The sequence below is a fragment of the Aphis gossypii genome, chromosome 1 (assembly GCF_020184175.1).
Source record: "Aphis gossypii isolate Hap1 chromosome 1, ASM2018417v2, whole genome shotgun sequence".
Taxonomy (NCBI): Eukaryota; Metazoa; Arthropoda; class Insecta; order Hemiptera; family Aphididae; genus Aphis; species Aphis gossypii.
In genome coordinates, this window is record NC_065530.1 from 40,603,015 (window position 1) to 40,741,196 (window position 138,182).

Genomic DNA, 138,182 nt, shown 5'->3' on the forward strand with positions numbered 1-138,182 from the left:
TATAGTTAATGTAATATACTATTATAAATAACATTAATTTTAATATTAACACATTATAATACTGTTTAAATTCCGATGCCAGAAAAATATTCTAAAAATTAGTATACCTAATATTTTAATATAAACTTATTTTTGAATTTTCTGGGTTATTTTACAAAATAATAATAACTTACTAATATAAGAAAAATGTTTATATTTTTTTTTTGAATGTTAATTTACAATTACCTACCTATTTATCCGGTTATCTCAGATCTTCATTATTTCTTTATACTTAAACATAACCAACACTTTTAAATTTATAACAACACCGTGACAGCTAAATTTATAAAGTCCAATGAAGTAGAACAGACTCTAAGTAATAAATCTTTCAGGTGTAAAATAGTTTTGACTTTAATTGTTCAAAATTAATTAATCAACTAAATTAACGACTAATTAATTCTGAAGACATATTAATTAACGTTTAAATTGACGTTTTTAATGAAATTTGTTAAATTCTAGAGTATAATACTATAATATAATATTTGAAATTTGAACTATTATACGTAATGAATAACATGCTCTCAATCGGCTCAATATTCTGTGTTTACAAAATCGTATTAAGGTGATTTGTGTTGTATAAAAAAACAAACTGTTACAATTTTTTCATAATCAAATAATTTCTATAAATACATAAATATATAAGTAAAATCTAATAATAACCTGTTTTAGTAATTTTGTCAATATTGTTATGCCTGCCGTCTATTATACGTATAAATACTATATCATATTATGATATACATGTATAATACTATATTCCTATTTGAAAAGTAGGACGATTTTAAAGTGAAATACCTATATTATTTTAAAAATTAATGTACAAACGAATGGGCTACCTATGTTTTACTTTATTTTATTTGTATAACATACAGAGGAGTGTAGATCAGAAGGGTTATTTTAATGGTTTGTACCATAAAATGTCTCCTATTAATTATACAAATGATATGTTAGTTTTTGGATAGGTCGGATTTTTGAGTTGTCTGGTTTTTTGGCAGAGCGCCAAATTTGAAAGCAATTTTCTTCATAGGACTCATTAGATGGAAAACGGCCATGGTGAACAGAAATAGCCACTGCAATAGTTTTCATTTTCATTATTTTTGTTCTTCATATCGGTTTAAAAGTTTTCGGAATTAACTTAGCAGAAGTTACTGTTGGAATTTGGTTAGAGTTAGGGATGAAGATTTCAGTGAGCTTTAATTTAAAACACAATATTTTTTATCATTTGCTTGTTTTAACTTATTAGGAAAAATTATAGGTTGTATCTTTATTTTAGTACTATTTTAATTTGTATATGCCAGAATGAGATATAAATTATAGTTTATTATATGTGCAACATGTTATTAGAAAGTGATTAAGATAAATATATAACGACCGTTGATATAGCTCTGCCTCTGCGACCTTGTCGATAAGCTTAATTAGATTCTTTAGCCGTTGCTTAGATTTATATAAATTAAACATATACGGACGGATTGATGTTTTGTTCCCAGAGGACCAAAAAGGTCAATGGGTATTATATTTCCTTTATATACATTTTGTTTAACGATTTTGATGCTGTAAAATAAGAAGAGATATATGTCACTTTATAGAAAATAATATCATAGACATAATTTTGTGAGTTATCCTTGAACCTGTAATAGTATGATAACATTTATACTTAAAAATTAATAACAATTTTAATTCGTACAATATAAAAAAATGTACAAGACTACAATAAATTAAATTAAATTATTATGTTATTGTAATTTGGTATTTAAAATATAGACATAATAATATAAAAATAATGTTTGTTAATTATTGATGGTATATATTTTTATTGTATACAATTTACTGCAGTAAAATAAATCACTAGCTAAATTGAACGCAAATAATGAAATAAACAATAATTATAATTAGTCACACACATTTCCCATTATAGTAAGTTAATATAATAACAATAACAATAATATACATGGTTAATTGTTCAACTATTTGGAAAATGGCTGGAAACTTTTTATTACACTAAATAGTGTAGGTACTTTGAGATCAGATCTTTAAGATGATACCCATAAAATTAAATTAAATTTTTAAAAGATCACTATTTTCAAAAACATCACTTTATTAATTTGTACTCGCAAATAGGATACCTAGTGTTAATTGTATTGACCATTAAAAGCTACAGGTGAAGCAGGCAAGAATGACAATATAATAAATAATAATACAGTATGTAGAGCGTGAATTATTTAAATTCTATAATTTAATTAAATACAATATTTAGTGAAGCACCATACAATATTTAAGTGGTTTATTTTTACACTTGAAGCATCTCCTTCTCCATAATTGAATTAATAATAATAAAATAATATTATGTGTATTGACATTCAGCACTAGGTTTGATTGGTGTTCAGCACAGAAATACGACTGGGTCCTAATATATTGTTCTATTCTGTGTAAATATCTCGTATTTGTATAATATTATGCGTGTTCGCAGTTTTGCCTATCTAAGTAAGGCGCGTTTTGTTGATTTAAACGTAAAATAATAGAAATGGTTAACAATTTTAAAACACCGCAATGTAATTGAATTCACGTAACTAGTATAATTAACTTAATACTTTATTTAAGTGATTCAATGCCGTTAATTTGATTTTTTAAGTTAGGTTAAGTATGGCCGTAATCAAGTTTTTTAGGAAGTAGGTACATTATCGAAATACTTAAAAAAGTTGTACCAGAAGATATTTCAAAGCTGAAAAATGTATAACCAAGTCTTTTACTCTAATATAATATTAAATTAGGAATAATTCCAATAATATGTAAAATTTAATTATTTCGCTGGCTATTAATTATTAATTTTTTTGTATTATTTGTGTATAAATAATACGACAAAATATATCCACATGAAAATAAATTTAAATAAACATGAATTGAAAAATAAACTTTTAAAAATTAAGATTTACGTTATAGTCATTATAACCTAATATCAGTAATATTCTATGCATATATAATTTATGGTAGGTATTGGTCCTAATTATATACAACAACAATATAATAAATTTATTAAATTTGGGATAAAAAATGATCACCTACCAAAAAGGTTTTTAAATATTATAGTTTATATTTCCCCTTTTCAGCTTTTTGAATATATATCAGGGACTGGAACCTTAATGGTTTTATCGGTTTCGGTTTAGGTTTCGGTTCTCAAAATTTCAAAATTTCGGTTTCGGTTCCGGTTCCGGTTTTAAAAAATATCAAATTAAGGTTTTGGTTCCGATTTCGGTTAATACCGGTTTTAACCCTTATCCTTTGATTTTAATTTTTATCAATTATTTATTGAATAAAAAATTAACATATTAAGAATTTCTATTTAATTACAGATATTTATAATTAAGAGTACCCATATAAGAATTTAAGTAATATAACATCATAACGATGCAATATTAACATTAAAACATTTAAACTTTAAAGTTATAAAAAATATACTATTATATTCAATAATTTACCGACTGTTTATGGAAATTTACTATACCATTAAGTTCTAAACATTATAAAAATTTAAAAAAGATTAATAATGTACAATATGTATTACATATATTGTACATGACTAGCAAATCTTAAATAACAATATATTTAAAACATAACTAGATATCCACTAGGTAAGTAACTATTTTGTTAATTAATAATTAATAGTTAATAACATTTAAATTTTAAATTAATAGACAAAACAAAAATATTATAATTACAGTATACTGGTAGAATAATCAACTTTATTAAATTAAATTATTTTATTATAGTATATTATAATTTATAATTAAGGAGATAGATAGGTACAAAATGCATGAATAATAATATATTTTCAGCTTAAAATAATTATTACATATTTACATTATAATATCAATATAATATTCAAATTCAAAATATATTAGGTTATTAAATTAATAATTTACTCTTGAGAATTTTTTTTTTTATAATTTTTTTCAAATAATCGATTTGTTCTGACTAATAATTGGTCTTCCAGGTGTATAGGTGTTATATTGCACCTATAAGGCGATAGTATAAATTTTAAACCTGAAAAAAGGCGCTCGACGCTAACTTGAGTTGCCGGAACAGAAAACACAATTTTTGATAGCTGATAAATTTCCGGGTATTTTGTTTTCATTGTTTTCCAGTACTCTAGTATATTTGTTTTGTGGTTTAATCTCTTTTCATCTAATTGGAACGTTTTTAATAAAGTTTCCATTTTTGTTGAAATTGTATTTTGAGAATTTTGTTGGCTTGGAGTTGAACTTGAAATTGAACTGCACTGATTATCACTTTCCTTCTGTTTCAGAAAATCTTCAAGTCTATCTGTATCAACATAATTACTATTCAAACTTTCATCAATACTATTTTCAGTTTCTATATTTGCACTGTTAGAAACAACTTGACTCATTTCCAATTCTTTTAAATGAAACCAAATATTTATTAAATGTGTAATAGCAATATTACATTGATATTCTGTCAATGTTATATTAAATCGAGGATCTAAGAAAATTGCTGCTAGAAGAACTTGGTTGTTCATAATATTTTGTTCCCTAGATCTCAAACACTGTACTAATTTATTAGAAAACACATTGTTCAAGGATTCCGTTTCGATTCTGCAAGCAATCCAAGCCCCATAAAAATCAGTAAGTGTCAATTGCTCATATTGCAATTTTTTAGTACAAATTTTTGAGGGTAGAAGAGTTGTAAATAATATGTCTACTTGTTGCCATTCCAAATGACTCAACTCAACTTTTCTCAGTTTAGAGTCATTTGCTGCCATATTTTGGATAAATGCTTTTAGATGTTGTAATCTCTCTAGCATGTCAAATGTAGAGTGCCAACGTGTTAAGCAATCTAAAATTGGCAGTTTTAATTTCTCCTTTTTGATTAAATAAATATAAGTTTGGTTGCGCAGCTTTCTAACTAATGAGCGAACTTTGTTTAATAATTTATCTATACTGTTGTGCTTCAATGTATCAAGAACAGCTAATTGTAAAGTGTGAGCAACACAGCGAATACCTATGGTAAAAATAAACAAAGTTTTGGTTTCAACACTTGAATTGTTCATATTATGTTAAGTAGGCAAGTAACAATTAAATTTTATTTATATCAGTTTCTTATAGTCTAAATTTGTAATTAATAAAAATATAATTCAGTAAACTTACCATTAAAAATAGAACTATCACCAAGGTTTGCTAACTCAATTCTATTTAATACATATTCTGTTTCTTCATACTCTTTATCAATGCATTCAATATCTTCATTAAGCAACACAGCTATTTGTTCATCATCCAATATTGTTACTGGAACAGCTTCAGTACTAAATGATATAAACAGGAGTTTTAATAACTTAGTAGTTTCTAAAAATATAATTTATTTTATGTTCATTACAAATGGTAGGTTGTATGTACCTATATGAATTTGACATATTCAATCAGGTAATAAGGTCTTATTAAAAATATTTATAAGGTTATGATTGTTTTAAAGTTAAAAATAACCTAACATTTTCAGAAACAATAAAAAGAAAATACAATTTTCTCATTTAGGTAGTATAGTCAAAAATTCCCTGTATTACATATTTATATAAACTACAAATTTTCCTATAATTTTACTATACATATATTATGTATAATATATAATATTTAGTTAATTTTACTGTGATGGAAAAATACCATGATAGATAGGTAATTCAATCCAAATCCAAATTAGCAAGAACTTATAGAGATAACTAATAACAAGTGGTGTACCTATTGAAATTACCTTTAACCTAACGTATTATTATAAACTGAAAAAAATGTCTTACCTGTCACTACTGTCATAAGATGAAGAATCTGAAAATTCTGAACTGACATCAACTGTTTCTTCAGTACTATCATTGTTTAACTCATTATTAAATTCTGTTGTAGCTGCAACTGTTGTTGAAATTTCTTCTTCGACCAAGTTTATTGCTTTTAACATGTTTGCACCATTGTCCGAAGTGATAGTGTACAATTGTTTTTGTTCAATTTTAAATTTTTTGAGAACATTAAGAATTGTTTCTTTTAAATATATTCCTGCAATGAGTTTAACAATAATTTTATTTTAACTGTAAAGTACCTACTGACTACTATACAAACTAAAATAAATTTGGTAAAAGACTTAAGCAAATCAAACAACTCATATTATTGTATTATTGTTGTATATTATTATTGTACTAAAGTCTAAATATTTCAAATATTTACCTGTATGTGATTCTGTCAGTTCTACTAATCCCAAAGTCCTGAGTTTAATACAATCATCAACGATATATTGCATATTTATACCTAAAAAGGCTCTATTTAGTCTAGTAACACCATCGAGTTTGAGTGAAATGAGTTTAGATTGAACTTCATTAGTTATTTCATCTTGTATAAGAAGTGACTCTGTATGTACATGTTTCCTAAGAGGTAAAAATTTAAAATACATAAATTATTATTGATTACCTGTATATTTATATAATATTGTGCCAACATAATTAAAACAATATCAATATTCATACTTAATCGAGTAAGAATTGATGGTAAATTTTTTCTCCTGAAATCCATTTAAAACAGGATCCAGTATTTTCCGAAAGCCTGTATCATTTAACATGCTGAATGGACGTCCGTTGACTGTCACAAGATCAACACACGCATCTATTATCATTTTTTTATTGAGTTGTACCTTAACTTTAGGTATTAAAAAGTTGAATAGTTTAAGTTGTGATTCTTTTTTTGTAATTTTGTTTGAACTATTATTTTTTTCTAATTCTTTTGACATATATTCTTCATACAATTGATCATGGTGGGAAGCTAGATGACGTTTTAGATTTGTGCCATGTTTTCCCTATTATAATATTAAAAAAATTGTTTGTATCAGTTGTAAAAAAAAATTTATACATTATAGTATTATACTATATAGCTACTAAGATACCTAGCCACTTAGTACCTACGACAATTTATAATAACATTTATAATAATTTAGTATTAAATAATAATTCTGTAGGTACTTACTTTTATTTTACATTCACAATTTTTACTTGCCGATTCATTTAGATTCTTATTAAAAATAAAATAAGAATGAATTTTTGACACACTTGGGCGACCCATGTTTCAATTGAATATTATTAAAATTTATAGTTTATAGTTTAATACCTTATAATAATATAAATTTTAATTTTTAACAATAAACTTTTAAGCGGTCACGGAGACGGGAGAACCGTTCACAGCAGTATACAGCAGTAGACAGCAGTGTCGTACAGAGCATAGAGTAAAGAGTAAACATGCGTAGCTATTTTTAGCTGTAATAATATTTAATTGTTATAAAATTATTATATTTATTATTATTTTATGAATATTCTGTGTTATTATTAACGACGACGACGACGATGTCGATAACGTGGCTGTGCTATTTTCGATAATATTATATTATTTTCATTGTTACTGTAATAATTGTCTGATAAAATACTATTAGTTTATTTTAATAATGTATAGAGGGTGTATCTTGCTTGGATGTATACTAACGATAAGTGTATTATGTATATTTATGTTCGCAGACTATGGTACACTCTATTTTGATGTTTTTACATGGGTACTGCTTATTACATATTTATTTTAATACCCATTTGTCAAACACTCTACAAAAAAATTGTTATTACTTAGTATTTATAATCAATGGTAATACCGATTATTAGTAAAACACATCAATATTCCAAGAACGTAAAATGTAAATAACAATTTTACGAAGCATTGCGCGCGGAACCGATACCGACACGTCGTATTTGACCGTCGCGGCTCAATTTTAGCGTGGAAACGTACTATATACATAATACATTATATAGGAATTATAGGTCTACGATTTTATGATAGTTATCTGTTGTTACTAATAACTAACTTATTACTTATTAGTTATTAGTATTATTATGTAATATATATTATACATTTATACATAAAATATCTATTGGATTTTTTAACCGCAAAAAAACCGTAAAAACCTCTACATCAAAATATAGGTTTCGGTTTCGGTTTCGGTTCCTAAAAAAATGTATTTAAGGGTTCCGGTCCAGTTTCGGTCCCAAAATTTTTAAAAGGTTTCGGTCCAAAACCGGTCTATTTCGGTACGGTTCCAGTCCCTGATATATATATATATATATTATTAATATGGGTCTACATTTTATTATATCATACTAGAGACGGTATATTATAGTATCATTCACCTAAAGTTTTTAACAAAATTATTAAACAACATATATGAATTGACTGCGGCAACTGCAATGACAAAGACTATAATATTATTATGTTTAAACTGCTAACATATTCTACATTTTAGGTTAATGAAAATGCTTCTACTTCGATAAAACTAAATAAAACTATTGAATATGATAAATTATTTCTCAGAATTATTTCTAAAATATAAATATACAGTTTAAAACTTATTAAAACTTATCAAAACTTAAAAGTTAAAAATACTTGTAAAATTAAAAATTCCTCATATACTTGCATTAAAGTGGAATATTCAAACTATAAGTTCAACTTGACTTAATCTGCGACGTAGAAATTCTGTGTATACATAACATTAAAATCCAAGTACCAAAGTTTCTTTATTGTATGATGCCGATTATTTATAAATTATAAAAATACTTGATTGAAATCTAGATACACGACATTTCAGTTACTTAAAAGATTGCTCATTTTGATTCATAAGTTTGTGTAATCATATAATTACATAAATTTATTACCTAACTATTGTACTTTTATAAAAAGCTATTTATATGTATAAGGTTTGTTAATTAATTAACTATGGATAATTATCAATATTATCACTCACATATACATATGTATCATATAATGTGTATTGTATATTTAAGTACCTATTTGAATATATCTATAACATATAATTAGATACAAGAAATACAAATCAAAAAAATTTTTAATAAATTATCAAATATGAAGTGTCATATAAATATTATTTTAAAAAAATTTACAAAAATGTCGTTGGTAAATGGTAACTATTCTAGTGTACAATAGGTGTTGAGTGTATCACATTATTATTATTGAGAAAGTCACTGCAATAATGGATGTTTGAAATTTGAATACGCAATTATAAATCATTATAGCACACGATGGAAACAATTTTGACCAGATAACTAAAGGTAATAAAACAGTTATTCAGTTATTTTAATATACAAATGATAACAAATAATAATATAATATTCTTGTAATATTTAACTGTTGAGATAGTATAATATAGTTTATAGTTTTATACTTATATTAATACAGTAGCTAATAAAAAAATATATCGTATACTTATACATAATATGAATATTCAAAGATTGAAAAATGTTTATAGTTTTTCCTTCTCCAATTATTTAAATTATAATTATTATAATCATTTAAGTACTAAGACATTTTTTTTTTTTTTTTTTGGCCCGCCGAAGTAAAAACTAAATTATTCATAAACTACAAATAAATTAAGTATAAATTAAAAACCTCTATCAGGTAAAAAGAACTGTACCTATCTACATCGAACTGCACTCGTTCAAAAAAGAAGTTACAATTTAAGGCAGGTTCCGACTATGAGCGTTCTCGTGTACACACAAACTTTTCACGAGTCAAACATGAATAGTGAAAACCCGCCTTTAAAAACATTGAAAATATTACGAATCTTATGTCTAACACTCTAACCACTCTACCCATCAAATGTATGAAATTTTTGTTAAAATACTTTTTTTTGAGCCTAAGTGCAGTTCGGCCACTATACGTGTTTTTACCAAGTGCCATTACCTTTTTTTAAATTCAAGTACCATCAATTCGACCATATTCCACAAAACTATACCTACTTATTAGTGATGAATCATATCACAGTTTTTCTTTTTTTTTTTACTTACAAAATTGATTTATATAGTTTATATTTAATTTAATACGAAATTTGTACAATTAAATTTACATATTATTATATAAAGCATATTGTATTTTAAAATGTTTACATAAACCTACGTCTATAATCCATTTCAATTTTATTGTATATTTTGTAATATTTATTGAATAAAATAAATAAAAACAGTTCAAAATTAAATGAAATATTATTTATGCTCGGTTGAATGAAACCCAATAAAGTAACTGAAGTGAATTTTGTCAATATTAATAAAAACCAGCACTTTTCACTTCGGCAACATCACCCTACCGTCTTTCACCTTGTTTGAAAAAGAGTTCCCTTTGGACTATGGCACTATACAAATGTCATCCCATACGACGCATGGCACCGTGGTGATCTCACCCTAAAGTATAATAAATATTGAAAATAAAACTAAAAAAAAACCATATTACAAATTGCCGGCAAGACTCAAATTGGAAATGATAACCTTTTAGAATAGCAAAAAGCAGTCAGAACAATTTGAAAACATTTTAAAAGATCTGTGGAAAAGTCACCAATTGCTGGTATGTGCAAAACCTTAATAAATGCGTAAAATGAAATATAATAAAATGTATAGGTGAACGTCATTTTCCATCTCTGAATATTACAGACAAGAAATTACAATAATAATAATAATAATGAAAAAAAGTGAGCAAGGAACTACCACTGTGCTGTAAATAATACGATGATTGAGAAACTATTATGGGTATGTTAAATTTGAATTCTGTTATCTATACCATTCTTTATAAATCCTATTCTAAACTGAGACAGTTTGACTGCCTATATCGATATATATATATTATGATTTGTGTTTTTGATATAGCTATTAAAACCATTTATTTTACTTTTAACAATAAGGTAAATTGATATAATTTTTTTCAGAAATATTACATTTATTATAATATATTATTAGGTATATTATATTAGTATTATTATGATTAATATATATTTTTATTGTGTTATATCAACTAATAAAACTCAAAATTTAATAACATCTTTAAGTAAATTCCTTAAAATAGTAAGACTAGATTCATGTTTATTAATAATAATAATATCTTAAAATAAATGAAAGATGTAATTTAGTAAAATTCATAATAATAAAAGTTCTAAATTCCAACAAATATTTTTAATATAAAAGAAAATAATTATCATCGTTCTTTGTTGCTATAATAATTAATAACTAATAAGTAATTTATAGTAAATCAAATAATTATCTAATTAATTACTCAAAACATTAACTGTGGTAATATCACAATTAAAAAATATCTGTAAATATCATATAATAGTTATATAATAATAGCTATCTATGTCAACTCGTCTTTCTAGTGTCTATTCACCAAAATATAAATAATTTATTGTAATTTTATTTTTTATGACCTAATTTTATTTTTTTAACCACTGTCTATAACAACACTGACACTATCAGAAAGGTTTATACGAATTGTCTCAATAAAGATGACTACGGATTACGTTTAATCATAACGATAAATGTAACACTTATAGTGATGGGTGAGAGCGTAAGGAATATTAATACACGTTATAAACGCTGTAGTGGCGCCATTATTGGATACCTATCCAATGTGCCCCAATCCTCAGCCTTTTATTTGTGGTTATGATCTTATTTCTCAACATGCCACTATTGGCACTTTACTTAAGTGCGAGTCGTGACTTAAGACGTTTTACTAATTATATATATTATATATATATATTATATATATATATAAATATATATGTGTATTATAGAATAAATAATAATAAATAAATTGCAGGTTATAGGTTAAATTCTGTGTTGTAGATTTTTTTTTTTTTTTTATTATTATTGCACCGATAAAATTGATGGTGAAAAATAAAATCTGAATATATATTTGAATTCTTATCGTCATTTTAAATTTGATTTTAAAATGTAAGAATTGAAAAGTTTTTAAATATAAATTAAACAGAACTAAAAAGAGTATAAAAAAAGTGGTACTATTGATTTCAAGTGAACTTCATTACGAAGTTTGGTGACATCTCTTTAAAACTGCAGTCACATACTCTACAATAATGGTCACTTACTATTCGCCCAGCGTCATATGATACTTAGAAAAGCGTATATATTAAACTCCTTAAAAACGGTTAATATAAAATTCTCTCGAAAAATTTATTTTTTTAATTTAAATTTCATTAAAAACAGATTATTTGAAAGTTCAAATTTCTACTTTTCATATAACTATTTGTAAATTGTGTAGTATTAAAAAAATCTTTTTATATTAATGTTATTTTTTTTTTAAATACAACCAGCAATTTTTTTCTACAAACTCATATAGACAATTTAAAAAATAATGGTTTGTGTATGGTGTAAGAGCATTACAAAAGCGTTATAAATATGAAGTTTTCTCAAAATAAGTATTACGGTAGTATTTACCTCCAAAAATCCAATTTCAATCGAAGATCATCCGGCTGAAACATTTAGTGGTACCTCATCTTAGCTTGAACACACTGTACACACCACAAATAACACGCGGCATATAATACACTAACCTGTGGTGTAGTGTGTACATAATAATAATATTTACCATCGTGACCGTCGTGTTTATTATGTGGGTGTGCATGTGTTGTGTGATTTTGAGAACGAGAAAACTGAAAAGTTTTGTCGATCATATCTGGTGGTGCGTATACACCGCGCCGTACATCTTATAACAGCCATGGTACAAAAGTCAACATGCGGTATGCAAATGCGTACAAACTTCCTGCGTGACACGCTTAATCCAGCGTTGAAGTAATGCCGAAAATAGAAGTCGATAACCGACCGGAAAGATTAAAACCTTGCATTTAATTAGAAAACACTTTAAGCCGTGTCGAGTCCTTTGGCTAGCGTTTTCGCCGCCGCGACGTATAATCTTATGTCGACGCGCCGCGCGCTAAAAGATTATGTAAAAAAATTCGAACCGTGTAGTACCTATAACGGTGTATACTTAAACATAATATTATGACTTGTAGCTAACTCGAGCGACGGAGCGGAGTTTGTTTCGATATTACAATAATGTTATTTCTGAAAATATCTTTTAGCGCAGACGTGGGAGAGAAATGAAAAAATCTTCATTTTCATTTCTAAGAGCTCATCAAGGTTTTATCGTCATAATTAAATGTTGTGTTTTTTTAACGTTTCGTCTATCTTATATTATTATTATAGTGCACTATAATACAGCAACGATAATATTCCAAAAAGCCAGCGGACATATTCAAAAGTATAACCGCATGTATTATATTATGCAAATAATGATGATTCTTTTGTCACGAACAAGACGAACAATTTCATAGAAAATACAAGCAATTTTTAAAAAGTAATAAACTATAATATAAAAGCTAATATAATCCATTATTATAAGTACAACATAGATCACGGTTAAAAAGCATATACCTAGGTGCCTTAAACACCAAACAGCCTAATTAGAATTAATCAAGTTTATTTATTGTAAAATCGACAACTATTACAAAAATATTTTAAAATTTTGTTATTTTATTGATTTTTTGACTATGTGTCTGTATTCCTATTTATATTTATTTATAAACGAATTTTATAAATACATTTTTTGAGGTAATACTCAGACACATGTCGTTTTAAATTTATTATATTATTATCTATAATTTTTGTAATTTTTGATTTTTTTTTTTTAAATTTCTCAAAAACCACATTAGAAACGACTGCGTAAATCTATTTTATCCATATTGAAAAGACATCACAATATCATCACATGATGCGCTGATACATCCTCTGATACGTTTTAAGAAAAATCCTTTAATGATTTCTTAATTTCTAACAAATTATTACTCGATTCACGATAAATGAATTCTAAATGTCTATGTAATGACATAGATTATTACTTTATTTTAAAATTCGTTTAAACGGCATGCGGCGGGTTCAATGTTTATTAGCGTATAAAACGTCATGTATAAAATTATATCATAAATGTATATTATATGTATAATGTGTATATGATATGGAAACCAGAAAAATAATATTTTTATAAGACGTAAAATTTGGAACGTTATACGTATTTTTTTCTTGTGTTTATCCCTACGTACCATACAACCGTGTTTAAAAATCGACGAACATAAATATTATGGCAGTCGGTAGTATAAAGTATATAATATAATATTGTTGTATTATTTGAACATGCTCACTATTTTATAGTTTGACTTTATTTACACTATGTTTATTTATAAAAATATAAATGACGATATGATCAAAATTAGTTTTAGATAGGTCACATACCGCAACAATGTCGAATAAAGAATCGAAAAATTACCGATTTTATTAATTAGAACGTTAATAGTATTATCGTGATGGTTTTAAAGACCTTATATAGATCAATAAAGACATTCATTCAAGGCCTTCTTTCATAAATATAAATTACAATCGAAGTAATTATACATAATATTTTCAATATAAAAATGAAAAGCGTATAGTCAAAGTTCCCCATAATATATCCTTTTTTATGTAAAGTACAACTGAATTATAAGTTGTAGTCATTTTTCTCCAAAAATAAGATATAGGTCTCTTTCACTATTTTTACAAATACTTTGATATCGGGTAGTTATAAACAACTCAATATTTTAACGTGCACAAAAGAGTCATCACTCATCATATAGTTAATGTAAAAAAAATGTCTGAAAATGAGTTTCATCTAACCTTACGTGTATAATTTTGTTTTTACCAGTATTAGGCTAGTTTACAAATTTCCGATATAAAAGATAGATATTATACGTAATTTTAAATCAATTGGTTCGTACCTACCTCAAAACACCTCTCTTCAGTATAAACATTCATTAGTCACTATATAAACACTATGAAAATACTCTTACCTCTTCTAGAAAATGTCAAGTCTACATTAATTAATTAAATATTTTTTTATACATAATATAATAATATTGGTTTATAACGTATACACACACTTCATATTATAATAATGTGTATTACGCGATTAGTGCGATACAATCAATACATAATATAATTCATGTTTAATAGTACCGTTGTAATATTTAATAAATGTTTTATACACGAAGCACCTCTTTAAGTTTTAAATAAAATTTAAAATGATACTATTAATATACACATAGTATTCATGTGATCAAAGAGCATATTTTGTTTTACTCGCGGAATTTATCTTTTGAATATTTCGTTTTATTTAAATTTACTCAAAATGAATGCTGGGTGGGTACTGGGTATACTGTATACAGTTTACAGTATACAATCATTACATCGTTTAGAACACAAAAAAGTCTTTAATTTGTTTTATAAGTCGTCGCACGGCGTTGTTTCATTATTCATTTACATAATATATTTTATTTATTTATTTTTTTTTATAGTGTCAAATTCAAACTTCTCTGACGTTTTTATTCGGAACACGTTTTGCCGGCGTCGAGAGCAAAAGTACCTACGTGGATATGCGGTTTCATGCCCACCAAAAATATCAAATGTGTTTTACGGGTATATCCACAGCGTTTTATTGTTCCAACAATAATTGTTGAGAGTAGACATCTGGAAAGGCTATAAAAAATAAACCGCACAAGGTACAATAACAAAACGAGAAAAAATAGGGCAACAAAATGATTTTCATATCAAAAAACTTGCAATGTCTACAACAACTGTAGTGTGCATAGTTAAAATATTTATTTTACTACTTTTATATTTTGTTTATGTATTTACCTGTTCTCTATTATACCGAAATGCAAATAATAATTAATAAATAATAATAATTACTAATTAGGACATGTCATCAATATCGAATTAAACGATTTCGTATAATAAAAATTCATGATCGTGATGATCATAGACAAGTCAGTCTGTGTGAAAATCATTTGAAAATTCGTTAGTCAACCTTCTATAATTACTCACATAAAATATATAAAGTTTTACATTTTATGAATAGTCCAGGGATTGAAATATCTATTTCTCTCTTAAATTCTAACTGACGATTTCATAGTTCCCTGTAGGGTCTACAGTGTAGACTCTACACGATCACTACTGTCAGCTTTATATTTATTAATATTATAAATCGGTGCATGGGTAAACTGTATTTTGTGTAAAACATTTTTTATTATGTTCATTTTTACTACAAACCATTTTATTTTGGACTCATTGATATTCAATACCATTTTTTTGCGTACAAATTATCACTCACTTTTAATAACGTGTTTATATTTTAAATTATTTATTTATTATATTTTTAATTAATTTAATTGCATATATTTTAATATGGTGTTCATTTTAAAAGGAAATATTGAGTAATTAATAAATCAGTTAGAATCATCATTTATAATATAAAAGTATCCATGTATACTTACTCTAAAATTACATACAGAAAAATTGCTTTTTATCTATTGGGCTAGAAGAACCATAGATGGTTGTTTATACTTAGCACTTACATTTTTTTTAAGAGAGTTGTGCAACGTCCATTTACCCAACAAAATTCATTTTTAGTTAGGTAGTTTTATAGATGGGTACATATTTATATAGGTATATTAGATGCAAATTTTGAAAATTATTGAATTTTTAACCACCATCTGGTGTTAAAAATTATTTTAATTATTTTTATACCTTTTTATTGTATTTTTATACTTAAATAGGATGTACGAAATTTGGCATAGGCAAAAAGACGATGCGCAAACGATAAACGTCGCCGCAGGTGTATCATTTTTGAACGTATAATTATATTCGTTGAGTGAGAAGGGCCATGTTGTATATTGTATTATGTTAATTACCAGAAACATTGTACCTATTACCATATTTTATTTTAGTTACCTTTTTGTTCAAAGCTATATAAATATGCAGACAAGTACACAACACACAAATTTCCTATCGCATAACTTGTCAGTTTTACCCGGCGATCCCTACAAATTCTGATCCAGTATTACACTTCACTACGCGAACGTTGATCAGTTGGTAGATAAGCCTGAATTTTGGTGGCCGAGCGCATGTTCCCGACTCGTTAGAACTTACACAATATTTAAATAGAAGAATTTGTAGAAAAGTGATAATTTTGAAAATATATTTTATAAAATATTTACATCATACAAACAAAATCGTAAATTTGTTTGGTGTTTGTTGATTTTTATAGGTTATACTTAAGGAGAGTTATGACTTAAACTATTACGAAGTCAATAATAGGGCAACTTTTATTAATTAATAGCCTCACTAAACAAACCAGATTTACTCGGTGTCTCGGTTTGATATTTACCATGTAGGTATCTAAAAGAAAGATTGATCACATTAACAATGCTGTAATAATCTCAAATATGTATTTTATTTATTTAAATTATTATTTTACCATGTACATATTTATATAACAAATATATCCTATCTGTTGTATAAACATTTGCTGTACTTATGCTGTTTTACCTTTATACAATAATAATTGTTTAATTTATTTTCATAAATCGATTTATAAAAAATATTATTATCGTCTCATATGCTACACTAGGATCATAACATTATGTTTTAAAATTATAAAATATAAATTTTAACAATAATTTTTATTAAAATAAACAGAAAAGAAAGAATTTACTATAAATAAATTATAATATAATACAGATTTTATCGTTAAATATTTTAAATTCTTTAAATAATTATTCTGATGAATAGGTTTTTGGTTTTATAATATTTTTATTTACTATGGATTATTTATTATTTAAAGACATATTATATATTATAACCTAATTCATGCTGTGATACCATAATGTATTATCGATTGTATTAGTGCGAAATAGGTTTTTTTAAGAACGTCTATATGTTCAAAAATGTTTGTAAAAAGAGGATTAGTTTTCGAATAATCTAATAATAATGTTATTAACTTTTTTTAAATTGAAGATTCCATTTCAGGTATTGGTCATAAAACATAATCTTTGAAAAATCACTAAGAGTTAACAGTACAAGTATTGAAATTATTAAATTACTAGTTTCAATAATTATTGTTGATTAACACAATTTTATAACTCTTATATTATGTTCTGTTACTAAAAAAATATACGATGTATGACATCAGTTAAGAACAATTTCTTAAAATTCGAACGAAATTACTTTTTGGTGACTTTTGAACTATAACATAATATTACTTATACGTTTTTAACACACAGTTATAAATTATAATACTATAACTGTGGATTTCTAAAAAAACAAAAAATAGCAGATTAATATAGGTAACGACTCAACTAAATAGTAGATGTAAAGTGTACCTCGTCATTGATTAAGTTATAAAATGTCAATAATATTTGATTCAGAAAGTTAATTTAGAAATGTAAAAATTTATGCATTTTTTCACTGTTATCAGTTTTACCTTTTTGAATGACATTTTTTTCATGCTCCAAAACACATTACGGCGAATTTTGATGAAAAAATTAATTAATCAATGAATCAAATTTTGAACGACTATCATTAATTATTTAAATATCTAAATTAATTAAGTAGGAGACCGACTACTCAAACGTTTAAAATAAGAATTACTATTCAGTATTCACTTTCTATAAATTAAAACATTAATCAAGCATTTCATAGAAATGTCCTTATTTTTATCAAGTTAATACATTTATAAGGTTTTGATCATTTAACTATAGGTACTGTTAAAGACTGAAGTTGTGTACTTGAAACTATTAAGATTATAATTTATCTTTGCATTTGCCACCTATCTGCAACTGCGATCACTGCAGTGAATACGCTTCTTTTCAATATGTTCCATAAGTGATAATTAAAATAATAATAGTACCTCATAACAAAATAAAACAAAGATTTATACATGTGTAAATTGAAACATTAGTGTGATTAAATCATTTATCGGAAGCCTGAAGACTGAAGTACTTTAAATTACTTCGCGCATGTGCCAACTGCTACTGAAACTGAATTGAGACGGGCACTCCGGACATTCACAAAACACTTATTACTAAAAGTTAAGTACAATTTAAAAAAAAAAACTACAAAATTTAACTTTAAAGTGCAACATATTGCCGTTCATAAATTGTATATACCGGAAATAATTCAGGCTTCCGTTGTCTAAGTATCGAAGTACTGCCTATTGAAAAAAATGCTACTCTAGTTTCTATGACCAAGTTCATAATTAGTTCGATGATAAATAGAACTACATACTCCACAATGGGACCTATAAAAAACATGTATAAGGCAACCAGTAAAGAGCAAACATTAGTCAAATATTTGAAATTAAAAACTTAATTAGTTATTAGTTATTTATTTACTTAGTTATTGTTCTTAAATGTTATTGTTTCTTAACCTATCTAAATTACATTCGTATAACGTGGTCATTTCTTTCGTGGTCCTGTACATAAATACGTAGGTATATACATATAAGCGAGAGTTCTAGCAAAACTTCGCACAGGTACTAAATAAACTAAACTACCTGAAAAATAATGCATAAGAATGGTACGTTGACTTGATGAACCACGTACACGATACTTGAATCTATAAAAAATTTTCTCAGGGCATCCAAACATTAACCAAATATTTGAAATTGAAAACTTCAAGTCGTTATTATTAAATAATAGTATATACATATGTTAAAGTTGTTTTCGTCTCTTTATTGGATGTCCTATACATGTTATGTAAAAAAGTTGAAATCCCGACAAAATTTCGACCAGACACAATAACTGGACACAAGTGTTTTATGAAAATCCTAGATCATCTTTATACATTTTTTCTCGCCGAAGTTGTCATCGCCCTCTAACAATTTTCAAAATTTCCATTTAACCATCTGTGAAATACCTATTGAATGAAATTAAATTAATTAAATTACAATTTTCTATTGTTTTTAATTATATATATATATATATATTGTGTAATATTACACTGTTATTGTTTCAATGCTACGTGATATGCTTGATTTTGTGGCCAGAATTAAAAACTATATAGCAGAATATCTAAATGAAAGACAGTCCATCATGAACAATATCATTGATTATATATATTTAATCATCCAACACCTCAAAGTTGTACCTAGTTGGAGATCAAAATATTTTTTCTACTATAAAACGTATAAACGGACAAATAAGCATTTAGTATTGTAAAATCTTAACTTTAACTTTCGTGGATTCATTAAGAATCTAAAAAATGACTTTGGCTTACTACCTACTTGAAATAATACGCAGATTGTTATGATTAGTTATAGTTCTTTTATAATCATTATTTAGTTCTAATGTAGAAACGTTTTCAATCTGCCAGAGTTTTGTATTTACATTTACGGTCCGTTTGTATTGCAAGGACAAAGTAGTCAAATATTTATTCAGCGTATACTTATCTATGGGTTTGGGCATTTCTATGGTTAAATATTGAACAATTTTAAACATTCGTGGAAATGGGTCAAAGCTCAAAATTTCTTGAATCCATACGAATCATCCGCTAATATATTTTATGTTTAAGTTCTATGCTCTTTTTTATTTACCCAACTTGAATGTTACACTTTAATTAATTTGTATAGCGTGTTCGGTTCTTATTTTTTTTTTTGTCTATAGGTATTTATAGTAGTTATTATCATTGCCATATGATACAGACGTTTTAGCATAGGATTATAAATATAAGCACATTTCTTACAGTGGCACAAAATAAAAAAAACACAGAATCGGTATAATTAAAAGGTTGTACGATTTATTTCATTTTTGTAGTGTTTCAGATATTTACGGATATTGAAGGTCATTCTTATCGATCACACCAATCATATCTCGCATCTGGTTATTATTATATACACTATAAATTAAAATAAAATTATTAGTAAGTAGTTTTATTTTTTAGTTTGCATTTGTCGCTTATCAAATAGGATCATAGTTGTAATGTATAAAAAATAAAAACCTATAATATTTTTTGAATGCTGTAGTGTAATACTCGTAAATACACTATATATTCCCTTTTTCTTGAATAATTATTAAGCTAGCTATGCCATAGTCGTCTATAAGATAAAATATTTTTAATCGGTAATAAAAGTATTATACTTACAAAATAATTGATTTTGAATAATTTTTGAAACTTGGAGTTACTTTTTAGTTTTTACTGGGAACATATTCCTTTATGTATACATTATAATATTATACTCTTTTAAAGTTTTTTTTTATTAATTAGGTATTATAGAAAGGATAATTTTCTATAACAAGTAATAAAAAACTTGAATTTAAATCCACTAGATTATAATTAATAATTTATTTAAAATATCATTAACTGAAAAAACTGTATTTTACTTATTTTATTATACATCAATACACATTGAAGATTTTCTCGGTTATGAATACTTATCGTTGATTAAATTAAATTACAAACGAATGGTTGTATTGAATTTTATTCGATTGATTTTATTATTAATGTATAAAATATTAACTTAAGGTTAAAGTGTTATAAATGTTACATACGTAACTTCTTAACTTAGATTTGTTATATATAACAAAAAAAAATAACGATAACTTAATTAAACGTTTAATTTAGTTTTGATTTTTAATTCATGCCTTATTTTATCTAATAATCCTACAGCTTTGCATAGAAAACTATCGTATTTGACATAGCGTAGGTACAATTCTTACAAGTGCACATAATATAATGCTTCGAGAAATAATAAAATCTAAAATAATGTATTCATAAGTTACCTGATATAATCCCCCTTACAATAATCATGTTTTAAACGCTAATTGAGGTTAATTTATTATTTTTATGTATGTAACAATACTTTGTGTCTTTGTCAAGAAAATACAATGTTTTTCTACGTTTAAATGAAATTTGTTTGGCAAGCTTAATTAATTTATAACTTATTAATTTTAGGTAGCAATTTTTTACAGTACCTTTTGTACAAATCGGTTAACACAAACGACCCTGATTATTATGTCTCCACACCATCGTTCATCATGAAGTCATGTTGAAGTTTGGTTTCCGTACAAATATATTTCATAATGTTGAGATTATATTTTAAAAGATACCTTTTTATGTCGACTGATTCAACCGTCATCATCGATACATCTATCATGTTGATTACAATTATTATAACAACAATCATAATGATAACTGGTAAGTAAATTATGTGTTGTAGTTTTGTGCGAAATACATATAATAATTATTCCATTTCTAGTATTACCCTTTTAGACGGTGCGTTATAATATTCTTACACTTGTCGAGTATACTCTCATACATTATATATATATATATATATATATGTATATATAATTTTGTTTGTATATAATAATATTATTTATACTTTATATGCACGGTTTGCGCCTTGCACGTGACCTAGCCAAATACACATCCGGTCGACTTCATCTCAACCCTGCTATTAACATACATGTTTATACCTGTTTATCTTGTGTTATCATCGTGTGGTAATGTAAAATATTATAATATAATAATGCGTTTCATTTTTGAAATATAATACATAATTAATATATAACAATATTTATACCAATAAAAAATACATAGACACGCAGCTTAAACAATATTTATGACGACTAAACAATAATATAAAGATATTTACACCCTAGGCGGCCTATAGCCCTAACTATAGTGACTTAAATACATTCATATGGGCAGCTCTCAGAAACCAGAAATAATAATACATAACACCATACGTTAAAACAAAATCATTAAAGTGTAATATCGATGCAGTTAGAAAAATACACAATATTTAACAACAACACGGACAAAATATAAATTCGTGTACAACCTTTTTGGTGTCAAGGGCCAAAACATAAAAACAAAATTCACAGGCCATACACTTTATTTTATTTACAGTTTAATTTTTTTTTATTAACAAATATAATTTGATATTCTATATTTTTATACTAATAATTTTAACTTGTATTCGCGAACCTTATAAAATCGTTACACAGGCCGCAGGTTGCCGACTTCTGATGTACATCTACAAACGACTCAATTCTATAAGATTAATAACAACTTCTCAGCATCAATATGCATGGCACAGACAATCTACAAAACAGAGAGATACTCTTGACATCTTCAATTCTTATGAAGTTAGAAAATTCACTAAATGTACACTGCTAGTTTATTTTCTCATTTGCACAGTATTGTAGTGATTCGATCAAATGTCCCAAGGTACGAGTTTCAAAACTATAAAGCACTAACAAAAATGTCTGTTCCGATTATTGAATTACTAAAATATACTCAATACTTACAAAATATATTAAGATAATCGATACAATAATTTATGTAATCCGGATAATTTATGGTTTATCTGAATCATTCGATTTATCCGAATATTTTTCATATATCAAATCACCTAATCGAATATTTATACTTAAATTGTTCATATTTTTATGTAAAACTCTGCATATTATATTATATAGCCATATAGATAATATATTAATATATAATACGGGTATTTTCGTTTTTCTTAGAAATGAAGATACCAACTCGTACCTAACATGACCTATATCAAAGATGACACTAAGCAGAGAACTCCATTCTTTTGTTATCCATTGAAACACGATTTTCAAAAATATGTTTATCTTAATTTATGTTTCCTGCCCATAAATGTATAGTTGTCAAATGTTTTGTATAGATCAGTAAATCACATATATAATCGAAAATGTGCCTATATGCGGGTTTTATTATGCTAGGTACCTATTATATATATGAGCAGGAAGTAGGTATATGTGATGTGTCTTGGGATTTTAGTGTACCCACCTATACCGTAAATAATTGATGAATATAGTTAAATAAAAAAATAGGTATATATGTTATTGAAATTTCAGACGACAAAACACGTTTGTTCAATAAGTCGAATTAAAAATCATTGAATTGAAACGTTGAACAAATGTATTACAGACCAAGAGACTATACACAAGGAAAAAATATTCAGATGGGCTCTAGTATACGTAGTAAAAATAAATAAATAGGTATACCATTTATAAGAATTAAAAACAACTTAAACATTTTATATTTACTGATTTAAAATGTACTTACTTATATTAAATATTAATAACTATTCGTCTATTCCGAGAAATATCGAGACCGTTCGTTAGCCTAAATACGAGATATTATGATATAAATCACAGGTAGTTCTACTCAACATGGCAATACACGAAAATGTACGGGGTCTCTAGACTTGAAAGGGCCCTAGACCTTCGTAATTACAATTTGTAGTTACAACAGTTGTAATAAGGTTTAAAATGCAAGTCATGCAGAACTAAAAAAAATTCAAAAATATCGTATTTCATACAGGAGTATACGGGCTGGTTTGAATTTTTATATTATTAACTGAAAAAAATGTGTAAAACGTAAAATGAATTAAAGAGTTCCATTAAACTTTATTTTATCAGTACGAGTGTACCTACTGTAAGACATATAGTACGTATAACGGAAAAATTGAATAAATTAAATAGACTACATTTTTTTTTTTTTTTTTTTTTTTGTAACAAATAGGGAAGCTATATGGACAATACTTATATCACGATACTATCCCAAATACTCAAAATTTATAATAACACCTGTGATACAAATATAAATAATGATGTTTTTATAATCTCTATGTAAGTTTGTATGCACAGCAACGGCCTTCGACGGCGGCAATTAGTGACGGCAGCGGTTGACAACTGGCGACCAATCACAGCGTACCTACCTAATTTCACCAATGGTATTAGCGCAGTGCGAGCACGAAGATTGGTTTTCTAAAATAACTGAAAGGAGTATGGCTAATATTTACAATCGACAAATTTAAATATATACAATAATAAAGATGTACCAATAAAATTATAACTATATTATTTTAATATTTAAAACTGGGTTCCTAAAAGACACGCATTACAGTTCACAATAGGAACAATAAATATGTACCTGTCATTAACCGTCTATATTGAAATGATTATATATTCTTTTTAGAAACCTGTTTAAAATGAAAAAGAAATATCCGATCCCAGCTATATCCATATTATCATATTAGTTGTGTACCGTATATTATAATATTATATTATCTCAGCTCATTCACCCTATATAACTCAATACCCGATAATCAGCATTAATATTTTACGGAATATTATAGTATTTGTGTACTGCGTGTGATACATAATAAATGTACAAAATCCAGAAAAAATAATGAAATAACAAATAAGGTAACTACGTGTAGGAATAAGAAATGTACAATTTTAGAGAGGTTATTTTCAAAATTAGATATAACGACGATTTACACGACAATAAGCAGGAAATGGTATAATAACGATGGTATTAGAATATCAATGTGAAATATCAATGTTCCCTTGCACAGTTTGACGTCTCGAGTGGGATTACAATAATATGGACGTGTCAACGGCATTAATATGTATACCTATGAAAAAAATGACAATAAATAAACTAGGGTAAAGTGTCTGCAACCGGTTTGGACCGATTTTATCGTATTATGGAATTGTGTGGCACGTGTGATCTGGCGATGAATAGGGCGGCTTTAGGGTCGACTACCTACCACTATGCACTGGCGTCGGTCTGGTCACCAGTTTTATTTTGTTCATTTACATTGTGCCTATTGAAGAAATCAAACAATCTTGGCGCCGATCGTAGAAAGAAGCCAAAGTTTTTGTTAAACAAAAATAAATAAATAATGCAACTACGAACCCGTGTTTATAGGGTACCTGCGACAAATCGCCACGTGTTAAGCATAATATTCAATATCAGAATTGAATAAATCGCTTGAACACATATGCAGCAGAAAGGCCAAAGGTTATCTGCACCATGAATAAAAAGCACAGCAGTGGGACTACGGATTGTATTATTTCAGGGATCTACACCCAAATAAAAAATGCGATTAAATCACATTAATACAATCCAAGTGGTGGTATTATCTATAATATTTTTTGGTGGGGCAGGAGGCATTTTGACGAGTTTTTAATGTTTTAAATGTTATTATACCTAGGTACCTGTCTACATTGTCACGGGATCCAGACTGTATTTGTCATTTGTCCGTCTACCGACAACAGTTGTAGATCACTTCCGTCTCACCCGGCAACTAATTATATTCACGATCTATTTGTAAAATTTATACATCCGTGAAGTATACTGCAGTATACGATAAAATATTATAATATTACGCAGTGTAATATTAAGCCTGTTACGTTTTTACGGGTTGTTATTAATATTTTCTTTGAGTACATTGTTTAAATTTTTTTGCGATGGGTACGTTCGAGTGTACGCTATGTGCACGCAACTATAATTTAAGGTCCGGATTGGAAGGCCATATACTGAATTACCATACACGTCGTGAGAAAAAAATCCGTCGAAAGTCAGCTGAAAAGAAAACTACCGTCGATCTTGGTAAGTTTACTCTATAGTATAATATTTACTGCTAAATAAATAATAAAAAGGCTATCTCGTTTGATGTATATACTATCTACATTTTTCGATTTAGTATATATTTTAATACTCTATACCTATACCAGTAAATATTGTATTTTTATTGATGAAAAATAATATTTTTGAAATAATTTACATAATCTATTTTCATATAACATTATTTAATACTAATACGACTAATTGTATGATGTAGAAAACGGGTCCGTGTAAGTAGTTTCCCGTTTTTAATTTATAGTGTTAATTGCGGAACAGGTACATAGTTTATTCATATAAGCAAAATTGTGGCCTAAATATATTTTATGCGTATGTAAATTACATCTAGGGATATTTTTGGAATATCAATTATTTTCTTTTTTTAGGCTTAGTACTGATAGAATATGATGAGAAAATATTGTTTATACTATTTATCTTATTAATGATTTAAAAATGCAGTATTCAAATATAATAATTATGAAACTGGTAACAATTTGAATGAATGTATGGTATTTACCGTATAAAGATGAAACGAATAATCTCTATTGTAATCTACATAATTTTTTCATTTTATACTCGAATATAATTTATAGGTATTTTTAAATTAATTTTCTACTTTTTGTTCCCTGCTTTTTCGAACTTTTGAAATATTATGATATATCACTGCAAATTATTTTTTAAGTTAACGACTCAAACTGAGGCCTATTTTTAATTAATTAATTTTTATATAAGACGCTTTTTACTTATTTTGTAAAAAACTATGCAAATAAAAAATAGGTATATTTTGGCAATATTGCACATTAATTCAAAGCATATTTCTGCTAACTCATACTCAAATTAACGATCGACAGGCACTAATATTAGGCGTTTGTAAATTCCACCGATTTTTAGGTGTACCTATAAATCATATATAGCAATAACTAGTCAATTTTATACTTAGTTTCATAAATAATATTCCGATACTCGTATTTTAATATATATCTTCGCCTTATTGTGATGCAATATTTTTAATTAATCTAATCCTAACCTTTAAAAAAAAAAAATCATTTAACTAGATGATTTGCTGTTATGTATTTTAAAAAGTCTGATAAATGTACGTACAAAATGGAGGGTTGGCGTTTAGGCAATATTAATTTTTATAATAAAATAATATTTTACGTGTGTAATACTGATACAATACCGATGGATGTGATATTTTTTTAATAGTTTTAGGTAAGTGGTTAAAATTTATTTTTATAATTGTTGAACTCAATCTGCTATATAAATTATTCAATTTTTACAACCATATAAAAAAAAAACCATTGTTATAATTGGTCATAAGCATTTTAAACGAGTTGAAATTTGTACATAATGTAATATAATTAAAACAACACCTGTTTGGAATTCGGCGTTATATGGTCGATGGGTGGTACGTATAGTGTTATTCGACAAGGCGATACGTAGCGTGCTAACAATGTAGTGTACGGTGGCGGCCATGTCATAGCTCAACTCGAATCTGAACAAATTGAACACGTATAACAATGCCGTGTTTTTTTATTCGTATCCATAGGGGCTCACAATATATTTGATTGAATAATATAAGTGAGGTCAGTAATATTCGAAACAAAACACAAAAATGTGACTATAAAATATTATATTTTTTTAAATCTTGAACACTAAATGTCTTTAAATGTATTTTTCATAAAATTTGTAGCATAAGGATTACGTCAATTGTAAAATTCAAAAATCAACCTGAAAAAGTCTATAGATAATTGACGTCTGGCGACTACGCTAATATAAAATTTAAATATAATAATCGTAACTAAAATATAAATTCTTAGAAATAAAATCTTTAAAATGTTGAAATAATTGTTGGCAATCTGATCAATATTTAATAAATGCGTTTTTAAGCGATAATATTTTTGTTCAATTAAATATATAGTAACACGAATAAAAGGCCAGTTAATTAAATTTGGAAAAATGCGGACATCTATATTTTGTTAATTTATTCATACTTTTCAAAGGGAAATATTGAAAAATATAAAATGTATAAAAATTAAAAGACGTACAAAACTGCCACCAAAGCCCGTTCCAACATATAGGTAATAATGATTTTATTTTAAAACCCATGTACCTATATTTCGATCGAATAAGCATTAACCAAAATGATATACATCAAGAGGATATTAAATATTTAAATGTATCATAGCACCATAATTAAAAATCTCAATATTTTTCCTTTGATGTACTATTATGAAATTACGCTTATACGATATTGAATTTACTGTCTATATAGAATTTATGAGAACTCCCGAGCGCGTCTTATATAATGACTCACGAATATGATTTAAAATTATGAATACAGTCAGTCGAACTGATGTATTTGGGCGTTAGCCATAAAAATATTTTGTGATTAAATTGTAATTTGTGATGTATAAATGTATAAGCTACGATTAAACTCAGTAATCGCATTGAAATTTAATATTCATTTAATGGCTGGATAGTTTAACCAGGTGAACATTAAAAAAATGTCAACGCAATTACTGTTGAATTGTTAATAATTAATAAACAATAATTTGACTACGAACTATTTCTAACAATATAAACTTCTGAAACACAAAATTATGTACCGTGATAATTTAATTAGGTAGGTATACCTAAACATTCATCGAATTCTTTTAATATGCGTCACGTCACAAACACGACATACATGTATAGGCATTTCATTATAGTGCTACATCGTAAATTCGATATAACTATACGATAATAAATGATAATGATTCGGTATTGGAAAAGCATTGCATAAAAAAATAATAATTTAAAGAAATATCAATGTTCGCCGTTAAATAATTTACGCATGAACTATATTATGTTATGTGTTTTATATGCGGTCAATCTGCAAGTCGATTTCTCTACCTGAACACTAATATCTAAACTAGTAAGGTTACAAACTGTTTGCATTATTCTCACTACATGTCCACTGTAAACTACGTACTATGACTACCTCAAAAAATGTCAGCCACAAACCGACTTAAAATAAAATTTACGTATGGCAGAAAAAAGCATTATGCATACCAAAATTAAGTTTAAACCTAAAATTGTATTTATTGTTATCAGGATGTACTTTATCGAATCGTAATCGAAACCAAATAAAAATTAGTATCTTAGTTAAATTATAACCAATCAGGCCCATATGCATGAGGAGAGGGCCTCAACTTCTCCCCAACAATTGTATTTTTTGCATCTATATAAGCTATTGATTTCATCGATTTAAGAGAAAGTCTACCTCTGCAAGTTTCCCGAAATATGATGTAGGATCAAAAAATTACGATTAATTATCACTAACACGTACTATATCTAAAAATTTATTTATTTATTATACTTTTTTTCATAACAATCTCTATATAGAAATCCTACGTCAGGCTTGCACCCAATTACACACAGATTGTATACTTATAAATTATATAATCCTTATGATTAACTGTTCATTATATTCCTTAGTCCGTGTCTCCAAAATTGACTTATGTAATTAGGCAACGAAATAATTGAAAACTACAAGAAGGCAATTATGTAGCTTTTTAATTATTACATTTTTTGCTCTTAAGAATTTTTCAATTGAAAAATAAGTAATAAACAACTTAAAACTGAATCCATAGCTATAAAACACTAAAAAAAAAAGAAACTCAAGAAGCGTTTTAAATGGTTTGGATTTATCAGTAGTCAATATACAATTTTTTTTTTTATAATCTAATATTGTTAGATACATAGAAAGCATATTTATTGAATTATAAAATAACATCTGCAGCAATAATATATTATATTGTGTTGGCGTAAGTATTATATATTAAATTAAAATACGTTAAATTGAATACATATATAATCATATATAATTAAATAATATGTTACAGGAAAAGTTCATACTAAATCGAGCTGTCTTGCATTAAGTAAACCAAAAAATGTTCCACCAACAGATCAGTCGAAAACTTTATCATCAACGAACACAAACCATTTGGAAACTCCTGGTAATTCTAATTATTTGTGATTTTGGATTTAAATATTACTTTAAGTAACAAGTTTAATGAGATAAAACGTTATTAAAATTAACAGAGGCCACGTACATATTTTTATAAGTTGTTTAAATTAAAAAAAAATATATATATATATATTTACTTGTTGAATTTAAAAAAAAAACTAGATGCTAGTTCATTATGACTTGTCTGGGAGTGTACCCTAGGGGGGTATTTTGTGTATTAAAATATCTTGCCTTGGCAATATATAAATTTATAATCTTAAAATATATTTTATGATCATTTGGGTTATTACAAAATGTGTTACAGCTGCTATTAGTGGCGTACGCGGGAGGGGGGTGTCAGGGAGATATGACACCCCCTTAAAAAGCTTAAAGCATGATTTTAGAGAATATCTTCTAAGACTGTGGCTTAAAGTATCTTTTCAAATATACACTAATAGTACCTATTAACATCACATATTGTCTATTGGTAAAATTAACGGTTAAAAACGAACTGTTATTGCGGTTCGTTCCAAAAATATACCTACACAAGTATAAATAACCATGTTTGAAGAAAAAAATTATTACTTTGGTGTTTGTATTTTTTTTCTTAAGTGCTAAAAGGTCATCTTTTCATGTATATTATGACACCCTCCTTGAAAAAATCAGGCGTACGCCACTGGCTGCTATTAAAAATGTTTATCAATAAACGACATTGTGAACCGTATACATGTGTACATACTACATAATCGCATATAAGATAAGATTATTTATTTTTTTATTTATTGATACTAATTACAATTTTTGTGAGATTTACATTATGTTACATTATCTTTACAATCACAATCATATTTTATCTATAAGATTGATTAGTTTTAAGAAAGTTATGATTTTTGTGTTTTTATTGAGGTTTAGTCCAAAAATTAAGATAAGATTAGTCTCTAAAAATTAGGCAAAAAAATGTTGCCACATTAGATGTATATAAATATTATAATTTTGTATTTTTCTTAATATTTAATATTAAATAAAAATATGTATACATATTTTTTAAGAAATATTCAAATGTTGAAAACTAAACATATACATTTATACTTTCTAGCGGAATTACTTTTGGATATGTCGGAAGTTTTGGCAAACAACACCATGTATACGTTTGAAGCATGGGTAAGACAAGTTGAAGAGGAAAATAATACAATAATGTCTACAGAGCAGAATGGTCAGCGTAAGTTTATAAAATACGTAATAATATATTTAAACAGCAGGTAATAAAAATAAAATCGGGACCAAATATGAAAATATATTTAATGTCATAGTTCACTTAAGAATAGCACTCATAGGTTAACATGTTTTCAAAAATTGAAAGTGGCATCGAACTAGAATTAAAATTAAGGGGGGAGGGACAACAATTATCTTCCGTTTCGCACCACTTTTTTGCATTATACATATAATATACCAACATAATATACACATAATTTACCAAAACAAATAGTACGCTGAGTATGTTATTTGTCAGCCAGCTGTTTTTCCCTATTTCTTACAGCGTGGTAAACATAATTATACATTTATTATAATTTACATAAATAGATTTAAGCTTACACACGGACTCTTAACCGAAAAATGGTAGCCTCTCTTGGGTTATAGGTTCTGAGACAATGAGGATAGACAAATTTAAAATCTAAAATTAAGTATATGGTTAAATAAAACTTTAAGTTTGCTATAAACGTCCACCTATTTGTAACGATACTTAACGGTGATGCACTCAATAGGCTAATTGATAAATATTAAATACTACTAGCTTATGGTAGAATATCTGAATATTTTTTACTTCACATTTTTTTATCATATTAATATAACTTGTTGTCGTTGTTCAACAAAAATCTGTACATATTGCTTTTAATATTTCAAACTCGTGCTCAATAGAAATAAAATCTTTGCATTCAAAACTACTTTTGGAAGTAAATATTAACAAAACGTTTTATACCTATATTCTAAATGGTAATATTTTTTTTCTTGAATGGAAATGAAACAATTTTGTACGGAACATTATTGTAACAATAAATATTTTTAAATCATCCTTTGATGAATGCAGAAGTATAGAAAGTATACGTTTAAATTATTTTTTGTAATATGCATGAAAGGATATATCATCATAGGTAGTAATTTTATATTATTGTATTTACTTTGGACGCTACTGAACGCTCTGTGATCGAAATTGCGGACGACTTATGCGGCGAATTCTAACCACTATATGAGGTATTTATTATGTAGATAAATCACACAAGCTTTTTATTACAATTCAATCGCAAAAAACTAGCTGATTTCTTAACCATTCATTTATTATCATGTAATCGACCAGTCATGAGAGGAATTATTTGAATCGTGATTAAAATTGGTTATAAAATCAACATTATTATTGCCAAGTACCTGTTTAATAAACAGATGTAAATAGATGGGTATCTTAATCAATTATTCTAATGCGTATGGTCATTGTTCTAGTTTAGGGCCTCAAGATGTAGCTAAATATATCATTATCATTTGTTAAAATAGACATGTCATCAGTGAAGTACCTACAAACTTCTTACCTAAAATAGGTACTGTAATACAAAACTTTCAAACTACTACTACCTACTATACTGTTTGACATCATCGGTTACACCACGACTGGTATACCTTAAATACAATAGATAGTTTTTTTTTATCGTAAATATGTAATACATTGTGTCAATAATAATTATGATTAAGGTTAGGATTTTAATGATTTAAACACCCTAAAATTTCTAAATTCTAAATTAATATTCAGTAATGAAGGTATTGTGAAGAGTAACCGTGTCTCTTTAATATTTCGAATATTTTCAATATTTTATTTAATTTTGCTAATCCAGTATTTTTATACAATATCGTTATTTAAATATTTTATTTAAATTCAAAACGCAAAATACCTCTCGTGAGTGACAGTGGAATAGGTTTTTACCTAGTACCTAAAAGTCGACCATTTTAAGAGTTCATAATATACGCAATATGTTTAGAAAAGATAAGTATTTTCGCTGCTAACGCTCAGCCTACAGCTATAATTTCTAAAATGCGTCCGAATTCATTTGTTGGATTTCAAGTAGATAGTACTGAGTACTATGATTCACAGTGTTCGTTGTCATATCTATTAAGAATTAATTACTACACTAATACCCAGTTTGTGAACAATCACACGTTCGTCATTGCATTCCACAGTATTTCGGGCAAATGTGCTGTATAGGAAGTTGTATTTCATTATGTATTTTGTATTTATGTATATACAGTTAAGTTTTGTTGTACAATGCGCCTTTTGTCAACGAATTTCTCGAGTTTAATAGCTCACAAACAGAAAATACGTCCCAATCATTTTATCATAAAAATACATAATCTAATACCAACTACTACGCTATTATAGTAGATAGTTTGTTATGTTTACCAAATGTTATTAAGTCGCACGTTTTCCCCTAAAAACTAAAGGAACTATATTTTCATCGAAAAATTTTCAAAACTGGAATATTTGTTTAGATTATTTTTTCTGGTATCAATGTTGAAAATAGTATACTTTTAGCACCAAATAAGAGTGTTACGAATACAGAAAAATATTTTTAATATTAAAAAATATTAAATAATACCTACGTCCTACACTCCTGTCTCCTACATATATATAAACAATATTGCATTTTTGATATCTATCTGGTTCGTTGACAAAAAGAAATTTATTTTTATAAAAAGAAAAAGGAAAAGAAAATATATGAACAAAATTGTATAAGTACAGCACTCAATTGGCTTTTACTAAAAGTAATATAATTTAAATAGGTCGATCAAGAAAAAAAAATCTGATTATTAAAAATATATTTTACTTAATATGCAACCTAAACTCCATTTATATACAATATTTTTAGTTCACTAACCTACCGATAATATTGCTTAATGTTTTATGTTTTTATTAGATTTCTTCACTCCAATTTTTAATAACTTTTTTTTAACCTCTATACTGTATTCTTTATATATATAATTTGCATATTATATTTCTTCAGATTGTCCATATAGGTATAATATACTATTTTAAGCTTGAGTTTACACAACATTTTGATATCACTTACAACTCGCATAATGTCCGAGTCTGACGCAGTGGGATTGCCTACCTGATGAGTTTAATTTACGTTTAAGTCAATTTTCCCCAATGATGACTGATAACTTAACTTGAATATTTACATGTTAATCAACTTTGACTTATCCTGTAATACAACATTAGACTATCGACGAAAGGAGGTACGACAATCCGCCGCAGGCGGATAGCACTGTCGGATATCGATTTACATATAATGTGATAACTGATAGCAAGACACTAAACTACCATTTTCGCTAAATACATTTTTTATATACAAAAAACGGGACACGGTATTACACCGGTTTAGGACTGATATCTAGACACTCAATTACCATTTTTCGTATTTATTTATTTGTTATATTTAATTAAAATTAAAAAAGTTTAAAAAGAACCGGTAAAGTGTAGAGACATACTTACATTGCTTTACATTTACACCAAATGATAATATGTTTTATAGAATAGAATAAAATAAAAAAAATAATAATTGAATGTACACATTACACGGCAATCGACATAAATACTTTTTCCACTTTTTAGTGAATGATTTCTTTTCTAGATACCTGATTACCATTTCCGACCTAATATCCAGTGAAACGATTTTCACTCGACCACCTCGAAGGCGCCGAAGGAAGGCAGCTTCCACACACTCGAAATCGAGTTACACCGGCCCCTATCTTATATTAGAAAATATTATGTACAGATAACTAGGTACTGTTAAGTGTTAATAATTTGGCCGTACAAGGTTAAACATCAGATTTGAAACCGGTATAGCAACATGTGAAAGCAGTTGCTAACACTGAACACCTGCAAGACGTTGCTTTGAATAGAGACAGTCCTTTTATTTGATATACATATATGTACAGCATTAACCTGTGTATAGGTCTATATTATTGTCAGAGTTGATTGTGAAATGAACAAAAAAAAAATAGCAACCCCTAAAATTATTGTACGAACGTTTTTACAAAGAGCGGGTTTAGTTTCTCTCTCTATATACATATATATATATATATATATAGCTATGCCGTATAGAGTAGGTGTTGCTTAACACTTTTTGGTCACGATCTTCACCTTTGAAGATTGACTTCCACTGAAATTTTTTTTTGTTTTGAATAAGTATAATTATTAAGAAACATAAAGAGTACGTGGCCCTCAAATCAAATTCTAACATGAACGACTTTGAAATCCTAAAATAAAATATTTAATTTTTAACGGTGGATAAGGTTCGCGGGTGACGCGCGGTGGCTAAACGTGGCCGCCCAAATTTCCCCCTCCCATGTCGCCACCACCACCACCGCCTAAACCGCGCCAGCGACCTGTTAACACCGAACCAATCACGGAACCCCCCAACCGGCCATACACCTGCGCCACCTAATTCACACTATGCCCGAGCCGTGAAAATTTGTATATTTTAACCGGGAAACGGAGGGTAATTCAGCTATAGTTATCTTTTTAATAATCAAATAATATAATAGTATTTTAATAATGATTTTGGAGCATTACGCATGATCAAATACGGAACACACAGTATTAAATTTGTTTTCGTGTTATTCCTACAGTTGATTCGACTATATCTACGACCCCATCTCCAGAATTATCGGACCAGCATCAAAATACTAGCCCGTCTGATAATCAATTCAAACTTCCAGAAGTGCCTCCCTTGCGCCGTTATCGCCATCCGACCTTTGGATTGAATAGCAACGACAACTACAACTTCATAGATCTCAGAGGTGATTACGTTTGGGCGGATGAAGCCATTTGGGAAACCAATGACAACGGATGCTGATTTTGTAGTATTAATTATCATATGATTTAGTATCGTTAAGTTTATTATCCTCATTTTAATGATTATATTTTATAGTTTACTCAATTCGTAATTATATTTTTTAATAACTCTGTCTATTTATAGACTTTCAAATATAATAAATAATATACAAATTTTAACTTATAGTACTTATTTTTTTATTGAAAGTTATGATCTATGCTTTTTTTTAAATAAGTTTATAATTATGTATTACATTTTAAATAGCTCAACAACAATATATTTTTATTTTATCACAAATTGACCAGGTTCTTCTAGTTATAATATTAATATTGTTTAAAAGATTTAGTAAGAGTAAAGATGCTCTTTTATCTAAAAATATCATTTTTGATGTGCGACAACACAATAACTCCAGTCCATTACACTCTAATAAAGGGTAATAATTGAAAAATAGTACATTTGTTACACGTTGGCTTTTCAGAAAATTTTTGCTCTGACATACCGGTACGAGTTACGTTTTTTTTACAACATATTATAATATTTTATTTAATATAAAAACAGGATAGGTAAATGTAGGTACTTTTGGGTACATTAATAATGTAGAAACGCGAAACACCTTTCATGTTATAGTAGTTATAATTTATATAGATGACGGCGCAAATATAAACAACCTTAAACAATAATTTCGGCGTTAAAAGTTTTCTTTGCCGCATCAATGTCAGTTGAAGAATTTTTTTTTTTTTTGGAATTTTGTATATTTAGGCGAACTAGGTTTAATATTATGTATTAACAGTCTACTCTTCTTATACTCTAAGTTATATCACTAGAATATGGTGATGAGATCTTTCATAACTATTACCTGTTTTTAAAACCAATTATGCGACTGATCATTGTCTACCACAATAACTAACTATGATTAGAAGTGATTTCGTTTGGAGATTAACAACAGGTTAATTCAAATAGTTTACATAATATGAATTTATATTATACATATAGGCACCGTCGTTATTGATTGTATTATCAATTTTTATTTTCTAATAAAATATAATAATAGTAAAAACTAACTGCGATCAGTGAAACATTTTAACACTGATATCGTTAATAAAATAAAACATTGTATTTAACAGATGTCACGATTATTAATACAATATTAAATTATTAACTAAAACAAATCATCTTTATTTGTTTCAATATATATATATTTATAGATATTATGCAAAAACACATAAATGATAATATTTATAATAAACATAAAAAAATATAAAATAAAAAATAAAAATTATCGGTCGTAACGCCAACAAACGTACAAAAAATCTTTAACAAAAATCAACTCTATTCGAAGCGTCGATTACAAAAAAATATACCATCAAGATGGCCGTTACAATGAACCGAAAATCTGACAAAAAACTTAATTCGCTATGTAAAAAAATAAGTTTGAACTCGTAAAAAAATCACAATATATATTTTAATATCATAAATAAAGGCATAATCAGACGTTCTTACCAATTATATAATAACGGGAAACACGTTGTCGATGATATAATATATAATATAAGTGTTATAAAGATTAAAATGTCCGGTAGTCGATATGAACTCGTCGTACGAAAACTTAATAATAATGAATAAAACAAAATATATAATCTTATACTTTATATGAAATGAAAGAAATAATAATAAATTTAAAAAAGTATATAAATGTAGATACGTATAAAAAAAAGAAAAAAACGTTTACGTGAGAGTGGATAAAATACTGCAGCCGACACGATAAATAAAAACAGTTATTTTTAACGTAAAAATCGTTATAAGGTTAGAGTAGGTACGGTTATGACTGTTATTGTTTCTGTTACGGTCACGCTATAAACTCCGAAACCGAGGACGATCGTCTGGAATTGGGAGCCGACGACGACGATGACGACGTGGACGCGGCTGCCTGCAGGGGAACCGTCGAATCCTGATGTTGACCGTGAGTGGGCAGATCGAGTAAAGTGACGGGCGAAAACCGAACTCGAGCCGTAGACATGGACGTTGCCGAGCTGTCCCTGGCCGACATGTAACTGCTATCGTCGCTGGTCAGGCTGTCCGGTGGCGTTGGATTGGTCGGCGACACTACGAAAACACAAGGGCAAACCGTTATTTCGCGTAAAATTTTATCACCCTAGTCGGTGAACGCATACACTGGTAAGGAGAGGGTCGAGGTTCAAACCACCCACCCTACCGTACCTAACAAAATTGTTATATCAATCGGAGGTTTTATTGCCTTTATGCAGAACGATTACACGCGTCTTATACGCGGAGCTGGTATAAGTTCCCATACGAAACACAGTATAGGTAAGTATAGGTAGTTACATACTATTTAAGTTCCTACACCAGTGGTTCTGAACCGGTGTTTCGTGAACTTAGTATTAGTGTTCTGACAAAATTTTAAAATCATTAAAAAAATATTTTATTTAATATTTCTAGTTTTATTCTCTAAACATTTTGACTTTTAAAACAAAACACAAGGTTATAAGACATGTATAGTGTATAGAACAATAACAATAACCAGTGTATACTGTATAGAATCATTATATAGGTTTTGTTGTTTTATTTTACTAATACTGTTTTCTGCTATACATTTATTGTTTAATAATAAATTAAAAATTAGTATAATTACTGTTTTATTTTACGGCTGTGTTCTACGAAAACCTTATACAATTTCAAGTGTTCCGTCATTCGAAAAAAGTTAAGAACCATTGTCCTACACGAATAAAATTACAACGTGTATAATTTCCTCTCTACATGGCGATACAACGCGATTACTATTTAGTATTTACTTGTCTCTATTACCTATAGCTATGATTAGATAAATGGTAATCCACTGGTTAAATTCAATACTCGTTAGTTATTAACAGACGTAACACTACAGTCTATAAGTTATCAAAATGAACGTAATGTCCTATATTATGTACAATGAAAACGGAAAAACAATTTTAGTTCATAATAATTATGAATTTTATAAAAAAAAACACGCCGCTAAATCAAATATAATAATATGTACTTGGATGTACCTATTATTTATTATAGATGCATTTTTATCGCGTTGGGACTTACGTACTAGTATATTTTTTTCTTGTAGGAACTTAGGTATACACACCTATGGGTAATTTTTACCTGCTATATTTAGTGTAAGAACTTATATTCGCCCTTATAATACGCAATATTGTACGTTTACCTTTTACTGCTAAATGAATATGTTTCTTATGTATACGTCTCACCGAATCAATAATAAAATATCATATAAAATATATAAAGTATCAATAATACAATATATATTAAATATTATAAATTGTAGAAAACAGTTTCAAAAAAAAAAAGTTCACGACGACCGCGACAGTAAGTTATAAAAGAACTATGCGTCGTCACTCGTCAATTTGTATTTCGACTTCAGACCGACACATATAGGGTGGAGAAACCGTACCGGAAAAATATGACGGTGAAAAAACAAGACACCTAACCACCCCAATAATATAGGTATAATTATCGTGGTTTTAGTATTTGCGTGTTGTCGTGAAATTCCGAAAAAAAAACAACAGAGCTAGCATGGTCGGTAATTAAGTTTATTTTCCATGTGCATATGAGTAAAATTTTAAATTTATTGTTAAAATACACTTACCTCCAGGACTAGACGAACCAACAGCCGTTTGCCGACTGCTATACACAGTTTTTTTCAGACTAGACCGCAGTCTCGACGGCGTGCCGGGCTGTAAAAAAAAAAGCATTCCATCTGGTTAAGCACGGACAACACTATATTTTGTGTACCTACATATTATAATACTCTGCACACAAAAGAGTAACCTCAGATAGCGGGGAAATGTGTGTGGTTAACGAGTACCAAATACCTACTGAAATATCTGAAGCGTCATTATATTATTTATTATTTCAACAAACGCTTAGGTTGTATTTTGTTTGAACACAGTAAAGCAATTTCATGGATACAGTCGACCGTCAAAAATGAGTGCAGTCAGATGTTCTAAATCGAACTAGAATCGGAAGCCGACTGAGGTTACTTTTATAAGAGGCAGTGTTCACTTAATCAAAGTATGTTTTTTTATGCAGAAAATGCGCAATGCTGAATTTTATACTATAGTTAATGTAATTTTTTAACTAGTATTTAATCGTATTGTGTATGAGTTACTAATACAAACTTGATGGTTACAAATCATAACAAATAAAAAAAAAACACCATCAGAATCAAAAGGGATAAATGAACTATGAAGTGGGGAACGACAATCGCATCGGCGACAGCGATCGGATGTCAGGCCTTTCCACGTAACACCGATACTCGCAACACAGCGATCACCAAGGAGGACAACAACCACCGTCGGCGTCGACGGTCAATGCCGTGGTCATCCCGTATGGTTACGTATGACGTCTCGCGGCTATTCTTCAACTATCATACCTCGTTGAATAATCATTTTTTTAACTTTGGATTTTTACCCAAACATTTTTAACTGTATTGGCTAAAACAATACACCAATAAACTTAAAATTGTAAAAAACAATTTTGTGTTTTGATCTCCTTTAATATCATACAATAGTAAAATTATGACCGGTATTGATTCATAAGTTTATTAGTGTTTGCCGATCGGAATAAAATTAATGAAATAAAATAAATTCAATTTTTATTTTTTTTATTAATTAACACAATTTTATATTAAAGACTAATAATAATGGGTATCTTATCATATACTATAGATTCACGAATAGACAAAATATAAAACATAATTCGTGTGGTAAACCTTATACCTTTTGATATTAAATAATATAATACTAAAATATTACGTAGGTACCCATTTAAATATTAAATACATTGCCATTGTATCAACACAAATATGTATTTATGGGAATTTTCCATTTTCAAATACACCTAAGGAAATGTACGTAACCACAATCTTCCCTTACTTTTCACCCCCTTCCAACCTGCCCATCTTAAAAAAATAGTTCTATTACCACTGCCACACTTAATTAATATAATATATTATATGGTCATTACTCATTACGAAGGTATAAATTATAAAATTAAAAATACTGGTATTTAGGTATACGCACTTCTAACGTGGTAGGTCGGTTTGGGGCTTCGGCTGAGTGCGGTTGTGGTAGACGGTCGTCCCTTGAAAAATAGTTTGAATAGTCGCCAGCCCGCCTCTGGTGTAGGTATGGAAGTGAAGGCGAAGTCGACGGCGCCCGCTGCGGATGATGCGAAACCGCCGACGGAGTTTCGGCGGGCTCCATTGTGAACGTCGGATTTCCACCCCCGCACTGGTATCGACTTCGGCTGAACGACGGCGGATCGTCGACACCGCCAATCGCGTCATTGTGGTTAGCAGTTGGATTGTCGTACGCGTACAAACCACCGTTTTCATACTCGTATCCCGCACTGGTAACTCCACACCGGTCGTTAGACAGCTGGCGGTACCCACTCCGGTCGCTGGACCACTGACGGTATCCTGTGCAGTATACATTATAACATTATAATAATAATATCGTATGCGTAACACTCCGTAGTTGAGCACATTCTATTTACTGGACTTTCGACGCTTACATAACGTGTAACAAAACAGATGATAAACATAGGTAATCTCTTAGAAATCTAATTTTTAGATTTTTAAACAAATCCAATAATCTATATTATGTTATTGTAAACACATAAGTATTGATCGATTATTTTATATTCATTTAAAAATATTTTTTAATATTAATATAGACGAACATTTTTTTTTTTTAATTATTATATCATATTATATATATTATGATCACGGTGATTATACAAATATAATGTATACTCGTTTATTATTGTACAATAACTGGATGATCGGCGATTAAAAAAAAAAATTTTCTAGAAGAATTAATCATTTTTGCACTAATTATAAAATGTAAACTATTATGATAGGTACTCACCAATATGAGACAATTCCGTTTGTTGGTAGTAGTCGCTTGACGTGGTACCGTAAAAAGAATGCTAAGGAAAACATAGAAATCAAATTAAATACAGTTATAATCACAAATTAACGGTATATTGATTTATTGAAATAATGGATATATTGTATAAACACCTCTAAACATGAAATTATTGACATTCGATTGTATCGACATCAATAATATAAATTATTTAATAATATTTCAATAAAACATTTCGAATTATTATAAGTCTTAAATTTTTAAGAATCGAGCATGTTAGAATTTAATTAGGCACAAAAATTAATCTCAGTGATAGTAAACAACATATTTTTATAAAAAAAATGTATAGTTGTCAATCCTCAAAGGAGTATATTTCTAGTAGATTGCGCCCAAAAACAATTTGACCGCTCCTGACCTACTTGAAGCTGCAACGGTAATTATATCAGCTGATAAACACTTAAATATATACGATAATTTACAGGTTTTAACAAAGTAACTATTATTCGCCTAGTACCATAATTAATATTTATAAAGAAGATATTCTTTTTTAAATGGTTGTGATACATATAATATTGTTTTCGTGAAGTATCGTTAATAACCAATATGGTTGTTAATAAATTAATATTGCATTCATAATAGTATTTTTCATTTGTAAAAAAAGAATAAACTATAGAAAAATAAAACGTAGCACTGCTATTATATAAGAATTTTCTAAGTATTATTAACATGTTTTTTTTTTATTTGGGGTGGTAGGCCTTATTCGAGAACCTAAGTTGCACATGATATTGCCTACCCTCTTACCGCATCTCCTTAAATTAAAAAAAGTCGGCAAGTGGGTACCGCTCTGCTGTACATTAGGGGGTGGGGTAGACCTCGGACTAGGGTAGATTAAATTTGAATGCAATGATAAGTATCATTGTATACGAAAAACGATTCTGAACGGAGATGATTTGTCAGTCTATAATATATTATAATTAAATATTGTCATATATTCTATTTTGAAACAAATATTCCGATTTCATAAAAATTTAAAACTCAAACGCTCAAAACATTTTTCCTATAATGACTCTTAAAATTTTCTCTATAGCTTTTTGAAGCAAAACTTATGGAAAATCTTGTATTAAATTTTCTACTCTTAGCTACCTATACAAACAATTTTATGAATTTTGAACTACAAAATAATTTGCAAATATTCATGATTTTGACGAATTTTCGTCAAAATTTGAACTTCAAATGCTAATAAAAAAAAATTGTGCCTATGTATTCTTATAATTTTTTAATCACTATAATAATAACTTATGAGGATTTTTGTATTAAATTTTCAAGTATTTTGATAGGGCCAAAAAGATTTTATCGACACATAAAAAAACAATTTTCAGAAAAATTGAAAATTTCAGTTGTCTATAAGTAGCTCAAAAAAAGTCAAAATATTTTGAAAATTAAATCACGTAAAGAAAACGCGAATCTTAATAACTGGTAAAATTTTCAAGTATCTACGACTTATACTTTTTGAATAATAACAAATATTTAAAATCGTTTGAGGATAAATCGTTATCGTTACGCTATTTCGTTAAAATTTAAAATTCAAACGCACTTAAAATTTTTCCTATAATGATGCTTCGAGTTTTCTCTATAGATACTTGAAGGTAAACTTATGGAAAACTTAGTGTTGTATTTTTAATCCTTAGTTATAAACACAAAAAATTTTATGATTTTTCAACTTCAAATAATTTGCAAATATTCATAATTTTGACGAATTTTCGTCAAAATTTGAACTTCAAATGCTAATAAAAAAAAATTGTGCCTATGTATTCTTATAATTTTTTAATCACTATAAGAATAATATATGAGGAACTTTGTATAAAATTTTCAAGTATTTTGATAGGGCCAAAAAAATTTTATCGACCCTTCAAAAAAAATTTTTCAGAAAAATTGAAAATTTCAGTTGTCTATAAATAGCTCAAAAAAACTCAAAATATTTTGAAAATTAAATCAAGTAAATAAAATGCCAATCTAAATAACTGGTAAAATTTTCAAGTATCTACGACTTATACTTTTTGAATTATAACAAATATCAAAAATCGTTTGAGGCTAAACCGTTATTTAACGCGGTTTTGTAAAAATTTAAATTTCAAACACTCATAAAAATTTTTTGTCTGAATCCGGTAGAGTTTTTTTTACAGATATTTGAAGAAAAATGTATGGAGAACCTTGTACCAAATTTTCAAAACTTAGTTATAAAAGAAAAAAATTTTATGATTTTTCAACTTCAAAATTACTTGCAAATTTTCGCGTTTTCGACAGATTTCGTAAAAATTTGAACTATAAACTCTTATAAAAAAAAATTGTGACTAACGATTTTTAATTTTTTTTAGCTACAATAAAAACAACTCATAAGGAACCTTGTATTAAATTTTCAAAACTTTTTGGTCATCCAAAAATTTTTTATCGACACTTTAAAAAAAATTTCTCAAAAAAATCGAAAATTTCAGTGGTCTATAAATAACTCAAAAAAAGTCAAAATTTTTTGAAAATTTAACTATATACAGATACCACTGACATTAACATTTGGTGAAAATTTCAAGTATTTTCAGTGATTAGTTTTTGAATTACAACCATAAAAAAAAATCGATTTGGTCGAAAACTGGTTTTGCGTAAAAATTGCCGTTTTTCCGTCATTTTTTTTTTGTTTTTCTCGATTTTTTTGAAAACTGTTGGAAAATGTTAACTTTTTACCTCTATAATGCACCAAGGATATTCACTTTTACATCGGAAACCACCCCCATTGTTTGAAATTGGAGCATTATTTCGACTAGTTATGCTGTACACAGACACAAAAAAAAAAAAAAAAAACAAAAAAAAAAAAAAAAAAACAAAAAAAAAAACATACATCATTGTAAAATCAATACATTCTTCACTCCGTTCAGAATCTAAAATTTTAAAATTGATAAAAATTAAAACGCCTAAGTAACTTGAGTTATCTGCGGATTGAAAATCATCAACAATATACACTTACATGGCTCTTATCATCTGTGCAGCGGGTCACGCTGCTCGACTTCCTACGGGGCGGCGGTCTAGATTTCCGCCGTGAACGGCTCAACCGGTGTTGCGGACTATCGGTGAAACGCAAAGGCTTAGCGTCTGAACTTTGCGGCAACGGCGCCCGAAAATGCTTCGATGACGGGCCATGGTACGTATTGTGTTTATGCTCTAGAACAGGAACAGAAAAATCAACGCTGAAAATTTATATCTATGATGAACAGCGCGGCGATCAAAAATCTCTGTGATAAACGTGCATGATCCATATTACAGTAGCGTAAATGACATAAAATTATACTCAAGGAATTGCATTCCGCGAAGTACTTACTATACCCACAACTTCTGTAGACGCATAAAAAACAAATTATATATTATTTATTATGAATAAGTAAATTCAAATCGTCTCGTTTTATTATGTAAAACAAAACATAACGAAAATAGAAGATGTACAGCATTGACTAATACTATTATTACTGGACTGTTAAAGACTTATATTAAATATATAATTAGTATGACCGGTCCAGTTCATCTAGACGTTTGGAAATCATAACGGTTTTCTAGAAAACAGGCGTTTAAAAACTATATTTCATTGAAACATTTTTAATTCGTGATATAATACCAACTTGAATGATAAAATGACGAAATAAATAAAAAAAACTTTTGTATAGTTTTTAAACAATAACTGCTGCACTAGTTTTTAAACTAATTTTGTGATCCATGATGGTGTTACTCAAATGCCAAGAAGAACTGGGACAGGTTATAATCGAACAATATCATATAAAAACACAGTTTAAATATTCAAGAAATCAAACACTTTTCTTAGGTTTAAAAACTTTTTACCAGATTGGCATACAGGCTAGATATAAATTTACATATTTGTAAAAAAATTGTATAAATTATATTAATTAGGTATCTGACAATTGGAAACATGCACTACTTAACACATCAACAACAATGTTGATTATACTCACGGCGGGCGGAAGAATTGTTTAGGCAGAAATTTAAGTCCGATGTAGAGGTTGTGGTATTGGAAGTGTCGGTAGAAATGTGCTGTAAACCGGCTGTCGATACTGCATTACGACTGAAAAGCAAAAATTCATGATTCAACAACCAATCGTTATTTTGTTTAATTCTCTTAAATCCATCAATGTCACTCTCAATTTTTTCTCCATCGGCAACTCCAATTCGGAAAAAGTTGTAAATTTTATTATTAATATTATTTTGGAGGCTGGTTTTATCATATAATTACTACTCTTAAGATATTTGCTGTTTTTAACTCTTTGCATGTTTTTTAATATTTTATTGCTATCTAGATATGTTGTTTTTTATAATTGTTGAGCTATTATAGTATAACTAAAATCTAATAATAATAATAAAATAAAACAACCAATCAATCATAACACCTCTTTCATAAATCCATAAGCAATTTATGAGGGAGTCACGATATCAAGTGACTAAATAATAATATAGTGTACATTTTTGCGGTCCCCTCCTCCCAACCAGGATATGATCATTATCACATAAGTATAATAATGAATGGACTGAGCTTAGAGAGAAAAAAAATAAATCCAAGTTAAGAGAGAAGATAATACTATAGAAAATAATTGTAGTTTTTATCCTTGATATTATGTATTTATCATATTTCCACAGATTAAATAAACTTGTATTTATTTTATTTAAATTACAGAAATTTATTTAAAACATATTCTGTGAAATTTATACATATAATATAAGATAATAAAAGTCTACACCAGCGATTGCAAAACTTTTTTAGTTTTGGTGTCACTATCATGTGCAATCATACAGAGTTCATTTTTTTAATTTTAACTATACCATTTATAGCAAAAAAAAATGCAGTTTCTTCTATTTTCAAAATGAGCAAATATTTTATTATATTATAAAATAATACTATTATAGTAAAAGCCCGTCTAAAAGTATAGAGTGAGAATTATTTATGTACATTTTTAGTAACTGTTGAATGTATTTCTAGATGGATTATTCAATAACTAATTCTATTTTATTGCCAAAATAAATGTAGAGAACGTTTTTTATAAAACTATATTTGTAAATTAAAATATTTTAAAATTAAGCAAGTCTTTAGAAAATAAAAATAAATTTTTCAGTGAGATTTTACCCACTAGATGACATAATGGCTAGAAAATATTATGAACAATGGGGGTGGAATGCGTAATCCGTTTATTTACAGCAGAGATTCCTGTGAACTTAAATTTAGGACCCCGCAAAATTATTTAAAATATATTTTTTAAGAAAAAATTATATCAACTAATTAATCAAGAAAAAAAAATTTGTGTAAGAAAATAAACAAACACAAGTGTCACATTAGTTCTATAAGTTACCTAATTTTTAATTAATTTTGATATTAAATCAAATACTATTATATAATAATAATTAAATATAAAAATATATAGTTAATTTTCAATTTAATAATTTGTTTTATAAAATATCTTATGTGTATAAGATGGGAGTACATCAATTACTTTTGTTTATACTTAAATAAAACCTAAGTTATAATATATAAATACACGATAAATTACTATTGCATATTCAGTATAGAGTAAGGGTGGCCAAACTTTTTTTAGTCATGATCTACTTAAGTCTAAAAATATACTCAACCTTTGGGGATCGACTTCCATAGAAATTTTTTTTTTTATTGAATAACTATAATTATTAAGAAACATATAGGGCGCGTAGCCCTAAAAATAAATTCTAATACATTAAGTGACTTTGAAATTGTGCGCGATCGACTGTTTGGCCGCCCCTAGTATACGGTATAGGCCATAGGGATCCTTTAGATGTTTAGTAAATATCAAACAGCGCAGTGAGTTAATAAAGGTTGGCCAACCTAAATTTACTGACAAGGTCACACGTTACAGCGATTGCATTCCAATTTTCTGTTAATACCACTGCCCGCTTACCATTGTGATTTACAACCCGTGTCCTGCACCCGAAGGAGCGAACGCTGCAACAATTATATCAGTCATTCATTCGTTGTCACGGAAGACGGTCGCCGAACAGTGCAGAGTACACTGACACTCCGAAATCAAAAACTCAACACGTCGACAAAAGTAGAAGTTAACCAACGAGTAAGTAACTCAACATTTTAATAATTTGTATTAATTGGTTAAGAATTCATTCAATAGATAAATATCACAGGTAGGATTTTTTCATAAATGGAACGTTAATGATTTTACTACCATACACGTCACCGTCCACCACCGCCTCGAGCGTGGTATCTGTTGTAATAGGGTTTTGGCGAACATGGTTAAATTTTTATAAATTATCACAGATTGCAAAACAATACAATTAAGGAATATTATGTTTAAGAGCATTAATAATTTAGTGGTTAAATATAAACTAATTATTAGATCGTTGTATTCATTCAAAAAACAAAAAAATTATATGAAATTTGGTGCTCAACTAACAATTAATAGTTCTTTCAAAATATATTTCTAGTCTGGAGGCGACAAAGGGGGACTATTGCCTTCCTACTTAATTTGGCATTGGATATCGCAATCTTAAACAACACGATTACAAAGACCCGCGACCAAGATAATAGGTCTGTTTAAGCCTAGTACTACATAATTAAATTTTTAATATTTTTATATGTCACGAATTTAAATCGTATTCAATTTCATCGGTATTTTTATATTTTATTTGTTTATTTATTTAACATAATATTATACCTAGTTTAATATTATCTATAATGATTATCAAACACGTTACATTCGGCTGAAAATATGAATCTTCGTTGATTAAAAAACCAATAATTAATTCGAGTAAATTTATTTATTTTTATTACCACAATAACTCATAATACTTCAAAATACATACATTTATGGCCCATGGGGTGGCCATTTATTTATTTACTTAATTTTAGGCTTTTTTATGAATATTTACGACTATCGCGAATCTTTCTATACCTGGTAACAGTTGTCGTATTTAAGTAAATTAAGTAAATTAAGTACCTAGGTAATATACAATATTAATTTACAATGTAATAGGTAGGTAGATAGTAATAAATAATTACAATATACATAAACATGCGCATGGACGACGAAAACTTATCAAATCAATACCTGCGCAATATAGAGAAATGAAAAAGTATTATTTAAATATTTAAATACATTTTGTATGAGCTAAATATTCTATAAATTCAAAGGTTCTACGTATTTAAATTTTTGTACTGCGCACTAAAATAATAATGAATGGAACCCACGACAGTTTTATTTTCACGCGCGATTAAGATTCACCTGTATTCATCTACTCGGTAATTGTAACATCCGGAAATAATATTATTGTTTATTAAAAAAAAAATACCAGTCTGATATCTTACCCGGAAGAAGTACACGTCCTAATGTCCGCGCCGCCCAACGCAAAACCTGCCAACATGGACGCGGCCGCGCGCAGGACGCTCTCTAACAACGGTGCGGTCTTATGATTGGTAGCCGTCGTCGTCGCAGCAGCTGCAGCCGACGACGACGGTTTCGACGATACGGGCACCGGCATTCCGTCGCCCGGGGTGTTCGTCCGGTGACGATCGGATGATCGCGATCGTTGAATTCGGAGTAGATTGTCGTCATCTTCATAGTCGTCCGGCCAGCAGTAAGCCGCAGACATTGGTGGGCCACTGTAGTCTATGAGGGAAAAACGACAAAAAAAATCATTTTTATAACTCGACGATACGCATAATTAATTAGTAATAACAATAATATCGTTATGACTTTAGGTTATGGTGATAAAGTAGGTGTCGTACAACAATGTGACTATACTGTCAACCGAAGGTTAAACAGTATTTTTCGTTAATAATATTGTTCGTTGTGTTTTTATTGTTATAATTGTTGTATTAATGATATTATAGAAATTAGTACACAAAGCCGTTAGTCGAGATCGCCGTATGCAAGGAAAGAATATATTTTTTATTTTATTTTTTAACAATTTTCTTTTGTTTATAAATTTACAAAAATGACATTACGTCAAATAATATTGTCTTGGTCACCGATGATTTTTTTAAGATTAGAATCGCGACAAATCGAATCTAGATTAATGTATATTGTAAAATATCGTGGTTAATGATTATGGATGGGTAGTGGATATGAAAAACTTTAAATCAAAAGTAAATTTCTCTAGTGTTTTCAACTAAACGATACATTGGTATTTAATTTCCAGCTCGTTCGGGGAGAAACAATCGTATTAATACTTATATTTTGTTAAATATTATTTGTTAAGAGAAATTAAGATTATTGATTATAAAGTATAGATACTCTGTTCACACATGCTTACCAAATAAACTGTAGCATCTACTTATCAACGAAATGAAACATGCACGATCTACAAACAATGCTCTAAACTATTGCGCGTATCAATCTAATTATGATACATTATAATTTATAATATATTATAATATTATATTGATCCGTACGAAAGAACAAGGCTACGCAATTGAAGTCTATAACAATAACAGTGTTGTTTTACTTACTCCGTTTAATAATTTAATTAATACATAAATATAACAATATTATCATAATAACCTAATTCGTTTTGACGAAAGTTTGAAATAATTACTTGCTAAGACTTGTTTCACTGAACATTTTTTTATTAATTCATTTTGCATATTCCCAGTATAAATATTATACACAAATAGTAATCTAAATAATTATTTATAAAAATATTAATGATAAATTTTGAAAATTTGTCAAAAAATAAATTCCTTAAAACTAATTAAAAAAAAAAAAAATCACTACGATAAAGGTTAAAAATAAACAACTCTAATTAAATGGGAGGAGCAAAATGTGTTTTTTAGTGATGGAGGTGTGTGTGTATGTGCCTAATATCTTGGGCAATAGGTACAAATTAAAATAATAATAATAATAAAAATAATTATAATAATAAATAATAATAATAACAGCCATTGGCTTAAGTCTAAAGATATACAGAATACATTTTTGTGATGTGCAAACTGGAATGTGTGCTCTTTATATCTTCAAAAGATATGAAGTTAAAATAATAAAAATAAACAAATCAACAGTCAAGCAGTGCTTAAAGCACACAAATATTATAAGCTTCATTTTTAAATAAAATTAATAATAATAATAAATTTGTAACAAATTAATAACAATTTTTATATAAAAAAAAGACCTTAGAACCAGAACCATTGAGTTTTTAATCATTTATAAATAAATATTTAATATATATTATATAATATATATCATATTATTCTGTTTTTACTATATTCCACCACCAAGAAATGATTTGTGTAAAGGGGTTAAAGGGTTATTATAGTATGTAGGGGATGCAAAAATGAATATTATAGACTTATGGTCTCAGCATCATCATCATCATCCTTGTCACGGGTACCTATTTCTTGTAAAGCCGCAAAGTTTGAGCGAACTGACAATTGATGTTTTTCCAAATTAGGAGCTGATCGAGACCATCCTTTAAAAGAAGTTGTGGCTGGTGATGATGGATATGATGGACTCCCACAGATAATCTGTACCCGCTCACGTTGATGAAATGTACTAGGGCCCCATGTTTTGCCCTTGACTCCATCTGCTGGCACTGAAATCATTGATATAGAGGAATACGAGCATAGTGGGCCGATCATATATATTCTATCATATTAGATAAATTAAACTATTTTTATTTTTAAATTTTACTAAAACATCACAAAATAACTCAACATATAACATTTTTCACCATACATACAAATATTTTCTTAGAACATAGAAAAATATATAGGTAGTTTCATTACCGTTTTATGAAACTAGCATGTATAACTTAGTTATTTTTTTTCTAGAATATATATCTAATGTCTAACAACATTTCTTAACACTATAAAATGTTTTCAAGAAAACACAGACATAAAAAGCAAATCCTTTAATACATTCAAACAATTAGAACAAAATAGCAAACAAAAATCTGTATGCAAAACATAACAAATTTGCGAAGTTTTCAATAATTGAATTAAAAATAAATTATATTACCATTCAAAACTTTTAATTCCAATTCAATAATTATTCTACTTTAGTTTCTAGAAAATTGTAAATGAAAAAAATTATAAAACAAAACTAAAAGTAAATTTTTCCTAATACTACAGATAAAAACCAATTATATTATAATTCAATTTCACCAAATAAAATCAATTCAAATTTATTGACCAACATTGGGTACTCACAAAACAACCAAAAACATTGATGAACATTCATAAGTATTCGTGAACATACCTCGCTATAGAATTGAGAAAAATTTCTTATTGGTCATTTACTACATGTATATTTGTCTTCAAAATCAAAGAATTCATTCAGAGTAATCATCAGTTGTTAGACATGCGTAAATTGATCTCATAATATATGTGTTAAAACCAAGTTTTGAACACTTTATAATAAATGCAAATAAACGCATGACACCTTCATTTGCACAATTTCAGCTTCCCTGCAATAGCGTAATATTTTAACACAAGTAATCTGATACAACATAACATTTTTACTTTAAACACATCTAATGCATCAGTTATTACATTTTATTACAAAATATATATTTTAAATTAAACTTCAATATTTCATTAAACCTTTTAATTTCCTTTGATACTTAAACACAACAAATACCTTTCAATTTTCTCTCAAAAGATCAAAATCAACCAACATGTTTACTGTTAAGTCATTACTGGTAAGAACAGTAATATAGTATATGCCAACATTTTAAAAAACATCAATTCTTATAAGTAAACTATGTTTAATATAGTTTAGGTTTAATAATATTTTAAATTTTAATTGGTTTTTGTTCTTTTACACTTAATACAAAATTAGTCCATTTGTGGCTATAAAAAGAAATGTATCATAAAAATTACAAAAGTTATTAATTATTTTTAAATTATCAGTAGATAAATATTTTATTGATACATCTAATAACACATCTAAGAACTAAAAATGATAAAGAATATGCATTTAAAAATATTTTATATTGACTTGTTTTTAGACAAAATCTATAAAAACTTTAAAAAGATCAACAATAGATTGACACAATTGAAGAAAATATTTTGCTACATCTAATTTAGGCAATTGTAAATACATCGTCAAGATTTTTTGTAAAACCTATAGAATTAAATTGTGAAATCTAACAGGTACTTAAAAAAAAAATTACTAGAATAAACATCTAAACAAACTTTAAATATAGCCATGTAGTCTAACATTTTTAAATACAAGCAATACTTCAACTACTATCTAATTATAAAAACATAGACTATTTTATACTTACGTGCAATAGCTCTCAGTCTAGGAATATTTGGGGAACCGGGTGGGCTGTTTGGACCAGATGCATCGCGATTTTTCCTGTCGCTGGTGTGTTGTACAGTTATTGTATGACGAAAATCTGTAGGAAGCAAATAAATTAGAATAAACATATTAAACATCCACATTTTTAATATCTAATGGAATACAATATATTACCAGATGGAGAACTAATAGGCAACTGGTTTGGTTCTTTTTTTAACATTTTCAAAATATTGGACTTTTTGAAATGTCCTCGACGTTTGTTGGGAGTTGGTATTGCTGGCGATGCTTGTTGCTGTTGCATTATGATATTTAGTTCCCATTTGAGCAATTCCATTTCACGTGCTTCTAAATCACGTTCTCTCTGTTTTAAGTGTTTTTCAGCAATCTGTTGTTGTACCTGAGCTCGACTTAATTCTTCTTCACGACATCTTAATTCCTAAGCACAAAATATTATGATGTTAAATAATTACTTTAAAAATACAGCCATACATTAACTTACTTCTTCTTTAGATTTAAAAGCCTTAAGTAAGCATTAAAAAGAAAATTGTATAATATATAATAATTTATAAGAAAACAATTTTAAGTTTAATTATAATCTTACTTTTTCTTTCATTCGTAATCCATCAAGTACTTGTTCAATTTCTACTTTCCAAACGTCTTGCAAAGTATGAAAAGATTCGTGAGGTGTTTGAGTAAAAGCAGAGTGCACAATATCATCCAATGATGCTAATATGTCTTCGAAACTAGGCCTCATGTGGGAGTCAGAATGCCAACAAGCTAGTAATAAATTAATTAAAATCACAGTATAATAAGTTGATAGTCAATTATAATAAATCTTCATGAATACCTTCCATAAGTTCTCTGAATGGTTGAGGACAAGTTGAAGGTATTGGTAAAGTAAGCTTGTTTACTGCCACTCCATAAGCAACAGCCAGCACATCAATTCCTTTGTACGGCATTTCTCCAGTAAGTAATTCCCAAAGTAAAACACCGTAACTATAATTAAAATAAATCATAAGTTAATTTTAAAAATTTTATAACACATAAAATTGATTCTAAAACATAGTATGACAAAATATTTTAGTTATTAATTTTGTAAAAACCCGGTTATTACATCAATTTTTGGTATACTGAACTAAAGCAAAGGTTCCCAAACCGCGAGTCACAATTATATTTTTAAATAATATATTTTTTTAAATGTGTTTCTATAATTACTTGTCATTGATATTATTGTGGGTCGTCAAAATTTAAAAATTTCGAAAATAAGTTATATTATAAAAAGTTTGGAAAACATTACACTAAAGATAATACACTTAATTAACTGGGGTTAAATAATTTTTTAATAATTATTTAAGAAATTGTATATTTATAAATAAACTAAAAAAGAAATGCAAAAAAATACAAAAAAAACATTAAATTCATTTTTTTTATATATTCCAATAAAATGGTTAATAAATATAGTTAATTATTTTTAAATTTAACATAAAAAAACAAAATTGATAATTTTACCATCAAAGCGCTCAGAAATCAAACACTACCAGAGTCTATTTTAATTATAATTGTTATTATTTAAAAAGCTAAATTGATTTTTATATTGATACAACTGTGCGCTTAACATTTTTAAAATTGAAATAAAATATTGCCTATAAAAATAAAGAATAATATATTTTTTTAAATTCCATACTATCGATTTATAACCAATAAAAATATAATGTGTACAATGACTTAAAATAACCCGATATATAAATATTCAATACTATTAGTACTTTATTAAAATATGTTTTATTATTAATTTCTACAAACCTCCAAACGTCGCTAGCTTTTGAAAATATTGATTTTTTTATAACCTCTGGAGCCATCCAAGCATAGGTTCCAGCAGCAGACATTCTGGTTGTCTTGTAAACTTCTCTGGCAAGACCAAAGTCTGTTATTTTTAATGTCTTGAATTGTAAATCATTGTTTTCAATTGTTTCACTCAAAAGCACTGAAAATGTAAATTGAAGTAAAATTATTTTAAAATAAACAGTGAAAACATTTCACTCAATATTAGGTAGAATGATTTTAAAAGATAATAAATCAAATACAACCATTACTATATATTCTTATTTTACAGTAAACATAGGGACTTTTAAGAAAATCTAATTTAATACCTATTAAAACTCATTCTCTTTTTATAATAGATTAAACGCCCTACTTAGATCTTAAAACAAATATATTTTATTATTTGAATATGAAATCAATCGAATGAAGATATTTGATACCTATTGATATTGTAAAATAATTAAAAAAATTGATAAAATACAAAAATATTATTTACAATGTTAAAAATAACCGTTTTGTTAATTCTATTGAAGAATTAACTATTTTGAATATCATGAGAGGTTTCGATAACCAGGACTTAATACTACATTCATTAATTGAACTGTTCTTGGGAAGCTACATATAAAAAACTAACTTAACACAAATTTATTTCATATTACCTAAATAGTATTTAGTATTTTTTAAATATAAATGTAGAAATTTGGGTTATAATAAAAATAATAGAAATATAGTGAACTATTTCTTTGAAATTTATCATAGTATGCTATAATTTATTATCTAGTAGATAAAAGTAATAAAAGTGTATAATATATAAATCCACCAACTTTATTTTGCCGAGCCCCGATTAACCACCTCGATATCGCGATATTTTCAATATTAATTTTTAAACATCGATAACGAAATTATAAAGAAAATACCCACGACATCAATATCGTATCGAACTATCAATATCGTTGACCAGCACTATACTAAATACAACTAAAATCTAAAAATTTAGATTGTATATTTTTAAATATTTTATTAACAAATCAACAAAAAATAAAATTTCAATAAATTGTAAAATAAATCTTATTTAAAAATAAAAATTCTTTAACTAGGTACTTCTGCTTAATGAACAATATGTATATATTTAAATCATACCATCGATTTAATAAATATTTTTTGTATTAAACCGTGTTTACCTTCATTTAAAGCTAAATTAAAAATAAAATTTTTAGACTAACATAATATTATACAGAATATTATTTCTACTAAATTTTCTATTCAAACGAGTTATTACAATCATTAAATGATGACAATAAATGGATCATGATTATGGTTAAATAGTAAATATTCAAAATCGACAGGTATAATCCCAACCCGAGGTGCTTTTTTAACTGGGTGTACTAGATGTTTTCAATAATATGTAATAATATAATATACAATTTACTTAAAATATCAAATAAAAAGTTACTCAGCTATATATATAGGTTTCGAGTTACCACTAATGAGTAATTTACTATAATAGTGTTAAATTTATAGATAACCGCACTCGCGCTGATTTACGACTAACACAAAGCCTAAAGGTGGCGATGGTTAAATTGTATTCCAATTTTCATTTTTAATAAATTTTCAAAACTTGAAAAATCTGAAAATGTTAACTATAAAATATTTTTAAATTGCTATAAAAACATTTTCAAGATTTTTGACACAGCATAAACTTTATCAAGACTAAAAAGAAAAATAATGACAAGCAATTATTTTTATTTTCGTAAGAACCGCTGTATTGACATAACGATTTAAGCAATACAGAGACATATTATTGGACATAACTATTATGAACCACCTAAATTATTATCCCGGAAATACTGAGGCTATAGACCTATAGTAATCAGTACATTAACTTGTATGTATAACAAATTTTGTATTTTGGTAGATAAAATGTGTGTCAAAATATTAGTATACATTTTTATTTAAACGTATCCATGAGGTCATAGCGATGTAAGCATGCAACAAAGTAGTGTTTGAACTTTTTTTTATCAATAAGCTTCAGTTACTGTTTATAAGAGAACAGGAAAAATATTAACCTAGGTCATTATCACTTCGTCATAATCATGCACACAAACCGGCGGGCGGTGGCCACTAGAATAACAGGTGTGTGTGATTTAAAAAACAGTTTTGATTCGTCAATCATACTTTTAAAGTTTTAAGATTAAAATAGGTATTTGCATGTCTATATTTATGATGTGCTGACTACTGAATTAATGTTCGATTAGGTAATTTTGTAATTAAAAGAAGGCCTACGAGCCAAGACATTCAGTTTTGACCCAATCAGGCGATTGTGGTTTTGAACACCGCTGCAAAAAAAATTTTTATAATTCTCGGAGACATGGGTTAAATTAAATAAAAACAAAATCTGTTGATCGAGTAACAATGTAATTTCTGTACTTTTTTTAGGTGAAACAATAAACTGTGATCGGACGAAAATCTGGTATACTGCCTTAGAAGTTAGAAGTTTGTTCAGCGCGTCTACTGCAATACGCATTTCCGTGTACGACGAACGTCGCCCAAGCATAGCGTTCGTCGTTCCCACCTAGGACCAAGACCTCCCACCGATAACTGACGATAGTCGTTAACAAGGTGCTCTCTCTATCGGTCAGTAACACAAATTAAAATATTATTATTATTATATTTTAGACGGCACTAAAAAAAAAAGGTTACGTTAGGTTAGGTCTTTCGTGAAGCTACCTGTTGAAACTGAAATGAAACTAAATTCCTCCATACTATCGAATTTGCCCGCTTTTATGTAAAACGTATATACGTTTATGTAATAATATAATTAATTTAATCTATCAGTGGTTGATCCATATAGATATTATGACTTATTTCTGAGCTCGTGATAAGGAACTCGATTTATTTGACAACGACCAAGATATTAAAGATATATCAATAGTCAATGACCGTATTCTTATGAATTATGATAATATTTTAAAAATGTCTTATTGATAAATAATAAACATCGTCGAACGTTATTGTTATTTGTTAATATAAATGGACAAAAATAATCCAAAATGTCATTTATCTCCGATAAATACATTCGGAACTCGGCAGACGTTCGTTATTTTTTAAATCACGAACAAACAACTAATATTTCAAACAGTTTTCGGCTATTTGTTAAGTTTTTTTATATTAGACAAAGGTAACTACTACATAATATATTTATCTTCAAATGGAACAAATATCAATATTATTATGTTATAGTTATTATTGATATTATTGTTGTTACAGCATGTCCAAGCAGTGCATTAATTATTATTGCAAATCAAAACGTAATGAAGAGCTCTACGCTGCCCAACAATCAGTATGCAATTATTATAATGTTCGGTATAAGCCATATCGTCGAGTTTGTAGGGTCTGTATGAAGAAGAGCACACTGTTTTTAAATAAAATTAGTACACTCTTGAAAAACCAAAAATTCATATTTGATGACGATAGCTATTCAAGAAAAAATATTAATATTATTGAGTTATCTGACTCTGATGACTCTATTACCGACAACAATGATGGACCATCAACATCATACCTAAATCCCCAAACAACAAAATTGCCTGAAACTATTCACGCAGTGTGGAACAAAACTGTTAAACCGTTAGTCACTGTACAAAAAGAAAAAATCACAAACTATTTAATTTCTGAAAGATCTCAACTGATTGCTGGCATAGAACAAATAAAAGATACAGTGACTGAATTAGACAACAAACTGAAAAATATGTACGATAAAATATATAAGTTTGATAAGCAGCAAGAATTTGAATTCGATAAAGAAATCAATATTGTTGATACTAATGATGTTTGCATAGTATCATCGAAAATGTTACCTGGGCTGCCAAAAGACTTGCCAAAAGGAGGCAGAGTAATAAGGCCCTTACTAAAAATGGGTGACCAAGTCTATGGCATGAAAGATTCACAGTTACAGCCGTGGGTTAAGGCAACTATTAAATCTGCAGTTAGTGATACATATTTCAATATTATATTTGATGACGGAAAAGAAATAATTTTAAATAATAAAAACTTAGCATACATAAATACTTTAAACGAAGCGCAGTATCCAGTAGGTAGTAGAGTCATCGCCAAATTCCAAGATATGAACATTCAATTGACAGATAAATTCTACGTGGGAGTAGTAGCAGAACCACCAAAATATCTCAATAAATTCAGGTTTGTAATAAAATACATTTTAATAAATAATTTAGGTAATTTATAGGTAGGTAAAATACAAAATATTTTATTTAAAAAATCATTTTATTTTCTCATTTAATTTTTGTTATTGGATATTGTTTACTTATAAAACTAAAACTTCTTTTATCGCAATCTTAAAATTTTAAATGCATTACAATTTGTAAGTTTATAGCTCTTGATATATATTTGTTTGAACATACAATGAACATTTTTAAAAAACCACAGTTGTTATGGCCGTATTGTCTATTGATCTAAATGACAACAAACTTTATTTTTTGCATAATTGAAGGACAAACTAACACACATTAAAATTACTGACCAATAATATCTTGATTAATTATTACCTAATTATATATTTAATTATTATTTATTATAATTTATTATATCTTAATTTATCTTTATTAAGCAAGATTGCTAGAACCCTAAAAAATGTATACTTAGATTAAAGTATCTCATACCAAAAATGTTATAATAACTAAGTTAATTTATTCATCTGTTATCCAGTTTACTATTATATAATTTGCATATATCAAATGATGTACATATTTTATCATCAAAGTATTCTTCCATGGGTACACATATAAAATCATAAAATATAGTCGGTTGTTACTTTTTAATTATCATTGTTCAATATAAATACTTATTTTATTATAAATCAATGTCTTGCGTATAAATAATAGGTACAATTGGCTAAATATTGAACATGTATTCATAAAATGTCTATCATGTAATTTTAAAAAAATTACTTAGGTAATAAACTTACATTGAATTAAGTATCGTTACAAAACATACATCCATTATAATGAAAAACTCGACAATTTACTGTGAAAATGTTAAAAATGTTAACCAACTTATCAATAGTTTTAAAATTAATTTTTATTTTTTTTTATTTAAGAAAATAATATTTCCAATCTAATAAGGAAAATAAGAATCTATACAAGGAATAATAAGCAAATTTGAACATAAAATACAATAAAAAATAAAAAATACAACTTGATCACATAAGAAGGGAGGCCATCCAATGATAGAACCTAACATTAAATTTTTATTAAACATTTAATTTATCGTGATTAGGGCTCGGAAGTTGGTGACCTTAAAAACAATAAAAAAAAATTACCTAAAAAAAATGCAAATATGACATAAAAATGGAAAAAGATGTCCTTAAAAATGACCTTAAAAAATTACAAATATAAATATAAAATTAATAAAAATACATTTTTTTTTAATATTTTACTATAAAATTCTATATAAATTTATCAAAGCTTCAAATTACTTAAAATATGACATAAAAATGATAAAAATGTCCTTAAAATAGGGAAATAAAAAAATTACAAATATTTGTTTGTGGTAATTTCCAAGTTTGAAGTTATCGGCATAATGGTCGAAAAGAAACGATAAGAAGTGAACTAGTGTAAAATCAGTAAAAATGACTAAAAATGTGGGAAAATGACTTAAAAAGTAATAAACACCAAAAAATGCAAAATAAAAATTAGTTATTCAAATTCACATGCTAATGAAACAGATTTGTGGCCAGGAGAGCATCATCTAAAAATCTGCAAAAAAAAAAATGCAAAATGCATCAACTTCCAAACCTTAATCATAATATACAAATTGTATTTATAACAAGGAGATAATACTATTATTTAAATAAAATATTATAGCAATAACAATCTTATTAAATATTAAATAAGAATAAAGTATTCAACCTATAATACAATGAAAAATTTTTCAGAAAATATCAGTCAATTTAAAAAAACTGATTGTTGGACAGGGTAGAGCTCTTCATTATGTTCTTATGTTTATATAATATATTTAACACTTGTTTGATCTGTTTCAGATACATGGTATTCTTTGATGATGGATATACACAATATGTAAATCATAAAGATATTCGCCTGGTATGTGGTGAACCAACAAATATAAGTGATGATGTACATGAAAATATTAGAGAATTTGTCAAGATTTATTTACAAAAGTATCCAGAACGTCTTATGGTAAAGTTTAATAAAAAACAAGTAGTGCGCGCAGAACTAGACAATAGATGGGTGTTAGCCAAGGTAACAAACTTAGATGCTTCGTTAGTTCAGTTAAAATTCCTATATGTCACGAATGAGCGCACAGAGTGGATGTATCGAGGTTCAAATAGATTAAGCCCAATATACAATCGAATAAATAGTAATAACCAAGATAAGCATATACGTAGTACAATGGGTGATGTTATAAAATTTATAAATCAACCTTATATTGAACTAGAAAATCTGACAGAAAATGAAGAAAGCATTAGTAATGTTGATAGTGATATCCAGAAAGATAATGATTTAGCCTTTCCGTTTTATTCAACTCGGAAAAAACATAAACCTCAAGAAAATAATGGTATTATTAAAATTATTAAAATACCATCAAACTGTCCAAAACCATTATCATATAAGCACCACCAGTGTTCTTTATCATGTATGTTAAGGGTCCGCTATGACTATTCTAAAACACGAGATATAAATGTTTTAAGCATTCCATTACATTTTGGTTTCACAAGGTTGATAAAAACAGATAAAGACTCAAAATTAAAAAAAGTTATCTATACCACTCCTTGCGGACGTGAAATAAACGATAAACAAACAATGTACAAATATTTGAAAGAGACAGGATATGGTAATAACACAATGACTATTGATTTATTTGATTTTGATTATATGATAAATCCGTTGTCTTCATTTAGTGTACCCGAAAAGTATATTCGCGTACACGACATATCTTATGAAATGGAATTCAAAACAATAAGTGTTGCCAACAGTTTGAATGATTTGGTACCAAAACATATTACGTATATAACAAAACGCAAACCAACCCCCGGTGTTAATTTAAATTTAGACCCAAAATTTTTATGTGGTTGTGATTGTACTGATAATTGCCAAGACAAAACAAAATGTTCCTGTTGGCAACTTACTTATGAGAGTAAAAAAAATTATCCAAATATAATTAAAGGTACTAACATTGGCTACAATTACAAAAGATTAGAAAGTCCACTGTACACAGGTATTTTTGAATGCAATATCAATTGTAAATGTACAAAAACTTGTTTGAATCGTGTTGTTCAGGAACCACTGAAGACTTCACTGCAATTGTTTTTAACTGAAAATAAAGGCTGGGGAGTAAGAACACTTACTGATATTCCTAAAGGCACATTTGTTTGTACGTTTGTTGGAGAGGTTCGCACAGAAAATGATGAAGCAATAAACGGTGATGAATACTCGGCAGATTTAGATTTTCTCAAGACAGTTGAAGAGTTCAAAGAAGGATATGAGAGTTATGTGGCTGAAGAAGAAAGTGAAAATTGTACTAGTACATCTGATGAAGAGTTTAATCCTTCAAGTGAGATCAAGAGTAAGATGAATGTGAATAAATCTAAAATGTCATTAAGGACAAATTTACAAAACACAAACACAAAAATTGATGGCAAACACCAATTATCCAAGCTCAATACCCAAAAAAAAGTTGAAAGTAAGCACAAATCCATAATAGAACTCTTAGATAAAGACTGTGGCGTTCACATATTGGATTCTAAGGTCAGTGGAAACATCGGTCGTTATTTCAATCATTCCTGCGATCCAAACATTTTTATTCAGAATGTTTTTGTTGACACCCATGATCTTAGATTTCCATGGATAGCATACTTTGCATTAAAAAATATTTCAGCTGGAACTGAACTAGCATGGAATTATAATTATATTATAGGGAGCGTGCCAGACAAAAAAATGAAGTGCTACTGTAAAACAAAAAAATGCAAAATCAGATTATTATAATTTTTATTTATGACAAATATCTTTTTAATTATTAAATGTTTTTTTATTCATAAGTAAACAAAATATATTATTTTTAAATGATTTATATGAAAACTATTACATTAAAATGTTGATAAAATTTCATTTGGTATTTTCTTGAACATTATTCTGTCTTTTAAAAACTGTAACAGATTACTATAGTTCAGCGGTTCCCAATCTTTTTAGTTGAGCGGACCACCAAATGTGTAAAAAAATCTTTGAGGCCCACTAATAGTACACCTTTATATAAGTGGGCCAAGTCCCATGGGTTGAAAATCGCTGCTATAGTTGTTTACTATATTTTCATACATTATTGCAAGACTTATACAAATGTTTTTAAATAAGTGTGCTGTATGTCTTGTATTTTAAGGAAATGTTCCATTTTCAACTAATCGCCCAATTGCCCCAGTACAACAATCTTAGGAGCATAAAATTGTCCTTTTATTCAAAAAATAATACATTTATATCCTGTTTAAGTTTTCTGATAATAACATTTGATATCATTTATATTATCATTTAATATTAATATTTAAACAATTAATTTAAAATATCCTCAAAAGTTAGTAATGGAGGTTAAAAAAATATATTTCAGACAGAGTTTGAAACCATAATAAAAGAAATGCATTTTTCAAAGCTACTATTCTACAGTATGATAAAAGAGGTGCCTAAGTTAATATATTTTTTTTATAATCTGGTATTAGCGTTTTAGAAAATGTTTTAATAAAATTATTGAGAATAACGTTATTTTTATGTTATCATAACTGAACATGAATGATAAAATAACTATATATATATATATATATATATTATAGAGAGAGCGTGGATTTCTATGCAATTGCATATATTTTTCCTTTTCGCAGTTTTGGATTTTTGTTAGTAATCTTTACAATTTATAATAACTTAAAGACACTGGCAAAAAATTTTTTTGCATATTTTTACAAAATTTGAAATGTATTGCACACTAAATTTTTAAAAAGAAATGTGTAAAATAATATTTTGTTGAGTAAAAATATTAAGTATATTTTAGCTGGCATTAAATAATAACTAAAATAAAGATAAGATGAATAATCAATGATGATAATCGTTTATGTCTAACTATAATCTTAATTTATCTTGCTGGTTAGTTTCCAACATACCACTCAGTTATGTCGTTTGTCATTTAGCCCATAAATTGTTAATAGGTCGAAAATAAGTAATTCAATTTGCAATAAAATTTGAAAATGGATTTCTTCAACAAACAAAGACACTGAGGTTTTCACTACTGACGGAAAAGTAGTATTTTGCAATCCTAGTGGAAAATGTATTGTTTGTGATTTTAAAAAATCATTTAAAAAATACATAAAATTGTTCAGAAAATTCCCTATTTGTTTTTTTCAATAAGTATTTAAGTAATTAATTATAGTCAATAAATAATTTATTTTTTATTATAAGTTAATTTGTAAACTTTAAATAAATAAAAAAAAATGCTTGCATATTTGTTGTATATTTAGTGCATACAAATCTAAGCTCTATATTATATATATATAAGCTATATATTAGCTCGAAGTATCTGTCTATTTTTGCTTGAAAATGTATAATATATGATAACTTTTAAAAATATAAATAAATAACATAATATTATATTTTAGTCTCAATTTTTTAAGAATTAAATATAATGAATTTTCTTTTAACTTGATAAGTCAGTCTCCAATAATAACAACTAACAAATTAACAATAGGTACCTACATTTTTTTAAAAAACTAAAATTACTATGTCAAATTAATTAAAATATGTTACACTAAGTTACTTTAGTACTTCTATTAATAATAGACTATTGGGAGTTATGAAATAAAATGTTATCAAGACATTAAAAAAAAAAAAAAAAAAAATTAGTTCCAAAATGGTTTATAATAACAAATTATTAAGTTTTATCATACTGGTTAAGTAAATATAGAAATATAAGTTAATGATGATAATTTTACTATAAAACCACTACTCTAAAATAGTCAATAGAATTTATTTGTATTAAAATTAATTAGTTTTAAAAGAATTCCTTTTCAGGCTTTTTCAAACAAACAGTAATACCTACAGCATAAAGATTCAATATATATAAATAGTAGAATAATTAAAATTTATAAAATAGTTAGCCGATTTAGGTAAGCAACAATATTATGAAAAATATCTTTATATTATGATTTATCATAAAATTAGAATACATTGGAATTGTGTTACAATGCATACATAATATTGCACTAATAAATACAAATAATGATAAAGTTTTCCCAAAAATATACATTTGAAGCTTTTGAAGAAATAAATGATTATCGCATTTTAAATAATATATACAATGGAATTGTGTCTCGATTATTAGTGTTTGTGATCGACTGTGCTCCCTCTTTCAAAAATTTGTATGCATCAAAAGTAAAGAAATAGGAGTGTAAACAGTACATAATATTATATTGAGGTATCTAGTATATAGATTAAAATCAATAAAAATAATAATTTATAATACCATGTGTAGTTTGTTATATAAATAGGATTAAAAATTATTTCATATTTTATTCCTGATATACCTACCTATTAAGTACCTATAATCATACTACTTATAGAATTGGCGTTTTAAATGGGCAATGAAATGCACGGGTTCGGCTAGTATATATATATTATATATAAATAAGTGATAAAAAATAATATATTTTAACTATACTTGCCCATAATTAGAGACTCGAAGCCCATGTACAATGCTCACTAAGTTTTTACGGCACTATGTACTTCATAAAAATTTGACACACTTAGGTTAGTAGGTAATAGGAACACTTTAAAATAATTAATTTAGGTCTACAATGAAATATTTTATAAGTAAATATTGAATTTAGAAGCATAAAAGGTTACAAATGTTCAATATCTTGTAATTTTTTCATAAAATTTTCAAGGTTAAAGTTTAAAAAAATAATGTAAAAAATTATAATTTAATGAATTGTTCAAATATTGGATATTATTTTTGAACTACTTCAAAAAACATATTTATTCTATAAAACTTTAAATCATTTTTAGGATTATATGTTAGGTTAGGTTACCTACTTATTAATGTTTAAAACAACAAATTATTTGTTAAATATCCAACTTAAATATTAAATAATATTATGAAAAAATGATTTAAATTACAAAGTTTTAGAGACCTTATCAAACCAATTCTGTTATGGTAAATGCATTGAGTATATACTTGACAGATGACAAATATGAGTGAAATGCCTTTTTAACTCAATAATAGATAATATTGCTAACTCACCATTTGATGATTTTAAGTCTCTGTGGATCAATGATATTGGTGCACCGTTATGCAGATAGTTCATGCCTCTGGCAATTTGAATGGCCCAATCAACAAGTACGTCTGGTCGTATTTTCCTTCCCATCAGAACACGATTAAGCGAACCCCCCCGGGCGTACTCCATAATGAGGCACAGATTTGGAATTTGTAAACAGACGCCCAACATGGACACAATGTTCTCGTTGTCCAGTAACCAAAAGAGGTTGGCCTCCTGTTTGACATTCTTCACTGTCTCACTAATGTCTTCGTCTGGGTCCTGGCGCGCAGCCTTGACAGCCACTTCTTTGTTGTTCCAATAGCCGCGGTAAACCTTGCCAAAACCGCCGACGCCAATGACCTCTTCAAGTTCGAGCTCGCCAAAATCGATTTCGGTGATATGAGCATTGCCCACCACCGTAGTCACATTCTCCAAGATATTGTTCTCAGTGACAAAATTGGCCGGAAATATGCCCACTTTGTCGCCGAGCTTTCCCGTCCACCAGCCCTCGTCGCCGGATATCTTGGCGTCCGTGGACAGCACCTCGACGATGTCGCCTCGCTTGAGGCTAAGCTCGTCCTCGCCCTGTGCCTCATAGTTGTAGATGGCCGTCCACAGTGGCAGGTTGGCGGCGGCCGTCTGGTGCTGGTGATTGGTGGCGTACTTGTTCGTGTAGTACGCCGACGAGGTAGTGGTGTTCGCGTACGCGGCGTTCGAGCCGTGGAACTTTGTGGTCCGAGACGGAGAGTAAGGATTGCGCAAGTTGGGACTTCCGAAACCAGGGCCTAGGTGTTCCATGGACGTCGACGCCGGAGGCATTCGTTACTGCTGCTACCTGATTTCTACAGCGTCACTGCGATGGTCCCGTCCGACGGACACTGACATCATTCTCAGATGCCACCGATCGCGCGATTCGTCATTCGTGTCGTCGTCGCACAGGTACGATATTTTTATTGTTATTATTATTATTGTTGTTAAACGTTAAATTATTATTATTCCGGCTGCAACACATATATTATAATATTTGGTGGTTCACGGTGTTATTATTATTATTATTATTATTATTATTATTATGATCGGCTTATCAATGTTGTTGTAGTCGTACAATCTTGCGTGTGCGCCTTGTCACGTCTCGTCAGTGAAGTCACTACTCACTATTATAAATTTGCCAAGAGCTATTGCCTATTTCCAATGTAATAATAATATGATATTGTTTAATTGTTATAACGTTGGATGTCCGGCGGCTGCAAAACGTTTCGTGGCGGAATTATACTATCCAGTATCCGCTAACGTCACCAATACTCAATTACTCAATGCTCACCACCACTAGAATCATAGATAATAAAATAAAAAATAAGTATCTTCATTATCTACCATGAAAACGCGTCGAATTATAATTTAACGAAAAAATAAACCAAAATAAACATAAAAAACCCGTAAGTACATTAAATGAATATGAAAAATATCAATAATGAGGTGAAAATAATGAAAATACTATAATACCTGTACTTAAGTATTTAATTTTAACGTGAATGTTCGATCGCCATTTTGAATTTTTAAATGCTGTAATCTCTGTTATCTTTTGTTTGATACGAAAATATATAATCAAAAAATAATATAATAATATGTTTATTATTATTTATTAATTATCTAAAAATATCTATTACACTATGATATAATTCAAGGTAAATCCACCTACTATTTTTATTATTTTTTATCGTCGTCGTCATCTTTATTAAAAGTTTTCATTTTCATTTTGTGAAACAATTCCAATTATCAAAATTATTTATAAATATGTAATAAAAGTTAGTTAGATATTTTAATAGTTAAGTATATAAATCTTAAATTACCGAATGTTATGGAAATTACAGAAACACTTTACACTAGTGAAGACACAATTTTATCTCATTATAGACTATAGTACTTACTACTTCATTATATTTTATGCTTTAATCTAAAATCAATAAATCAACCAAAACTGTCATCATTTGTAAATATAAAATAATTATAAAATTATAACATTATAACTTACTATTACTCTCGTTGACGATAGTATAATATCGATAAAATCTATATTTTATCTACATTGTGATTTCGTTTTTAAGTTATATATTATTGTTTTGTAGGACGTATATTATAAGTAGGTACTTACTACTTTATATTATAGTACTTTAGCCTTTAAACATCTTTTCACTATTGCAGTATAATTTATTGTAAGTGTTGCTACATTTAATTATAAATGTGAAGTTGTCTATTTTCATTATTGTAATCATTTAAAACTCGGAAAAAATATTGAAATATCGAACTATGAATGCTGGTGGACTGTGGACAGCAAACTTAGTTTACAAAATGTGGGCAAACTCCCAAGTTCTGACTTCAACTGATTTAGTTATAGTATTAGTGTGAAGTGTCTTCTAAATTAATTATTAATTTATAAATAGGTTATTTTAAAATGTAGGTGTATAATTTATCGAATAAATTTATTAGTAGAATCTTAAAAGAGTCTTAATAATCTTTATTTTTTTTTAATTTTTCTGATTTATTCTTATTTCATTTTTACAGTACTTTTTAAATAATGTTTTTATACCTAACGAGGGTTATAATTTATTTAAAAATATTTTTAAAGCAAATCATGAGAAAAATAAGTTATTTTTATACTGATGTCTTTTAAGAGAAATTATAAATTAAAATCTTATTTACTACTATTGCTTACCTAAAGATTTAATTTCAGTATCAATATTGTGCTTACTACTTTTGTTCTCTGTATTGTATAGCACTTTTTCAATAAAACGGATTAAAAATTAAAATATTTTAAAAGACTATAAGACTTGGTGCTCAAAGCTAGTGATACGTATTTCCTGACAATGGACGATACCAAAGTGATTGCTTCACTCGATACTTTCTACTCTGCGTGCATGGATTTACGGAAACACAACTATGACAGATGCATTGAAAGCTGTACAATAATTTTATCAAAAAACCCTTATGATCAAGTAAGTTATAATTACTTTAATCACCATATAATTGCTATTTTTAATTATTATAATATAAGTTCTGCTTAATGTGAAAGGAACATCAGTACACCAGATATTTATTTTGGTTATATCAACCAATTTATTCTATTAAATAATATTATAATTAAGTAGATGTTCTTACATAAATGTCATAAAATACACCTATAAAGTTTAGATTGACTCCAGTTCTTCTTTTGGGAAGAATGACCATACATATTTTATCATATAAGATGAAAAAATAATCAAAGTAACCATGCAAATACTATATACAACTACTTTATTACTAGTAATATACAAACATCTATAGTAAAATATTATACTATTCATAGTCATCAAACGATTCAACAAGAAAGAAATAGTTAACAGTTATTCCCTTAAGACAGACTAATCAAATATAGACTACACAGAAAACACTGCAAGACTAAGAATAAATGAGAAAATCATAAAAATAATTACTTTAAATAGATGATACCATAAACCATTTATCTCATTTAACTAGGAGTCGAGTCTAGGAATATAAAATTTTATATTTTATGGTATATTTTTAAGATTTTACTTAGTAAACTTCCTAGTAGTTATTGTAATTATAATTTACTTTAGTTTTTCTTGAGTAATTTTTATGTTTTTAACAATGATTCATATAGTTACTATCAAAATTTTAAATGTAAACTTTTTTCTTGTATGATTCCACTCATTTAAATACATTCAATGAAATAGTATAATCTGTTAGAACATTGAACTCTTCCTATATGTATTTGTGCCCATTTTATACTTAATACCTAGGTTTGACTAAGGTTATAGTTCTTAATAATTTTCCAAGTACATTTGGATGTATTTTAATTGTAAGCAAACTTACATAAATTTTATTTCTCAACTTGTATCTAATTCATAAATTATTTTTGTGTGTTTTAACTGTTTTAAGGCAGCGTGGGCTTTAAAAATGCGTGCATTAACTGAGCAACTGTCCATTGATGATATTGAAGCAGAAGAAGAAGGCATTGCTGATTCTTACTTTAACTCAGATGCAATAGCTGAAAATGCTAGAGTAGGTACATCTTTAAGAACAGCACAAGACACTAGTAACCAAAGGTAAGAGTGTATCAGTTTCATTTTCTAATGTTTAGTTAATTCATAAAGTTAACTTAAAATTAAAATTAAAACTGAATAATTTTCTATTGTTTATTTGTAGGCCTCGGACAGTTGGTGGAAGACCCTTAAGTGGTATAGTTCGTCCATCAACTTCATCTGCTGGTGGCAATAATTTACAATTGGCTTTGAAGACACCACGCACTGTTGGTTCCTCAAGACCATTGACTTCTCAAACAGCTAGAAACATACGCCTTGGTACTGCGTCAATGGTCTCTCAAATTGATGGTCCTTTTATTAATATATCTCGTTTAAATTTTCCTAAATATGCATCTGATAAACAACTTTCAAAATTGTTATTCAACTATATCTACTATCAACAGAATGATATTAGAAATGTAAGGGTATATGAATGGCTGTTTAATGTTTTAGTTATTAATGTTAAAATGTATTTGTATGTATTTTGAATACTTAATTTAGGCATTAGACTTTGCTGTGGAAGCAACTAAATTTTGCAACTTTAAGGACCCTTGGTGGAAAGTGCAGTTGGGCAAATGTTACGTAATGTTAGGATTACTACGAGATGGGGAGGCACAGTTTAGATCTGCTTTACAACATGGGCCTAATATTGAAGTATTCTTACGTCTTTCTCGATTATTTATTCGCCTTGACCAGCCTTTAAGTTCGTTAGACATTTGTCAGAAAGCCATGTCTTGGTTTCCGCATGAAGTTACATTACTTATAGAGATTGCTAGGTATAACGAAAAATAATTGTAATTTTATTTTTTTTTTATTATATTTCTGGCACATGTGATTTCATCAACGTCCACGGAAGTAGTATCAGCACTTTATTTTTATAATGTATTATAGATGATATTTTTTTTCACATTGCTATTACACAGCCAAACACATTCAATTCTGCTGACTAAATATAAAGCAAATTTGTATAAAATTGCACAAGGGAGGCCCCTATCATTGTAGAAATTAAATTAGTATACTTTTTAATTTTAATTTATATTTAATTCAGCTTTATAATTAATGTGCAATAGTTATATTGCCTTATACACATACCACTAATATTATAGTTAACAATTTGTTAAGTAATTATTACTTATTTAAAAAAATTATATTTAGGTTTGTATTTTGTTTCAGAATATTTGAAGGTCTAAATAATATACCAATGTCAGTTAAATACTACAGAGATATACTTGAATTAGATGCTACAGATATGGAATCTATTGCATGTATTGGATTACATCATTTTTATTCTGATCAGCCTGAGGTAGCCCTAAGATATTATAGGTAGGATAACTAGGTGTTAAATAAAATTTTTTTTTTTTTGATATTTTCTTTTGTGTTTAAGTTAAAATTTAAAACCTTAATAATATTGTTGTTTCATACAGGAGACTGCTACAAATGGGTTTATACAATGCTGAGCTCTTTAATAACCTAGGACTGTGCTCATTCTATGCCCAACAATTTGATGTGGTTACTGCCTGTTTTGAAAATGCATTAAGATTAGCGTTGGATGATAATGCAGCTGACGTCTGGTACAATATCAGTCATGTGGCAATTGTATGCATCTATATGAAATGTCTATTAATAAGAATAGTTTTTAATATTATGCATTTTTCAGGGTTTTGGAGATTTAGATATAGCTGAGCACAGTTTGCATTTAACATTATCTTTAAATAGTTCCCATGGTGCAGCTCTAAATAACTTAGCTGTATTACAGTGGCGTAAAAACAATGTGTCTCAGGCTGAATCCTTGTTAAACTCTGCAATAGCAGCTGAAGATCATCTTTATGAACCACATTATAACAGAGCTTTACTAGCTCAAGAGGTAATGACTCAGTGCTTAAGCTACATAAATAAACTGTGTTAAGTTAAACTTAAAAATCTCAAATAAGGGTTTTGAATAAAAATTTAAACCATTTACATTTTTTTAGATTAAATTTTAGTAGAACAATAATAAGAAACAACATTTTTGAATTTTATATTACATTACTCAAACTTATATTTTGTATACTATTACTTTAACTTAATTATGTTTTAACTGATATTTAAAAATATTGATTAATCTTAAAACATAAATGAAATATATCTATGATAGATTGGATTGTTGAACTTTTCTTGGATAAAAGCTCTTTTACACAAAAGAAAACATCAAATAATATGAATGTAATATATCTTTTGTAGTATATTAAAGAAATATTTAAATTAAATAAGATATTATGTAAATATTAAATAATTTATAACAATACATTATATTACTAAATAGTAAATTAATAATATTTTCTTTTTCCAGGAAGGTGATCACCAAACAAGTTATGCTATGGTAAAGAAGTCGCTTTCAATATATCCTAATCATTACAATTCTAGAGATATTTTAAACGAATTAAAAAAATATTTTTCTAGTCTTTAAAAATGAATAGTTTAGTCTATAATTTATTAATTAATTGTATAGTTGTATCTCTTTGGTCAAATCTTTAACATGTAATTAAGGATGACATTATAATTAAATATTATCTATCAGGTAACATTTTTTTTTTTACTTATAAACAAACTGGTTGAAATAAATATATATGTTTTTTTTTTTTTTTGCTTTGTAACATTTTTGTTGAAATCGTCTAATATAGAGTGAATTAATAATTGGTCGTTTTGGATTAAGATATGTTACAATCCGATATTAATTCCCTTTTTTGCTGCTATGGGCAAAAATTCTCCTTGTAAGTATGGATTAAAAGCCTGTAAAAACAAAAGTTCTATTATATTATGTTAACTATTAAATAATATTTCTGTAGTGTCTATGAATAATTAGCATTATTAGTGGAACTAGAAAACCAGAAGGGATAAACTAACCTTTTTAACATGGAATTTTTTTGCAACCGAACTTTTATGTTCATCATCTACCTGTAAGGATTAAATGCAATGTTGTAACATCTTAAATACAATATATTATTGAATAAATATTCAAAATACCTGAAATGTTCTTACAAGTTCATCCACGTCAACATTGTGTTTGTTGCCAGTATTTGATCTTGCACAGTCAAACATGTGTTCAGAATCACACATACATTCTTGAGATTCCTGATAGTCTCGACTGAACGCTGCCGTATTTTCAAAATCCGTTATACAACCGTCCTCATCTAAAAGCATAAAATTACTGGTTCTTTGAGACAATGTTTAATAACTAATTATTTGTTGATATTTTATCATTTTTTATTAATGTGAAGATTAATTTAAGTGTTTACTGATACATTAACTTTTGTGTTAAGATCCTTTTGACAGATTCCCTTACATAACATCCTACCAAAGAGGGTGGTGGACTTTCTAAGGTATTGTATTGATTTTTGGATAATGTAGTACTTATTATATTTAGAGTAATAGAGCATTATTTTGCTGTAATAATTCTGTATTGTGCTGCTATAGGCTATAACCATACAACATAGCAAATTTGTGTTCAAGGGACCAATTGTATGCTGTTACTGCTGTTAGTTTTAATATCAGAGTGAATAAAATAAAAGTTAAAGATAAGTATATTTTCTCTACTTGAACCTTGGATTTATTTTTCAATATTTCAATTTTACGAGATAATATGAGCATACTAAATATTACAAGTTAAAAATGCTCATACCTAGTTTAAAAATTTAAATATTGAAAATAATCAAGGCTTAAACACAAATAATATTTTTACCTTTAACTTTTATTATGGATCAATTCACTCTTATATTAAAGTTAACAACATAAAATCCAACATTGGTTCTACTGAGCTGAAAGCAAATTTTCTATAATGTACATTTGTTAGACACGCTTTTTGAAATTGTTTCGTTTGATAACTATTTTCTTATTCTTAACTATATAATTTAATAGAAAATACCTGAATTTTTTGTAACTTAAATTATTTATTTGTATTCAAAGACTAAGCCCATTTAATTTTTAATAAATAAATAAGTTAGTACTATTAATACTCTAAAATCAACATAAGATCTTCAAGCCTCTCTTGACATTACATACAACTATACAAGTCAATACAACATACACATCATCAAACTTACTCTATTCATTTTAAAAGTGCAGTATTATTACTTTGGTTCAAAAATTGTTTCTAAAAACATTTTCTTGAAATTTCTATAAAAAATTGTATAAAATATATTTATAAAACTAATTTAGATATAAATACTAACTACTATAATATTTCAATTAAAAGTTTAAACTTCGTTATTTATTATTGAAATTAAAGTTTTTATTGTTACCTACTGGCTACTAATCTTAAACTGAGTTTAATACTTTAGTAAAATACATTATGAATAGATACACTTACCAGTGTATCCCACCGGACACGGGTTGGGCGGATTGCAGTAGGCCGGCAGCGCTGCGTCGGTTTTCACTTCATTTTTGTTTCTTGTCGGACTATCTGGGTTCAGAGTCTGCACCCCCTCGCCAGCACCGCCTGCAGCATGTATACGGGAAAAACAAAGGTAATTATACGATATTGTTACAGACAAAGGTGGGTATTGTTATTAACTAAAGTTAAAAAGTTATAAATTATTAGTTTATAATTGATTTATTACCTACCTACCAAAACCAAATATAAAATATATTGAACTACAAAACTGCGTAGGTAACTATTTCGGTAAGGGAATTTTAAAATTTATTTATATTACTACAATAGTAATTTATTTTTCTATTATTCGTAAAGTACCTATGTTGAACTTATGTTTGACAACAACGCTGTACCGTTGTACCTATACATACATTACATATTGTTAACTATTATTATATCATATCTGATATATAAGCCTATGTTGTAACGGTGTGAATAGATATTCATGGTATAAATAACTTGAAATGTATTTAATTATTAAAAATATGTCTATGTATAAAACATAGTTTGAACATTGAAGTAACCGTGGAATGTTTCGAGTTATATAATTAATATTCGAATGAAAATAATAAAAAACGATCAAGAAAAAATATTTATTAATTATTGTTTACTGAACAATGTTCAGGTAAGTTTAATTATCAATTGTCAAAATTTGAATTTCAATCGCTCATCAAAAATAGATTATCTTTACGATAATTTTTTTTTTTTTAATCTCAAAACTTAAGAAGAATCTTGTATTCATTTTTTAAGTTTAAAATTTTAAAAACTAAAACAAAACATTTTATGAGTTTTTAATTATTATACAATTTTTATATTCTTAACGATTTTCGTTAATATTCAAACTTTATCTAAACGTTTCTAAAAATAATGAAAATTGTAGGTAACTTTATGTAGTTTTAATACTTTTTAATTTTTGTAAAAATAACTTATAAGTTATTTATAACATAATAAACTTTGGATTTAAATATCAAGTTTCTTACTGTTAAATTAAAACTTTTATAAATTTAAAAAAACTAAAAAAAGTCGAAAGTTTCAAATATCTATAAGTAACAACAAAGAGCAAAAATAATTGTCTAGAAAATGGTTATGTACATTTTTGATGAAAATTTATATTAGTTTGTAAGTTTATGTCAAGTCATATATTTTATAAATAATATTAATTTCACTACAATAAAAACAAAATCGATTTTTTCAAGAACTCACGTCTTATACGTAAATATCTATTCTCATTTTCTCCAATTTTATATCTATTAAATTTTAATAATCATGTGTATCAATTAAGTCTTTAGTAAGTTTTGTTTTCAATTAGAAACCACCTCAAAATTGAAGGTTATACAAAAATATACACACAACGAAAAACACTTAAACCGATACATAATATATTAATCGCTTCTCTTGGAATCAAAAAACACAAATTTTAATGTTCAGGTTTTTATGCCTATAGTACCTACCTATAGTTACCACAAATTGTACATAGCATAATAAAATACTACCAAAATCAAGATACTATAATTAATATAACAAATGATAATGGAATGACGTTTTACGAGGTTTATTTTCAATTTTTTTACACGTTTAACCGTGTAAGCTTTATTATTTACTTATAAGTTATAAAGCCATATAGGTAGTAGTAGTGTTTATTCATTCTAAGAGTCTGTACTACCGGCTTTAGTCATCCAGTCGTATAGCACTCGTAACACAAGTAGAAAGAAAACGAACATTGCACATACCGCTCACGTATTTCGCTCCCCACAGCGTGCCGTGCTGCACGTACTCGTTGTCCCGGATCGACGGCACCGCGTTCCGGCCGTCCGCGCCCGCGTCGTCGTAGTCGGCCCCGATAGGTTCGCGTTCGGTGGTCTTCATCCGCGGCCCGTACCTGGCCGCCGCGTCGTACTTGCCACCGTCCATCTCCGACTTGACGATGTCCTTTTCCAGTTGGTTGATGACGTTCTCCAACAGTTTACTCCTGACGTACTCAGAGTCCTGCGGAATTATCACTCGTCACGTTACGTGTTTATAAGGAGGAAATGAAAACGTCATAGCGGACGCACGAAAAAAATGTATTACAATAATAAAATTATAACGATAAAATAATTGTCGATAATATTGATCAGTTTACGACTACTCGTCGTGTGTTTAAAAATTGTATTATATTTAAAATTTACTCAAACTTCTCCTATAGGATTGAGTATCCATAAGAGTGCAATGGGACGTATATACTTCAATACAGTATATAATATTATTAAGTAGGTATAATAAAACGTATGTAATCTGTCATGTGAAAAAATGTACGAAAGTACACGAGAAACGGTTACCAATGAATATATTACTTTTTATTATGTATTTATCATTTTTATCTAATTCACTTCCTATGTGTTTAATACATTTGATAAATATATTTATAGCATTATTTATCTATTACTAAAAACAATAACAATATTTAGGTGTATATTTTATAATAATTATTGCAACCAGCGATTCGAAATTGTAAATTTATCCAAACCTATAAGATTTGTTTGTTGCTTTGTTAGACAATTATTTAGATGAATCCCGTTTAATATATAAATTATTGATAAATTTATGAATCTAACCTAATTTTAAGTTTGATTTAATTCAATATTCTTGACTTTTCTTATTGCTGAGAATAACCTTTATTCATACATCGCAGAGTCGATCGAAATTATTTATGATAATGAAAACAATTTCTGTTGTATCTACTCAAAAAATATTTTTTTGAAAATACATCATGCATTATTATTTTAATTTTATAAAATAATTTCTACAAACCACGTTTATTAAATATTAGGTAATTAATGAAAGTTTTAATACATCAAGTATAATACACAATATGTTTGAAGGGCTAATCCTTTCCAAGCCCTCTTCCTCGAATTGCTCAAATGAATTTATTTTTTGGTAGACCATAAGCTCTACCGTCATTTCAACAAAAGCTATTTGAATCTAGCATTAATTTTGAATGAAATATTCATTAAATTCAATTTAAAATAGGTAAATTATATTTCATTACTATATATAGGTACTTGTATCTATTTGAAATTTTTGATGGATTTTGAAGGTGTATCACACAATTCACAAGACACACATATAGTCATTGATCGGAATTACTGTTTTGTTCTTTATCAATATTTTGTAGTTTTATACTTTCATATAGAGGTAAAACACTTAACACGTTTTAATATTGAATAATTAAAACGAAAATTTATAACTATATAGGTTCCTCCGCCGTTTATATCGATCATTACTGACTAGAGGTGTAAATATTAAATGGCTATCACATTACAAATGACGAATTTAGAAACCAATTTTAGAATTTTTTATTTTTAATACAATTATCTACTAGCAATCTAGCTCCAGCTGGGCTAAACAAGAAGCTTAATGCGGATAAAAGACAAAAGTAATAATTAATATTCATGAATATAACAAAATTAAGAAGTTCCCAACTGAAATAGTTTGTTGTGAGATATTTTCAGAAATGGAAAAAAATTCATATTAATAACTTATAATAACTTGTAGGTAAATTCGAATTATAATTATGATAACCATCTTAAAATCGTATAATATGAATAATGTGACATTCGTGTATCGTTATTATACGATTAAACTACTATTTTTCAGTTTGATTGATTATGAATTATGCAATGTAAATTGTATTGTATTTATTGGCACAATGGTTCCTGCATGTTTATTTAAATATACTTTCCTCTATAGATATGTACCAGTGCTAGGCACCAGCAATCAAACTGTTTTCTAGTGTTTCAGTCCAAAATACACAATGTGAATGGATCAATCTGTTAAAATTATTATCGCATAATAAAAAAAAATATATACTTATAAAATAATGATCATAATAATATGCCTTTACATTGATTAAATACAACCAAATTTCAATTAATTATTATAATAAACATTGTGAAGACTTTTATAGTTAATAAAAGCTGTTGCGATATTTAGGTTAAATTTTTTATGTTCAACATAAGTTATTTTATATTATGAAAAACCCACATTTAAAAAAGTTCATTAAAAATTGTAATTACTCAAGTATGTACACGTATAATAAGTCATAATGATATATGGTTGGCTGCTCTTACACCACAAAATGTCCGTAATACATTTCATTGTCGGAAAAACAGACTTTATTTTGACAAAAGGTTGACAAGTAAATAATGGACTTTTTGATGCTTGTTTTTTTTTACAAAAATAAACCGTAAATAAAAGACTGTTATGCAAGGTAGTCTAATACATTTTAGGAAAACATAAATTCTATTTATATAATATTATATTTTAAGGTTTATAATGTTTATATAATAGTATAATACAATGTTGTATGTAGTCTATTGTGTATACTGTATACATAAACGTCATAAACACATTATACCTACAACTGACGTACACATCACCTTTAATTTTAAAGTACCTTAATGGTATTCAGTATAATTAAAATAGAGCAAATACTATCCACGTTATATACATATTTATGTAAGTATATAACTATATCTGTTTAATATTTATTACATTTTTAATCCCATATAATAAATTAGGTAGGTATATGAGTTCTAATTTTATAATTTTTCAAATTATGTACAATGAAATGTTGTACTACATACGAACTGCGATGTATGAATATTTGACAGTTAAAGCTCCTTTACTTTTACAATAACGAAAAAGGTATCATTTTTTATTTTTAATTTGAAGCTGTGATGTAACGAGCTTATGAATTATAACACAATATATTATAACTGATGCCATTTAACAATATTTTAAGAAAAAAAATATTTTTTCATCCAATATGTGTACTGGTTGTCTATATGCTGTAAAATATAATATTATCATAAAACCTTTAATGTCAATTCATAAGCCCCATAGAACTACCGTTAATTTGACAAAAAATAATACGGGTTTGCAATAGGAAAACTCTGACTTCTGTTATTATGCTTGGTCGTGACAGCTACGCTTATATTTATTTTTTTGTGTTTAGGTTCGCGCCGCTACCGCCATCCTGAATCGTAGGCACTAGGCAGTATTATAGAATATTATATAGACAGCACTTACCATCACTTACGTATCGTACGATTGACGTTTTTTAAATTTCTTGTATTATTATTGCGACACTGTAGATTATTGTATTCATATTAAATTTCAAGTACTAAATCGAAATTTCAAACATTTTTTTTTCTATATTCTTGGAGCCAGATGATCTCTACGTACCTAGATAGAATTTCCATTTGAACTTATTTCGACGAGCATTTAAAATTATTTAACATGTTAAATTCGAATTAGATATAAGTATACATAATTAAACATTGAATCTTATACGCTCAAATATAATGTTATGTTTTTCGAGAGATGGTGGTGCGCTAGTGGGGGTCAAATGTCCACGTGTCAGTACGTCATTAGTCAATAATGACCGGGGTAGGTACCGGACGGTAGACAATGGCATTAACGAAAATTTGTATCACCGAAACACCCTGCCGTATACAGTGTTAATTGCTAATTGTGTAGAGGTTACCTACATGCTTTATGTTTTTTTATGCAATGTTTATTTATTCACGCACGTGATTCACAGGTATTCCACGTGTAACCTCGGTTGTGTGGCGTACATAAGCAATACTGCACATAAAATTATATGGGGTTTTTTCTGTGGTGTTTTTCTTTTAGATTTCGAACCTTTCGTAAAACGTCTGTTTGCATATGGACTTATATAGTCTAATTATTGTGCAAGATATACGCGTATATCCGCGGGCGATAATAAGTTTTAACTAGATACAGTATTTTTAGCATCAAGGCTGGTTTTAAACTTATTAAAGGCCGAAGGTAAAAGATTGCAAACTTTTCTCTTGTTGGCTGATTTTAATTAAATAATACATTCGTGAAAATTAATACATTTTGAGAGCTGTTGAGTGCAATATACGTATATTTGAAACTACGAAAGTCGATAGTCATCAGTTATATGCGTCACAGCACATTAATTTATGCCTTGAAATAATTGATTATGCAGTATCTATCGGTAGGTATATAGTTTTGTACTTCTAAAAATCAACATTTTTATTTCGGAATACCAATATGTTTTTTTAGACATATAATTAAGACCTTAAGTTAAACTTTCCTATATTTTTGGACAAGATGCCTCTAAAATATATGTAGATACTGCAGTGCCTTAATGCTCTCCGTCAAGTCTAATCCTGGTTTTCAGTACCTAATCATACACGATTTCATTATTATTGTGACTATAATAAAATACTATAAATGAGGATGAGTCTAAAACCACGAAAAGAAATGTTTTACATTTAATCACCTTTTCACTGTCATTTACACTGATTTTGAAATATTTAAACATAATATTTTACGTACAATAATTTAATAAAATATGTGATGAGTGTGCACCTATATCATATTTTTACATATATATATATAGTTTAGAGAATATTTTTGTTTTTTGTACATTAAATTAGAAGAAAAAAAAACAATCCATTTATGATTTTTCCCCTTCTCGCTAATCGAATGCATGACCGTAGGTATCTAACTCGTCTTGCTATTTTCTTAACTAACACATTGTACATATTGAGCACATTATTATAATATAATATTATTAATGACGGGTACTCACTTTTATATTTTCCGAGTACTTGCCAAACGCGATGACATACACGGGCGCCAAAGCAATGCACAGTATGATAACGTTTGTCGCCATAATTGTGGAGCTTTTCGTATGCCTGGAAAATGGATGGAAACGGAGATGAAAACGGACAGATGGTAGTTATGGGTAAGTACACGCGTACACTGCGAGCGGGCGTACTGCACCGTATGACGACGATGATGTAATATATAAATGTGTGCGAATGTAAATATGTATCTATATAATATATATATATCTAAGCAGTATGTATATATATCGACGGCGTGACGACGACTCGCGAGTAAGGCGCGCCGCGGTGGTGATTTTGGATACGAGTGGTTTTTTCCACGATTTTCTCTCGATCGAGTCGATCGTCCTTACCCGCGACGACAATACCCAACGACGACCTTCCGCTCGTTACTACGTATGCGCGCGATTAAACATTAAATAACATTCGCGCGTCGTGTAAAAATATCAAACCCTCCGCCAATACATTATATTTAATATGTGTACATACATGTTATATGCTAATCGCTATATTATTATTTTTTTTTTTTTTACTATATACAGATCGCGGGCGCCCGCAGCTGATGCAGTCCGCGATGTTCCTGCGTACACCGGCCCGAGGAAATGCACTCGCGACGCGCTGCAGTAGGTATAATATTCCGTGCAAAATTTTACGATGTTCAAAAAAATAGTGTATTATTATTGTACTCGTTATTTACAACCGTGTAAAATGTTCGCGTCACGTAGTGCTCGTGTGTCGACACGATACGATCGCAGGCTATATACATTCAATACACACGTCATGCAATGCAAAACAAAAATATCGCCGTAAAACTTATTGTTGTGTGCTATAATATTATAAATTATTATTTATATATATATGTGTATAGATACCGTCCAACTCGGAAACTACCCTTACGGCCGGACGGACCGATGCAGCTGTCGATTCACTATCTTTTCCGGGCCGTATTGGAAAACCGCGAATGACGTTGTTTTAATGCATCGTTGCTAATCGCGTCCGTAGATCATTAACCGTATTTATACAAAATGGAAAGGTGTACTAAACTAATAACGATTATAACTACTGGGTATGTCGGAGATCGCGGCGAACGTTCCGTTCGTCCCGTGCAGACGTACGAACTGTTTTATTTATTTCTAACTGTAACGTACATTATTGCGACGTGTTGTTTTATCGTCCGTATCGTGGATTAGTTTTCACCGTTTTTTAAATTACCTTTTTCAACGATATGACCCGCATATATGTGTATCCACTCCGTGTTCCACAGGTAGACGACGTGTCGGCGGGGTGGCAAGTCGTGTGTGCGGCGGATCAATAGGCGCGGCCGCCGGCGACGTGTATGTGTGGCGTTTGGCGTGCGCGACGTATAGCGCCGTATTATTATTATTATTACTATTACGGACCCCGTCGGAAAACTCGGCGGCGACGGCGACCGAGCTAAGACCACGAGGCACCCCGACGAGAAAACGCGCCCGGTGACTGACCGTGGCGGAAAACGTTATATATTTATTTCATCACGCGAATAACGCGCTATTTCCTTTTTATTCCTCTCGCAATAATATAATTTATAGCCGTCTGTCCCGTGGTGACGTTGGTTCAGACGATGTTCGAAATCGTGGCAGCGCTCTGGGTGTATATAAAAGTATATTTTAATGACAAAGTATAAATGCATAATTCTATAGCAACGGTACAAGTACCCATTGATTCAGGTCTATATATAGAGAGGATAATAAAGAATATCAGCTCTACTGAAGGGGAGGCAAATGCCGATTTCACCCGCAACCCGTCCGAGGACGTCGCTAACCTAACAGTATATAAATATATATAACTAAATTATTGCAGCAAACGTTCAGCCAGGCAGGAAATGGAAATTCGAATTTGAAAATATTGCTGCGTGGCAATATAATGTATCATAAGAGAAAATGATTTATAGTTGAATAATTAACACTTATATTTTATTTGCATTGCTAATATGTATTATAACTATAAGAAAACGTCTAGAAAAGAGTCAAGTGATGAAACGATTGCACTGCAATCACATCAGTCGTTATTTGAACTGGTGTTACGAATTATTACATATATTTTATAGCTTACAAAATATTATTAATTTATACATAGTATGCCATTTACATAAAATGTCCTTCATGAACATTTTACTAAATCTCAAATTAAACATTTGATTTTATAAATCAATAACTAAATATACTAAATTATATTTTATAATACTTATTATGTGCAAACAAAAGGCAAACAAAAAAATTCAGACAATTTCAAATACCTATAAATAGCACAAAATAAGCAAAATAATTTTTGAAACGATATATTATCTAGAAAATAATAATAATTTTGGTGAAAATTAAAATTCTCTATACGGATTTTTTGACAAGTACTTAGAATTATTATTTTTTTACCACCCATGTAAAAACTATAATCAATTTTTCACAGAAACTACTATAAAAGCGAAGATTATAAAATATTTTTATTGCTCCAAAAATTGATAATAACATTCACTAAAAACATTTTAAATTTTTATGAATACCAACTCATTTAAACGTTAAAATGGGGATGAACTTTCTTGGTAAATCACCTTATATGTAACCATAATTATATGTTATTACTGCTATAATGATTTAAAGATTACATTTTCGATAATTTTATTGAACGTGTAAAGATAGAATAAAATATATTATACGTAGTCATAAAAACCAAATTTTGAAGAAAAAGCTAAAAAGGTTATTTAAATATTTCCAATGAAAAATACGCCCTCAATAATATAAATATTTTAAATCGAGATAGTAAGTATAGGTAGTAACTATTGAGTTTATTATTTATTAACCATAATATTATATTATCTATTTAGTATTTGGTGTGTATATATTGTATAAACAGAGTAAACAGTAATTTAAATGTAACGTAGGTAACAAAACCAATGATAATAATAATATTAAAACTATATGCAACCGTATAGTAATGCCTATTCCTATTCCCAGTGCTGTAAAATATTTGAATAAAAGTATTTAAATAAAATTATTCAAATACTTTTTTAAATATTTTCAACATTAATTATTTTCAATGGTATTTTAACTACTTTTCTTTTGTATTAAATATTTATTTATATTGAATACTTTCGTTTTTTTTTCGAACATTTTATTTTTATTCGAAATATTTGGTTGGAAAATATTATTGCCAACTGGCAACTACAATAATATTGAATAATAGTTTTATTTAGTAGGTATTCTGTATTTTTTACTTATGTTATCGGAAACCCGAATGTTTGTAAAAACAAAGTTTATCGACGAAAATTTTGAAAACACAATGTTTTTAAAATGTAACAATAACAATATAACATATTTTATTTGATGAATAAATAAAAAAAAAATGATTTTAAACCTACTATGTCTATGTGTCTATATATTACGTTAGTTACAAATAAACAACTTAACAAACCAAAAGTATTTGAAAAGTATTCCAAATTATTTTTAAGGCATTTGAGTAGTATTTTAAATACTATACAGTTAAAATGAGTAGTATCTAAAATACTCGAAAAAAGTGTATTTGAATTTGAGTATTGAATCAAATACTTTTTTTAAAGGATTCTTTACAGCACTTCCGATTCCATATACCTTTAAATCTTTAGATAACCCGTACACTTACGACTCGTGCTACAAAAGTATGTGCTGAGAATATTTTCACAATAACGCATACTTAATATTTATGATAATTTTCAATTCAAGAGTGATTCATATATATATTATATCATATGCTGTGTATATGTATTTTAGGGGTTTTTACCGTATTATTTATTCACGTACAATGTAAAAAGACTCGAGAGACACAAAAACAATAATAAATGACTAATGCCCTCCGAATCGGGGATTAAATACATAAAATAGGTATATTGTACATTTATACATACCTATGTATCTATATCGGTTTAATATAATTTATATTTTATGTTTTTCAATAACGCTGTTGGAATAAATTATTTTTCCCTGTAATTTATTTTATAGACAGGTAATATTACGTATCATACTGATTCACGTGTTCTTATCCGTATAAATAATTATATTTGATAAAATTAGAACGTAGCGTCAGGATTGAGTGGACAATTCAATTATCCTCATGATAAAAGTCCAAAACACTGTGGTGTCTCGTAACCCGTAGGGTATACGATATATTATATTATGTACTACATAATACCTATCTAAATGACTAAATCTAATATAATACAGCACTCTGTGTATATATCAACTTAATCTAGTTAATGTATTGCATATGTATGTAATATATTGTTCATAGTGTATAATACCTATATAGGAACCATTTCTGACTAGGATTTAACTCACGTCTATATTATCAAATATATAAATATATATACTGCTGTGAATCGGTGGAGATCGATTACGACTCAAGTTTAGGAGCTTATTGTTGCGTTCGAAATTTAAATATCAAATCACAAACTGGATCCCAAAATAATGTATCTATACTTAAAAATAAAATATTTAACGATATATTTAGATGTATTAATGGCGTCTCATTCATACTATAAATTGACAAATTAGTAAAATAATTTATACCTACGATTTACAAGTACATTTACATAATATATTAATACAATATATATATACCTTTATATTCAAATTAATAAAAGGTTGACAAGTGGGTACTGCAATGCCGTAAATTATTAAACGTCAAGTGAATCACTATTATGGGTGTGTTAAATTTAATGATGAACATGATTGCACCCGCCCTATCCTTTTTACATGTGAAAAAACGCAACACGATTGCGTTTTAGTAATTAGTACGATTGAGCTTGTTTAACTTTTTTACCTGAAAAAAAAACACATCACGATGACGCTCGAACCTATAATAAGAGTATTGCTCTCCAAACAATTTTTCAATACAATATTTAAAAATACATTCGGACTCGATTAATTCTTAGTTGAAGTAAAAAGTTCGAGTTAAACAAGTTCGACTGTATTAATACATGGTTTTATAAACATTTTTCATGTATTTCTTCTATCCTTTTAACAATTTTTAAGGTTGAGACTGGCAACAAAATTAAATTGTTTACTCAGTTAAAAATTGTTTCTTATTCTGATATTAGTACACTTAACGCTCTATTTAAAGTTATTAATACATTAAACATTTTTTTTTTTTAATATTTATCAAAATATATACTAAATAATTTAATAAAATTACGAAAACTACAAATTACAATTTTGTGGTACACAGTTTTGGTCCCAATACTTTCAATTAATATTCTAATACAGATATTCCATTTTGTTCTAATTTTGTCCAAGTTTGCTTTATGAATTTTAATTTGATTTCTTGCTATTTTGAGGTTTGTTTGAACAATTTAATTTTTTTTCAGTAAAATTGTTAAAAGGATAAAAAAAATATATGACAAAAGTTTATAATTCCATGTGTATTAATACAGTTGAACTTGGTTAACTTGAACTTTTAAGTTCGACTTCGAGTTAATCAAATCTGACTGTATTTTTAAATACCTAGTGTATTAAACAATTGTAAGTTGGGAAATATATTATATAATTTTTTTATTTATTCATATTTTTTAAATATTTTATTATCTTATAGGCTCGTACACAATTGTGGTGTTTATGCAGGTAAAAGGGGCTCAATCATGCTAATTAGTAGAGCTCAATTGTGTTGCATTTTCTCATATAAAAAGTGGAGCGGGCGCAATTGTTCAACACGTAGGTATTGTAAATATTCATAACTTATAAAAAGGTCATTTTGGGTTGCAATCAACAACCATATAAATACCTACCTAAATAATTGTATATTAGTGATAAATGACTCTTGTCGAAGTTGTAATATATTTATTATCATAGTATCTATGTTTTAATTAAGACTGGGATTTTATACCCTAAAAATTTTTTAAAAATGCATAATGACTCGAAAAATTTTAAAAAGCTTTTATAAAAATGACTTTAAATTTATTAAAAAAAAATACATTATACAATAAGATGGTCAGAAAAGTCAAATTTCATTGACCTGTACGGCTGCACCTACTTCGCTTAACCTAGAAAAATTATTTTCATAAATGATTTAATATTTTTTAATCATGTAGGTGTGTATACATCTTAAAATAAAATTTTAAATTTATATTTTGTTCCCAATAATTTAATATATGCTTTAAAACTCTAAAATGGTTTAAAAATTTAAAAATTCCAAAAAATGCCAATTAAATTTTCTTATTTCCATTAATTGTACATAAAATAAATTTGTGACAATACGAACAATGCACAGTACCTAAACTCTATAAAACAATGCAAACTGCATCGAAATCCCAACCTTAGTTATAACACGCGTGCACGATATATTGTAATATTTGTCGTATTTATTCATATTAAGTAAACTGAGCTTATTTTGGAGAGACTAGAGGTGGTAATTGTATCGGGATAAAAATAATTGGATTTCAAAAGTTGGCTTTATCAAATTATATGCACATGCATTTGTGCTCGATCCCTAAATTATATATATATCTACCTATACTCTAAATTGAAAATTTGACAAGATATGACCAAACGATAAATTAAATTTATTTCGTGGTATAAAACGTGCAGCATAATATATTCAATATATTATATTGTATATAGTGTATTTGTAATTTTGTATATATTATTGTGTATCTACTGTACGAATGCATTCCTTATAGCCGATACATTTAAAAATATTAAAGAATAAAATAATAATTTTGATCGAAATACAAAATAATATGTACCTACATCTTAACATTATATTAATGGCTAAGACGATCTTTTAACTACCACTAATGTATTATGAAAAACGATAATACACAATACATCATCATTATCGTTTTTAAATACTTTACAAAAAAAACTTATAGACATTTTGTACTTTTTAAATGTTAAAAATGTGTGTGGAATGTACTTATTATTATAGTTCACAGACACAAATCGTACAAACATTATAATAAGGGAATGTTAAAAATTAGAGTTGCATGAAATCTGATAGACGTTTAAATCTGGTCTAAGTATAGGCGTCCATTGGGGGTGGCAAGATAGAGCACTTTCCCCCCCCCCTGGACAAAAAAAATATTATGAATTTGTAGCTCAATAAATATAAAATAATATTATTATTATCTTTATTATTTTACATTTGAAATTTTTTTTATTTTGACCCCATCTAAGATGTTACCTAGAGGTGCCCATGAGTCTAAGTCAAAATCATACTAATTATATGATATAAGTAAAGGTAATGTATATAATAATGTATTTTTCTATCTTTACTTATATTTAATGATCACCGCAAACTCAAATTATAAGCAATATTGTGTACTCAAGACACATTCATATAACATTAAAAATAAATAACAGACATAATTATGTATTAGATAGGTATTATCTTTGCACGATGATATCAATTTATCCCGAAAACTCCATTTACTGCAGCTATTAGGAATTAAGTAATAACATTCTACCGAACATTCCCATATAGTTAGGTATTAGGTACTCAATTTTCTACCTATATATAACCTTCCCGATGAATATAAATTAAATTATCAGGATAAATTCATTAAAGATATATTTTCATACATTCGTAATGGTAATTTTTATCTTAAATATATTATATAACTGTGCAAATGGAATAATTTCCATTTATCTGTAGATACGATTAACACTGTACACTACCGACCACGATGGGACAAGATATTATAATATTATTATTATTAATGTAGAGGGTGTAAAACGACGATTAGTGATGACGACAGAGCGGTGCAGTAGACAGCCGACGGTGGGCGAATGAGCGATCGCATTTATGACGTATTGGCGCGCTGTTCACCACCCGAGACTGGACCGCGATGGCGATCGACGGTCACCACCGATCCAGGTCCCCCCGTTCCTGGCGGCCACCTCGTCAAGGATATTACCCGTCAGCACTGCTTTTGCGCAGTGTTTATGCACGTATATTATTGCGTAATCGGCGGTCGGTCCACCAACTGTACCTACCTGCGATTTGGCGCCTTCCCAGACCTACGACCATCGGGTTGCTACAAATATCTCACCATTGCCGCAGGTACAATTCGCACACGACGCAATTTACCTGTCCAGCAACAACGCTCGATGACGGTGTCCGACTATGGGGATGAAATGTTTTAAAATTTTGCCTATAACCCCCCGCCAACCCAAAAAATTATATTTATCATAAGCATCTCTTTTTAGTGCAATAAGTGTATTTAAGCATGTGGCATGGAAAAAAATAATTACAAAATATTCTATAATGTGCAATAATAGAAGTAAATAAATGAAGTTAACCAGTCTTCTTTAAAAAAAGGAGGTGAAAAACGTGTAAATGTGTAAAAAACGTGGATATACAGTGAGATCCTAAGAGTTATTTGGCATCTTCAGCTAGTATACTGTATTACAGTCAAAATCTCAAACTCATCAGGTTGGATTCTGCAATAAGAGGAATAATATTTATCAAGGGAAATATTTATTAAGGTAAAAGATATATAGGTTATACTATATCTTATAACCATTAATGTAAAATATACCATCAAAAAATGTAGATCATGGTATATTTTAAAAGATTCTGTCTCGTATACTCATTATATTTTATTATTTATGTTAACGTTTTAATGAGTACCTATATTGTTGTTATCAACGTATTATTGTTGTTATTATTAATGGTAATTGTCGCTCGACCGGTGTCTCCCAACTGCACTGTCGTTAGTCGGACTTGAGCACTGTGACGAGTCAAATATATACTTATCGTGTAAAATAAAGGAAAAAATTTACAGTCCACTAAGATTAAAGGCGTTGAATATATTAACCAGCTAACATTTGGTCCATCGGCCGGATCGCAAGAGTGTCGTGTATTATCTCTTGTTGATTTCAATCGGGTTAACGCGTCAGTGAAATTCAAAAGGAAGTTCGTATTGAAAGTTCACATCGTGGGATGAACTAACGAAGAAAAATCAAGGTAAGAGAGTCATTCCTATTGTATAAAAAATTATCATAGGTCCCTTATCCCTTAAACTACAAATAGACACGTATTCAAGGGTTAGGTAGAGTTAGCAATTCGTAGTTAGTAAAATTAGTTATTTAAAATAATCAAAACTAACAGAGTCCGTCCATAGCAGATAGGTACAAAGTACAACTTGTAGCAACAGTCATATAGATTACATAATTATTGGATATTCCATTATGCAATAGTTTAAATAGGGCGACACATTGAATGGTTGGCAACTACATCTATATACAAGAGCATTAAATATGGTTGAAAACATACCAGCATTGATAGCGCGAAGAGGCCAATTAAGGGCAGCGATAACTAGATTCTCAACTTATATACAATCAGAAGGACGAGAAGTCGTACAGATCGAGATTCGTAAAGCAAAAATAGAAGAGAACTGGTACGAATTTGAAAAGGTACAATCGGCAATAGAAGACAACGATGAAGAAAGTCGAAATACAAGTGAACATTATCCCTACCGAATAGAATTTGAAAACTTGTACTTCAAGATCATGTCAGAAGCCGAGATATGTATAAGAGCGTCAAAACAGGAAAGTTCAAAGGTCGAAACAAAAAATTTAATCGATTGGGGTCATAGCAGCGAAGAAAAAACACAAAAAACCAGTACTAAATCAATAGTCAGATTGGCTCCATTGAATATTCCCGTTTTTTCAGGAAAATATGACGAATGGATGTCATTTAAAGATATTTATACGTCGGTAATACATACTAACGAGGACTTGACAGCCATAGAAAAATTTTTCTATTTAAGGTCATCTCTGTCTAATGACGCAGCAAGTTGTATAAAATATTTGGAAACTACCGCAACAAATTATGATACGGCTTGGAAAAGTCTGATCAATCGATACGACAACAAAAAAATTTTGATACAGACGCACGTAAAAAATATTGTAGATTTGCCTTCAATAAACGAGAGCAACTCGACAAAATTACGTCAATTTTCTGACGATCTCGTCAGCAATATGAAAGCTCTAGAAACGCTTGGACAGAAGCCGCAAGAGTGGGGCCCGCTGTTGTTGCATATACTGTGTTCAAAATTAAACAACGGGACGTTGAAAGAGTGGGAGATTAAATCGGTCAAGGACAAAATACCGTCTGTTACGGAATTAATCCAGTTCATAGAGGAGCGGTTCCAAATATCCGAATCCATTGAATCGTCGAAATATATAAATACAGAGTCTGCAGCAAAGGAAAAAGGTCTTACAAGGTTTAGTAAAAATAATAAATACAAATCCGCAACAAGTTCAACGGCATTTACATCGACAGCTACGGCGGTATGTTATGCGTGTACAGTGATGTAGTCGTAATATTTTTAGTGAGTATACGCTTAAATGTGATTGAAATATAAACGTGGGGGGGCTTCGCCCCCCACACCCCCCCCCCGTTACCTTTATGCTACATTGATTTTGTTTTATATTTATCATAATATTACATAGGTACACTATATTACTACCCTGCTGCAATTAAGACTTTACAGTCTACAATATATATATTATATATTATTAAATATTTTAATTTTTTCTTTTTTATGATTACCTACATGGGCTATATTGAGTTAATGACACACAGATAGTAAGTATTCAAGTAATATTAAGTTTTAATCAAATAGGATTTTTAAGTTTAAATTATACACATATATATTATATTATTAATTAATAAAAATAAGAAACAGAATTATATGAAAATATTAAAATACAAAATAAAATATATAAATAATTTTATGTATAAATACAATATAAATTATAATATTTATATTTCATAAATCTAATTATAAACAAAAAAATAAATTATAAAATTTTCCATAGACTAGCCTTTTCTTCATTTAATTTTATCTGTGCAACTTTTCGAGATCTGTTATCATGTGTAGATCTATGTTTGATCAGCCAACTTTTTACATAATTTGTTGGATTCCATATTGCAACTGGTGGTCCATTAATATTTATAAACATTAGACTAGAAATGTTAGTAACGGATAATCTAGACCTGAGATCTGAACATATTAAATTCATTTGGCTAAATCCCCTTTCACATTCAGCCGTTGAAACTGGAAATGTTTTTATTAAAATGTCCAATTCTTTTAACTCGTCATTGATAATTTTATTGTTAATATATTTTCGAAAGCCTTGAATTGCATTATCTGTATTTAATAGAAATCTATTCGTCAATCTCTTTATTTCATCTTCGCCAAATCTTATATTTTCAACTGTACAAGGCCATGTATGTTCATTTAAAATTTGCATATCATTTAAAATACAAGATTCCTCTTCATTTGTTTCAAGTAAACGTGAGTTAAGGTTAGTACATAAACTTGTCAAAAATTGTTTATGGTTTAAATAGCATACTTTTTTATTACTAGATAAAACTATGGTTTTGAATATCATAGTTTTTTGTGCAGTTAAAGCTTCTAACATGAAATCTCCATTTTTGGTTTTAAAAGAATCAATCACTCTGATTGTTCTTTTAATTGATTCATCAGCACGCGACAATGTAATTGAATGACTTTGTAATTCACGAGATAAATATGACAATTCTTTAAGTACGTCACACATTAGTGCCAAGTCTAAGACAAATTCTGGACTTCCTAACCGCTTACTTAATCCAAGATATTTAGATCTAGATTTTTGATCTCTTAGGTTATCATATGAAGAATTTTGTAAGTGGTTGTATAACGCTGGATATGTTTTCCATACAATTTCTACTGCTCTGAAGCTACTGGCTACCCAACGAACATCAAGAACTCGTCCTACCTTTAAGAATAAAAGTTTTACTTCCACGCTTATTTTTCTCTGGTTCCATGTTTAACGTTTATTACAATTATTAAATGCTTAAAATATGTTAATATAAGTTAGAAAAACAACAGACAGCAGTTCCTACAATGACGAATGACGATTATGGTGGTTATACACATTATTATTTATTAATTGTATTATTATTGGTAGACGAAGCCGGGCGTTGCTGGTGTTTTGTAGCGTCTTATCAGTTAGGTACATATAATACGTTTTCCCACAATATTTATAAATAACTCTATGGTCAGTATATCCATGGCTAAGTATTGGGTATTATTTAGCCATGGGTAATCATACGCTGTGCAATAGATAATCTGATAATATTAATATCCAATTACAGTCTTATACTTTCGTAATTTGCACTGTTTGTAGAATAACTGAATAAATGCATTCCAATATGCGTATACCCGCGTATCATGTGTTATTCTATAGGTATACGCACTTACGGAAAATCAGAGAAGTGGGTATACGCCGTATACCCGCGTATACCCTCCACTACACCAAGCGTGTAATCAGCCGCACACTATTTACAAATGTCCAGTATTTACTGCTTTATCGACACGTGATCGTATTGACAAGGTAGTCCAACTAGAGCTTTGCAAAATTTGTTTACGCAAACACAGCGGTAGTAAATGTTTTGGTAAATATTGTTTTAAATGTAATAAACCACATAATACGATGTTACATTTAAACCAAAAACATAATATCAACGAACCAGTTTCAAACACAGATAAAGGTGAACAGACGGCGACGACGTCAACGACAACACATGTCGCTAATGAGACCGATAACGTGTTGCTAGGTACCGCGGTAGTAGAAGTATTCGGCCTAAACGGCGAAAGAACTTACGCCCGGGCATTGCTCGACTCGGGGTCGACAAATCACTTTATTTGTTCGGAGTTGGTAAACATTTTAAGATTAAATAAACATAAGACCAATCATATTGTTTACGGCATCGGGAATTCAAAACAGAACGTGACTGCCACGGTATCGTTAAGAATCAAATCGCGTGTGAGTGATTATGAAATAAACACGCAATTATTAATTGTTCCAAAAATCACGGGAGATTTACCCGCGCGAAGAGTGTCCAAAGGTAAAGTGAAACTCGAAAGGATTACACTGGCGGATCCGTCATATAACGTTCCGCAAAAAATTGACATATTAATTGGAGCACGTCATTTTTATGACATTGTGGGTGCGCAGCAGTATAAACCGGATTCAAATGGCCCTGTATATCGAGAGTCTAAATTTGGATATATTATTTCTGGTTTAACATCAAACGACACAAACATAAAAAACACGATTTCCTGTTATTCATCAAACAGTCACGAAAATATTCATGAAAACAAATATGAGTCTTTAGAAAATGTAATACAACAGTTTTGGCGCATCGAGGATTACGGCCAAAGCAAACCTTACACGAGGGAAGAACAAACTTGTGAACAACATTTCAAGCAAAATGTTAGTCGTAGCGAGAGCGGTCGATTTGTGGTACATCTGCCGTTCCGCGGAAACGTCTCAAAATTAGGCAAGTCCTACGACATCGCAAAAAGAAGATTATTCGCAATAGAAAGGCGATTTATAAAAAATCCCTCGCTGAAAGGGGATTACGTAAAGTTTATGACCGAATATGAAAAATTAAACCATATGACACAGAATATGGACAACGAAGAAATCGAAGTGCCCGGTCGTATGTGCTATCTAGCTCACCATTGCGTACAAAATGAAAACAGTCTCACAACAAAATTACGCGTAGTATTTGATGCCTCCACAAAAACAGAAAGTGGGGTTAGTTTAAACGACGTACTGCAAAAGGGACCGTCAATACAAGAGGAATTAATTCACATATTAGCCAGATTTCGCACTCACAATTTTGTGGTAACTGCCGATATAAAAAAAATGTACCGACAGATACAGGTCTGTGAGAAACATCGTGATTATCAACGTATATTGTGGAGAGAGAACGTTAATGACCCTATAAAGATATATCGATTAAACACTGTCACCTATGGGACAGTACCTGCTTCGTATCTCGCGACAGCTTGTTTACAAAGATTATCTGAAATCGGACAAGGTCAATATCCAACAGTTGCACCATTAATTGCACGGGATTTTTATATGGACGATTTTATCAGCGGTGCAGCTACAAAGAAAGACGCAATCGAGATACGCAATGCACTTATCAAATTAATGTCTACAGCTAAATTAGAGCTAGGTAAATGGGCGTCTAACGATTCTGATATAATTCGAGATAGTTTCGGCAACAATGACGGCTTAGTGGATTTTCAAGAGACAAGTAACGAGTTAACTAGAATACTTGGTCTATATTGGGACTCTCACACCGACGAACTTAAATATAAAATTAACGAAACTTCGGTAGTAACGCCTCTTACTAAACGCAATATATTGTCCGATATTGCCCGTATATACGACCCACTCGGCTTAATTGGTCCGGTAATAGTATGTGCAAAATTAATCATGCAAGAGTTATGGACAGAGGGTTTATCTTGGTCAGAACCGGTTTCAGAAAAGATAAGCAGTGAGTGGTATAAATACAAATCCGAATTATCGCATCTAAATGCAATTAAAATTCCGCGTCAAATTACGATAAACGATAAAATACACTCTATACAAATACACGGTTTCGCGGATGCAAGTATTAAGGCATATGGATGTTGTTTGTATTTACGTTGTACGGACATGAATAACAAACATACGGTACGATTAATTGGCGCAAAGTCAAAGGTAGCACCACTAAAAATATTATCGCTACCACGATTAGAATTGTGTGCCGCTCTATTGCTAGCAAAGGTAGCAAATAAGATCGTACCAAGGTTGAGATTGTCAATCAGTAGAACATATTATTGGACCGATTCCAGCGTTACGTGGTGTTGGATCACGTCAACGTCGAAAAAATGGAAAACCTTCGTCGCACACAGAGTTGGTCAAATTCAAGAGATCACGTCTCCCTTAAACTGGTTTCACATTAGCGGTGTCGATAATCCGGCGGACGTGATTTCACGCGGTTGTTGTCCCACCCAATTAGCGAGTTTATCAGTCTGGTGGAACGGGCCGAGTTGGTTGTCACGACACGAAAACGATTGGCCTGATACGATGAACCGCTCATTAGATTGTAACGAGGAGAGTGCAGAAACAAAAACAAACGCGATAAGCGCTCTATGCACTACGGCAAGTGATATAAATATCATAAATCGTTATTCGTCTTTTGGTAAATTGTTAAGAGTCGTGGCATATTGTTTACGATTTAAAACTAATTGCTCACGTAAAATAAACAAAACAGGCGATCGGTGCCGACGAATCGGTAATTTAAGTGCTGACGAAATAAAACTAGCAAAAACGTCATTAATTAAAGTTGTTCAAAGGGATGAGTTTGCCAATGAGATAAAATCTATGCTTAACGGAGAAGCAGTATCCAGTAAGAGTAAGTTATTTCGTCTGCGACCGTTCTTAGATAAAAATAATATAATATGCGTGGGTGGACGCTTAAAACATGCAGCATCAATTTCGATTTTCCAGCGTAACCCTATAGTGTTACCATCAAATAGTAATTTCACGAAATTGTTGTTATGTAACGAGCACGTAACACTAATGCACGGAGGTCCACAAGCTATATTATCGTCGTTACGCATGTGCTACTGGCCAATTAACGGCCGAAATTTAGCACGAAATATAGTAAACAAATGCGTGGTTTGTTTCAAACAGAAACCTATTATAATGCAACCGATAATGGGTGATCTACCTAAACATCGAGTATCTCCAGGCCGCGCGTTTCTAAGATGTGGCGTAGACTTCGCCGGGCCGTTTATGGTTAAAACTAGTATCCGAAGAAATGCCCCGAAAGTGAAGTCTTATGTAAGCGTTTTTATTTGTTTAGCCACGCGAGCTATACATCTCGAGCTCGTCAGTGACCTGAGCACCGACGCCTTTATCCGCGCATTAAATAGATTTTTTGACCGTCGTGGAAAAAGCATTGTAATCTACTCAGATAATGCAACGAATTTCGTCGGGGCAAACCGGAAATTAAAGGAATGGTACCAATTATTTCATAGTGACGAAAATAAAAAAAGGACTATGGATACGTTATCAGATTTAGGCATTGATTGGAAATTCATACCTTCACCTCACTTCGGGGGTCTATGGGAAGCAGGTGTAAAATCTATGAAATCCTTATTATCTAAAGTCTTGGGTGAGTCGTACTTTACTTACGAAGAGTTGCTAACTATTATAACCCGAGCAGAGGCGTGTCTAAATAGTCGTCCTTTAACCCTTATGTCCTCCGATCCTAGTGATATGTCACATTTAACTCCCGGGCATTTTCTCATCGGTGACTCTCTCTCCGCCATACCAGAAGTTGATGAAACGAACGTACCAACAAGTTATCTATCTCGTTGGCGATGCGTGTCACAATATTCGGATATTCTATGGAGACGGTGGAGTAAAGAGTACCTGTCTCAGCTTCAGGAACGGTCAAAGTGGGCAAGCGAAAGGGGTGTAAAGCTGAAGGAAGATTCCATCGTTATCATGCGCGAGGAAAACCTTCCACCAATGAAATGGCGTTTAGGTCGGATTATCAATGTCATACCAGGGCAAGACGGTGTCATACGCGTGGCTGATGTGAAAACGGCGAATGGAACATTTCGTCGAGCCGTCAGGCAATTATGTCCATTACCATTTGTGGGTAATTGTAATTTGTAAAAAATATTTACCTTTTGTTTATTTAGTTTGTATAATATGTCTATTAGGTGTAATTAAGATTAGTTTATATGTTGATTATATAATTTGAATTATTATTTGAAATGTTATTTCAAGGCGGGCGGCTTGTCTCGTATACTCATTATATTTTATTATTTATGTTAACGTTTTAATGAGTACCTATATTGTTGTTATCAACGTATTATTGTTGTTATTATTAATGGTAATTGTCGCTCGACCGGTGTCTCCCAACTGCACTGTCGTTAGTCGGACTTGAGCACTGTGACGAGTCAAATATATACTTATCGTGTAAAATAAAGGAAAAAATTTACAGTCCACTAAGATTAAAGGCGTTGAATATATTAACCAGCTAACAGATTCTATTTAAGAATTCGGCTCTACTGATGATATGGTGTAGATACTATATCAGTAAGAAATCTACAAAGAAAAAGGAATTCAATAAAATGTATTGTATGGGAAAAAAAATTGGTTGGCGACCAATATTGCCCGTGACCTTTGTATGCAACTATAACGAAGGAGCAATTGTACTCATATTACCTAAGTTTCTTTATGAGACCAGTGCTCGTTTACTCAAAAAATATTTATTGTAAAATTCTAATCTGTCTCGGTTTTGACCACACTGTAGTTTTCAGCGTAAAGGTGGCGTCCTACAGCTACCCACTACCTAGTCAATTCTCAGTAGCTCAGTCCTCTGACCTAAAAGTACCATTTTATTTCCAGGCGGTATTCCAGCATCTTGTTCCTACTATAATTTTTATAATTCAAGCTACATCAACATTGTTGTTCAGTAAGTGTTCAGTGACGTTGAAGATGAAACTATAATTATTTACGCTGTACATTGCATATTTTAGTTTTTAATTCCATCCATTAAACATTTCAATATCGAAATCGTTCACACGCGTCTACCGTGTGTTTGTAACGAAGCAAGATTACTAAGCCGTCTGGATGAAGAATTCTTCGAAACAAACCTCAATTATTTAAAGTAAGTATTCTTGAATAAATCGAGCATTTAGAATATTTCTTAACTAAAGATTAAAGTTAGGTAACTTAAGCGTTTATATATACTTTGTACGATGAAAATAGGTCCTTCTGCTTATTACCACTCCACACCCTACCATCGAAACGGGTTTTTGACTATGGCAGGATATCACAAGGTGATGCGTAGAATAGGGGTATTCTTTTATTGAACAGAGTATATAGGTATATAAATAATTACACAGATAATCACGGTGTATGTAAGTAGTTACTATTCAATATTTTTATCTGGTAACATACAATAAGCAATTTTGTCTGACACTGAAAATAAAAAATTAATTGTAAAAAATAACAAAAGTAATTAAAATGTAGATAGTTAAAACCAATAAAACAAAACAAAATTATCTAACAAATACAGCACTATCATGTTTTTGAGAGAGAAATAGTGTATTGTTACTATTGAGATCATCATAAACTTAGATCAAATACAATGGATGGAGCTATGTTAGGTTAGGTTTTTGAAGCACATGTATACTCGTCGCATTCGCAGATCGCACATCACGATACGAAATCGTCGTTATAATATTATGTGTTTCAAATTATTTACAAGATAGGACATGACTCCATTCATTGTATGTGATCTAAGATCATAAGTAGTTTTTACAGCATATCGTTAATGGTATTTAATAACAGTTATAATACAATCCATTGTAATGATCATTGTCCCTCCATTTGATTTTTGATGTGTTAGGTACTATCATAGTGTCGTATATAGGGAGGACCCCCTCCCGAAATTAATTCCTATATACACCATTGAGTACTATTGCTTACAATAATATTGTGATCTGCACTCATTTATCGATTTTGATCATATAATATTGGATTATTTAGTAAAATACGTGATGAAAATAATGTAAATAAATAGCTTGTTTATTGATTTTATATTTTTAGTTAAACTAGTTTACTAGTTACCATTGATTATATTGACTTAACAAATAGACAATTCTATTTTAATATTTGGTGACCATTCATATGATGCAGCCACTATAGTGCGGCCAGCGAAACTAGAAGCTTGACGGCCACACTCCCGGTAGCCATTTTTTACTAGGGGTACGAAGAATGCATCATTTCGAAAAAAAGATCACGCAGCTCCACAAGCAACCAAAATATTTAGAACCCCTGGTTTTTACGAAAACGCTCACCGGTAGCGTAACCGTCATGCGCTAGGAAGCGCTAATGTAAAACTGGTGAAATAAAATAAATCACTTTTTAATTTCTGGTTAGATACAGTACGACGTTGAGAGGACGCTACACCAGCATGTGTTGTCTCAATCTTCTAAAATATGTAAGACACATAGTGAAAACTTTTTTGTGTGCAAAAAAACTGAGAAAACTACATTCATAATTAAGAAACAAAATTTTCACCACATAAAAAGGAAAACTTTGGTTGTGAAATATCGTTTTAATTTTTTCGATATTAGAACTACAAAAAAATTACTACCCATTCAAGTTTGAAAAACACGAAAATAATTGATTTTAAAACAATAAGAACTTTATCCGTATAAGTGATATCATTTCTATTCTAAATCAATGCTAGTTACTAATTATTACATAAAAACAATTTCCTAAATGACTCATGTGGCTAACATTTGAAAATAATTCAATTGTTTCAACTGTAATTACTTATTTACAGGACGTACAAAGTTATTGAGACACGACAATATAAACGGCGACAGGATGGACCCCAATTCATTAAAATCATCTTACAACGCGTGTAAGAAGGCCCAGCTCGATTTTTGTGGCTCGATAGAAGTTCTTCACGTGGATATGAAATCTTGTTGTACTCAGCTATTTGAACTCATCAAACTGAACTCGAACAACGAGAATTTCGACCCATTCGACGATTACGACATGATGTACAACAAAGTGCAGGCCATCGCCAGTGATTTCGACTTTGAAAAAACATGTGAGGTAGCTGCGTTAAACGGACACGTTAGTTGTGTAATGTTCGCCCGCGATCTCGGTTGCCCTTGGGGTGCATCGACGACCGCATCCGCGGCCGCGGCCGGAAGCCTGGACTGCCTTACTTACGCGCACGACAATGGTTGCCCTTGGGATGAATCGACTACCACGTCCGCTGCCGTGTTCGGTCGTTTAAATTGTCTCCGTTATGCAATTGAAAACAATTGTCCGCGGGAATTTTTGATTTGCGCCGAGGCAGCGAAGCACGGACACCTGGATTGTTTACAGTATCTACACGAGCACGGAGTTCCATGGAATAGTTGGACCTGCATAATTGCTGCGTATCGTGGACAACTCGAGTGTCTCAAATACGCCCACCAAAACGGGTGTCCGTGGGACGAGTGGACGTGCTGCGCTTCCGCAGCGGGCGGATTCCCTGAATGTTTGATGTATGCACATCAAAATGGTTGTCGGTGGAATGAACTCACGTTCTGCGGTATCATGTTCTCGCAGAATAAGCAGTGTTTGCGGTACGCGTTGTCTAATGGCTGTCCTTCTGCGACTATGAGGTGCGCCGAAGGACCGGGAGATGGGCGGTTGGACTGTAAGTTTAAGTTTGCGCCTGATCACCGCTGTTTATGGAAAAGAAAAAACATTGAACTGTCATTTCATTTCAACATCGATTTATCTCAAGACGATGAAGCAATTATAAGGATACAAAGACTTTTTGATCTATAAATTAATTTTTTTTTTTTTAATAATAATTCTATACTAGTATATTTTTGAAACTTTTTCATAATAAATTGATAAAAAAAAAATATTAATACAAACATGATATCCTACAATTATTTACTTATTTTTAAATTAATTTTTCAACATTGTTGTACATATTATTCGTTTTACGGACGAGAATCATCTAACTATTGAGCCAATGAAAAATAAAAGTGTGTAAAACAATTAAACATTTTGGATGGTAGTGAATAATAATGGTTATTTTTGTATTATTATTATAAATTGTATTCTCTGTTGCATACCTATTTTATGTTTCAATTATATTTTAAATTTAAATATTATAAATACATACTTATTATGTAGAAAATTAACAAATACTTATTTAAATATTTTTACTTTTTTACTAAACTTAAATCAATTCCTTATTAGTTATTGATGATATTTAAATTTGTCTCAAAATTGATACCAAAAACAATTGTGTTTTTTTATACTATATTTACAGGATAACTTAGATAAATTTGTTGAATGGTGACTTATGGGATGAAAATATACATTAATTAAAAACTATTAATGTTTTTTATCTACTGCAAAAATCGTATTTATTGACGCCATTCGTCTAATACTCTATAATTATCTTTACTCTTTTTAAATCCCAAGTATCTACTTTAAGACTTATTTCATTTCTATTAAGTATATCATAAAATTGTAAATATTTATAATCTGATTTAAAAAATTGTAAATCATGATAAACTATACGACTTAATTAAATTCAAAAATTCTTTATTTTTAATTTTGTGTATTTTTTCATTTAATTGTTATATCTATAAAAGCAAATTAAAACAGTATTATCATTAATAATACAAATATTTCTAGCATTATTCTGTAAGTATTTATTTAATTTATACTACTATAATTTGTATACTTAAAATTACTACAGTCAATTCACGGTAAAAAAAATTTCAATACTGAAAAATAAAGTTAGGTTTTAACCTATCGAATGTACGATGTATACGTAATCGTATACATATTAACATATTTTTAAGAGAACGACAGTTTCCTTCGTTAAATCAAAATGTTCGTTTAATCAAGCTTCGTTATATCGCCAGTTGAGTAGTTAACTATATTTGTTATATTTTAATAAACCATAAATATATAATTAATACACCATAGGTTTTTGTATTTACTATTTAGTTGTTAAGTTTTAATTATATCTTATTTAGAGGTCATAAAACTACTTAGTACATATTATAGAATACCTATGTGTATAGTGTATATTTATTAATTTAACTGGGGAAAGAAAATTTACTTTGCTCTGTATAGAAGATTTCTAATGCAAATAGAAAAGTTCATTTTTATGATCTTTATTTAAGGGAGTTAAGGTATAATTTTTCTTTCTTATTTTTATGTGGATATACCTACATGGGCTACATGTCAAATGTTTTACCTAGAGGGCTAGACGGCTAGTGGCTACATAATGCAATATGTATGTATTGTAATTGTACCGATATTTTAAAATGTATTTAGCGTTTCGGACATTAAAAATAAAAAAATATACGATACTAAATATTATTAAATGTTGACTAGAAAATAATATTTTATTAAAATCATTATTTATAATGTGGTGTATACTACACAGACACTGCGTGTACTGTACTACGATAACTGTATAAGATGTACATACTAGCTAGTTACCATAGGTACACAATACTGTACTTCTAATAAAATAATAAACATATTATTAGCAGTATAAAATAAATGTTTTGTTTTATATTTTATTTTTCCTCGTTAAACTCAAAAACTAAAACTAAACCAAATTTGATTTAGGTTTTACTATTATTTAAAGAATTAAATAAAAAAAAAAAGAATTAAAAAAATTAAATTAAATTAAGAAGATTATATTCAACTGACCTAACCAATAATTCCTGCCATCGAAAACTGAGCAGTAAAGCAGATAATTCATATACTCACAATCAAGTATAAAATACTTTTTGGCATTATGTTGAGGGTCGTTAATCTTGAACGATTGAAAAAGTTATATGCAACATTTTCAATTCCTCAACTATTAACAGAATATAAAATTGGAGATAATGAGTTAATACCTATATCCGTGGATTCTGATATAACATCAAAAGATGATGAACATTTTACACCATTATGGTATTACGATGATACCGAATTCGATAGTCGAAACGCTGATGAATGGGTAAAAAAAGATAAAAATGGAGTTAATTTACCAGTACCTGCAATTGTATACTTACCTACTGATTCAAATAAAGAATTTTCTAAAAACTACAATTGGACGAATGCAAATGTAATTGATTATAACTCAACATTGAAAATGTATTCAGTTGTTGTATCAATTAACGATTCAACCAAAGTATATTCTGAAATACCTAGATTACAAATACACTTTAAAGGAGAAGATCCTAGAGAATTTGTTAAGAGAATCAAGTATGCGATTTTAAGGCGAGAATATTGTGAAAATATTTATAAGTAAGATACTTCAATTATATTATCATTCATTCGTCTGTTTTATGTGATTAAAATTTAAAGGTGCCCACTGTAAAAAATCATGAGAGTGTATAATATTATATATTTAATAAATATGAATATTGAATAAAGATAAAATCATCCAATAATAATAATGTTTACAGATAAATAGTTAAACAATAATAAAAGATTTTGTAAACTTAACTCAACCTTTAATTAATAGAACATTTTACGACATTAACAATTCTTATACCTACCTAAGCAATGATAGATAATTATTTCTACCTATTTATAAAAAAAAAGATTTTAAGTTTTAAAAATACAATCACTAAACTATAGACAAATCTTAATTAGGCACGAAAATACCAATCTGACATTTATCACTTTTTATGAACACTTTTGCACTATATAATATGGAAATAATTATTTCTAGTAGTAAATACGATACAATGTTGTGATAATATTGATTTTTTACAGGTGGTCCATGTATATTAATAATGTTCTACTTGATAAACGTTCAAAGTCCATTTCAGAATCATTACCACATGATACGATTAAAAGAATATTGCATCTATTACTTAAGAATCAAAAAATCAAAAACATGAATACAGATAAAATTAATATCGTAAGGATTATAATAATAAATATACAAATAGGTATCATTAGTTATTACGACAGTCTATTAATTATCATTTGGGGCTTTGGACTCGTAAAGTTTCAAAAAGTTGGTAACGCTTTTTCTGAAATACGATTTAACTTAATAGTTAATTGGTTAAATAATTTAGTATACCTATGATTATGATACACATATTAACACAGCAATAGTATGATCCCGCACCTGAATCATTTATTCGATTAAACGCGATACCAATTTAGGGAAAGTTAAAAAAATACATTTTACATTTTCACCTAATATTATTATATATAACAATGAATATAACTAATTACTACTCCGAATTTGTTAGCAACATATAGAAAAGGTTTCAAAGCGTTTATAAACGTATAAAATTTATATTTAATAAATAAGTGTTGATTTTAATAATTCCTCAAATATTTTCCTTTATAAAATTCGTTAAAAAATTATATAATCAAACCTACGAAAAATCAACTGATCCGTGTTAATTAGTTTCATTTTAACATTGCAACATCATTGTACATGAAAAATGATTTTTAGATTTAATTTTTGCAGAAAACATAAAATTATTATATTATTAATATTGAGTTATTATGATAAAAATAAATAAAATTATTAATATTTTAAAAATAATCAACATATCTTGAATATTTCATTGCGTATATTAAAATTCATAACATACCTACATAAAAGTAATATAATGAAATAATAAACATCGTTATTTATCGTTTAAATATGTAATTTCATTCAAATATAAACTGCACAATGTCTATAAAAATACATTTTTGATTAAAAAACAATTTGAATACGTGAATAATTTATATTCAATAAAGATGAAAATTAATCCAATTTTTTGTATTATATTGAAATACTCATAAAATATGACCAAGTATACCCAAAGGAAGAAAAAAAAATTAAAATATAAAAGTGCCTATTTCAAAATATCTTAAAAGGCCAGAAAGTATAAAAATTTATATAATTTATTTAAATAAAAATAAAAAAAATCACACAATTTTAAACTTTTCTTCCATGTACCTACCTATTAAAATTGTATACAACGTACTATGTTAAGCTTTTTATTCTGCTTATACATCTATTGTTTTTTTTTAATATTTTTATTTTTATTTTCTCAATTATATATCTGTACAGATGGTCGAACAAATTAATAATATTTATCAAGAATCATGCCTATCTTTTAGGCTAGAATTATTAAAATCTGTATCTAAAGATCACCATAATACTCTGAAAATACCAAATTTCGATTTTGAACAGTTCATAAGAAAGCCCGGTACGGATTATGCTATAGACGGTATATATTCTAATAATATTATTCAAATTATATTATTATATAATTATCATTTATACATACATATATATATATTATATATATATATAGGTATATATTTTAATTATTAAATAATAAAATAAATGATTCTTATTTATTTAGTTTATAAATTTTAAAGTTAATGCTCATAATAACACCTACTAAATACTAATAATTATTTCGTATAACTCATTATTCAGTTACAATGTTACATACTTAACTTTTATAAACGTCAATACTGATTTTGATTTTTGTGATAAATCTTATTGTTGTTATTTAATTTCTTTTATAAATATATATTTTTTTGTTATTTTTCTTAAAAAAAAATTGTTAATATTTTTTATTATTCGTTGATATATTCTAATCTTCTAATTTTATTAAGTTTGTTGTCACTTGGTTATACGTTTTGAAAATGTAATGCTACATTTTTTTTTGTAATTGGTCTTATAGGTCCGTAATAAATAAAATAGATTTAATAAAAATATGGTTATGTATTTATTATTTTATAATATTTAACAGCACAATCTACTTCAATGGATAAACAATTATTTATAAAAATGCGTGAAGAATTAAATAAAAGAAATTTATTAGAATTACCTGAAGTTTATACATCTCTATGCGAAGCGAACGTAGAGATTACGTTAATCAAAAACATTCAATTATTATTAACTGATTTTAAAATTTATTTAACGCTAGATGAATTTGAAACAGCACAGTTAAAAAATATTTTTGAAGTAATTTCTTTTTTTCATGATTACTAATTGTTTTCATAAAATATTTAATATAAGACATGTATTTAGACTTTTAGTTTGCTTAAGAACTCGTGGATAAAGGAAATTGCTTACAAATGTTATGCAGTTTTAGTAAATATAAAAACAGGTTGGTTTGACATTTCAACATGTAAAATTAAAAATTATGAATCATCAATCAACAAGTTACGAAGATTAATGACGCTTATTACGCGTATGATGGAAGTATGAAATTATATATTTTTGTAGTAGGTTATTAACCTACTTAACTTTTTAATACCCACTGTATAATTATATTTTTATACAGGAACGTCTAAGACTAATAGTGTTAAATTCGGCAAAAGCTTATACAAGACTGATCGAGCAACCTATTATTTCAATGAAAGGTATTAATGATGATTTTACTTGGGGTAATAATTTAAATAAATCACCATTTGAAGAATGCGCACCTCCATTGTTTTCTATAACGCTCAGTATGAATAAAATGGAGCATTTTACTCAATTAATCCAGATAAATTTGAGGTATGTTGTTCGTATAGGTATACCTACTGTAAACAAATTAATTTAAATTTTAAAAAAAGCTTACATTATTTATTATTATTTTTATTATTATTTACTTAGGTATGAATTCTTTTTTTTTTAACAAACAAGACAATATTAATAGTTCTAAAATATTAAGTATACCTACTGTAATACTATATACCTTAGTATTTTATAATATTTTTAGGACAATGGAAAAATATACAGTAAAATATACAGTTAGTATTTATATATATATACATAACAATACCAACAGTAACGTTATATAGGTACCTAGGTGTATATATATAATATATATATATATTTCATTATACGTTCAAAATAAATAGGTATTAACATAGGTAACTATTTGTTATTATAAGAATATATTAATATCAACTTATATAAAACAAGTAAAAAATACAATATGGAGTATTTGAGTGTGTATGTTATAATAGCAGAACATAATACAATGTGTTTATGAATTTCATAGATGGTTATTGTAAGCTTATTAAAACGAATGATACTAGAAAGCCATGAGATACCAGCTATTCATCCATATGTACTCGCGAACTTGACATTTTTAGAAAAACCTTATTTAACATCAATAGGGCTAATTGAACCCCAAATTGCTGATTTACAAGCTACTATTGAAAATAGCATTCGCTTAGCTATTATTCCAATAAAAGCGTACTGCAAAGAATATAATATTCACTCACATTTATATAATATAAATGTCGAGTCATATGTAAAGTTAGTATAAATAAATTTAATATTATCTTAAACAACCGAATATAACGTATTGTTATATTTTATAGGAAATTCTTTGAAGGTAATCCATCACTAAACAAAATAAAAGAAGAAATATCAATGCAAATAAAAATGAAGTTAAACCTAGAGAAGACACTTCCTGAAAATATCATTATTGGGTTATTTTTCATAAACGTTGAATCCTTGAAACATTTATTGATAAGGAAACGGATTGAATTAGCAGAATTAATTATGAAAACACATGCGAGTTTAACAACTGAGAAAATAGAAATATGCTGCGCAGAATACAATAGGATGTATCTGAAGCTTATTGAAGTTCCGACTACAGTAGAACAAGTGTTTGAAATAAGAGAATGGATAAATGACTTGCCAAATTTAATTAGTGATCAAACTGAAATCTTAAAACGATTATTAAAGGTAATATAACATTAAATTTATGGCTTATATAAAAAAAAAAAATATATTAAACTACCAATAAAATAACACCATTATAATTTATAGATAGGTACCACAATCATTATTAGTCAGCTTATTATTTATAGGAAATGGATATGTTGGATCAATTTTTGTGGATATTAGAAGATGAACAATTAAAATTAAAATATAGCTCTTTAATTTGGCCTTATAAGATTAGCTTAAAAGTAAAAGAGTCTTTAGAAAATATAGCAATTTATATTGAAAAATTTGAGAAAATTCAAATTGAAGATAAATTATTATTACAAGAGAATGTAGAATACTTAAGTGATATTATTTTAAAGTTAACTATTGAAAATAATTTGTCAAAAGTAAATGAGATTGCAGTAGAAGTAAATAAAAATTGGAAACTAATTAAAGACCTACAATCAACTAGTCAAACTTTAAACCAAAGACAAAAACTTTTTGGTCATACGGTTAGTACAATTAAATACAACAAATTTTGTTTTATTATAATTTATCAAAAGTTATCTATACTTATAATAATAAGTAATTTACACAAAATGTCTATAATTAGGTAACACCCTTTGAAAACGTTGAGCATTTAATTGACGAATTTGAACCATATAAAATATTATGGCAAAGTGCTTCAGAGTTTTTTAAATTACAAAGTGCTTGGATGCAAAATCCATTAATAAACATAAAAAAATCTACTATAGAACCTATGTTAAACAATTTATTAAATATTGTCACAAAATGTGTGGAGCAATTCGCTGAAGTACCTGGTAATAACAATAAATTAACTTTGATGATTTTTTAATTATAAACTGTTGTAAATAGTTATGTATATATATAATTATTTAATGAATACAGGTACTTTAAGTGTAGCTAATGAAATAAAAACACAAATTGAAGAATATGTGCCAATGGTACATTTATTGAATTATATTCTAACTCAAGGGATGAAGCAAAGGCATTGGGATATATTTGCTGATATAACCGGTGAACAATTATTAATTATTATCATAGTATTAATACTACCTATATTTTAATACTTATACCTATGTCAAATACCTATCTTATACTTGTACGTTTAAAATATTAAATCAAGTAATACAAATTGTTTCAGGAATAAGAATTATATTATCACCAACACTAACTTTTAAAAAATGTTTGGCATTGGGTATTAATGACCATGTAGAAGAGATAAAACAATTATCAGACAATGCTTCAAAAGAATATATAATTGAAATAGCTTTAAATAAAATGATGGATGAATGGACCGGTGTAAAGTTCCAATTGTTGCCTTATAATGATCAAGATATTTATATTTCAACAATAACAGATACAGAATTTCAAATGCTTGATGATCATATTTTGCTTACTCGACAGCTATCTTCGAGTTCGTTTAAAGGAATATTTGAAGAACCATTAACTAAATGGGAAGAAGATTTAAGACTTTCAAAAGATGTTATTAATGAATGGAACGAATTTCAAAAGTAAAATACTAGATTTAAAGATTCATTTTTTTAGTACCTGTCTAAATTATACTTACAGCATATAGCCATTTAGTCATACAGATAAATTAGATTAAAGTTGATTATTAAGTAATTATGAATAAAAAAAAAAAACTTGAACAATTTTTTGTTATAATTGTAATTATAAGAATGTGTTTAAAATTATCCATGTTAGTTTTATCAATATTGAATATTTATGTAGATAATGTTTAAATTTGATTTTAAAATAATGCTCATTCATCATTGTCATGTTGTCACTGCAGAAATATAGTAATAGTGTACCTACGATCAAAACTTGGTACCTTATAACTAATAACTATTTAGAATTCTAGACATCTAGTAGTATCTACTTAAGTATACATTACTTAGTTGTTTCAGATTGCTTAAAATTGTTTATATTTTTTTACAACAAATACATTTTGATATAATTATTAGGACATGGTTGTATTTAAAACCAATATTTGACAATCCAGACATTAAAGAACAATTACATGTGGAAAATAAAAAGTTAAGTTTAGTTGAACGAATATGGAAACGAATAATGAAAATCACTTTAAATAAACCTTGGGTGAGTTTATGAATAATTAAAGTTTTTGATCCTCTCACTATGTAAGTATAACGCAGTGAGTAAGCATTCACTACCTATATTTATACAATAACAATACAAATAACAAATCCAAATTATTTTTTTATGGGCGTTTTAGAGGTATTTAAACCAGTGTTGGGCAGTATCATCTATACAAATATTTTAGATACACATCTACCTCAAATATAACTAAGTCTTTCAATATAATATTGTATGAAATATGAAGTATCTAATATCTTGTATCGCAATACTGATTTTTGAGTATAATAAACGTAACTACCTATATAGTGATATGTATATAAGACTCGGATTTTAAAGTATATTATGCTTCTTTTTTATGCATATGAGATAGAAATTTAATTTTTGTTCATAAATTCGTTCCATGTCATTCTGATTCCAAATAAACCAATTTATTTTTATGCTTTTTTCAGTTATTCCAGCTGTAGATTTATTGTATAATGTTTATTAAGCTATTATAGTAATAAAAAAAAGAGAGTGGTCAAGTGAGTAATGTTCTGCTGTAAAGTAGGTTACTATAATGGATGTATTAAATTTGAATCCAATGTTCATTGTATATTTGTACACGAAAAACGATTCTGAAAGGAGATAATTTGTCAGCCTAGGATATAATTTCCAGTGGTTGGCGAAAAAGGTGGTTTATGTTTTAATGGCCTGAATACACCAAAACTTAAGTTTTTTGTAATCATTGCAGTAAGCCAAACTTATGGGAAATCTTGTATTAAATGTTCAACTATTAGCTACTTATACAAATACAAACATTTTTTTATGAATAATTGCAAATATTCATGATTTTGACGAATTTTGTCATTATTTGAACTTCAAATGCTAGGTAATAAAAAAAAATTGAAATTATATATTCTTATAATTTTTGAATCACTATAAAACTATCTCATGAGTCATGACAAACTTAATATTAAATTTTCTAGTATTTTGACTCAGCCAAAAAAATATGTTTATAAAAAAAAAAAACTAAACAAAAACGAATATTTCAAATGCCTATAAATAACATAAAAATAACGTTAATAAATAAATAGGTATATAATCCTAAAATAATATTTTTTTTGACGAAAACTATAGATTAACATATTATGTTTCAGGTCATATAAATAGGAAAATAAATTACTTATAGTCTATAAATATACATATATATCAATTATAAAATTTCCTTAAAATATCATTGTTTTTCAAATTCAATGGACAATTATTTATCATACCAATTTAACACACCTATTACACTGATTTACTCATACATTCGAATCTTATTCTAAAACAGATAAACTTCCCCGGTCTTTTAAATTTAAATAATTCAAATTTATTAATACAAAATATTGTATAATAATAATAATAATAATAATAATAATATTAATAACTAGGTTATGAAGACTTGTCCAGATAAGCAATTATTGGACCAATTAATCAATGGAAACATTCAACTTATGAAAGTTCAAAAAGCACTTGAATAATATTTATTCTAATAAATTATTTTTATTTAATTCTTCACTCATCAACTTTAAAATAATATCACTTAAGTATTCTACATTCTCTTGTAATAATAATTCATCTTCAATTTGAATTTTCTCAAATTTTTCAATATAAATTGCTATATTTTCTAAAGACTCTTTTACTTTTAAGCTAATCTTATAAGGCCAAATTAAAGAGCTATATTTTAATTTTAATTGTTCATCTTCTAATATCCACAAAAATGGATCCAACATATCCATTTCCTATAAATAATAAGCTGACTAATAATGATTGTGGTACCTATCTATAAATTATAATGGTGTTATTTTATTGGTAGTTTAATATATATTTTTTTTTTATATAAGCCATAAATTTAATGTTATGTTACCTTTAATAATCGTTTTAAGATTTCAGTTTGATCACTAATTAAATTTGGCAAGTCATTTATCCATTCTCTTATTTCAAACACTTGTTCTACTGTAGTCGGAACTTCAATAAGCTTCAGATACATCCTATTGTATTCTGCGCAGCATATTTCTATTTTCTCGGTTGTTAAACTCGCATGTGTTTTCATAATTAATTCTGCTAATTCAATCCGTTTAGTTATCAATAAATGTTTCAAGGATTCAACGTTTATGAAAAATAACCCAATAATGATATTTTCAGGAAATGTCTTCTCTAGGTTTAACTTCATTTTTATTTGCATTGATATTTCTTCTTTTATTCTGTTTAGTGATGGATTACCTTCAAAGAATTTCCTATAAAATATAACAATACGTTATATTCGGTTGTTTAAGATAATATTAAATTTATTTATACTAACTTTACATATGACTCGACATTTATATTATATAAATGTGAGTGAATATTATATTCTTTGCAGTACGCTTTTATTGGAATAATAGCTAAGCGAATGCTATTTTCAATAGTAGCTTGTAAATCAGCAATTTGGGGTTCAATTAGCCCTATTGATGTTAAATAAGGTTTTTCTAAAAATGTCAAGTTCGCGAGTACATATGGATGAATAGCTGGTATCTCATGGCTTTCTAGTATCATTCGTTTTAATAAGCTTACAATAACCATCTATGAAATTCATAAACACATTGTATTATGTTCTGCTATTATAACATACACACTCAAATACTCCATATTGTATTTTTTACTTATTTTATATAAGTTGATATTAATATATTCTTATAATAACAAATAGTTACCTATGTTAATACCTATTTATTTTGAACGTATAATGAAATATATATATATATTATATATATACACCTAGGTACCTATATAACGTTACTGTTGGTATTGTTATGTATATATATAAATACCAACTGTATATTTTACTGTATATTTTTCCATTGTCCTAAAAATATTATAAAATACTAAGGTATATAGTATTACAGTATACCTACTTAATATTTTAGAACTATTAATATTGTCTTGTTTGTTAAAAAAAAAAAGAATTCATACCTAAGTAAATAATAATAAAAACAATAATAAAAATGTAAGCTTTTTTTAAAATTTAAATTAATTTGTTTACAGTAGGTACCTATACGAACAACATAGGTACCTCAAATTTATCTGGATTAATTGAGTAAAATGCTCCATTTTCATTCATACTGAGCGTTATAGAAAACAATGGAGGTGCGCATTCTTCAAATGGTGATTTATTTAAATTATTACCCCAAGTAAAATCATCATTAATACCTTTCATTGAAATAATAGTGTAGGTATTAGGTTCGGAATATGTAATAGAAACGACACGTTTTGTAACGGCGGAAACACTCTTTATTTAACTAATTACAATATGAAGAAAAGATAGCAATAAAGGTGCACGTCCGGCGACCGTTGTTCAGGTTAGACTGCCTGTCGCCGGTCGCCGGCCGGACCGGTCGCCGCGCGACCCATTCCAGTCGCGTTATCGCGGACGAGAATAGAGCAGCCGCGGTCGTTGCGATAACGACCGCGACATACTCCCCCCCAAGTCCGCGAAACGCGACCACCCTACTCGGCCCTAACTGTCCGCGTCCGCCTCTGCCGTCACCTCCATCTCCTCAATCCACCGCTCCACAACTGCTAGCTGCGCCTCGGGTGTAGCTGGTGGTTGGGCCGGCTGGGTTGGAGGTATAACTGGTGGTTGGGCTGGTTGGGTTGGAGGTGTGGGGGTTGGTGGCTTTGGCTGGACCGATGGTGGCTGTAGCGGCTGGGCCGGTGGCTGCTGTGGGACTGGTGCCGCCGATGGGGGTGCCTGCGGTGCGGGCTGCTGACCTTGACGCTGGAACCGGCCCTGACGGTCCCGTACGTCATGGCGTTGATACGCCGGTACCGCTCGTCGGGGTGGCACTCGGCCTGGCGGTCCAGCCCTCGTCCTTGCCCCGGCCTGAGGAGTGGTCTCCCGAGTGGACCGTCGTCCCTCGGCGAAACCACGCTCGAACAACGCCCAAGCTGTTGGGCTTGCCCGTATCCGGCCGAACGAAGCGGTGGCTGCCCGTTCGGCTGACCAATCTCCGACCGCGTCGTCCGGACCCTCGCCTCAGCCTCCTGGCTTCCCGCAACAACTGCGCGGCCATCGCCCGGAGCTTCTCCACATGTGTGGCGATCATGCCACGGGATGGCCGGTTGTTGCGGGTCGGTGGTGGGTTACCTCGTTCTGCCATCTAAAACAAGGTATGATTAGTTAGTGTTCTCTGACGGTCCTACAGCTCGCTTCATCGCTGAGACATGTAACTTGGTAGGGTGTTTACCCTCCGTCAAGAACACTCCGGTTCCTAGTGGCTTACCCAACTTAACCGGACCTAACCATTTCGGGGCGAACCCCGCGTGAAACCGCTTCTCCGCACTTGACTGCGGATGCGCTTTGTAGTATACCCAATCCCCTACTGCCAGATTGCCTTTTCCCGGGGATTCTGGGGGTATATGGGTATTAGGGGCTTTGGGGCCGGAAACCACCGGGTAACCCCCCTCTACCACCGGAGCATCATCCTGTTCCGCCGGAGAATCTTCGGTTCCTCCCGAAGGGTTCCAATGTGCTCCAGACAACTCCGGACCATTGTTGCCGTCGTCCGGTGACTCTTCAGCCAACTCAAGCTGCCAGTCTCCGGGGGCCTTGATCTCCCGACCAAACATCATTTTGGCCGGCGACTGTCCGGTGTTTCGGTTTTCTCTATTTCTTAGGGAGAACAACACGTGTGGCAGGTAGACATCCCACAGATGATGAGGCTTATCAACAAGTAAGGTTCGTAACCCTTTCTTCAACTCTTGATTCTGCCTTTCTACCGGGTTGGCACGTGGGTGATAGATTGGAGTCGTCCAACCTTCCACTCCCCACTTCTTGAGTGCCTCTCCCATTGCCTTGGACACGAACTGCGGGCCATTATCTGACAATAATGCCCTCGGGTATCCGAACCGTGGGAACAACTCCCGTTCGAACGTATCCACAATCGCTTTGGTCGTCGCCTTTCCTAAAGGGTAGGCCTCTACCCAGCGACTGTAGCAGTCTGTTACTACCAAAATCGTCGTCTTACCCCGCTGCGTCCGTGGGTACGGACCCATAAGATCGATGCTCAGTACCTCCCAAGGTTGACGTGGGACCCTGGTGCACATCCGATCTTCAGGTTTACGATTCAGTGGTTTTACCCGTGCACAGACGTCGCATGCCCGCACGTAGTTACGCACTGCTTCACGCATACCGGCCCAAAAGAAACGACTCTTTATGCTGCGGTACGTTTCTTTCCACCCTGGGTGATTAGCTATATCGTGGTCGTGAAACCTTTGCAGCAGAATTTGGGCCTTGTCAGCTGGGATGACCACCCCCTCTTCTCCATTCGCGATGGATCGAGGGTGGCGGTGCAACACCTTGTCCCGCATGACGTACAGCTTCGGCAAACGCCCGAACCTTGCACCGTCTCCGGAGAGTTTGGCAACTATCTCCCGTATGTTCGGGTCGTTCTGTTGCCACTCTCGGACATCTTGCAATGTGACGTTTCCGTCATCCCTCTTCGGCTGGATCGCACCACACTGGGTGACACCCACTCCGGGTCCTCCGGCCACGCCGGACAGATCACCGAAGACTCCGACCATTTCTCCGGACACTCCCGGCCGAATCACAGGGGGGTCGTGGATATTATTCTCCAACGATTCTTCGTCCACTGTATTCGGTCCCGCCGGACAACGGGATAGCGCGTCGGCTGCTTCATTTTCTACTCCGGCCACGTGCCGGATTTCGAAATCGAAAGCCCCGAGTTGTAACGCCCATCGCGTTAGTTTGCTGTTGGTACAGCGAGCTTGCTGTAACCATCGGAGTGCCGCGTTATCTGTAAATAACATAAACTTACCAGACTCAAGATACGGCCTGAACCTGTCAACCGCCCAAACTATGGCTAGACATTCGCGTTCGACTGCCCAGTATCTTCCCTGAGCTGGATTGAGTTTTTTGCTGGCATAGGATATGATTTTCCTATCGCCACTCTCCCCCCGCTGGAAGAGCACGGCACCAACTCCGACTTCGCTTGCGTCGGTCTGTAGATTGAATGGCTTACCCGGAAGAGGAGGGCAGAGCCGTGGTGCGGACACCAAAGACTCCTTCAACTTCCGGAACGCCTCTTGCTCAATTTCTGACCAACGCCATTTGGTCCCTTTGGCCAACAGACTCGTGAGCGGTGCTGTGATTTCGGCATAGTGTGGCACGAACTGGCTGTACCAACCACAAACGCCTAACACGCGCAACACATCTTTTGTCTTTTTTGGAACCGGTAACTCCTGAATCGCCATCAATTTCTCCGGTTCCCGGTCTATTCCTTCACCGTCCACGACGTGACCTAGGAATTTGATCTGTGCCACCCCGAATGTACATTTTTTCGGTTGGCACGTTAGACCGTAAGACTGGAGTCGCTCCAAGACTCTCTGCAAGTGGTTTAGATGTTGATCGGGACTCTCGGAGTATACCACAATATCATCCAAATAAACCAGCACAAATTTACCAACTAACCCACGGAAGACTTCGCTTACCAAGCGACAGAAAGTGGCGGGGGCGTTTTTAAGTCCAAAAGGCATTACCCTAAACTGGAATAATCCCCTTTGGGTCCTAAACGCTGTCAGTGGACGTGTCTCTGCGGAGAGACCCACTTGCCAATATCCTGATTTCAGATCCATGGTGCTGTAAATTTTCGCTCCGCCCATTCCTCGGACCATGTCATGGAGGTCCGGCATTGGGTGAGCATCCGACTCCGTCTGCATGTTCAGACGGCGATAGTCAACGCAAAATCTGCGTGAACCATCCTTTTTCTTCACGAGTACTACCGGTGCAGCCCATGGAGATATGCTGGGTTCAACAAACCCCTGTTCCTCCATGTCTCGCACCATCTCGGCAATTACCTCGTTTTTCTCTCGGGAGTACCCGTAAGCATTTAGAGCCACCGGATTTGGATCCTTGAGACGGATCTGGTGCTCTATCACCCGAGTTCTGCCTACCTCTCCGGAGAAAACCTCCGGATATTGGCATAAGACTTCTTTGACCCGCGTACCGTACTCCCCTTCCGGTAAAACTGCGGTCGTTAAGTCCACTCCTACGGTGACCGGAGTTACTGGATTTCTCCAACTCACGGAAACCCGTCTTTCTTTCCCCAAATGGATTATGCAACCACTATAGTCCCAAGCGACTTGTTGCTCCACGAGGAAATCGTGGCCCAGGAAGACATCTCCAATGAGATCGTCTAACACTGCTGCCTTGAAGCTTACCTCCATATCCACTATCCGGGCCCGAAATTCGGAAAACTCCGTAATTTCTAGGGTCCGACCGTCCGCCATCCGGACAATCTCCGGTTCTTCGGTAAAACTTCGGCCAAACTTCTTTGCCACCCACGGTTTGACATTAGTCCTCGCCGCCTGGGAGTCCAATAGCGCTACTACTGCCCCGAGTGCAAACTCAAGTTCTATGGCCGGTACCGGAACATCCGATACCCTAGTTTTCCCCGTTGACACCGTTGCAATGGCTGGAGACTCAAACGCTTCAGTCCGCAGATCCGAGAAGCGTTGCCGCAACTCAAACTTTGAGTCCGTATCTGAGTCTCTCCTTTTGCACACCCTCCGTGGATAAGGAACTATTTCTTCGAGAAAATCTTCGGATGTGACCGGACAAATTAACAACTGCTGTGTTAACTTATCTTGTTCCGCATCACTTGAAATGCTGTTCGCGACATTTTTATCGGAAGGATAACTAACCTCGGTGATATCTTCACATTTGTCCGAAACATTTTCAATCCTGTTCGATTTTCCATACCTTTTGTCCGGGTGGTTCGACCACCTCTCCGTCGATTTGCCATTTGCCCGACTCATTGTCACGAACTGTGGTTCTTTTTCCGGAACATCGCTTTCAATGAGTTTTCTCGGGTGGCTACGGCGCTTTCTCCGGTGTTTCCCCGGAGGCTCGACGGTTTTCACCGGACAACTTCTCACTTCGGACGTCCACTTCGGGTAACCGAAGTTTTCCTCCGGAGGATTTCCGTTCTTACCGGTTTTCTCCGGTCCAGAACTCTTTTGGTCCGATTTCTTCGGCTCCTTTCCCGAGTCTCCGGTCCGTAACGCTCCGAAGTTCCATTTCTTCGGGTCAGTTCTTGTAATTTGTGGTTTCTGTACCGAAACGTTACTCACTGACCGAGTTGAACTTCGTTGCTTACCACTCTTCGGACGACTCGTGACTTTTCCGCCGGTTACTTCCTGGCCGGTCGGGACCCGGCGGTCCCGCCGGTCGTTCTGGCGTTTCCCGACTCCGACTTTCTTTTCGGACATGCAGCTTGCCAGTGGTCATGACTACCACATACTCTGCATCCTGCACCCGAAGATAGTCGTTCCCTCGGATTCGGCACCTGGGATTTGCTAGCATCCTCAGCTTTTCTCCTATCCAACCATTTTAATTTTGGTGGTCCGCTGGTGCTCTCTCCCGCCTTATCCGATCACAAAAATCAAAATCAGTATTGACGTTTATAAAAGTTAAGTATGTAACATTGTAACGAATAATGAGTTATACAAAATAAACATTAGTATTTAGTAGGTGTTATTATGAGCATTAACTTTAAAATTTATAAACTAAATAAATAAGAATCATTTATTTTATTATTTAAAATATATATATATATATATATGTATGTATAAAAGATAATTATATAATAATATAATTTGAATAATATTATTAGAATATATACCGTCTATAGCATAATCCGTACCGGGCTTTCTTATGAACTGTTCAAAATCGAAATTTGGTATTTTCAGAGTATTATGGTGATCTTTAGATACAGATTTTAATAATTCTAGCCTAAAAGATAGGCATGATTCTTGATAAATATTATTAATTTGTTCGACCATCTGTACAGATATATAATTGAGAAAATAAAATTAAAAATATTAAAAAAAAACAATAGAGGTATAAGCAGAATAAAAAGCTTAACATAGTATGTTGTATACAATTTTAATAGGTAGGTACATGGAAGAAAAGTTTAAAATTGTGTGATTTTTTTTATTTTTATTTAAATAAATTATATAAATTTATACTTTCTGGCCTTTTAAGATATTTTGAAATAGGCACTTTTATATTTTATTTTTTTTTTCTTCCTTTGGGTATAGTTGGTCATATTTTATGAGTATTTCAATATAATACAAAAAATTGGATTAATTTTCATCTTTATTGACTATAATTTAATCACGTATTCAAATTGTTTTTTGATCAAAAATTAATTTTTATAGACATCATGCAGTATATATTTGAATGAAATTACATATTTAAACGATAAATAACGATGTTTATTATTTCATTATATTACTTTTATGTAGGTATGTTATGAATTTTAATATACGCAATGAAATATTCAAGATATGTTGATTAATTTTAAAATATTAATAATTTTATTTATTTTTATCATAATAACTCAATATTAATAATATAATAATTTTATGTTTTCTGCAAAAATTAAATCTAAAAATCATTTTTCATGTACAATGATGTTGCAATGTTAAAATGAAACTAATTAACAAGGATAAGTTGATTTTTCGTAGGTTTGATTATATAATTTTTTAACGAATTTTATAAAGGAAAATATTTGAGGAATTATTAAAATCAACACTTATTTATTAAATATAAATTTTATACGTTTATAAACGCTTTGAAACCTTTTCTATATGTTGCTAACAAATTCGGAGTAGTAATTAGTTATATTCATTGTTTTGTATAATAACTAGATGTATCTCGCTCTGCTGTGAAATTCGGTCTAAGTGATATTCGCTCTAAGTGAGTACCCTAGGTTGGATCCGGGACTGTAAAGAAAATATCGTAAAAAGTCTAGTTGTCACAATTTTAGTTAACCTAACCTCTGGTAGTTTGGAAGGAGCCGATAGGGTCCTAACCTAACCTTCGAGGGGGTCGGTGTGCCTCGATTTCTGGGCTGGTGGAAGCCGCCTTTGGCGCCTTCGAGGGGGTCGTGTAAAAATCGTGTTATCAGGAATTCGGTCGGAAATTGTAATCGGGTGTCTAGAAAAGAAATCATACACTAAAAAAGTAAGAAAAGTACTGAAGTCGAGTAAATAAATACGAAAATTTTTAATTAAGTGTCTAGCTATCAGTCCTAAACTGGTGTAATGCCGTTTCCCATTGCATGCCCTGTCTTTTTGTATATAAAAAAAATGTATTTAGCGAAAATGGTAGTCGAGTGTCTAGCTATCAATCATCAGATCACGTAACTAAATGTGTATCCTAAATCTAGATCTGACAATACAATCCGCCTGCGCCTCCGACGTCGAAAGTCTAATGTTGTATTGTAGGATAATAAGTATAAAGTCTCCTTATATAATAAAGCGTGAAGAAGTTCGTTTCCTTATAAAAAGAATGCGCCTCGGTCGCCGTTTTTATGCTCCATGGCCCGCCGCCGTCGTTATCGAAAACGGACGGTTCTCCCAAGATCTATAAAGTAGAGTAGAGTAGAGTAGAGTAGAGTAAAGTATTACCAGTTTTTTTTAATTGCCTTTTTACTTTTAAGTTCAACATTTCAGCTTGCAAATTTCTTTCGAAGTCATCAGCATTAAAGTGTTCTGAACAAATATGAGATGACATAGGATTAAATTTGTCCGCTCGTTTCGTTCTCAAAATCCAATTTTTTAAACGCTCTGGTTCATTATTTTTGGGAAAGGTGTGATAGGATATATCTTTTGACAGCTTTTTTGTTGTTTTTAAGCTATTCTTGCAGCATGCTACAGCACACATGGTACCAGGCATTATAGATAGAACTAAAATGTATAATACTTATGTGAAATACATAGGTACAATTTTTGTTATAGACATTTGAAGTTAAAATATCGGAAATTTTAACTTAAACGATAACCGAATAAAACTGATAAGTGATAAGCTCGGTGGAGGTCTATTGCCTACGTCACAGATATAATTTCCCCGCACTACAATTACGGCTCCTTTCCCATAACTGGCTAACCTCTACTTTATAGATCTTGCGGTTCTCCAACGCCGCCGTCTTGATAACGTGTTTTTCTTACGTTAGGTTCGATTATTACGCGGGTTTTCGACGATTTTAACGTTTTTTTTTTTTTTATCGGCTGTTTGTTATATTATAATACGTTGTTGTATTTTCAAGTGTACGTTGCTTTGGGAAACGTTATATTAAACAGACAATTAATATTAATATAAGCTTCATTACACACGAATTATACGGAATTTTTTTATTTATTCACACACACACATACATATAAAATTGATATGTTTCTTAATATAAAAGCAGTTAGGTACAGGTATAGTCAAAGTTGTAATTGCAAATATTCTTAATCATACCTAAGAGTTTATGACACTTTTCTTATAGTATTTTATTATGCGTGTCCTTTGAATTGACTATGATGTAATGTGTAATACCTAGATGTAAACGTCGTCTTTTACGATCGTTACGGACGGAGATTCGATGACGTAAGAACGTTTTTATTTTCCGAGTTTCATTTACACGAGAAAAGGATTTGACGTTTTGACCGGTAAATCGAAGCGATTAATGCGGTGTTCTCTGCGGTCCGGAAACGGCTTAAGGGCTCGACGTTCGACTCTGTTTTCCATCTCAAACTGTAGTCGATAGGTTCAGGCGTTAGGTCCCCGTGCTAGGATAGTCAGGTTCATATCCCGCTCCGGGCGATTACGTCTTCGATCCGACGGCGGCGCTTTAAAAAGCATGGCCGTCCGGACGCTCTCGATTTTTTGCATTTTTTTCCGATTTTTTTTTTCGTTTTTTCGTTTGATTGTCGAGAGTTAAACACCGTTTAATAATATATTATACATACCTACGTATATTACTGGAATATTATATATTTTATAGTTTCCTATATATTTACTACCTATACGCTATTTATGTATATTTATTATTTTTTAAACTCGGCAATATTGTAAACATGGGTAATTATATAATTTAGGCGGATTTGTTATTCAATTCCGATATTCCACTCATTCGAGTGTATGTTGTAGTTGGATTTAATTTTACTTGATAAATCAATGCTAAATTATTCTTACCCATATCATAAATATAATTGTGTTTATATTATATACGTACAGGTTTATCTCGAGTTTTTGCACACCGATGAAATGCAATTATTATTACACATTAAAAAAAAAAAAGGAGATTTCGATTTTATTTCACGTGGCTTTATATTATGTTTATATTTATATTGTCATCTTCGCAGTCCGATATTAATTGGACGTCAACGGCGGCCGTGTTAGATTTAATCTTTGGGTATAGTAATACTATCTTATCGTCGATAAGATTTCGATTTGACGAATTGTAAGTCTATATATTGTTGGTAAATTCGTTATACTCAATACAAAATTAGTATTTATTAATTATTAGTGTAGGTACCCATCATTACTATACGCCTTCACTACCACAGTCGGCGTATTATTGTTAAATACGTACAACTTTAAATATGCGAAAGTATATACAAATTTTGCTTATTAGGTATATATTTTGTATTCGTAGAAAACCAATACCTCATTGAACCCCTTAAATACATATATTATGTATTAGAACACCGATATCATAGACACGGAAAATACGTATAATAATAAGATGCAATTGCACAATATACAACATCTGTCATCTAAGCACCATGTGTTTTTTGTACTACTGTTTTTTTTTTAGCTTATATATTATGAGACGTTATGCTTAAAATGCTGGTTTAATGTAAACCAGTTATCTGAACATTATACATATTCATTCATATTTACACTTACAAAGCATTATTGCTTTTAAATTGGTGCTGAATAAACCAATACATTTATTACAATAAATTATCTAATTTTTATTTAACAACTTATTATATTTCATTAATGCTGAGCTATAAATTATAATTTTCAAACGATTATTTTCTGTTTGTTGTTAATATTCTTTATTTTATTTATCTTTCCTTCACATATATTAATAATACTGACTATATAACGAATACACGACACTGGTCAATTATGTAAAATATTGGTACAATAAAGGATTTCAAAGATGGGTTAAATATTTACCTACCCTGTTGTTATATTTATCACGTGTGATATAAACCTTATGTATTTTTAAAATTTCAAAACAATTTTTAAATTATGATAATAATGATGTATATTTAAAAGCACATATTACAAAGATTTACTTTAGGCGATGACTGATTGCTAGACCCCCCCTCAAATACTCAATTTCTATTCTATCGTGTAATTCTTTTGCATTTCAAAATTATTCTGAATTCAAATTTCAAATATTTCAAACACCTACAATAAAAAATAAGAAAATAAATTAAAATTGTAGAAAAGTCAACTCAAATACTTATTGTTGTATTCGTTGTAACTAATGCCAATTTTAATTTTACTTCATAATACATATTATAATCGATCCTACTGCGGCGATTTGATATACACGGCCACCCGAACGCTCTAAATTTATTGCATTTTTTTCAAGTTATTTTTTGATATTTTAATTTGAATTTTGAAAATTAAAGCTATTGCTTTCTCTTATACGATAAAATACATACGTCTACGATTTTTTTTTAATACCATATTATTACGATTATTATTAGTATAATATAAAGTGTAGTACTACAACGCGTTAATGGAGTACATTTTGAATTTTTATGTTTTGAATTTTTATGACATTTGATATGCTTTATATAATTTCCTACATATCAAAAACAACATCCGATATATTCTGAACTTTGACATTAGGAGGTATGAAAATTATGGATTTAACTTTCGGACATCGATTTACATCATATATTATGATGACTGATAGCTAGACATTCAACTACCATTTTCACTAAATAAATTTTATAATATGAAAAAAAGAACCAGGCATGCGACGGAACACGGTATCAGATTGTTCATATTAAACTATATTGGCATTATAAACCTACTATTCATGCATTGTCCGCGATCCGACCCCCTCGAAGGCGCCGAAGGCGGCTCCCACCAGCCCAGAAATCGAGGCTAACCGACACCCTCGAAGGTTAGGTTAGGACCCCCTCGGCTCCTTCCAAACCACCGGAGGTTAGATTAACTAAAATTGTGACTACAAGACTTTTTACGATATTTTCTTTACAGTCCCGACTCCGACCTAGGGTATTCACTTAGACCGAATTTCACAGCAGAGCAAGGCACACTTACACCGAGGCACACCGGCTGCTATTATTATAAGTATATATAGGTACATATTATTAAGTGTATTACTATAACGCGTTAAAGGAGTACATTTTGAATTGTTATGTTTTCAATTTTTATGACATCTGATATGTTTTATAGTTTCTTATATATCAAAAACAACATCTGAACTTTGACATTAGGAAGTATGAAAATTATGGATTGAACATTAAGACATCGATTTACATCATATTATGATGACTGATAGCTAGACATTCAATTACCATTTTCACTAGATAAATTTTATAATATAAAAAAAAGAACCAGGCATGCGACGGGACACGGTATGAGATTGTTCATATTATACTATATTGGTATCATAACCTACTATTCACACATAGTCCGCGATCCGACGCAGTCGGAATGCCTACGTGGTGGGTGGGTTTAATGGCGTTTAATTCGTTTTTTCCCAATGATAACTGACAACTCGACTTGAATGCTCAAAATATGTTATTTGACTTTATACTTATTATCCTATTACAATACAACATTAGACTTTCGACGTCGGAGGCGCAGGCGGATTGTATTGTCAGATCTAGATTTAGGATACACATTTAGTTACGTGATCTGATGATTGATAGCTAGACACTCGACTACCATTTTCGCTAAATACATTTTTTTTATATACAAAAAGACAGGGCATGCAATGGGAAACGGCATTACACCAGTTTAGGACTGATAGCTAGACACTTAATTAAAAATTTTCGTATTTATTTACTCGACTTCAGTACTTTTCTTACTTTTTTAGTGTATGATTTCTTTTCTAGACACCCGATTACAATTTCCGACCGAATTCCTGATAACACGATTTTTACACGACCCCCTCGAAGGCGCCAAAGGCGGCTTCCACCAGCCCAGAAATCGAGGCACACCGACCCCCTCGAAGGTTAGGTTAGGACCCTATCGGCTCCTTCCAAACTACCAGAGGTTAGGTTAACTAAAATTGTGACAACTAGACTTTTTACGATATTTTCTTTACAGTCCCGGATCCAACCTAGGGTACTCACTTAGAGCGAATATCACTTAGACCGAATTTCACAGCAGAGCGAGATACATCTAGTTATTATACAAAACAATGAATATAACTAATTACTACTCCGAATTTGTTAGCAACATATAGAAAAGGTTTCAAAGCGTTTATAAACGTATAAAATTTATATTTAATAAATAAGTTGATTTTAATAATTCCTCAAATATTTTCCTTTATAAAATTCGTTAAAAAATTATATAATCAAACCTACGAAAAATCAACTTATCCTTGTTAATTAGTTTCATTTTAACATTGCAACATCATTGTACATGAAAAATGATTTTTAGATTTAATTTTTGCAGAAAAATAAAATTATTATATTATTAATATTGAGTTATTATGATAAAAATAAATAAAATTATTAATATTTTAAAATTAATCAACATATCTTGAATATTTCATTGCGTATATTAAAATTCATAACATACCTACATAAAAGTAATATAATGAAATAATAAACATCGTTATTTATCGTTTAAATATGTAATTTCATTCAAATATATACTGCATGATGTCTATAAAAATTAATTTTTGATCAAAAAACAATTTGAATACGTGATTAAATTATAGTCAATAAAGATGAAAATTAATCCAATTTTTTGTATTATATTGAAATACTCATAAAATATGACCAACTATACCCAAAGGAAGAAAAAAAAAATAAAATATAAAAGTGCCTATTTCAAAATATCTTAAAAGGCCAGAAAGTATAAAAATTTATATAATTTATTTAAATAAAAATAAAAAAAATCACACAATTTTAAACTTTTCTTCCATGTACCTACCTATTAAAATTGTATACAACATACTATGTTAAGCTTTTTATTCTGCTTATACCTCTATTGTTTTTTTTTAATATTTTTAATTTTATTTTCTCAATTATATATCTGTACAGATGGTCGAACAATTAATAATATTATCAAGAATCATGCCTATCTTTTAGGCTAGAATTATTAAAATCTGTATCTAAAGATCACCATAATACTCTGAAAATACCAAATTTCGATTTTGAACAGTTCATAAGAAAGCCCGGTACGGATTATGCTATAGACGGTATATATTCTAATAATATTATTCAAATTATATTATTATATAATTATCATTTATACATACATATATATATATATATATATATAAGGTATATTTAATTATTAAATAATAAATAAATGATTCTTATTTATTTAGTTTATAAATTTTAAAGTTAATGCTCATAATAACACCTACTAAATACTAATAATTATTTCGTATAACTCATTATTCAGTTACAATGTTACATACTTAACTTTTATAAACGTCAATACTGATTTTGATTTTTGTGATAAATCTTATTGTTGTAATTTAATTTTTTTTATAAATATATATTTTTTTGTTATTTTTATTAAAAAAAATTGTTAATATTTTTTATTATTCGTTGATATATTCTAATCTTCTAATTTTATTAAGTTTGTTGTCCCTTGGTTATACGTTTTGAAAATGTAATGCTACATTTTTTTTTGTAATTGGTCTTATCTAACGTAGAGATTACGTTAATCAAAAACATCCAATTATTATTAACTGATTTTAAAATTTATTTAACGCTAGATGAATTTGAAACAGCACAGTTAAAAAATATTTTTGAAGTAATTTCTTTTTTTCATGATTACTAATTGTTTTCATAAAATATTTAATATAAGACATGTATTTAGACTTTTAGTTTGCTTAAGAACTCGTGGATAAAGGAAATTGCTTACAAATGTTATGCAGTTTTAGTAAATATAAAAACAGGTTGGTTTGACATTTCAACATGTAAAATTAAAAATTATGAATCATCAATCAACAAGTTAAGAAGATTAATGACGCTTATTACGCGTATGATGGAAGTATGAAATTATATATTTTTTTGTCACGCCTGCACCGAAAGTTTGGTTTTCGACCACGGTTGAAGCGTTCGAAAGCGTCCTTTTTCCGTCCAGCGGGCGGTAAAGTGGAAATCCCCAAAGTGCCGGGCGGAAAAGAGGAAATCCCCAAAAGTGCCGGGCGGAAAAGAGGAAATCCCCAAAAGTGCCGGGCGGAAAAGAGGAAATCCCCAAAAGTGCCGGCCGCGGGCGCGGCGTAGGTATCCCCTGCACAACCAGAAACTAAAATGTACACCTACCACGGTTCTTACAAAACATAAACTTTTGGTTACATTTTAAATGTATAGTAACCTCCTTGCATGACGCATAAACATTTAAACATATTTAATTTGCACTGTTCCTATATAAGGGCGTCGAACGATGCGTTAGTAATAGTCTATAATTGTTGCATAGATCCCTGCATAACCTTTTTCATAAACGCAGGGGCGTGACAAAAAATAGTATGTGTGGCTCGCGCGGGAAGGCCATTTCAGTCTTGGGCGAAATGCGGCACTTGCCTATGGCTATGGCTCACTTCCCGCCCTTGCCACACAATATACTATTGTAGTAGGTTATTAACCTACTTAACTTTTTAATACCCACTGTATAATTATATTTTTATACAGGAACGTCTAAGACTAATAGTGTTAAATTCGGCAAAAGCTTATACAAGACTGATCGAGCAACCTATTATTTCAATGAAAGGTATTAATGATGATTTTACTTGGGGTAATAATTTAAATAAATCACCATTTGAAGAATGCGCACCTCCATTGTTTTCTATAACGCTCAGTATGAATGAAAATGGAGCATTTTACTCAATTAATCCAGATAAATTTGAGGTAGGGGAAACCTGGGTAAGACCATGGCTAAATAATAAATAAATAATAATGTTATTTAGCCATGGGTAAGACGGGACACTGGGTAAAGATGGGACATCGCATTATCTCGAAATCTAATATGTTTACACAATATCTCTTGGGGACATTTATTTTCAGTACTGGCGACACTGTTATTATAACGTTTCACATTAATGATAACAAAATAATCACATTTCGAAAAAAAGTCGTTTGTTGATGTAAGTTATTTGGTTTAACTCGCAGTTGTTACTTGTTAGGTAAGTACATATTTAATTAATTATCATAGTGATACACTATTGTTGTAGTAAATTTTGTCGTGCGTTTCATGGTTTCATTTATAATACAATGCGATTAATATTTTTTATTTTAAAAGTACTTAAGTAATATAACACACATTGGGGCAAGATGGGATATTCATTTACGTGTAAAATGGGACCTATATAATTTTGTTTTATATTATATTTATTTAACACAATGTTGTTAAAAAAAAGAATAAAGCATTTGTTTACATGATTTTAATCTGTGTAATTAAGTAATTTTGTTTATGTACAATTTATAGCCTAAGTCATTAAGTTTTCATTGTTTTTATTATTTTATAAATGTTATGCTCAGTTATTTAATTTTTATACCTAAAGTAACAGGATATAATGTATGAAAAAGATTTATAATACCTACCTATATAATTTTGTTTTATATTATATTTATTTAACACAATGTTGTTAAAAAAAGAATAAAGCATTTGTTTACATGATTTTAATCAGTGTCCCATCTTTAACATGTTGTGTCCCATTTTACCTCGATAACAGGGTAAGATGAGACACTTTGAGTAAAACAGTTAAAAAAATTCTCAATATTTTTCAAAAAAAGATTTTGGAATTCTTATTGAATATTTAAGTGTGTCATAATATTTGTAATAACTTGGAAACATTTTTAACATGATAATGTATAAATTGTTTATTTTATCTGGGTTAAAGTATTAGGTGTCCCGTCTTACCCATGTTTACCCTATGTTGTTCGTATAGGTACCTACTGTAAACAAATTAATTTAAATTTTAAAAAAAGCTTACATTTTTATTATTGTTTTTATTATTATTTACTTAGGTATGAATTCTTTTTTTTTTAACAAACAAGACAATATTAATAGTTCTAAAATATTAAGTAGGTATACTGTAATACTATATACCTTAGTATTTTATAATATTTTTAGGACAATGGAAAAATATACAGTAAAATATACAGTTGGTATTTATATATATACATAACAATACCAACAGTAACGTTATATAGGTACCTAGGTGTATATATATAATATATATATATATTTCATTATACGTTCAAAATAAATAGGTATTAACATAGGTAACTATTTGTTATTATAAGAATATATTAATATCAACTTATATAAAATAAGTAAAAAATACAATATGGAGTATTTGAGTGTGTATGTTATAATAGCAGAACATAATACAATGTGTTTATGAATTTCATAGATGGTTATTGTAAGCTTATTAAAACGAATGATACTAGAAAGCCATGAGATACCAGCTATTCATCCATATGTACTCGCGAACTTGACATTTTTAGAAAAACCTTATTTAACATCAATAGGGCTAATTGAACCCCAAATTGCTGATTTACAAGCTACTATTGAAAATAGCATTCGCTTAGCTATTATTCCAATAAAAGCGTACTGCAAAGAATATAATATTCACTCACATTTATATAATATAAATGTCGAGTCATATGTAAAGTTAGTATAAATAAATTTAATATTATCTTAAACAACCGAATATAACGTATTGTTATATTTTATAGGAAATTCTTTGAAGGTAATCCATCACTAAACAGAATAAAAGAAGAAATATCAATGCAAATAAAAATGAAGTTAAACCTAGAGAAGACATTTCCTGAAAATATCATTATTGGGTTATTTTTCATAAACGTTGAATCCTTGAAACATTTATTGATAACTAAACGGATTGAATTAGCAGAATTAATTATGAAAACACATGCGAGTTTAACAACCGAGAAAATAGAAATATGCTGCGCAGAATACAATAGGATGTATCTGAAGCTTATTGAAGTTCCGACTACAGTAGAACAAGTGTTTGAAATAAGAGAATGGATAAATGACTTGCCAAATTTAATTAGTGATCAAACTGAAATCTTAAAACGATTATTAAAGGTAACATAACATTAAATTTATGGCTTATATAAAAAAAAAATATATATTAAACTACCAATAAAATAACACCATTATAATTTATAGATAGGTACCACAATCATTATTAGTCAGCTTATTATTTATAGGAAATGGATATGTTGGATCCATTTTTGTGGATATTAGAAGATGAACAATTAAAATTAAAATATAGCTCTTTAATTTGGCCTTATAAGATTAGCTTAAAAGTAAAAGAGTCTTTAGAAAATATAGCAATTTATACTTAAGTGATATTATTTTAAAGTTAACTATTGAAAATAATTTGTCAAAAGTAAATGAGATTGCAGTAGAAGTAAATAAAAATTGGAAACTAATTAAAGACCTACAATGAACTAGTCAAACTTTAAACCAAAGATAAAAACTTTTTGGTCATACGGTTAGTACAATTAAATACAACAAATTTTGTTTTATTATAATTTATCAAAAGTTATCTATACTTATAATAATAAATAATTTACACAAAATGTCTATAATTAGGTAACACCCTTTGAAAACGTAGAGCATTTAATTGACGAATTTGAACCATATAAAATATTATGGCAAAGTGCTTCAGAGTTTTTTAAATTACAAAGTGCTTGGATGAAAAATCCATTAATAAACATAAAAAAATCTACTATAGAACCTATGTTAAACAATTTATTAAATATTGTCACAAAATGTGTTGAGCAATTCGCTGAAGTACCTGGTAATAACAATAAATTAACTTTGATGATTTTTAATTATAACCTGTTGTAAATAGTTATATATATATGTATATAATTTTTTAATGAATACAGGTACTTTAAGTGTAGCTAATGAAATAAAAACACAAATTGAAGAATATGTGCCAATAGTACATTTATTGAATTATATTCTAACTCAAGGGATGAAGCAAAGGCATTGGGATATATTTGCTGATATAACCGGTGAACAATTATTAATTATTATCATAATATTAATACTACCTATTTTAATACTTATACCTATGTCTAATACCTATCTTATACTTGTACGTTTAAAATATTAAATCAAGTAATACAAATTGTTTCAGGAATAAGAATTATATTATCACCAACACTAACTTTTTAAAAATGTTTGGCATTGGGTATTAATGACCATGTAGAAGAGATAAAACAATTATCAGACAATGCTTCAAAAGAATATATAATTGAAATAGCTTTAAATAAAATGATGGATGAATGGACCGGTGTAAAGTTCCAATTGTTGCCTTATAATGATCAAGATATTTATATTTCAACAATAACAGATACAGAATTTCAAATGCTTGATGATCATATTTTGCTTACTCGACAGCTATCTTCGAGTTCGTTTAAAGGAATATTTGAAGAACCATTAACTAAATGGGAAGAAGATTTAAGACTTTCAAAAGATGTTATTAATGAATGGAGCGAATTTCAAAAGTAAAATACTAGATTTAAAGATTCATTTTTTTAGTACCTTGTTTAAATTTGATTTTAAAATAATGCTCATTCATCATTGTCATGTTGTCACTGCAGAAATATAGTAATAGTGTACGATCAAAACTTGGTACCTTATAACTAATAACTATTTAGAATTCTAGACATCTAGTAGTATCTACTTAAGTATACATAACTTAGTTGTTTCAGATTGCTTAAAATTGTTTATATTTTTTTACAACAAATACATTTTGATATAATTATTAGGACATGGTTGTATTTAAAACCAATATTTGACAATCCAGACATTAAAGAACAATTACATGTGGAAAATAAAAAGTTAAGTTTAGTTGAACGAATATGGAAACGAATAATGAAAATCACTTTAAATAAACCTTGGGTGAGTTTATGAATAATTAAAGTTTTTGATCCTCTCACTATGTAAGTATAACGCAGTGAGTAAGCATTCACTACCTATATTTATACAATAATAATACAAATAACAAATCCAAATTATTTTTTTATGGGCGTTTTAGAGGTATTTAAACCAGTGTTGGGCAGTATCTTCTATACAAATATTTTAGATACACATCTACCTCAAATATAACTAAGTCTTTCAATAAAATTGTATGAAATATGAAGTATCTAATATCTTGTATCGCAATACTGATTTTTGAGTATAATAAACGTAACTACCTATATAGTGATATGTATATAAGACTCGGATTTTAAAGTATATTATGCTTCTTTTTTATGCATATGAGATAGAAATTTAATTTTTGTTCATAAATTCGTTCCATGTCATTCTGATTCCAAATAAACCAATTTATTTTTATGCTTTTTTCAGTTATTCCAGCTGTAGATTTATTGTATAATGTTTATTAAGCTATTATAGTAATAAAAAAAAGAGAGTGGTCAAGTGAGTAATGTTCTGCTGTAAAGTAGGTTACTATAATGGATGTATTAAATTTGAATCCAATGTTCATTGTATATTTGTACACGAAAAACGATTCTGAAAGGAGATATTTGTCAGCCTAGGATATAATTTCCAGTGGTTGGCGAAAAAGGTGGTTTATGTTTTAATGGCCTGAATACACCAAAACTTAAGTTTTTTGTAATCATTGCAGTAAGCCAAACTTATGGGAAATCTTGTATTAAATGTTCAACTATTAACTACTTATACAAATACAAACATTTTTTTATGAATAATTGCAAATATTCATGATTTTGACGAATTTTGTCATTATTTGAACTTCAAATGCTAGGTGTTGCGCCGTTACCGATCCTACGACGATCGGCGGTTGTCGGCAACGACTCGCATGTGCTATCGTAGACAGGAGCGGAGTGGGTTACCCCAAGTATACAATAATAACAATAATATTTTTTTCTAGTAACAACGTCTTTGTATAATATGACAGGTTAGAAAATATATATAAACAATGAGCCCAAATAAATTAAATATTAATAAATATAATGGACCTAATATAGGGCGCCCCGGGGTCAATTGACAATAATTAATATATAAATAATAATAACACCTAACATATAATATATAGTAATAGAATATAAAAAAAATACAAAATCATAAGGTAGGTAGGTACAATCAAATAATAATAGAGGTACGACCTGGTTTTATATAACTCGTCGGGTGATATACGTGGTCCTTAACAGTTGACCGGCGGCCCGATGATGCAAAATACAGGAATCGACTTCGCACACGTTGACACCAGAGTACAGAATAATGGCCAACTTGCCAACAAGTCCACTAATTGTGGTGACGTATCCGTGTACTGACCACACTTTGTAATATAAGAGTTGATCACACGACGTAGTGTAACGGCACAAATAAAAAAAGCACACCAAATAACGGTGGGCGGACAGAGACGTATGTCAAGCCCAACCGTTTGGAAAAGACAGCAAAGGTGTCACCCGTCGGTCAACGGTCTGGCTAGCGGCAGACGAACTGTCGCCGGACACTGGAGGGGGGAACTTGCTGGGCGCCTCCATCCCGCTACACCGTGGTGTCCGAACCGAATAGTTAATATATAGGTAGATATAATATTCGTCGTTCCGCGTTCGAACATCCTCCCCGCCGTGAGAGTCTTCTCACACAAGCACTGGGTCGAGCCGGAAAGGGATGTCCATATAATCTTATTGTATGAAGTTTGACCTTTTTTTTTTTTGCAGGAGGCACAATCTAACCTTAGGTCGTCTCATATTTTTTTGAAAAAAAAGAGAAAAAAAAAAAAAGTTTACAATTTTATGAACATTTAATTCGGTCTCATATTAATGATAATAACTAAACAAGGTAACAAAATGCACTAATAGCAATTTGCCAATAATAAATTTCAAATAATATGTTAATAAATCGACAAAACAAAAAACAAAATAATAATGTAACGAATTATGACATATAAAAATAATAACAAAAAAAAATGATAGACGTATGACTAATACAAAACAGTATAATAGAATATGATATTAAACACAATCAAAGCTTTATTGGGTACCTAGACCGCTCGAGTCATAACACAAAAAAAATAAGAATTAAAAGGGTATACAGGCGTGGTAGCGACAAAAGGCTAAGCCGGCGTGCGGTGTTGTGCGCAGTAGCGTCCAGGTATACAAGTACCTTAATTATAGGTCTCACGCATTCAGATGAATAGTACCCCCTTTTTTTTTTTTTTTACTTTAATTGTGCGGTATCAGTACGAGCTTGACTACGGGTCGGGTGACAACACCGGACTGTGTAAGCACTCGAACCACACGGACGGTACCATCGATCCCGGGCAATAACTCCGTTACCCGACCGAGACGCCATAATAGTGGAGGACTTTGTTTGTCTATAATTACAACCATATCATTTATCTTGATATTGGGGACTGTTTTTGTCCATTTGGATCTCTCCTGTAACGTAGTCAAGTACTCCGCGGACCATCGACGCCAAAAAGCCTGATGGCATTGGTCTAGCAGTTTCCACCGGTTCACCAAATTACGATTCGACTCGGAACCTGACCTAGGCGGAATAGCGAGTAGCGGTCGACCGATGAGGAAGTGTCCGGGTGTAAGATAATCCAGGTCGTGCGGGTCCGTTGACATTGGCGTAAGCGGTCGCGAATTTAAAATCGCTTCGACGCGTGTTAATAACGTAGAGAATTCCTCGTAGGTAAATACGTGTGTACCTACGGTACGTATTAACAACCGCTTTGTTGACCGGACGGCCGCCTCCCATAACCCTCCGAAATGCGGCGCGCTGGGGGGATTAAAATGCCACTGGCACATGGTCCGAGAGTTCGCAATCGCCACCTGACCCTCCGGACTTTGAATAATTGCGCGCAATTGCTTGTCAGCGCCGACAAAATTGGTTCCGCAATCGGAGAACACGTCACTGGGGACACCCCGACGCGCAACAAAGCGATCGAAAGCCGCTAAAAAAGCATCCGCAGACAAGTCGGTCACAACTTCTAAATGGACAGCCTTGGTACAAAAGCATATAAATACGGAGATATATATTTTAAAAATACGTGATTTACGCAATCGTGTCTCACGCATCTGCAGGGGACCCGCATAATCGACACCTACGCGCTCGAACGGTTGCCGCGGCTGCACGCGTGTACTTGGCAAATCAGCCATCAAAGGCGTTGCCGGTTTGGCGTCGAACCTCACACATACCGAACAATTTGCAATGACCTTATGCAACACCGAACGAAGTGAAATCACCCAAAACTGGCGAGATATTAACGCGGACAACACACGCGGGCCGGCATGGCAGGTCAATAGGTGCCATCGACGGCATAACAAAAGTGCAAAATAAGACCGCTTTGATAACAATATAGGATGTTTGCAATCATATGTCAATAATGAGTGACGAAGTCGACCCCCCACGCGTATTACTCCCTCGGCGTCAATAAACGGGGCCAACCGAGCTAGAGGCTTAGACGATACGCGCTCCCCACCGGATAATTCTCGTACTAATTCGGCGAAATGTATTTGTTGTGACATGGCCGCTAATATGCGGGCCGCACAATCAATTTCTGATTTACATAAAAACGCGGGAGCTACCCTCACCGGATGTCGGGGCATTGACCTTCGTGTCGTGTTATTTCGTTTGTGTGATACGCGCTGATGACAGGCTGCAATAAAGCGACGTGCATATGCGACCACACGGAGCATTCGATCGTAATTTGAAAAACGAGTACACCATTCCTCGTCGAACTCATTAACACGCGCCGCACATGACACGGGACGCATTTCGGGTAAGTCCGGACAAGGTTGAGGCGGGCAAAATTGGTCCCAGATCGATGGGTCTTCATAAGCTATCGGCGGACCGTGCCAATATAATTCAAACTGTGATAATACCGATGGCATCACTCCGCGTGATGCGCAATCGGCGGGATTATTGTGCGACTCGACATGTTGCCAATGACAGTCCGGGAGTAAGGTCCTAATTTGATGCACACGATTCGAAACGTAAAGTTTGAACGATGTGTGAGAGACAGTCAACCAAGATAATACTATTGTCGAATCCGACCACGCCCGTACGCCGATAATATTAAGCTGCGCCGCTAACGTACGACGAATTCGATTTAGCCAACGAGCTAATAATAACGCCGCGTTCAACTCGAGCCGCGGGACTGTTAACGGTTTCAATGGAGCTAATTTTGTTTTTGTGCCGATAAGAAACACTGACGTGTCGGCAGGACCGTTGGTTATTCGTATATAAACTACCGCTGCATAACCCGATTGTGAAGCGTCACAAAAACCTAATAAATAACACGACGCGCCTAAGCTAGCGTTAATATGCCGAGGTATACGGATGGCTAAAAGTGACGGCAAATCGGATACGAAGGCGGCCCACTCATCATGGATATCGGTTGGGAGGGCCTCATCCCAGGACAGACCGCGTTGCCAGGTCCTCTGCATGATGGATTTAGCCAAGAATACTACCGGGCCGAAGACGCCAAGCGGGTCGAAAATTTGAGCTACGAGCGATAAAATGCCACGCTTCGTAAATATGGGCGACTGTTCAATACGTAACGCACAACAAAAATAATCTCCGTCCGGATGCCATTCTATGCCTAACACCTTGGTGCCCAACCTTTCACTTGCTTCGAACGACATAGGGGTACCTACGCGATCGTCGGCCGCGACCGCTGCCAGAACGGACGGTGTATTCGACGCCCACTTTTTGAGCTCTAAACCAGATTTATTTAAAACGAATATCAAGTCAGATTGAAGCTTTAACACTTCGGGTATGGTGTCCGCCCCGTAACAAATGTCATCGACATACGTTTGATATGTCAATGCATGACGGACCCACTCGAAGTCGTCGCAGTCTTCATGAGCGATAGTTTGTAGGACGCGTAACGCTAGATACGGCGCACAATTTACGCCGTACGTAATTGTATTTAGTTCATATTCGCGCAACTCGTCGTGCGGTGACGAGCGCCATAGTATGTGCTGATACCTACGGTACTCTGGCAAAATTAATATTTGCCGATACATTTTGCAAATATCCGTAGTAAAGGCATATTTATGAATGCGAAAACGTGTTAAAATATCGACAATATCTTGCTGTAACTTAGGGCCGGGAAGTAAACAGTCGTTTAACGATGGTCCACGACCACTACGCGCGGATGCATCAAATACTACCCGTATTTTCTGAGCATCAATCTCGGGCCGATATATAGCATGATGCGGAATGATATACGCCCCCGGGGACGTGGCGACAGACATGTGCCCTAACGAAATGTATTCAGCCATGAA

At 29.8% G+C, this 138,182-nt stretch overlaps 11 protein-coding genes, 1 long non-coding RNA gene and 1 pseudogene across 20 annotated transcripts; 9 read left to right on the forward strand and 4 right to left on the reverse strand.

Moving 5' to 3' along the window:
• Nucleotides 1–1,652: 1,652 nt before the first annotated feature.
• LOC126551173 (uncharacterized) lies at nt 1,653–7,260 on the reverse strand. Its single transcript, XM_050203971.1, has 8 exons — nt 7,041–7,260; nt 6,548–6,873; nt 6,252–6,448; nt 5,834–6,083; nt 5,196–5,350; nt 4,516–5,049; nt 4,100–4,446; nt 1,653–1,664 (listed from the first exon to the last, which is right to left on the reverse strand). The coding sequence occupies exons 1-8, from the start codon at nt 7,134–7,136 to the stop codon at nt 1,653–1,655; spliced, it is 1,917 nt and encodes a 638-aa protein (XP_050059928.1). The 5' UTR covers nt 7,137–7,260.
• Nucleotides 7,261–12,350: 5,090 nt separating this feature from the next.
• Nucleotides 12,351–15,925, forward strand: LOC126549764 (uncharacterized). The gene is made up of 3 exons (XR_007603872.1): nt 12,351–12,697; nt 13,112–13,262; nt 15,289–15,925. It is a non-coding gene; the product is annotated as an uncharacterized LOC126549764 (long non-coding RNA).
• Nucleotides 15,926–25,775: 9,850 nt separating this feature from the next.
• LOC114120562 (uncharacterized) lies at nt 25,776–36,208 on the forward strand. The gene is made up of 4 exons (XM_027982498.2): nt 25,776–26,209; nt 30,109–30,222; nt 31,309–31,431; nt 35,886–36,208. The coding sequence occupies exons 1-4, from the start codon at nt 26,068–26,070 to the stop codon at nt 36,110–36,112; spliced, it is 606 nt and encodes a 201-aa protein (XP_027838299.1). The 5' UTR covers nt 25,776–26,067; the 3' UTR covers nt 36,113–36,208.
• Nucleotides 36,209–37,243: 1,035 nt separating this feature from the next.
• Nucleotides 37,244–67,600, reverse strand: LOC114120563 (mitogen-activated protein kinase kinase kinase 11). 3 transcript variants are annotated; one of them, XM_027982499.2, is made up of 15 exons: nt 66,477–67,600; nt 55,155–55,335; nt 54,199–54,347; nt 53,953–54,128; nt 53,851–53,871; nt 53,526–53,787; nt 53,335–53,448; nt 51,439–51,639; nt 49,418–49,718; nt 46,035–46,144; nt 45,041–45,234; nt 42,025–42,085; nt 41,176–41,573; nt 39,741–39,828; nt 37,244–38,194 (listed from the first exon to the last, which is right to left on the reverse strand). In XM_027982499.2, the coding sequence occupies exons 1-15, from the start codon at nt 67,309–67,311 to the stop codon at nt 37,938–37,940; spliced, it is 3,348 nt and encodes a 1,115-aa protein (XP_027838300.1). In that variant the 5' UTR covers nt 67,312–67,600; the 3' UTR covers nt 37,244–37,937. The 3 variants fall into 3 exon arrangements, with proteins under 3 accessions (XP_027838300.1, XP_027838301.1, XP_027838302.1); XM_027982500.2 differs by lacking the exon at nt 53,851–53,871; XM_027982501.2 differs by lacking the exon at nt 51,439–51,639.
• Nucleotides 48,073–63,313, forward strand: LOC114120564 (histone-lysine N-methyltransferase SETDB1-like). Of its 3 annotated transcripts, none has more exons than XM_027982503.2 (4): nt 48,073–48,167; nt 57,609–57,806; nt 58,440–59,369; nt 61,228–63,313. In XM_027982503.2, exons 3-4 carry the CDS (start codon nt 58,441–58,443, stop codon nt 63,188–63,190), a joined length of 2,892 nt encoding a protein of 963 aa, XP_027838304.1. In that variant the 5' UTR covers nt 48,073–48,167; nt 57,609–57,806; nt 58,440; the 3' UTR covers nt 63,191–63,313. The 3 variants fall into 3 exon arrangements, with proteins under 3 accessions (XP_027838304.1, XP_050056014.1, XP_027838303.1); XM_050200057.1 differs by lacking the exon at nt 48,073–48,167 and adding an exon at nt 57,417–57,544; XM_027982502.2 differs by lacking the exons at nt 48,073–48,167; nt 57,609–57,806 and adding an exon at nt 58,125–58,350.
• Nucleotides 67,601–67,783: 183 nt separating the features above from the next.
• Nucleotides 67,784–73,244, forward strand: LOC114120565 (tetratricopeptide repeat protein 8). Of its 2 annotated transcripts, none has more exons than XM_027982506.2 (9): nt 67,784–67,928; nt 69,267–69,485; nt 70,429–70,595; nt 70,696–70,990; nt 71,073–71,347; nt 71,745–71,894; nt 71,996–72,167; nt 72,229–72,435; nt 72,901–73,244. In XM_027982506.2, exons 2-9 carry the CDS (start codon nt 69,357–69,359, stop codon nt 73,015–73,017), a joined length of 1,512 nt encoding a protein of 503 aa, XP_027838307.1. In that variant the 5' UTR covers nt 67,784–67,928; nt 69,267–69,356; the 3' UTR covers nt 73,018–73,244. The 2 variants fall into 2 exon arrangements, with proteins under 2 accessions (XP_027838307.1, XP_027838309.1); XM_027982508.2 differs by lacking the exon at nt 67,784–67,928 and adding an exon at nt 68,101–68,177.
• On the reverse strand, nt 72,769–83,022 carry LOC114120566 (neuroendocrine protein 7B2). 4 transcript variants are annotated; one of them, XM_027982511.2, is made up of 7 exons: nt 82,854–83,022; nt 81,605–81,710; nt 76,710–76,965; nt 74,917–75,045; nt 73,590–73,741; nt 73,455–73,505; nt 72,769–73,340 (listed from the first exon to the last, which is right to left on the reverse strand). In XM_027982511.2, the coding sequence occupies exons 2-7, from the start codon at nt 81,686–81,688 to the stop codon at nt 73,269–73,271; spliced, it is 744 nt and encodes a 247-aa protein (XP_027838312.1). In that variant the 5' UTR covers nt 81,689–81,710; nt 82,854–83,022; the 3' UTR covers nt 72,769–73,268. The 4 variants fall into 4 exon arrangements, with proteins under 4 accessions (XP_027838312.1, XP_027838310.1, XP_027838311.1 ...); XM_027982509.2 differs by having other exon boundaries at nt 73,575–73,741; XM_027982510.2 differs by having other exon boundaries at nt 73,575–73,741; nt 82,514–83,019.
• A 7,879-nt stretch (nt 83,023–90,901) lies between these two features.
• LOC126551189 (uncharacterized) lies at nt 90,902–91,963 on the forward strand. The gene has a single exon (XM_050204019.1). The coding sequence runs from the start codon at nt 90,902–90,904 to the stop codon at nt 91,961–91,963; it is 1,062 nt and encodes a 353-aa protein (XP_050059976.1).
• A 486-nt stretch (nt 91,964–92,449) lies between these two features.
• On the reverse strand, nt 92,450–93,211 carry LOC126551211 (E3 SUMO-protein ligase KIAA1586-like). The gene has a single exon (XM_050204055.1). It carries the CDS (start codon nt 93,209–93,211, stop codon nt 92,450–92,452), a length of 762 nt encoding a protein of 253 aa, XP_050060012.1.
• Nucleotides 93,212–94,126: 915 nt separating this feature from the next.
• Nucleotides 94,127–98,164, forward strand: LOC114126329 (uncharacterized). Its single transcript, XM_027990244.2, has one exon. It carries the CDS (start codon nt 94,127–94,129, stop codon nt 98,162–98,164), a length of 4,038 nt encoding a protein of 1,345 aa, XP_027846045.2.
• A 2,288-nt stretch (nt 98,165–100,452) lies between these two features.
• On the forward strand, nt 100,453–101,880 carry LOC114120556 (uncharacterized). The gene has a single exon (XM_027982493.2). It carries the CDS (start codon nt 100,895–100,897, stop codon nt 101,855–101,857), a length of 963 nt encoding a protein of 320 aa, XP_027838294.1. The 5' UTR covers nt 100,453–100,894; the 3' UTR covers nt 101,858–101,880.
• Nucleotides 101,881–103,578: 1,698 nt separating this feature from the next.
• On the forward strand, nt 103,579–112,432 carry LOC126554312 (dynein axonemal heavy chain 1-like). Its single transcript, XM_050209395.1, is given in 15 exon segments — nt 103,579–104,344; nt 104,819–104,966; nt 106,125–106,284; nt 106,819–107,033; nt 107,100–107,273; nt 107,356–107,527; nt 107,530–107,570; nt 108,061–108,320; nt 108,386–108,755; nt 108,881–109,228; nt 109,330–109,537; nt 109,626–109,754; nt 109,882–110,251; nt 110,705–110,837; nt 112,250–112,432. Coding segments are annotated over 15 exon segments (3,315 nt in total). The 5' UTR covers nt 103,579–103,847; the 3' UTR covers nt 112,340–112,432.
• A 14,549-nt stretch (nt 112,433–126,981) lies between these two features.
• LOC126551285 (dynein axonemal heavy chain 1-like) overlaps nt 126,982–138,182 on the forward strand; it is a 19,166-nt pseudogene continuing 7,965 nt past the window's right edge.

Excerpts from the sequence above, each read along its gene's own strand:
- LOC114120562 (XM_027982498.2), top strand. The coding sequence starts at position 26,068 with ATGGGTACGTTCGAGTGTACGCTATGTGCACGCAACTATAATTTAAGG. Across the intron at positions 26,210-30,108 it reads GAAAACTACCGTCGATCTTG|GAAAAGTTCATACTAAATCG; the intron begins GTAAGTTTACTC and ends AATATGTTACAG. Across the intron at positions 30,223-31,308 it reads AAACCATTTGGAAACTCCTG|CGGAATTACTTTTGGATATG; the intron begins GTAATTCTAATT and ends TATACTTTCTAG.
- LOC126551173 (XM_050203971.1), bottom strand. The coding sequence starts at position 7,136 with ATGGGTCGCCCAAGTGTGTCAAAAATTCATTCTTATTTTATTTTTAAT. Across the intron at positions 5,351-5,833 it reads TCTTATGACAGTAGTGACAG|TACTGAAGCTGTTCCAGTAA; the intron begins GTAAGACATTTT and ends TATATCATTTAG. Across the intron at positions 5,050-5,195 it reads TGATAGTTCTATTTTTAATG|GTATTCGCTGTGTTGCTCAC; the intron begins GTAAGTTTACTG and ends TTTTTACCATAG.
- LOC114120565 (XM_027982506.2), top strand. The coding sequence starts at position 69,357 with ATGGACGATACCAAAGTGATTGCTTCACTCGATACTTTCTACTCTGCG. Across the intron at positions 71,348-71,744 it reads TTACTTATAGAGATTGCTAG|AATATTTGAAGGTCTAAATA; the intron begins GTATAACGAAAA and ends ATTTTGTTTCAG. Across the intron at positions 72,168-72,228 it reads ATATCAGTCATGTGGCAATT|GGTTTTGGAGATTTAGATAT; the intron begins GTATGCATCTAT and ends TGCATTTTTCAG.
- LOC114120556 (XM_027982493.2), top strand. The coding sequence starts at position 100,895 with ATGGACCCCAATTCATTAAAATCATCTTACAACGCGTGTAAGAAGGCC.
- LOC114126329 (XM_027990244.2), top strand. The coding sequence starts at position 94,127 with ATGTTACATTTAAACCAAAAACATAATATCAACGAACCAGTTTCAAAC.
- LOC126551211 (XM_050204055.1), bottom strand. The coding sequence starts at position 93,211 with ATGTGTGACGTACTTAAAGAATTGTCATATTTATCTCGTGAATTACAA.
- LOC126551189 (XM_050204019.1), top strand. The coding sequence starts at position 90,902 with ATGGTTGAAAACATACCAGCATTGATAGCGCGAAGAGGCCAATTAAGG.
- LOC114120563 (XM_027982499.2), bottom strand. The coding sequence starts at position 67,311 with ATGCCTCCGGCGTCGACGTCCATGGAACACCTAGGCCCTGGTTTCGGA. Across the intron at positions 55,336-66,476 it reads AGACTTAAAATCATCAAATG|TGCTTTTGAGTGAAACAATT; the intron begins GTGAGTTAGCAA and ends TTACATTTTCAG. Across the intron at positions 53,788-53,850 it reads CTTTTAAATCTAAAGAAGAA|GAATTAAGATGTCGTGAAGA; the intron begins GTAAGTTAATGT and ends TTTTGTGCTTAG.
- LOC114120564 (XM_027982502.2), top strand. The coding sequence starts at position 58,223 with ATGTCATTTATCTCCGATAAATACATTCGGAACTCGGCAGACGTTCGT. Across the intron at positions 58,351-58,439 it reads TTTTTTTATATTAGACAAAG|CATGTCCAAGCAGTGCATTA; the intron begins GTAACTACTACA and ends TTGTTGTTACAG. Across the intron at positions 59,370-61,227 it reads AAATATCTCAATAAATTCAG|ATACATGGTATTCTTTGATG; the intron begins GTTTGTAATAAA and ends GATCTGTTTCAG.
- LOC114120566 (XM_027982509.2), bottom strand. The coding sequence starts at position 81,688 with ATGGCGACAAACGTTATCATACTGTGCATTGCTTTGGCGCCCGTGTAT. Across the intron at positions 76,966-81,604 it reads AGTACTCGGAAAATATAAAA|GACTCTGAGTACGTCAGGAG; the intron begins GTGAGTACCCGT and ends ATAATTCCGCAG. Across the intron at positions 73,506-73,574 it reads AACTTGTAAGAACATTTCAG|GTAGATGATGAACATAAAAG; the intron begins GTATTTTGAATA and ends TAATCCTTACAG.